Below are 121896 nucleotides of genomic sequence, written 5' to 3' on the forward strand. Positions count from 1 at the left end.
CAACCATTCAAAGATACAATGGCACTGAAAAAAATGAATTATGACTGTGTTTCACATGTTCGTTGCAGCATCCCCTTGGTCATGTGATCAAGGTACTTGGCAACGGGCATGTATTTATGACAGTTGCAGTGTCCTAGGTCATATGATTCCTTTTTGCGATCTGACAGAGTCAATAGGGAAGCCAGATTCACTTAACAACTGTGTTACTTACTTAACAACTGCATGATTCACTTAACAACTGTGACAAGAAAGGTTGTAAAATTGAGCAAAACTGTCTTAACTATCTTACCAACGGAAATTTTGTGCTCAATTTGGTCGTAAGTCGAGGACTATCTGTACATCTAAAGTGGGGGGGGGCAAACGCACGGTCCACTGGTGTTGTTCAAAAGTTTAAGTAACTGTTGTACATTATACTATTTTTCACCTCAGCAGGTTAATTGTATTAAAGAAAACATTACTTTAAATTATTGTGTTGTGAAGTTAATATGAATTTAGTGGAGCAAAACAGTTTGAGGAGTAGTTAATACTTCTCCAAAAAGAAGGCTGGGTCTTATTTTCTTTTGACCCCCCAAAAAACAGTTAGGCCTTCTTTTTGGATGGTTCTAATTATTGATTCACCTTGCGGTGGTGGCACCAACCACCCCACCCAGCAAGAATCTGCTGCTGCCTCATTTCTGCAGGCGCTAGCTGCCACTCGCACGCATCAGCCCGGCCTCCGTTTTGCCTTCAGGTGCCTTCCAGTAGGCATTTGAAGGCGAAACAGCGGCTGGGGCAATGCATGCGAGTGGTGACAAGTGGGCGCAGTAGAGGCTGCAGAAGGTGATGCAGGTATTGGGGTGTGCAAGGCCTGGTAAGTAGGGCAGCTCAACACACACCTATCCCCAACCTAGTTTATTTTTTACCTTTCTGCCTCGCCCACCCCCTGCACACCAGAGTCTTAATTGGGGCTAATTTTGTGGCTGGGGCTTAATTTGATCGCATGCGCTCAAAACCGTGATAGGGCTTCTTTTCAATGTGGGCTGTCTTTTTGGAGAAACACAGTAGTTTTATTGTATTAACACTATTAAACATTACATATCCTAGGTAGGAAATGTAATTTGGTAAAGCGAAGCTCAGTGTTACAGTTTTTATTTATAAGGCTAAACTATCATCATATCTGTTTTTAAAAGTTATAAAATGTGTCTTTTGCAGATGTGTTTTCGGTGAATTGCCTTTGCAGGCACTTCTGAGCTGTCTTGCATAACTATTTGATCGGTTTAGTTTAGATATTTCAGCTCATATTCTCCTATGCCTGTAGTATAAATGCTTTCCACTGTTACTGTGGTTTCTGAATAGTCTGAATACAAATGCAGAATAAATAATTACAGGGTTGGAGTACTTGCTCCTCTGTCATAAAGGAAAAAAGGGGAACTATTTTACTCAAAAAAGAAGTTTCAGTTAAAAGCAAATATATTCAGCGCACAATGAGCTATTTTTTTGTTTTAATTTTTTTTAAAAGTTTTCTCTATTGTGATTTAAAAATATATATATATTCTGAATACTTTGCACTTGTGAATCACAAACTAATACTTGCAAATGGGAGCAATTTAGTCATTCCTTTTATGATTAAGGGAATTACTATGGTGACAAGTTTTTTACCATTTGAATTATTTTATGTACTTGTAACATGATAACAAGAGCACTAAGTACAAATGTGGCCAAGAATGTTCTGCAACTGAAACCTTGAACACCGTAGGGTAGAAATAAGTAGATCTCCAGCCCAATCAAATTAACATTTGTAGGTATTTAACACTGTATTTTCTATTAAAAACGTCTAGTTTGGATTGTTTGTGAGAGTTTTAGCAAGGCACATGTAGATTCAGTCAGTAACAACACCCTGGACTACTTTATTATTGTCTCTGCTGCCTTCTGAATTCCACTGTGAAAGAGAGCAGAGTTTGCACAATTGCACAGAAAAAGACACCCAAAGAAATGCAGGGCCAAACTGATGGACATTGCCTTTTCTGGCTGCCAAATAATGGTAAGCTTGTCATGTTCTCTGGTCCTTTCCTTAAGAGAGAAAAATCAAGATTGCATGGCAGAGCCACCAGAGCAAACTTTCTCTCACTTGATCTTTTCTTTGGAAAACATCAGTATGGAATGCTTGATTGTCTAGCAAAAGCTGTAGAACCCTTATGTATAGAACAAATCAGTACTTTCATTATAATTATACTAGATTGAATAGATTGAAACTTTATAGAGTATATAATGAAGCATGTAGCCCATAAACTGGAGTGCTTTAATAGATCAATGAAATAAGAGTTATACTACTACGCTGTTACTCTTGTTCTTGAGTTAGAGTATTGAACTGTTTATTTTTTAATAATTTAGTAAGTGCATTTTCTTTAAACTATAAATACTTTGAAGCAACATGGTATCTAAAGTGCAACCTGAACTAGTAACTGCATTATTGTAACATTCTTTCCACCAGGGGTTATGTTCTTAAGAAAGGTCAAATGTCACAATCGTGAGAGAGTCAACTTGAATAAGGCTATATTAAATATTGCTACTTTATACTGAAAGACAAAGAATCTATTTTCATATTGTTAAGAATGAAGACAAATACATTACTAGAGACCTGACTAATAGTTGTCATCAGTGAATGGAAAATGAAGAGTTAAAGATATTAATAGATAATATATGTTAAATGGATATTCCTGTAGATATTAATGTGGAGGAATCTATATAGTACATGTGACAAAACATTCATAGCCTGCATTAGATGGATGTGATATGGGGGAAGAATTGTTTTCAATCTTGAGCTGTTTATATTCCCAGAGCTTTAAAGTGGTTTTAGTCTCTTCAGTAACTAACACTAGAAAATTCCTGTTCCATGGAATGCATGATAGACTGTTCAAACTTTGTACCATTTTTTTTTTCATTCTGTAGACAACTGGCTCTAAAGGCACTGAATGAACGATTGAAACGTGTGGAAGATCAGTCAGCCTGGCCCAGTATGGAGGATGAAGATGAAGAAAATATCAAGGCCGATACTCCCTTGCTACCTGAAAAGAGCCGGGACTCTGCCGGTGTTGGAAAAGCTTCCAGCCAAGAATCCAGCCTCATTACCTTTGAAGATGCTCCCTCTCAGTTGTGACCATGAAGCATTTGCATCTCTTGCCTGCTCCTGCATATCAGAGCTGCTAATGATCCTTCACCTGCCCTCCCTGGTAGTGTTCCCTGTTTTGCAGGAACAAAACACTATGCCTCCTGGCTACTTCCTCCAGCATTTGTGAGCTACCTGTACTTTTGCCAGGTCTTAGGACTCTTTTGGTGAAAACTGAATTGTCAAACTGACTTGAGAGGTTGCTTCATCTCTTCAAAAAGGTTTTGAAATTAAGAACTTCTCAAAACTGGCAGGGGAGGAAGGAGGACATAGCTCAATAAGGAGCATCTCCTTAAAAAAAATATCTATAAAATTTGCCCCAGCCTAAAGCTGCCATTGTGGCTATTAACACAATGCTTGTGTTTAGTTCCTTTAATGGCAATTCTGGTTAATCTTGATGGAGTCTTATATTCTCCAATCTGATGAATCTGTTCTTCTTTGAGTTCTAAATGCTAAATTATCACATAAACCCAACGAAAATATCACAGAACAACCCCTTCGAATGTACAGCATTCTCCTCGATTGCAGTTTTACTTGGTGGCAGTGATTGTTGTCAATGACTATTTGGCGGCTTTTTTCTTTCAGAATTAGTTATTGATTAAATAAGCAATTTAATATTGATTAAATAAGCAAAAAAGATCTTTGTAACTCACTTTTATTTCCAATATCCATGGGTTTCATAATTTTAAACCCTGCCAAATAAAACTGTTAAGTTCCCTCTTGTAGAGGCAGCAGTTAAAGCCTTTTAATAATAGTAATGCCATTGCTGATTTTTTTAAGTGAAAGGATGCAGGCTGCAGCTTGCTTCTAGATTGCCAGTTAATAGTGGATAGGAAACCATTGTCTGAGACCTTCCATAGGACTCCAAAAGGAAATTAATTTGATTTGTTTTTCTTCACTTCCATTTACAATTATTCAAAGTATAAAGCAGTTTTTGTCTTTAGTGGGCAACCAATGTATTCAAGACACCACTGGGGTAAATTTTTGCCACAGTAGGTTTCATACTACTACTATTTTTTATGTTTTGCAGGAGACTGACAGTTCCTCTGATTCTATTTTTTTGTTTGTTTGGTGAGATCATTAACCTCTTTTCCTTTTGGCTGAGATATTTTTTTTATATGGGGCAACAAGTTCTGACATTTCTTGCCTTGATAGCCAACTAAAGGTGAACAACTAGGTTAGGTAGCACTTAAAAGAATGGAAAGAGAATGTATGAAAATGTTAAGATAATTTTTTTAAAGGACCATGATTTTTTTTTGTCAACCAAGAAGTAAAACACAGATTTCAGTATCAATAAACAGTTCTTTCAAAGAGTGCCTCTTGATTGGCTTTCTAAACCTCCCGTCATTCATCATTTGACCATGTTTGTTCCTACTTGCAAAAGAGCTCACAAAAATCATTTTCACTGCAATCAGTATCGTCAACATGAGGGGATGTTAAAATGCAATAACACATGTTGTCTGTGAAGTCTTTAACATGCAAACTCCTGAATGTTAAGAGTCTTGCTTCTTTTGTAGAATTAAGCCCCGTCTGATCAAGATATTGTACATCCTTGTTCACTTCCTCATCCCATTTCACTACAGAAATCCTGCATAATAAACACTGTCCATTTTGAACCTGAAAGCTTGAGTAAAAAAACTGAACCACGATATCTTAAAGTTTAGTGTTTCCAACTGCAGCTGTCTCCTAATTATTTTGCTTATCTGGTCTTTAAAATTTCCAGGGTTGAATACCTGTCTACTTCTTAGGACTTAATACTTCTCCATGGTATCGACGGGAGAGTCCAGGATGGGTTATACTAGCCTGCTAGCTTGTTGACTGAATTGAATATCTGAAGACATGCCTCCTTGGCAATGGTCCCCAGTCTTTCAATTCAGTCTCAGCTCGCAGTACTGGTTTTCTTGAGCTCTCAGCTCACGTTTTGAAGGATTGTTGGCTTGTGATATAAATTGGTTTGACATCAATAGAAGAGAACGACAGTACATCGTGTTGTGAATTAGTCCTGTAGGCGCCATTGCGGGGCTCTTTAGCCCTAGATTTAGCGCTTCCTGTGTTCGCCCCTTTGAGCTACGATCTTTTGCCTCAGGGACTCTTAACGGACATTGAGGTTGTCCTTAATTGCGCAGGAAAGATCACGTTTATTAAAAGCATAGCAAGATCTTTTTGTGTGCTGTGCGTCTGCAATTGGAGGATTAGCAGCAGATTTCTGCGAATTGTAGTTTGCTTTTTGTGTTGATTATTCTACAACTTGACACTAATGGTTGCGTTTTCGAGGCTGGCAACGCCGTTTGGTCGTGTGGCTTGGACATTTTAAAATAGCAAAAGAAGGGCGCTAAACCTATGGGTAGTCCTCAACGTATGATTGCAATGTATGTTAAGTGAAAAAGTTGTTTCTAATATATTTCCCATATATTAGAAAAGCCAAAAAATATGTGAAAAGCTAGGCAATCTGAAAAATTACATTCAGAAATTTGAGTTCACAGGCAGTCTCAGAAGCTAGTTTGAATTGCTGGATCAATGTCTGATTAGAATAATTTATTAATATTGGACTTAATTTGACAAGATTCAAAACTAGTAACCTGTGCATGTACAAAAGGACTTTTTCAACTTAAATTTTTAAATCCATTTATAAGTCCCAAATGGATTAATTTTCTAAATCACTTTAAAAGTCTGAATCACTTTTTGGGTGGCTTAGATAACCTGGTATTTACAACACTGTAGTTCTGGTTGAAATCTTAGACCAGGGGTATCAAACTCACAACCTGTGGGCTGGATGCCCCATGTGCTGGCCATGCCCACCTCCATTTTAGCAAAAGGGAAGTTGCAATATGTCACGTGACAACTACATGACAGTGCAAGTTTGACACGCCTGTCTCAGACCATTAATAAAAAAAAAAGTTCTTAATGAAAGACTTGGTTACAGTTTGACTACTGTGAATTATAAATAGAGAGCCAGTTTAGTGAAGTGGTTAAGGTATGCCACTAAAAACCAGGAGACTGAGTTCTAGCCCTACCTTAGGCACACAAAGCCAGCTGGATGACCTTGGGCCAGTTTCTCTCTATGAGCTGTTTTTAATTATTTTATTTCCAGTTATTTCCAATGTCACCCCTCCCCCCAAAAAAACAAAGATGAGACCTCAAAAAAGTGCATAAAAACACACATTGTTTCCCCAGTTATTTGCCCAACTAATTTGAGCTCTATTTACTGTTTTAAAAAATCAGTTAACAGGTAAAATCAACAACAAAACTAAACTTCAAAACTCTTGTTAACATTCTAGTATTGTATTTTACATGTAGAAAGTCCTCTACGGCTTCTAATCTACCATAGACCACTGCTATCATTATCTTTAATCTGTCCAGGATCAAATTTGATTGATTCTTGAAAATATATGAAGCTTTTCCTTAAAATTCTAACTGGAATCTTTCCCAATAATTGCATCTCATTCCCCAAAGTCATAGTTCTCTACTGATCTCTGTAGCACTTGTTCAGAGATATTTTTGTGCAGGTTTGAACTACAACATCTCTTCAACAGTTGTCTTCTGAGGGAATATAATATGTCTATCCCATAATATCTTTATTTTCTTTTAAAAGATCAGTTTATTGCTGATCCAAACTGCCAACTTAAATTTGTGACCCTTTTGGCCTTCTCCAATGAATCTGTAATTCTCCAACAAAGCTATTACAATTCTGTCAACAACAAATTGACTTCCAATTCATCCAATTGCAAGTCTGATTTAACGGTAATTACCTCTCTGAGTATTGTGCTTGTACGTTTCAAGAAGGCTTTGAAATTAAGTTGTTCTGGCTCTCTCATTTCTTTTATATCTCTTTTTGTGGGCATTGCAAAGAATATATAATGCATAATGTTAATATTTAATATACTGTTATTTTCATTTTAAATATAATCCAGATTTCTTTTATAGCCAGATTTCACAAAAAAATGTAGGCAATTCCTCTCAAAGATAAAAGAAGTAGATCTTCTGTAACAAAAATGTCCACAGGAAAAAATTAAGATAATGTTCCTCACAGGGAATATTCTATTTATTCCCAGAGAATAAATAGAAATGAAAGAGGTTTCCCCTCTCTTTAGAGAAAAAAAGAGAAACCAGACATATATACAAAATAAAGTAGCAAAGTTTTTTTAATTGAAAAAATGCAAAACTCTCGTCCAGTGCAGATATAAATCAAATCAGATCACTTTCACTACCAAGGAGGGAATAACTTCCAAAATCTTGCCAAAAAACTTGCAGGATTAGTTCAGTCATGAGGAGGTAACAATGATTTGATGGTATGTGCACACTCGTAAATTAGAAGTACCCTCACTGTTTTGTGAAGTATTTTGTTAGTAGCAACCATTGCGGAGAAAATTCAGTAAAATGAATAGATACCTATTTTATCACTTACTTGTTACGCTGCTATAAAAAGATATGATTTTTTTATCTAGAATGTATCTTTAAACTGCCTTTATTCATTTTCAGGCCATTTCTTTATCTGCATAATTGCATTTCAATGAAGCATTCAAGATCCTATTTGAATAATAGAAGCCTTATTGTTAGCATTAACCACTTCTTTGATAGTTTAAGAGGTTTTGAAATGTAGATTTGTTAAAGCTAGGCACCAATTCTTAGCCTTGAATTGCAGCCACAGCTGTTATCAGTCATACCTCTTTGACAAGCTTGCACATATTTCTCAGTATGGAAAAAAGGGGAAGAAAAAACATCAATTAATATTTCACCACCTTCCCATCATTACTTGTCAGTCTAGTTCATGCTGACATCACTTCTGCAGGGCCGGGCTTCTTCATATGTATAGTTAGCTGCATTCCTTGTTTTATTTTCAGTAATTGTTAACATTTTTAATTAGCCAGATTAGACTTTTTAGATGTCTCCAATTATTTATCATTGGAAATTATGACTGTGCAGTTTATATCTTCAGGAATTTCCAGCTACGGTATCTTGAGCTTTTCCTAGTATATCTAACCATAGAACGTTAATTAACACCTCTCTGGTTTTATTAATATCAACTTAACTGAATTTTGGAGTACATTTGTGTTCCTTAAACAACTGCATTTTGTTATTCTCATCATGGTTAGCTTTTCATAGATTGAATTCCAGTGTGCCATTGCCTCCCAGGTTCCTGTACTGTACAAAGTTTATTAGTGAATTTTGCTATGTGGGCTGAGATCAGATTAATTCCCCCATTCCAAATCTGCATTCTGAAAGACAATGTTTTCAGCAATGCATTTGGGGAATTAGTTTCCATGACTGTGGGGTTTGTGTTCCTTAAACATTTGCATTTTGTTATTCTCATCATACTTCCTATCATTACCACTGCACTTTCCCATTTTACTTCATCAACATCTAGTGTAATGAGTTACTTAAACTGGTAATGAAATCAGAACAGAAGACAATATTCCAGAGATGTCAGCAGGAACAGGAGCAGTGCATATAAAAACATCTCACAAGGCCTGATGATTTTAAAATATTCAGCCATGAGGTAAGACTTTGCTATTGAACAAGTCAATATAAAACCTGTTCAATATTATTATATATTGTAGTCAAATAGACAAATGTGGCCTGTTGGCTGCCAGCAGAGCTAGCAGCAAAGTCATGTGTTTGTGTGTCTGTGTGTGTGTGTGTGTGTGTTTAAATAAACACAAAACAAGACACAACAAACACCATAAAAACATCTTCCATTACAAATTGTAAAAAGTGTGTCAATTGGTTACAAAGAACTTTCGTGCATCCCTTCCACCATCATCACCTATGATTCATATCAAGTTATATATTTTACATCAGATATATTTACATATATATTACTATCATAATACCTCATCCTTCATATGACTATAGTTGTTTTAACGTCCCTTTATAACAAATATTCCAAAGTTTAAAACAAAACAACATAATGGCATTTCATTATCTATTTTCAATATCATCCAACAACATATCTTTATAACACATTCAAAATAAAAATTGTTTGATAACAAAAATTTTGCACCTCTTTTCTTAATCACTCTTTACAATTTATATCCAATTTCCCTTTTATCATGTTGCTACAAATATTACATTATTAACATCAGTCATTTATTTAACAATAGTTTGACTAAATTTATCTTACTTTTTCCCCTTTTTTCACCATTTAAAATTTATACCAAATTTCCTCTTATCAAACCAATACATATGTATACATTGTTATCATTATCAATTATTTATCTAACTTTATCCATTATCACTTCATTTTTAACATAATGCTCTTAATTTTAGCTAACTTTAACTAGTGTTTTGTTATTGGTTTTCATATCTCAACCAGTGTCTTTCCAGTAATAGTGTAGTCCTATTTCTTTTGCCATTTGTGGAATTAGTCTTCTGGTTATTTCCTTAATCAAATTTGTGTGGACTTCTCTTTGCAACTTGTTGCTTGTTACATATCTTGTAAAATCTCGAGACCCTCCATCAGCTTCTTTAATCAGCTTATCTTTGGTTAACAGTAGTGCTTTTGTGAAAGTTTCTCTCCTTAAATCAATCAATTCTTCTCTTTTTTCTTCTTCTATATCTTGAGATCTGGAGTAGAGTGCCTTTCCATCTATCTTCCCTTTCCATGTTCCACTCTTTCCATCTCCAACCACACCCAGTTCACTGTCAATATCCACAATTATCTTGAAAGCCAGGGCCTTCTGTTCTCCTGCAGTTAGAGAGGCAGTTGTATTCTGGAGCTGAGTGAGGAGAATGAACAGGTGGGCCCATCCCAGATGCATGTATGCGAGGGGAGGATAGCAATGGAAAGCAATAAGCTGGCTCTCAGGGAAAAGAAGACCTAGATGCTAGACAGCCCCTCTGGTTGGAAAATAAATAGTAGAAGTTTGGGAGTGGCAGGTTGTCACAGACAACCATTCATTTCCAACGTACATCAATCATGTCGGATTCCTTTGCCAGAACCAGGTTTGTTGGGACTAATTGTTCTATATTTGAAGTGCCAATGGAATCTCTCTGCTGAGAAATAATAGGGAGTGAATTTGCCTCAGCCAATGTGAACAAAACTGTTCCTGCCCTGACTTAAATAAAAAGAGGTTTGTGTTACTTGTGAGTAAGCAGTTTCTCATTTCTTGTGAAGGCTGGGTCAGAACATAATATATGAATTCATGCACAGGCTCTAATAACAGATTCTAATTCTAGTCATAGCTAATCTGGCTGCTGTATTAAATTATTGCTCAATGACTTGAAAATAACTCAAGTTTTTCTTAAAATATTGTGGCCATAATGAGTAATGTTCGCTTGAAACACAGGCAGAAATCTTAATGAAAGGGAATAAGGTTAATAGAAATATCTGAGGTTGTTACACTTTCACAAAATATGAAGCTATCATTCCAATAATTTCTGCCTGCCTGAATAATTCAAAATTATCTGAAGGAAGCAAAAACAAGCAGTATGTCACAGTTGCTGCATTTTTAAAAAAATCTTTATTTCAGCGCTGATAATTACAAGCTTCTTTTCCCCACTCCCAAGTTTCAGTGGTAGGTTCATTTGCTACACAGTTTGGTGGCATATATTTTGTTTTTGATGTTTTCAGATAACAAATATTACCTCTGTTCCCTCTTACCAAGGTAGCAGTCATTACTTGACTGGTTTAATGAGTAAACACTGGGCAAAAAAGTAGCATTAGAACCAGTTATAAACTGTTCATTTTGGTATCTATGAGATGATTAATCTTCCCTATGCCTTCTTCAGTGCAAATACAAACTTTTTAAGCCTAGTGTATGTTTTTTTAATTATAATACTGTATGGCAAAATATATGTTGGAACACAAGTAGCAACTACAGATACCTAAACTATAAACCACTGGAAATGCAGGCATTTAGGTGTTGCTTGAAAAGAGCATATCTCATACTCATTACACAATGTCATGTGGTAAATATCTTAACAAGATCATTAATCTTTATTCTTGCCTTTGCAAAAGAAAGCTGAATTAAATTTAAAAATAGGACCGGAGGAGAATGCAATCAAAGCCTACATTGTAACTAAAGTTACCTGTGGCCATCTGTCTTTGAAAACTACAGAACTTAAGTTAGTCTGTTTCATTGACTGCAACATGAGTGTCTTTAAATACATCAGTACTAACAGTTCCTCTGTGACACAATATTATTTCCCCATTAAAGAAGCTTTTCTGTGATTATTTTTCTCCCACTTTGGAAAGCAGGTGTTATCCTTTCTGAATAGTAGAATACAAAGATATATTTATTTAAGGAGATCCTGGAAGTAACATAAGCAGTTACCGAAATTGTTTTAACAAACATTAACTAAATGTTTGTTAACAAACAAAACGTATTATGGGAGGTCAATTGTTGCGGATAGCCAAGATAAAAAAACAAAAGCATTTAGATTTCTTCCCCATTTCGGAAAAGCAAACAGAAAAAGCATAATCTTTTTCTACGTTCTTTAAGAACCTCAGCATGCTTGAGAAGTGCTTTAATGTAAGAATTAAAGATGAATGAAAATGCTGATTATGCACATGTATTTAATCACATTGAACTTTTCTGGAGCTCTGTTTGCATGATATATCTTTTTTTAAAGAACTGTGCATATGAAACAATTCCAAGTCTTGAGAAATGAGAGGATTTCTTTGTCAATGCCTTTCTGCCTGTAATTGCAGGATCAAACTATTTAGTACTACTCAGATATTGAAAAGTTTGAGTCAAAACCAAGAATAATTTGCCTGATTTAATGAGCAGAAGCTAAGCCTTTTTTCCTTTACAAGTCTAAAAGATGAGGTTTCATTCACTTGTGACAGATCCTCCAACTAGTTTCCTCATGAGTTTTGGGACTATAGTTCCCATCACTCCAAGCTATCATCAATTTGCCATAAGTTCCCACTTTAGAGAACAGGATACTATATAATACAATATGAGAAAGAATTTCAGGAGTTAGGAGAGTTCTTGCCTTTTGTTGTTTTAAAAAGAAATTAAAAAGAAACCTGAAGCAGCACACTTGGTTAGCCATTATGCTAATGCTATGGGATGGATTCATCCATCCTGCTAAACTTTGGTTTCTTTTAAATTTTAACCATGGCTTGTAGAATAAACTATGGTGGTCTGGTTCATAAAAATGCCATAATGGTTTAATTAACATAAATTTAAGCCAAAACAACAACCAAAATATAGTACTTTAGCTTTAACTTAGCCAGCATGCTTTGAAATTTCATGGCTGCCAAAGCTGTCATCTAATCACCTTTAAATTCAATGCATACTGCCAAGAGACAGATTCAACTCATTTTACACAAGTTCATATCCGAAGCTGTACTATAAAGTGTTGAGAGAGATTGAAACAGTTCTATTTCCCAATCTTTTGCACATCTCTTTGGATTCATAGCCCCTTGAATATTTGTCATGTCTCTCCTTCATATGTGGGATACAAGCTTTATTAAGTCTATTAAGTGTATTTTTAAGAATCAGCATTCAGCCTTTATAATAGTACATAACAAGGAAAAACAAGATAAGTTGAAAGAAGGTTAGAGAAGAAATACGAGAGATTACAAGACACGAGCTGCCAAGCAGGAGAAGAGAAATTAGATACTCCCTATTAACTATTGGTAGGGAAAGACAGATAATCAAATGTGCATTGTGAAAGTCATTCAAAACTCTGGGTGGCTTCAACATTTTTTTTATAATAATAGGGATAAAATAGTATTCTTTACCCTGCATTTTCTCATCTTTCTAAAAATAGTTTGTGCTTATTTCCTTGCCATTAGACTGGTGTTTCCAACCCTAGCCATTTTAAGATGTGGGGATTTGAGTCCCAGAATGTTCTAGCCAGCATTCTCAGCTGATGTATTCTGGGAGCTGAAGTCCACACAACTTAAAATATTAAAGTTGGAAGTTAAATCTTCCTGGTTACATCTTTTGTCTATAAAATTCTAGTGGCATTACAATTTATAATTATAGATGTACATGGCCACATCAAGAATAATCTAGGTTCTCATGGGTTACTTGCTCCTGGATAAGGATACCATATGCTTTCACGGGACACATCTTTTGAAAACTTATTAAAGGGTTATCAAAGTAAGCACCTCACTGTTATGCTCTGCTAACCTTCCTATTATGCCATTAAACCAGGGCTAATAACATGAAATGGTTGACTATAATTAAAATTCTGGCAGGGATCCAGGAATGTATGTTCCTGTTTTCTGCTTTAAATTAAAGTGCCTTTTTACAGCTCCGCATCTTTTAATTGCAGAGCAGAAAGTCAGAATATTGGTTGGGAATAGAGTTACAATAATCCCAATGTATCTAGGGAATAGGGGGACATTGATTTTAAGTGATACCTTTTATGCTGAAGAGCTGTCTCTATCTTACAGGTTAACATGCATTTGAACTCCTTCAGGAGATGACAGTATTTGGGAGCAGGACTGATAGGCTTGAGTAAGAAAAACAACAGGTAAAGGAATATTCATTTTCTGAAGGTTTTTTCTTCACATTTTCCATCTGCACAAAACAATTCTATTTTTTAAAAAAATGTAAAATATATTATTAGCCCTTGATCAGCACATACGATTTAGCTAATATAGCTGGATATGCTGTACCCTCACATAGCATGTGACTTTAAAAAAAAGAGGAAGAATTGACCATCAATGCAAACAAAAACTGAATACATTGAATAAAAGCCATCCTTTCAAAGAGGAAGTTTAAAAATGCCCATGCCTTAGAACTGAGCACTAATCTCGAAGAGAAGTTACAGCAAGTTAGATTTACAATCATAGATGCACCTGGCCAATCAAGAATAATTTAAACCACTGATTTCATTCAGGGGTGAAGGAGTACCAATAGAGCAAAGTTGGGCTCTTATACAATACTAATAATTATTATAGTTCTAGCAATGGGATTGCAAGAAACTTTGTTCAACAGCATAGGGATCTCTGCTATGGAAAAATTGAAGCAATTAAAAAAAATCCGTACAAAGTTAGAGGCAGGTAGAAAGAGATTCTTGAGTTCCAGTACTCCTGTATATAGCTATGGATTCCTTCCAGATAATGCAGAAATGCCTCTGGGATCACACACAGATGTCTTGTTTTAAGACTGTTTTCAAGGCTGGATTCTTTTACGGTAGAGATAAGCATTGCTCACTTGGTTCATGATAATCAAACTGGTGAGACTAGGGCACAGCACAATTAGATACCAGGAGATTCCAGTCACAGTTGTGGAAAACCACAGGGAACACATGCCCAGCATCAAGCTGGCACAACCAAGAAGATACCCAATCAGCCCTGATGTGGCATGGTACAGTTTCAGTTTGGTAAGGGTCCAGTTCTTCATCAGTTTGGGATAGAGCAGGGCGAGCCCACCCATGCACTGCAGGCTAGCATATACCACTGTCAGCAAGCCAGTCTGGCCATGCCAGGTGACAAAGTGCTCTTTCCCATTGAGGTACTTGTTATAGCTGATAATGGCCAATCCCAGCAATGCACAGATGAGAGCAAGCAGCTGTAAAGCCCAATGGAAGCGGACCTTGGCCTTGCGGGAGAAGGACCGGAGGAGGGAGCTCTCTGGAGAGAAAGTCAGCAGGGCCTCTGTCATCAGGAAGGAAAACTGGAAGAAGGAAAGAAGGAAAAAAAAACATAAGAGTATATAAAGGTTAGCTGAATTTTTTTTAAATTTTTTTTTATTATTTATTTTATTTATTCATTTATTAAACTTATATACCGCTTCATAGGGCTTTCAGCCCTCTCTAAGCGGTTTACAGATTTTTAGCAAATTGAGTCAGCAAATTGCCCCCTCAGTCTGGGTCCTCATTTCACCCACCTCGGAAGGATGGAAGGCTGAGTCAACCTTGAGCCGGTGAGATTTGAACTGCTGAACTGCAGATAACAGTCAGCAGAAGTGGCCTGCAGTACTGCACCCTAACCACTGCGCCACCTCGGCTTTTAGCAATACTTCATGCAAAAATTTGGGAAACGGTCAGATATTTAGTAAGACAGTAATTTGTCAATGGGGGAGGCTCTATTCAAGAAGACACAGTACGTTACTTTTAAATGAAATTCTGCAAAAGTGAAAATACAGATATACAGAGACAATATATAGAGGGATTCATTGAAACAGGGCAGCAGAAGTGTTATGCTATTTTTCCCAACTTCCATTAGTAAAGAATACACACCTGTCCCCTATTATGTGCAACCAAGTATTCTGCCTTTTTGCATGAAGAGACAGCAAATTGAACAACTTGTTATAAAAGAGAAGGTTGTACAACTTACAGTCAGTCACCTAGCAGCTGTTCAGAGTTACATCAGACCCCCCAAAGACTACTTATGACCTAGTCCTGAAGTTACAGCTGCTGCAGTGACCCTGCAGTCATTCATCCTTATGAACAACACAGTGATACTGTACTGCCCTCCTGCCTGTTTCCCTATTTCCACACATACACTGGGTCTCCAGAGGCCTTGGATCTGCTTCCCATCCTCCTCCTTACTTAACTTTCTAAAAACTCCAGAGCTTGAGTTAGGGAAGCACAGTTTTGTTGTTGAGGCACATTTTCCAAGAGGCCATATTAAATTGCCATTCATAAAATGGCAGACACTTCCAGGATTGTGCCACATGGGGTTGTTCATAAAATGGTAGCCGCTTTTGGGGTCGTGCCACACAGCCCAGCAATGAAGCATTTTGTTCTGTTTCCTAACATGGTCTGTGCAGTGCTGTGGAAAATGCCAGCGCTTTCTACAGCATTGCGCAGTTCATGTTAGGGAACCATAATGGATTGTTCTGTTACTGGGCCACAGCTGCCATTGCAGTGCAGCTACAAGGAACAGTGTTGCTAGGCAACATAGCCCAGCAGCAAACAATCCATATTGTAGCTGCGCTAAAATGGCAGCTGCATCTATGATGCAGCCACACATCCCAGGAACGCTGAGGGGTGATGTGGCATGCTCTCCTTCCCCAATGTGAGGTAAAGAGCTCTGGAGAGCTTCAAAAGCTATGTCAGTGATGGGGAATGGGCAGAAAGTCAAAGCCCTGTGGGGAATCAGTGCAGGGAGGTAGACTCAGGCCCCAGGGCTGTGGGGACCCCAAGAGGTGGGAAGCAGAGCATGGAGTGTTTTAGGAGGCCTTAGGAAGCCCAGGGCAGGTCGGCATGAGCCAGGACTTCTAGGACTTCCCCCCCCCCCCAATTGACACACTGTGTTCCGCTTAACGATCCACATAGTCATTTTAACAACTGCAGAGGGTGGAGGTCATTAAGTGAGGTGCTCTCTCGATTGTAATAGGCAGGGTATATTGTGGTCATTGGTCAAGGATTACCTGCATAGTTAGTTATTTTAGGGGAAAAAATCTAGAAAACATAATCTCGTTTGTTTGGCTTACCGCAAGAGACATTAAGAAAGGATGCCAGGAGAACAAACCTGGAAAGGAATGAGAGGAAAATCAATCTTTGCTGGTTAATCATGGCTGAAGATAAAGTATGCTCCTTACATTCAATTCATTCGTTGGAGTCTTAAGACACCCTGGTGTAAGATAATCCGACCCAAGGTTTCTATCATAGCTGTGCCTATGCTGATAATGCATTTGGAAGTCCCTGGAGCCATCAAAGGTAGAGCCACCAAAATCTGGAAGCTAATTAGGGACAATTTTCATCCTGTTTTCAGACTGGGTACTTTTAAGGGTAGAAATAGAACACAAGGATTTCATTCACATTCCTAAATTCTCCCAAATTAAGCAAAACAGGATCAACAAGTAATTATTGCCCTTGTATCCTTGTATCACTAATAAGATTTCTGCAGCTAAGAGGTTAAAGTGTAGCCCAGGACAGAAGAACTGACATGTCCACAGATACTGAAGTACAGTATTAATATGTTGACTGAGAAACTACAAGTAGAACAATACTAAATAGGCCAGTATTGGAAGCCCATTATTTGTGAAATAAGTAATTTTGAGGTTCTTTTCAAATATGAATCTAATAATCTCTTGAGGTTGAGGAAGAAATAAAACATGTCCATGGAGAATTTTTTTAAAAAAGAAAAGAGATTATTATGAAGTAAATTTTTAAGTGCTAATTCATGAAACTTTATACTACATAATATAATAAGGTAACACAACATACATTCTCAGAATTAAACGTTAATCAGTTTGGTCTAGTGGTTAAGAAACCACTAGAAACCTAGTGGTTCATGAGTTCCATAGCCCTGCCTTATCCATGAGAGCCAGCTGGGTGACCTTAAACCAATCAGTCTCACAGCCCAATTCACTTCAGAGTGGTGGTTGCAGGGAAAATAGGAGAAGGAAAGTGTGTTGGATATGTTCACTGAATTGAGTTACTTATAAAAAATAATAAAGACAGGATAGAAATAAAATAAACATATTGATTTATAATTTTGTTTTCTGTGATCCTGCAAAATGATGTATATTCTCAAAATTCTTTATTCAACATGGAAAATGGAGCTTAATTCATATTAAGCCTTTGCATTGAAGGCTCTTATTTCACTGTCATCTTCCTTTCACTAAAAGAAATGGATTACCTTTTTTTTGCAGAAGATACAGAACTATAACTAGATTGGAGAAGACACTGCAATGAATGGGATGAAGTCTGTAGTCAGTAAAACAAAAGCAAAGGCTATACACACTGACCAAATTCAGCAAGGCGATGCAATATGGATGCAATCCAGTCATAATCACAGATTATTATACATTAAGCATCCTTATGGCTAGAAATTGGAAGGCCATGACTACTAGTCCCATGTTAGGTATAAAGCCAGCTGTGTGACCTTGGACCAGTCACTCACACACACTCTTTTCCCTAGGACGACAATTGCAGGCCACTTCTACATACTTTTACCTTGCCAAGCAAATGCAGACTTGTCCAGACAGTCATCAGGATTAAACAATGACTCAAAGGCATGCACACAAATATAACTTTTTTTCTCTGAGAACTCAAGGTAGCATTTATGAATGGGGTCTTTCCCAACACTATCACAGCTATGATCCTATAAGATAAGTGGGGCTGAAGGCATGATTGGCCAAAATTTATCAAGAGAACTTCATAACTGAGTGGGATTTGAATCTAACTAGCTCAAGTACATCTTACCTCCCCACTTCACTAATTCTTTTAATTATATACGTATAGCAGTACAGTTGAAGTTGGAAAATCCAGAGTAGAGTGTTGGTCAAAATGGGTGACTAGAATTGCCAAGAATTGTCTAACTCAACCAGGAAGGTTACTGACTGACTTTCAGCCCGCCTTCCTCTTCCCCACCCTCCTATGTCCAGCCTTGCCCTCTAACTAAAGTCATTATCCAGCAGGACGATCTGTACTGTACAATATATCATAAGGATTCCTATCCATACTACCCTCCCGGCCTTCCGTAAAGCTACTAAGTCCTGGCTGTTCCGGCAGGCTGGAGGCTGTTAAAGCACCCAGCCGTCTTAATTGTGACTTGTGGATTTTAAAATTGTTGTATTGTCTTATTTATTCCCTCCCCTGTTTATTGTGAGCCGCCCGGAGTCCTTCGGGAGTGGGCGGCATACAAAACCAATAAACCAAACCAAACCAACCAAACCATGTTTCAAGTACTATTGGGGAAATAACACCACATGGTTCTCCCTTTGTTCTTTACTTACTTGATCCAGGTCTGGTGAGTACCACCATAACAATGGTGAATCCAAGAGAAACCAGGTGTGCGGTTGCACCAAAGACAGTCCTGAGAGAGTGGTAAATCCGAGATTCCGTTTCAACTGTCAGAGCCATGTCTTCTGGAATCTGAATAAGACGTTGGCCTTCCACTGTCCACTAATTATTGATCTTCTGTGTTTACATGCAAGACCTATCAAGTGTTCCAGAATATCAAAGTGAGGGAAAATTCAAGCACTACTGTCTTTAAACAAAAAAAATCTGCTTCAGGTTTCTCATGCTTCTGTCAATTATCCTGTGTGAGTAAATGTAAAGAGATAATATTAAGAAAAGAAGGAGCAAAGTAAAAGCATCTGGAAACCCAATAATCATCTTTAGTCCTCAAGTATAATCAAACAAAATCCTAGGCTATCAAAGCAGTCTTCATTTCCAACAAGAATGCCATCAAAACCTGGGATTCTGCCAGAAAGGAAACTAAATTTTAGATATTTTTAGGTTCTTAATGTAATGTAATATCTGTGGAAATACATCTCAATCATAAGCTATGAGTATGTTTGAATATGTATCATTAAAGAATACAGCAGGGTTCATGTCCACATCTGTCATGCTGCCCATCTTCAGTCCTCTGCAGCATAGTAGATGGCAAACACTTGAAACTCTGAAAAATAAAATTTCTAGATAAAACTCCTGAAAAATTGTTCAATCAAAAGCACTAATAGAAAACAGCAATGGATTATTTTTAATTTTTATGCACTATACAGCTTGCAAGCAATCTGTTCACCCCATTTTTATTGTTCAGGATTATATAAATATAAACATGAAAATATTTTTTTCCTCTGTTCATATTTACTCTTACTAACTGATGGTAATTTGTCCCAGTGAGCATCATCCTGAGATGACTTCTGACATTTCAAAATCCATCCATTAAATTATTTGCACCTGAAGGAATAGGCAAGCAACTTAAATATATAATCATACATGCATGTGTTTCTTACACATTTTCATAGAGAAAACTCATTGCTAATGAGAATTACAGTTCTATATACCCTGTAACAGCTATTTTGGAATCATAAATTTATAATATGCAAATTCAATTTGCCACAAATTTGCTTTACCTATATGGGGATGCCGTAATAAATGAAAACAACCTGAGAATTAAACTGCAAGCATTGTAAGAAGCTGAATCTATAGAGATACAACCTTAATTTAATAAAGGCATGGAACCAAGAAATCTGACTGACCTTAAGGCAGGTTGACCGTACCAATAGGCTTTCCTATCATACCTTGTTCAGGTATGCCTAAATAAATAAAATGTATAACGTGCTAGCTTATTGCCTAGGTTCCTACAAGATGCTGAACCATAAACAACACAACCCTCTTTTAGCCCTAAGCTGTTCTCTGTAATACAGTATTAAGGCAAAGAGACAGACGTCATAGCCTTCCTTTCTTTTATTTCAATGGCAAGGCAAGTCTCCCTCTTGAGCATTTTGAAAAAGAAGACGGGGACAGCCTGCATTTCGATTCAGCACCGAATAATTTAAAGGGCACAATCGAAAGTGGAGGTGGCTGCTGGAAGAAAGGAAGGAAGGAAACATGAGAAGCTGCGCTATCTAAAGAGACGCGCAGCTCTCAGGACTCCATCCAAAACGATGGTGCACAGTTTCGAGAATCATTTCGGGGAGAGGCAGAGAATGTGCCGATCTTCCGCCTCACCTGATCTGACAGCACCAGGACACAGATTCTCCTCGGATAAATCAGCCGTTCCCTACCTCGGCTTTGCCCACCCTACATCTTGCATTGCAACTGGCATAGGCGATAAGGTCTGTTAGTACAAGAGGTGTGGAGAGATGCCTCAACCAACTAAGGACCACCACCCCTAGGGTTTCTTTTTGTCAGAATGATAAGCGTTGAGTTCCCTGGCTGCTGTTCCACAAAAAGCATCCCAAGCCAGTAACCATACGGCACTAAAGCTAAGATCGGAATGGTAGTTACGGACGGAACTACGGAAGCAGAGCCCATCCCCTTCGGCAGATCTGCCCTAATCCGCCCACAAGGCTCACCAGGCTTTGAGAAAAGCATCCCTCTCCCAGCGCCAATCCAACCGTCTTGGCGGAGATTCCAAAGAACTCACCTCCGTCGAGAACAGCAGCATCGCAAAGGAGCATCAACTCCGGTGGAAGCCGAGGAAGTATCTGATGCCTTTTGATTGGGCAAGTCCACCCAGCTTGTCATACGTTCCTCCTACCCTGGCGGCCGGTCTCTTCGTCTGAGAGGCTGAGCCGCGCTGCCTATCATCGGGCAAACCCTCTCCAAGACAGCTAACTGCGCGACACGTGACAAGCATTGTACGTCCGTAACTACCATTCCGATCTTAGCTTTAGTGCCGTATGGTTACCGGCGGGCCAGGTCGGGGAGCACGTTTGCGAGCGGAGATCTGCCGGGAGGTTGTTTTCTTTTCTTTTTCTCCAGGGCCACCAAGACGCAGGCGCTGTGAGATCGATTGCTTTTCCCCCCAGGGTCTTTCGCTCACCCAGTTGGAGTTAGCCTTGCACATGCGTGCTTTGGCCGTGCTCTTCCGGTAGGTGCAGAGCCTGTGGGCTGGTCTTTGGCTACCTAAGAGAAAGGAGAGCATGTGAAGGCTCCCGATTCCTCCCTTCGTGGGCACGCTATCTGGCGGAGATTTTAGGAGTTTACGTGAACCCCAAGTTTAGGCAGCTTTCTGTTAATTCAGGGGACCGGGCATTAAATAGGCCTTTCTTGAGCAATACTACCCTGTAACTTCACAGGCAGTTTGATTATTGATGGAAGGCAAGAATATCCCTTGATCTGTAAATTTCTTCCACCAAGTCATTTCCATCAGCTTTTAAAAAGAAAAAATACACACACTGCCAGAATTGTGGGAATCGGTTATATTTAAAGAAATGCGGACTGGCTTGTAATTTATGAACTAAAGCAGTAATTGTCAAAATTGGCAATTTTAAGAGGCATGGACTTCAACTCCCAAAATTTTAAAGTGGCCAAGTCTGAAAAAAGCCATTGAATAAATTGATGGACTATGGTAGGTAGGTTAATCTCCAAGTACTGTCGTTTACACATTTGTGCATGCATAAATAGGAAGATTAACAGAGAATTCCAATGAAAAATAGGGCATTTGTTTTCAGCCAATTTAGAAGATTGCTAAGTACAATATAAAGCCATTCTCAAAGTGATGGATAGAGTGGGTAGACATTACTGTTATCATGGGATATTGTCCTGCCCTCTTTTGGAAAATATGGGCATCTGGAAATTGAGGGACTGTTTGTAAGTACTCTTTATAGTGTAGTATTTATAGTATTCTTATGCTGTCAATGGGAATCGGAGTGAGAGTGCTAGGGGCTGCCTTCTATGTTGCTCAAAACAACAGTTTCTGAATTGCATTTCACAAAATGCACTGATTACTCCCTCTGGCTCTTTCTGACTAAGGGTGACTCTTAGATCTTGACACTTTGATCAGTGATTCATTTAGTCTTGAATGAACAAGAATAATTCAGCAGAGTTCTGGTTTGTACAAGATTGTATATAAATCACAGACAACTCACATCCTGATTTATTAGTTACATACACTTATAAGAGAATGCACTCAGTGTGATAGTTATGCTAATCTTCCAGTGATAAGCTAAAATTATGCCAAATGTAAGCTTACTGCTTAGGTTACATATTCAGTGCAGGAGGTAAGATTACAGAATACCAGGTTAACCTGGTATTCAATGATCACTCTACTTTTGTGGAATTTGTTCCATATAAAAATAGGGCAAGTTCTTCCAACTGCTGCCTGGCCTGTTCAGGCCAGTAGGATTCCCTGCGGCATCACAGATGCTGGCTGTAACTGTGGGTCTGCTCCATTCTTCTTTTTGTGGTAATTGAGACTGTGATTTCTGTCACTAAGTGATGTGGTTCTAAAGTGAAATATGTGACTGCATTGCTTAGCAATGGCAATCCTGGCATATTCTACAGCCCTAAAGCAGGCATTATGGGTCAGTAAGTGAATCGCTCTGTGGTTTGAAGTTGGTTTACAAGAAACACATGTAATTGTTGCTGTTCCACTGCCTTCCATGTTGTATAGCATCTCCCCTGGCTGAGCTGCTGGATTTCATCACTAAGCTGGTAATTGAGACTCTGAGGCCACTAGTTCTTGGGACATCGATTTAGCAGCTGGTGATGTTCTTTTTCTGTGTCTAGATCAGACTTTAGACTGCCAGAATGAAGTCACCTTGGTTTTGTCATCGGGCAAAAATAAATCATTATCAGTGTTATGTTTCTGGCAGTATTCCAACCCTCAACCTGTGCAAGGTCCAACAAATAGTATAAGGGAGATTGGATTCTTCAGCCATAATCTCCTTTCATATTATGCCTTGTTCAGTGGTCTCCTTTTTCCATCTTTCAATACGGTTTTGTTCTTGCGTACCCACAATAATGTTTGTTTTTGCCATAAAGATTTTCCTAGATGTGAGTCATCAGGCTTGGGGCAAATGTCCATTCAGAGGATGTTGATGATATCAAGCTGGTGCTATTGAGTGAGGCAACTCAGGAGTTTGTGGCCACCTTGATAACCATAGACCTGTCCGAAGACATCATGAACATCGTGCATAACAGCTCACACCCTAGATTTGGATTTTCTCTTGGGGCAGATGAGATATAATCTGATTCTGGAGAACATTATTATTATTCCATTGTTGTGATCAGATCACTTTGTGAATGTTTTTTTTTTTTTTTTGCTCACTGGTGCCAACCTACCTGTAGAGATCAACCTGACCAAGATGAATATTGGAACTGTGTGATTAAACTATGTTGTCTTATAGGATTCAGAAGATAGGCAAACTCTGTTGCAGTACCTGCGCCTTTTGGAACAATATCTCCCCAGAGATTCATGCAACTCCCACGCTTATGACGTTTAGCAAATTATTTAAAACCAGGTTGTTCTTTCAGGCCTTGGGTAGAGTGTTTTGGAGTCCTCTTTAGTTATGTTTGAGTGTTTTGTCCTTCCAGTTGGCCGTGATTTCTTTTTTCTTTTCTTTTGTAAGCCACGCTTACATCAGGGGGGGTCAGGCCTTGAAATTGGATTAAAAGAAAATAAAGAGTTAATTTTTTCCATGTATGTAGCTATTCATTCATTTCTATGTATTTCATCTTTTTTCAGTTACAACCATGGAAATCAGCAGCAGAATTGAGTGTATATTTTTCAGCGAATTCCACCCAACACTGGGGCCTAAAATAACGTATCAAGTGAGTTGTGCAAAAGCTATCTGCCTCATTTGTTATTTTCTGCTCTGATTGGCAGCAGTTGTCCAAGATTTTAGATTTTCTCTTTATTATTCTTGACTGGAGTTGAAGCCGAGACCTAGGAAAACATCGTGTTTGCCGTTCATGAGGGCCTTACTTTTGATGGAATGATGGATACATCAAGTGTATCAAAGCTTCTTATTTTGCATCTGCTTGTCTATTTTTATTTCTGATTGCGTATTTTAATTTTGCAGTGGTGTATAAAATGTTTTTTCACCTTTGTTTGAAAAACATGTTGCCATAGCTTAAAAATAGTGTTGCCCTAAAAGTTAAGGTCATTATTTATTGATTTGTTTGTCTATTAATTATTTGCAACTCTGTCTTGTTCCTGCAGGTACCAGAGGATTTTATTTCCCGAGAGTTGTTTGATACAGTGCAAGTATATATCATCACCAAACCCGAGCTCCAAAATAAGCTTATCACAGTGTGAGTATTATGCAGGAGCACTGTAAGAAAAACCTTGCTTGATGAAGAAATACAATTGCTCAGTATTTTGAGTGCTGGAAAGTTAATTGTTTTCTCTCTCTTCTCTCCCCTGCTCTACCAAAAACCAGTACAGCTATGGAAAAAAAGCTAATTGGTTGCCCAGTTTGCATTGAACATAAGAAATACACCCGGAATGCCTTGCACTTCAACCTTGGCTTTGTTTGTGATGCAAGAGCTAAGACCTGTGCGCTGGAACCGATTGTGAAGAAATTGGCAGGTTATCTTACTACTCTGGAGGTTAGAAATAGCATAACTATGATATCCTTCATTCCTGCTCTCATATGTGTATAGATTTTTTAAATTATCTTTTATTATACTTCATTTCCACTCACCTCATAAATACAACTCTGGGCAGCTAACAACACATTAAAATCATAAAAAACCAATATTAATGTGGGGAAAAACTAACAGTGAATGCCAGTAATAAACCCAGAAAAAGTATCATCAAAATCCTCTCAGTGCAGTTTCTATTCTCCCAACTTCCAGACTCTGGAACATATTCCAGGTCTTCAGTGCTTTATAAAATGCCAGTAGGATTAGGACAGTCTAACCTTTGGGATATGATCTTCCAAGCAGACAGCAAGCAGTGTGACAGAAAAGGCAACATAGAAGCATATTTATCTTCACTCTTCATTTTTTTTGTCTAATTGCCAATGGCAAACCTGATATATATATTTTAGGACCTCTAAGTCCTTGAGTGACCCCTGATGAAGTTGTGTGATGAATATGAACTGTCACAGCTATCTCTTAGCTGATCACAACAGACATTTCACTTCCAGTCCTTTGCACTCTGAAGACTTTTGCAGGAGATTATATATTCTTATTAAAACTTGTAAAGTATAGCCACTTTGTTTTTCTATACCTGCTGCTCTATTTCCTGTAGTGGTGGGTTGCACTTACTGTCACTACTGGTTCAGTGATTGCGTGCATGCGCTTGTTAATCCACTGCACCTGCAACAACCAGCTGATTGTCAGGGTTCGCACAGCGCCGCATGCTATTTGTGCATGCGCAATTTGCCTTTTGCCATAAAAACAGGTATAGAGCCTGGGCAGGCAAGCTAAAAGAGCCACCGTACCGGTTCGCTCTCAGCTGCTCCAGGCCACTACCGGTTCTACTGAACTGGGCCAAGCCAGCAGCAACCCACCTCTGATTTCCTGCAGCAAAGTTGTACTATTCCAGAAGTATTCTTCAAACATTTATGCTGCTTTTCTGGGTATTTTGTGTGCTGTAAAAGTCAAATAGTTTTTAGCTTATTTCAAGACCATTCATCTACAAATCGCGATCTCTTATGCCTACCCTTTCATCATTCTCTGTGACTGTAATAATGAAATGCATGATACCCTAAGAGCTTAATTCTATTTTTGAGTTTCCATTTTATTATTGCTATGAAAAATATGCTCAGGTTTATTTGAACGAAGTTGTATTTTCTTTTAGTGGGGCACACAGTCGATCCATGCTACTGCTGCTAGTAATCGTTTGATTGTAATTGATCATCAACTCTACTCTTTCCTAGCTTGAAAGTGGCTTCATTTCCAATGATGAGAGCAAGCAAAAATTGATACCCATCATGACCATTCTACTTGAAGAACTGAATGCTACTGGCAAATGCACTCTGCCTATTGGTATTTTCACAAAGCATATTGTTACGAAATATATTTTGGAACGGAGCATATTAAAATTCAGGCTTGTGATTCTTGGGCAGTAAGACCATGGAGCACATTTAGAAAGAAGGACGCTTATTATTTAGTGCTGCCTTCTCCACATCTATATGTCTCGATTTGAACAGGTAAAGTAGATAAGAATATGATTCTGCTCAACAGCAGGAAGAATTCTGTACCAATGTTCTTGAGCATACAGTATACTGTAGTTTCTATTTATTTGTTGGGAGGTAAGGGAGCTGTCCTCTCCCAAAGCAGTATTCTCTAGCCTAGTAGCTCCACAGTTCTCAGCCCCTTAGATCAAGGGTCCACAAAGTATGAAAAATTGTTGGATGTTGGTTCTTTGAAGGAAGTTCATACTATTCTTTACAAATATACTCTGGCTCTTATAAATTGACATGATTAAGGAAAAGACACTAATTTGTCTTTGGGGTTTTGCATAATTTGAATATTCTCTCTAGTACTAAGTGCAACATGCTGTAAGACAATAAGGTGAATAGGCTATACTGTAACACTATCCTATTGGTTTGGAGTATCATTCACTTGGGTTATCCGATTACCCACTGGTTTGAAAATTGCTGTACATTCAACATTAAAACTTAATCGTGGTTGTAATGTGAGCACTCCCATTGCATATCCAGTCCAATTATACCCTATAAAGTAGGGTCTGTTATTGTTGTCCGATGTATTTCAATTCCAGCAGGCCTGTTGTGATAGTATAATCTTGCATTGAGATAAACATTGCCCCTTTTCATAGATGAATCAAACACCATTCACCTGAAAGTGATTGAGCAACGTCCAGATCCCCCCATTGTACAAGAATATGATGTCCCTGTCTTCACCCAAGATAAAGATGACTTTTTAAATTCTCAGTGGGACCTCACTACTCAACAGGTTAGTGCAAAAAATTAGCCTGAAATAATCCCACCAATGGATTTCATAATAATATCAACATTGGACGGAGAACTTGCCTTCAATTTACACACACACACGAATTAACCTCCTGGGGGATTAAAAATTGAAAACAATTTCTCTCCAAGCAGATTGAATGTGTTCTAATTTATTCAGCGGTCCCCATTGTATTGAAAGGGGTTCTAGCTAAATGTTTTCTTGTTTTGAGATTAAGACTGCAATTTTGTGTTCTTAATCCCTCTCTATTTATTTAATTGCATATTCAATGAGAATATTATTCATCAGAATTGAGTTTTTTTAAGAAGGGTAGCAGGACTCCATGAACTTTATAAATGGCAAAAAAGGTTGCATATCATGGTCACATGTCTACAGGATGCTGCAGCTGGTCTTAAAAGCAAACCAATTTCCAAGCAGCTGAAAGGGATCATGTGACAGCATTGGGATGCAGGAAGGTAATTTCAAGGATGGGTTGTAAGTATATTTTTTTGAGATCCATCATAATTGGTCATTAAGGTCTGACCCATGTTAAGCAACAACTGTATTTTAGTTATCAATGGCAGGTTAATTGCAACTGAAATTTACTTGAACCTATGCACTTATTTGTGTGCACATGAAAAGAGTTAGAGTGAAGCATGTGGATGTGAATAAGCACACATGCCTTCCTTAAAACGGTGTATTTGCTAAGATCTTTGTTCCAGCAAAAAAGCTTGAATAGGGTCAAAGGGGAAACGTCAAAGTGAGGCAAGCAGCACTATGGCAATGCAGTACAACCTTTGCCCATATTTTGTATGCATCATAACATTACACATTCAGGAGGGCTAGGGCTTGTGGCACGATGCTAAAATGCTGCTTTTGTTATTCTGATAAAAGCTGTTAAGAGCCTGCAAATGAACAAAGGAAATGGCTGTACAGGTAACAAATGGTGCCTGATATCAACACATGCAACACCACTACTGCGTGAGCTACATTGGCAACCAGTATGTTTCTGGGTGCAATGCAATTCAAGCTAGTTGTCATCTTCAAAGCCCTACATGGCTTGCGTCTGCGTTACCTGAGGGACCACCTTTTTCCAGGAGTCGTACCTATCTACTCTAGCACGCTGCAGAGCAGCCAAACAATGTTGACTGGTGAAGACTAGAAGTTAGGCGTTTTCTGCAATAACTCCTGCTCTGTGGAATATCCTCTCTTCAGAGATTAGAATGGCTCCAATCTTGTTAGCCTTTCATAAAACTGTAAGCATCAGGCTGTGTTCCTGAGGCTACAGTGCTGAATGTGCTAAGGGCCCGTTTTCCTGGGGTTATTGTTAACTGCCCATGTATCTCAGCAGCTGTATTTATTTTGGGTGTTTTTAGAGGATTTTACTTAGCATTTTAAAATGCTTTTATTGTTTTAATTGTAGTATATTTTTTAATTGTAAGCCTGCCAGAATCATTGATTGAGATGGGTGACTATAGAAACTAAATAAATAAATCATTTAACCACCACCACCACCACCCAGCTAATGTTCACACCTGTCCATTCATTCTGATCAATTAAAGTGTTGGCAGAAGACCTTTATTTGTCTTTGCCATCCACTTAAGTGTAGTGCATGTGCAACAGTCACATTTCATGAGATGGGAAGCTACATATATTTGATAAGCAAACAAATAAACAAAGTGAAAGGGCTTAAGACATGTTTCCACTGAAATCAAATGGTCTTTTATATGGACATTTTCTCATCTTGTTTTGTCTTCCTGGTTTAGCTTATGAGGAAAAAATTGTTTATGTTTATGCATTTTTAACCTTACATTCCTTGCACACATCCTCTCTCATATTAGATCCTGCCGTATATTGATGGATTTCGGCATGTTCAGAAAATATCAGCTGAAGCAGATGTGGAACTCAATTTGGTTCGAATCGCTGTCCAAAACCTTTTGTAAGTGCTAGGTGCACAAAAGAAAAAGCTACAGAGAAGGAAAGAGAGTGCTTTACATTACATTATTGTGATGTGATGTAACCTAATGTAACATATAATATTCCAACAACCACTCTTTAACATCCTCTTTACATTAGGTTCTGGTTCTTTTTTGGTGGATACATATTTTTTCTTGTGTATTGGTCTGATACTGTTTTGAACATAGTTTTTAAAAAATCATACGTTAAGGCTCTTTTTTTAACCTTAATTCTGCAACTTTAATCATCTTCCTAATAACATTTCCATACTAGACTGTATTTAACTTACCAGCTTTTCTCCACATACTGTAAATTGGGGAAGTGTAAGTGTTATCTAAGATTCATTAGTTACGCAAGAAGCAGAAATGGCCAGAAATCATGGATGGAGATACTTTGAGCAGCTGCAGTTGTTTGCCTGAAATTAATTTTGATAAAGTAGAAACAGAATTTTTCTTTTGGCTTTTTTTTCATATACAGTCTACTTTTTCCCCTTGTTTGTCCTCACTTTCTGTTCTCTTCTCTTTTCAACATCTTAACCCATTCTTGGGGTGTTTTTTTTCCTTTTGGAATGAAGTAGGGAAGTATGTTTATTACACATGCAAGTATTTGGAGTATATTATATATTTCTACATGGCAAATATTTGTGTATAAATGAGAATGGTTTGTATCAATGAAAATCATTTAATTTTATTAATAAGAAATATTTTATAAGCAATTAATTTTCAATTAGATGTTATTGCTTTGATTAATATTGAACCAGTTTGGTGGTAATTAAGATTCCAGATTAGAAAGAGGAGACTGAATTCTAGTCTCAGCTAAGGAACAAAGACAGCTAGGTAGCCTTTTGGCCAGTCATTTTCTCTCAATCCCCAAAGAAAATAATGGCAACCCACTTCTGAAATCTTGCCAGGGAAACTGCAGGAATTTGTCCAGGCAGTCACCAGGAGTCAACATGGATTGAAAAGCACACAGTTTGATTAAGATCTTCCAAACCAGTCATTTTTTTGAAGATTAACTTCTAGTATGCTCATAAATATAATGTGTATATTATTTTGCTGGATCATGGAAAAGTCTGGTTTCTGCTAGAATTATTCATTTAACTTTTTGATCCAATTTCTGTCTCACCACAATCCATCTCAACGGTTTTGACAATTCTAGATTAACAGTATTCGAATATGTTTTATTTTCTGTCAACCCATTTGGAAGAGGGGAGGATCATATTAATTCAAAGGTTACCTTGAATTAATATCACATATCCAATCACCTGTGATACTGGTTTTCCTATAATTTATTACTTTTCTGGATTTATCTTTTTCTCATAATATACTTATAGTTTTCTATGTTTGTTACTTTCTAATGGTTTTTCTTTTTATTGTTAGATACTACAGTGTAGTCACTCTTGTTTCAATACTTCAGGTGAGTAGAATGTACATACAGTATGATGAACTGAGATGATAAAATATCAAGTTTATATATTTGCATGATTATGCATGATCAAATTGTGCTTTGTAAAGGTGGGTTATCTGTCAAAGAACATACAGTAATTGTTAAGGAATAGAACTCACACCCCAATAGAGCAATTGTTTCTCCGATAATCCCTTCTTGCTTCATTTTATAATAATCTGATGAGAAATAAGAGGATGTGCATTTATAATCTATTACAGACCTATCAAACTGGTGGCCTGCGGGCCGGATACGTCAAGCGCAGGCCACGCCCACCCTGGCTTCACAATAGCAAAAAACATCACAATACGGCCTGTGACACAATCGAGTTTGACACCCATGATACATTATTACAGGAAAGAGTGTTGATCTCTGTCTTCTTCAACTCCTGCATCTTTTCCAATTAGGCTTTCGGGAAACCTCAAAACAGAAAATTTGACATTATCTAGTTCAGTGGTGGGTTTCAATTTATTTTACTACCGGTTTGCTTTTGTGCGCACATGTGTGCAACACCTCTACGCATGCACAGAAGCGTTTGGGCATGTGGGCGGAGCCTCCCACCGCCACCACTACCGGTTTGCCCGATCCCACCTCTGATCTAATTCCATTTTAACAAAAAGAGGAACCCTAGTTGCCATACAAGATATTTTGTGGCTTAAAAACCTGATAGATATTAATGAAATGAGCAGTCCCTGATAGTTGAAAACAGTTTATCTAAAGTACACGTCTTAAGAAAAAAAAGAATGGTTACCAGTACTCAACTGTAAATGGGAAGAATATGTATGCTAATTGCCAAAAATTAACATTCAGCTACTATCGCAATCAAGTTTGACACCTGTGATATAGATCAAGGCCTTTTGAGCATCAGAAGAGGGCAAAGGGAGATCTTATTTCTTCTATGTACCAGACCTCCCCAGCTCTCATTCTGTACCAATTAATTACTTTCAGATGAAGGGGAGCCTATTGTTTTTTAACAGGAATAGGGATAGGGAAGAACACACCTCCCTGGTTTTTGTTCTGCTGACAAAAGCCCAGCAAGGCTGAAGGTCTGTTGGAGATGCTGGTAGCAGAGAAATTCCAAATAACAGCTAAGATTGATCTGTCCCTTCATCACAAAAAACGGTGTATTCTAGAGTTCTAGATTTTAGGCTGCAGGTATGGCAGAAGTTCTGTGATCTCAGTGAGAAAGTTCTATAACCCAAAAGGCAAACGTTTCTTAATTATTACTATAAATTAACATACTAGACTATAATGCTACTTGATACTATTTGATTATTTCATGTAATGCTAATATTATTATATGCCACTATGAACTCTGTTGGAATGCTTTTGATGAGTAATTAATGGGAATCTCAGCAGTAGCTAAAATACTGCAACTCTGCCATTATTGACTGAAATCTCTTTTTCCCCTCCCACAGTACTCAAATGTTTACTGTACAACTCCTAAAGTTCAGGACCTAGTGGATGATAAATGCTTGCAAGATGAATGTCTCTCATATGTCACAAAACCAGGTAAAGAAGCATGGATGGCTGAATGTGCAGTCCTGTTTGTCTCTGTTCAGACTACATCCTTGGGAGTTGAGCTGAACTTAAATTCAGAAAAAGTGTGTATTTTCCGCCTAATCCAGAGGAACTAGTATAAAATTGGTCCTTGTCCTCATACTTATCAAGTATGTTCTTCCTGTTGAAATATTTGGGGGAGATTGAGTAAAATCAAAGGTTATTAATATAAGCTATTTTCTAAGCTATTGTAACAAATGTTTCCATAAAACAATTATTTCATGACAGCAGTAGTCCTATGAATAATATATAGCAGATAAAATGAATTAGTTTGCTCTTGACTGGCTTTCAGTCCAAAATAAATATCTCATAGCAATTTAATTGCTGGCATTGTCTCTGACTGCAACAGTTCCATAAACTATATTTGGCAGTACAGATTGATTTGCACCCACCGTTGGAATGTTATTTTTAGTCCTTATTTAGAGTAAATGCAATCCACATTGTAATATTGAATGCTGTTCTTCTTTAAATTTTAGCTATTTTGATGGTAGACATCATCTTCAGCAGCTTTCCCAATTTTGTTGTTTGACTATTTTCTATAGGACACAAGCGAGCCAGTTTGAGAGATGTTTTCCAGCTCTACTGTGGACTGAGCCCTGGCACAACTGTTCGAGACCTTATTTGCCGCTATACCCTCCAACTCCAGAGAGTGGATGAAAGGTAGGAAAGCTTCCCCTCCCTTCAGAAAATCAATAATTCAGCAACAGTATATGCCACATAGAGCAATCAAAGGCTAAATGTGCCCGGTTTCAATCTAATCACTGTTGTCTTGTCTACAAGGCCGAGAACTTTGCTTGAGAGTTGTATGAGAGTAAATTCATCAAACTACAATTCCTAGGGCTCGATCTAGACAAGTAGAAACAGCACAGTTCAGCTTACTTAAAATGGATATATATTTTCAGAACAAATATATCCTTTTCTTTCTTGCACCTGCCAGATCACATAATAATGGGCTGTAAAAGCACTGTGAAGTGGTGTATAAGTCTAAGAGCTATTGCTGCTGTTCTTAAATATTTCTGAGCACATTTTTCTTTTGTTTAGAAAATTCATCCAGTTTGGTTTGATGAAGGGTCTTATTCGTCGGCTCCAAAAATATCCTGTAAAAATAGCTCGAGATGAAAGAAGTCATCCAGCTCGACTATACACTGGCTGCCATAGCTATGATGAAATTTGTTGTAAAACAGGTAAGGAATCATATTCCCTGTATTCATCTACTCAGAACACATAAAGTAACTTTATTAATAGATAACAAAGCAGAAACAAAATATTTTTAAAAGTAAATAGGAATAACATTATATCAAACAATTCTAAAACCAGGACAATCTTTAGATTATTTGGGAAATATAAATCAATTTCCTTACTTTGCCTAAGCAATAGAATTATACTAATGATCTTTCATCATCATTTTTTTTATTTCTCTCTAGGAATGAGCTATCAGGAATTGGATGAAAGATTAGAGAATGATCCCAATATAATTGTTTGTTGGAAATGAGATTCTTTGAGACATGGGATGATTATTATGCCCTGTTAACTTTTAATTGGGCTGCATGAAACATTGTGGTGGCTCCAGGACTCTTCTGGATCATGGAAGCAGCATGGCTTAAACTGTGGTAGTCCCTGGAAAAAAATGTGGGAAATGGATTTGACACTCTTTGATCAGCAGAGATGCAGAACCATGCTTCTTTTTTTGTGGAGGGCGTGTTAAAAGACACACAGGAGTATAAAGAAACTTCAGAAGGCCATGGTGTTGAGCAAGGGATAAAATAGTTTGAAAATAGTTTGGAAGGAACTGAAGTGGAAAAATGCCTAGCAGGGAATGCTGTGCCATAAATTCTCCTGCTTAATCTGCTGCACCTCAGCAACAGAAAAATATCTCATTCTGGATTTCCCCCCTAACTAATAACTATATGCTTCTCTATCATAATATGCCTTCTTTTTTAACAAAAGGGATTTTGATGTCTCATACCCACTTGAAATCCTTTAAGGGTTTTGAAAAAAATCTGCAGATTATAAATAATGGATAATCATGCTAATAAAAAGCACACTCTTTTGGGGAAGTAAAATACTGAAGTAAAACTGTGGAAATAAAGCTGCAGCATAGTTATATTTAATATTATTGGGCTCAACCTATTTACCTTGTATACTTTTCAAAACTACTGGTTGTGAGAAAGAATAATAAAGCTCATATACACTAGAATATTTTTATGTGGAAATGTAATGCAAATGCAGCAATTGAAAGGGAAACTAAACATAGCAAAAATAAAAAAAAATGTTTAGAATCTCTCATTCATTATTTGATATCTTACTCTTATAAATGGATTGAATCTTTTCTATCTGAAGAGAACTTGATGTATATGTGTGGAATTTTTGATAAAATGTGAGTGCTACCACAAACTGACTACTTTAGTAAAGCTAGACAGTACCAAATACAAGTGGTCCTCACTTATCGACCACAATTGTTGGATTGTGGACAACCATTTGCCTGAAGTGGTGTAGGGTTTCCTGCCTAAGCAGGGGATTGGACTAGAAGAACTCCAAGGTCCCTTCCAACTCTGTTATTTTAATTGGGACAACTCTGTTACGAAGCAATGTGATTGTAAAGTGAAACATCACATGACTAATCACGACAATTAAGCTGCAGCCATGGAGCATGATGTCACATGACTAAGTGTGATTTCCTGCTGGCTTCCCCATTGACTTTGCTTATCAGGAACTGGCTGTGAAAATCGTAAATAGCAGTCACATGACCGCAGGACTTTGCAATACCGGTAGTTGCAAATGTGCACTGGTTGCCAAGCACCCAAATCTTAAATCATGTCAACTGGGGGTGGGGGTGGTGGTGATGCAGTGGCCACAACTTTGGGAACCAGTTGCAATCTTCGATGCAACTTCAAATGGCTACTGAATGAATGATAAGCCAGGACTACCTGTATTAATTTGAAACCATACTGAGGACATTTCTCTCGCAAGACTTCCCAGAAACACCTTATCACATTTACTTAGCTGTCTTTTTTATGTGGGCGGGTCATTTCCACATACAGCACTGGACTATCTCCCCTGTAATTTTCATTTTCTAAGAATGCTCTGTATACATACATACACATACATGAACATACATAAAGGATACTGAGGCATTGCTGGAAATAAAAGTGTTACTTGAGCAAATGTCCTTTGCAGTATGCTAATTTCTCATTACTTTAAAATATGTTAATGTCCATGTGTGCTATGGTATTTGTGAATATAGTAGCAAGTTTATATATTTGGCAAATATATCCATCTTAGCTGATCTAAAGTCCTATAACAGTTTTACAAACTTTACATTCTATTACTGCTGCATTCTATTAAATTAATCTTGATTGATTGATTACGTGTCATCAATTTCAACTCTTAGTGGCCACATAGATCTGCTGTCTAAGTGTATCTTAGCTGATGGAAATTATTGTTTTAAAAGTATATTTTCTGAATCTGTTATTTTTATTTTAGAGAGGTGCTCCATAATCCTTGAGAGGGAAAAGAGATTTGAGTCTAAATAGTTGATCTTTTCATGCTTTTTTTCATCTGCCAGCTTGATAAAACTGATTATTTATGTTTTGGGGGTAAATAGCTATTGAGCACATAAAAGAAGAGTTTTTAATATATTACCATTTCAAGAAGATAAAAACCTTAGACTACCAAAAGGAGTGTTCTGATTTTTAAAAAGTTATATAACTCCTAGTTTAGATGAAACCTGACATATTTCTATTTTGTCCTGACTGCAGCTATATTCATATTTATGATTTAAGTGTCTCCCTCTTGCTGCATTTTGTTGTTGTTCACAACAATTCTGTAAGGCACGTGAGGTACCAAGTAAACAGCTCCAGAAGATCAAAGTTATTTCATGGAGGGATTTGCATATGCTTTCCTTAAATCCAGCAAAATATTTCTATTTGCTGAGATTCCAGATCAATATTAGTGCTCCTCCTTGTTTATGACCAGTGAGCTGTCAGCACTCTGGTCATATTGATATCATGTGCCAAGCTAGAATGTGATTGAGTTGTCTGTGGTTTACTGCTGTTGTGCAAGACTAAAGATTAAGGTTCCCCTCCCACATATGTACTAGTCATTCCCAAAACTAGGGGGCAGTGCTCATCTCCATTTCAAAGCCGAAGAGCCAGCGCTGTCCAAAGATGTCTCTGTGGTCATGTGGCCAGCATGACTAAACGCTGAAGGCACATGGAACACTTACCTTCCCACCAAAGGTGGTCCCTATTTGCATTTTTATGTGCTTTCAAACTGCTAGGTTGGCAGAAGCTGGGACAAGTAACGGGAGCTCACTCTGTTATGCGGCACTACAGATTCGAACCACCAAACTGCCGACCTTTCTGATGGACGAGCTCACATGTACCACTGAGCTAAAACAAAGCCAATCCTGAATAAATCTGGGCGTGGAAGGGGACCACTAGACTGTCCTGGGCTCTTTTATACAGCCTCGGGAATTCTGAAAGTTGAAGTCGACATATCTTGTCGTTGCCAAGTTTGAGAAATACCAGCCTAGGCTAAGCAGGGAAGCCCAAAAATAGAGACAGGTGCGTCCCATGAAATCGTTAGGGGACGAGCCTAATTTGCGAGGGGCTTTTTGTGTTTTGCAAACCGAAGTATGGTAATAACTGGTCCAGTGATTGATTTCCAAGTAACCTCCCAGATGTTTGTGTTATGAACTAAAGAGCTAGCAAGTTGAGGAAACCCAGCCAATGAAATCCCTGGTGGTCGCACTCGTTAAGTCCCCACGCCCAGCCGGCAGGAAGAAGCCGCCATACTGTTGGGGGTGGGGGCGCCGCTAGAGGGAGTAGCACTTGAGCAGCGCGCGCTCGTCACCACGGCAACGGCGTCCGGGCTTGAGGTAGTCGGCCGGCACCATGGAGGATCTGTTGCCGGAGGTTTTGCTGCCGAGCGAAGCCGAAATCTCGGTGGAGTCGCTCAGGAGTTTCCAGCTGCGGGATATCGGGAGCCATGAGTACGGGGAAGGAGGAGGAGGGGAGAGGGAGGTTGGTGCAAAGGGGAGACAGAGGGTTCCGCAGGGAGAAACTCGCGACGGGAGGTTTCGGCTTTGCCTCAAGGGTTGAATGTCAGCCTACGGGCTTTCCTTTCATCTGGAGCAGTCCCCCCCCCCCCGGCTTATTCGTTTACAGAAATGGAAGAGCTATCCTTGCAACAAAAAATAATAATAATCACGTGTTAGGTTTCTGCCTAATGGCAAGCAGTTGTTATTTTCAAAAGACCCCGAGTCGTGTTTTTCCGTGTATTTGAGGAGCGTATGGGATAAAGGAAAGAACAAGCATTAGGAGCCTTGAAAGGGGGAAGATGGGAGGGAGACTGGAAAGACATTTTGGTCGGAACTGCCCTTCCATCTAAAACAATGGTTCCCAACCTTTTTTGGGCCATGCTCCACCTAAGCATCTCTAAAATCCTGATTCCCCCCACCCCCCAACATATAATTCTTACTTTACTCAAAAAGTGAACTCTACTCATGCGAAGGAAGCCTAAAAGGCCATTAACTTAGTTTAAACAAGGTTCCAAAGCACATGGCAGCCATGAAAGAGAAAAATAAAAGAATGAAAGACAGTAGAAGTACTGAGGAACTTAAAAAATATGAAGGGACATGAAAAAACAGCAAAGAAAGTTTCAAAACATATAATAGAGAACTGAAATGCAGAAATATAAAATAATTTTAATGAAAGCTTTTTCTGTAATACTTTGATCATATTAATTACTATTCTAAAGGGAAGATCAAAACGTTGGGACAAACCCACTTTTATATCAGTTCCATTGCTGCAGGTGGAAATAGGAGTGGACAATGAAAGAGATGTCATTGTTTATATTCTAATAATAAAGAAAATGGTAAGAAATACCATCAAAGCCATCAATAGCTGGGCCATCCCTGTGATTTGATATATTTCTTGAATTATTTACTGGACACAAGCTAAACTGGATAGCCTGGACTGATAAAACAAGAAAACTGATGATTATTCACTATGCATTACTTCCCTTAGCAATATTGATAATTATACCTGCCTCACAGAAATGGAGGCAGAGGTTTATTTCAAGTGAACAACTGCGGAAGAAGAAAAGCATGGATTGACTGATTATGAAAAAGACAGTGGAGAACAAGCATTGATGCAGGTTAAAAAATTAGACATTAAAAGTACAGGAAACAAAAAGAAGATATCAAAATAATGTAATAAAAACTGGAACAGAATGTTGGCAACAAAAAGCATTACATGGTCAATTTCTACAAAATATACAGAGGAAAGTGAATAAAAATAAAAACTAGTAGTGGCTTACAACTGGAAGATTTAAAAAAAAGAAACTGAAGATTTGATTTTGGATAAGCAAACTATTTGAGTCAAGGTCAGAATTGGGGAGAAATCATTCAAAGAGTAGATCATGCAAAGAAGCATAAAAAATGAACATCATATAGATTACACCAGATTATAAACAATAATGTATCTCAATCAACAGGATGATTCATTGAAACATCTTTAAAACTTCTACTTTCCCATTATTACATTCGCTGTTGCTTATTCATAATTTTGTTTGCACTTATCTAAAAAGTGTGTTTCAATCACATGAGCAGATTTGCATTTGATCTGAGATCTTTCTTTCTTAATCTTCTCCTGCAATAATTATTTCCCAAATCAGCTTTAAAAAGAGTTTTAGAGCAAAAGGATTTACAGAGTAGAGAAGGCAATAGACCAATTCCATTACCAGTGCCCATTCCATTAGCAGGGAGGTATCATTGAATGATTCTAAAACAAGAATTGTGTGTTTATTAGTGGAAAAATACCCTCCAAAGTGAATGAAGAGCAAATTATGTTAGTTTTTCCACTACCGTGTTTCCCTGAAAATAAGACAGGGTCTTATTTTCTTTTGACCCCGGAAATAAGCACTTGGCCTTACTTTTGGGGAAGTCTTATTATTTTTGAGGTGCAGGAGGCGGTGGGTATGTCATCTCATGGCTGCTGCTGTGTTGCAATATTTTTGAGAGGGCTTATTTTTGGGGGAGGGCTTATTTTAGCGCATGCACTCAAAAACCCTATTGGGCTTATTATCTGGGGAGGTCTTATTTTCAGGAAAACAGGGTAGTAAAATACAGTCTCTGACTTTAGCAAGCCAATGAATTATCTTTGAGATTTTTCTCAAAATTGGATTATACTAGAACATATAGGTCATTTAAAAAAACATTGGCAGGAAAAACCCCTTCCAGATTTTATGTAAAACTGTGGTTGCAGTAATGGTTGTAGGGAAGTATTGGAATACCAGCCATAGACATGAATGCTAACTGCTTTTACTAATTCCTAGGTGGCTACGGCAACAAGAAATAATTGAAAAGCTGAACATGCAAGCCATACTGAGTGCTTCTGCTGGCCAGGAGCAGATCCTTATTGAGTTTCTGGTGAATAATGGCAAGGTATAAATGAATTTAGCCACTTAGTCACAAGAAAATCATTATATTATGACAAAGGCTACATTAACCTGAATAAATATGAGCTTGATTTTGATCAAAATTTCTTTTATTATTTATGTATTTGGCAGTACTTATATTTAGAAATGCATAGTTTTATACAATTACTTTCTGGATCAACTTAATCTTATTGTAATCATATAAACATATACAGCAATAGCACTTAGACTTATATACCGCTTCACAGTGTTTTACAGCCCTCTCTAAATGGTTTACAGTGTCGGCATATTGCCCCTAAACAAGCTGGGTCCTCATTTTACCAACCTCAGAAGGATACCTTTGCTCTAATTATACAAATTAATTGGCAGGATAGAAACAATATGCTTTGTTTGTCTATGGAGATTCTCAGTCATCCAGGACATGGTCGTCCCAAAGGTGCTTTTTTTTTTCTTTTCTTTTTTTTTTTTGAGAAATTTCTTTATTGTTTTAGTTAAACAAAAACAAAAAAAATCATGTTTTGTTACATCTTGTTGAAAGCATATCGATTGGTTACAAATATATTCCGTGCGTTTCTTCCACAATCCTTACATATACTTCATTCAAATCATGTTGTACATTTTAAGTCAAGAAAGAAAAGTTATGTATTTTACTATCCCTGTACCATAATTCTCATTTGGTTACCATTGTTTAAACATGTTTTTATCTAGAATCATTTATATTAGAAGACACAACCACCTACTGGCGTTAATTTGCAATTTCAATAGATCTCCAATACCATTGCACCTTTATAACATATTCTAAAATTAATTCAGTTAAGTAAGATATCTAAGCATTCCCCGCCCCCCATAACACACCTGTATGTATCATTAAATATTGTCCATTAACATTTCATTGTTATTATTGTAGTTAACTAAAGGTTATTTACTGATTATCTCACCTCTCCTCTCCAGGCCCACACAATATTATAACTTTATAACCGTCTTTAAACAATGATTTATTAATAAGATTTATAGGACTTTTCCCTCAATCCCAAATTACGTGCTAAGAAAATAAACATTAGACATCTAAGACAATCTAAGATATATTAACATTTCTACTTGACAGTCACCCAGAATGTACATTAGCATTTCTATGGCCTGGTTATTTATCCTAACTAGGGTTACTATTTCTCTATTAATATCATAGTAAATTTATGTTAATGGATAAACATTCAATGGTAATCTAAAACAGTCTATAAGCTACTAAAATCTCTACTTAATAATCATCAAAAATTAATTTTCCATCAATTGGCATTATTAACCAGTATCTTTCCAGTAACAAAATGGTCTTTCATCTCTCGCCAGTTGTTGTGTCAATTCTCTGTCCAGAATCTTTCCAGGGTTTAAGACTTCTCTCTGCACTTTGAAGCTTAAACGATCTCTCATGTGGTTTTGTTGCCCTTGAGTTGTTATTAATGTAAGCTTAATTTTGGTTGTCAGGTTTGTTTCGGAATAGATTTGTCTTATTAACTCCATCTTTTTCGCTCTTTCTTTTTCTCCTACATCTTGGAGTTTAGGGTGGAACACCAAGTTATCAAAGTCACTTTTCCAGCTTCCCTTCTTTCCACCTTCACTCACGTTTACTCCATTTATAAGTTCATCTGAGTTCTTATCTTTGTTTTCTGTATTTTCATTTGCATCTTTAATTTCTGGGGCTGCAACTTCATCATCTTTTTTTGTGATACCCCATAGTCTGTCCCATTTCTTGTCAAATCTCTCAAGTCCTTCTGAGATGTTTTGAAGTCCAGCCAAAATGTTTTGAATTATCAAGTTTTCTTCATCTAGGTATTGCTACATTTTTTAGAGTAAGGAAAAATATAAAGAAAAAGCAAGAAGAATTTGGTACTATCTACCACTCTAGCCTGTCACAGATTTTGAAGAATATATCTATTTTTATTTTAAATCTTGAACAAATGTTCTTTTATGGTTTTCAAAGAAGAAAGGTTCTAAAGTTTTTCTTTCCTTTTCCAATTCTTGCCAAAATATTTCCCACACACCACTATTTGTGACCTTGGGTCTTTATCAGGTTTTAAAGAGAAGTTCCAAACCCTTCTGTTGCACAGTCAGTGTAGTCAGATAAGAGTGAACAAAGAAAACATTGTTACAACAGCAAAGGAAAAAAAGCTTCAGACTTGGGCTTCCAAGTGTCAGATTCGACTATTTTAAAACCTTTTTCCTTAAGTATCTTTAATATAATATTGTAACAAGTAGAAGAAGAAAATTATTAAAGTAAAAAGAGTTTTAATTTAAGCCAAAAGAGTTAAAGTAGTAAAGGGAAATAGAGAAAAAAAGATCCCTTCACCTCAAACGGAAAAAGCGGAAATGTTGCAATCACTCAATCCACAAAAGATCGTTACAGGCAAGAGCGAAGAACTTTCTAAGGCAGTCCAATAGCAATTAAATACACCGCTTTGTTCTTGCTTAAGGGACTAATTTAGCTTAAGAAAAGAGTTTCTTAGGGCAATCTTCTAAAAGAAAAGAAAAGAAACCTCACCAGATGGAAACACTTTCATTTCTCTCTTCCTGGCGCCGTCTCCAACTATGGCAGCCGAGGGGGGGGCTGCCTGTTTGCCGCTGGTTGGAAGCGCTTCCCTTGGGTCGATCAGGGACTTTGCGATGTCCCTGCGACCAGCAAGGTCTTGTCTTCCAAATCACCGTCTCTTCGGGATGGTTTAGGTCCTGCCGGACCGTCCAGGGGCAAAAGTGTCATCGGCGGATTCAGACAGTCGAATCCGCACAATGTAATGTTGCAACGTTGGCTCCTCCTCCCCAAAGGTGCTTTTTCAAAAGACAACTGGGACTTTGTTTTTCTTTGAAGATGCTCTGCTTGTCATCCAAGAAGCTTCCTCAGTTCTGAACTGATGAGAAGCAAAATATCTTCAAGGAAAAACTGTCCAGTTGCCTTTGGTTAAATTATGAGGAAATAACTCCTCTGGAATAAATGGTTTTGATTGCATATATATACTATAACCCTACTGGAGAAAACATCTTGACTAAGCAAACCTACTAAGGACATGCATAGAATGAGAGCATGAGTGAGATACAGATATGTATCTTTACAAAGCAAAATATGTTCCCATTATTGTTACAAATAACATTTCTTGTCCTTCTGAGTACAGAAACAAAAGTAAAATAAGAAAGCCTTCTGCTTGGATTTAATTTGTCTCTATGAATTCAGGCATCAGACAGAACTTTCCCAAGTCTGATATGTTTCTGATTTCAACCTTGCAAACAGTATACTTAAGTTATCCATTCTTTATAGATCCCAACTCTCATTGAAGAATTAATTACTGTGGCCATTTGGAAGCAAAAAATCTTCCCTATACTATGCAAACTGGAGGATTTCAAACCAAAAAGCACCTTTCCCTTGTATTTAGTGGTATGTATGAAAAATATTTTGAATCAGCTTTTGTATAATACTTGCTATTAGAACATTTCAAAGCTTCCTGTAAGATCTACCTGCCAAATGATGCTTCACATATTTATTTGTTAAAGTAATAATGTATATCTTATTTTTTGTAAGAGCTAGTGTGGGTCAAGGTGTAGAGCAGTCTTAGCTGTGGAAGTTCATGTGTCTTTCTGCCTGTCTTTTTTTTCTCAACCTATCATAGAATTTTACTGTGAAAAATTAGATGAAGGAGTGCAATATAACTCCTGTTGAGTTTCTCAAACAAAGAAGAATGTGAACCTTACAAACAAACAGTTCTACATTATGTTGCAGATAATTTTCAGTAAATGTATATAAAATATAATGTTGTCAAAACAAAAGCTGTGAGAAATTGAAGGAGAGCACCTCTTCAGATAATAGAAAATCATTTTACACTTTGAATTTCAATATATACTACATATTGGCTTGTTTTATACAAAGTAGAAAATGTTCAGTGCAGTCTGTTTGAATAGCACAAGCTTAGAACAAGGGAACAGTTCTGAATTCTTCCTCACACTGACAAAGAAGAGGAAGAAGCAATAACTACTCACATTGTGTTTAGCTACAGTTTGTTAGGTTGTCTAATTCTTTTGCTGTTTTTAGTTCTATGCTTCCTTTTATCTCAAGAGACCACACAAATGCAATATTTTTAATTTCTAATTCCATATTACCTTGTTTTCTGAGAATGGTAATATTTGTATTAATTTCTGATTTATCTCTGCTGTCTCTTATTCAGCTGCGACATGAAGCTGCAATTATTAATTTCTTGGAGACAGTATTTTTTCACAAGGTAGGCATGTTTCACAATGTAAATAAAAGTTTGAAATAAAAAATTCAGTTCATAATTTAGACCATTCTAGAAGAAACACAATTATCTGACTAAATTCTCAGTGCAGTAAGAATTAGAACTTCAATCTAGAAGACAGTTACTGGTATAAACCTATTTTCTTCTATTGCCTTAGTTATGTATATACCTTGCATGCCATCTTATTTAAATAGTAATAGGTCCATCTACTAGTACTTTCTTTTCAAATAGAATAACTTTTAAATACCTATTTGTATCTTGAGATGTTGGGCTGGACAAATTCATACAATATTTCATATTTCATTCTGGAGATCCAAATTGACTCTAAATAATCCTAATAAATAGGAGAACCAATTATACCTTTCATATTTTTAATCTGGTGCTCCCTAAACAATAAGGGAAAAATGAGTATATACTTCCCTCCTTTGGAATCCCCTGATCTGAACTGATTTAATGTGCAAGGTAATTCCTCTCGGGTGCTTACTTCCTGTGGCATTTATTTGTTTGGAAACCATATTTCAAACTCAACAGCTTTGTTCATTTGCACCTAACCATGGCATAAACATAACCCTGCCATTATTTTTTCTGGCATTGCCTTCATCCCATCTGCAGCACAAGAATGAGACTGGCATAAGGTACATTTAACTATATTGCTATTAAAATAGTATTTCTTCCATTTTTCTGATATAGCACAGGCAGCCCTAACATGTATAAAATATATCTGTTACTTCAAGGGAAATTAGATGCCTCCAGTGGCTTAGAGAAGAGGCAAGGATTGGTAATGGGGACAGCAATATTCATTTCACATTGACTCAAGAATGGGTGGAGAAAGTTCAGCTCATCTGTGAGAAAAAGGTTGAAACTTTTAGATAATGTTAATACTTCCAAGTAATCAACTTCTCTCCTTTTTGTTGAATTATCTAAATCCTATGATAATCTAGAAGTAAGGGACAAGATTCAAACTTGATGCATCTCTGGCCAAATTTCTTGCTGTTTTCTGTACCATTGTGGTCACCCCTGCAAATCTTTCTCAAATAATTGCTGTAGGTAAACTTTCTGTATTAATGCAATGGGTGAATCCATAATTCAGTCCTTAGCAATACAAAACCAGATAAGGTATTTTGCTTGCCTTTGGGAATACAAAATTTTGCATGCTTATCATATGGGAAGCTATTTTAGATGGAGAAGGAATTTATTGTATCAAGTCATAAGATACAACATTATAATTGACAGATTGCTTAACTGAGAAACATTTTTCCAGATAGCCAATGAGTAGACTAATCTACCAGCTGAGATGAAATTAAAACAATTTAAGTGATCTTGACATTTGCCTTCATTTTGGAAGATGTTTCCATAAATTATAGCTTGTCTTCTTTGTATAGGAAATCTGTGAATCAGCAGAGGATACCATTCTGGATTTAATAGATTATACCCATAGGAAACTAACTCTGTTAGCAGCTCAAAGTGCCAATGGGAAGATACCATTTGAACAAAAGTTTCAACCTGAGGTTCTCGCCAGTCTTTCATCAATGCAGGTGAGCAAAGGATATTATCTCTTACTCCTAAGCAGCACTCTAGGTAAAGGGAAAATATAAGATATAATTGGACACAGTTGCAAATTGTTGGGTAGCCATGAAAGAAAGTTTAAATCAAGTTTCTTCATTCTGTGGTCACTTGTGAATACACAGAAATGTCACAATCAATTAATGTTCTTAAGAGAGTGTAACACAGCTCTCTTCCATCAATTTAACAGTATCTGTGTCTTATCTTCCACCAATTGAAATTGGCTGGCCTCAAACTTTCTAGTGTCCAATTTCCTAACATATCCATTGTATTTACATCCAATTTATACAGTTTGTTAGCTTTTCTCACAATTATATTCTTTCTGCTTGGCATTTTTCTGGCTTTGATCTTCCCTCCCAAGATAGATTACTCTCCTAGAGAAATATTATCTTATGCTTGGATCACATCCCAAATAAAGACATTACACAATGTCACTATTCCATTTATTATATTTATTTTCTCATTATTTCTCGATTGTAATATTGTGTATTTGTTTACCACAAATAGCCAATAACAGCAATAATATTTGTTTCCTCATAGAATTTAATCAGCACTTTACATTTTTCTTATGAAGTTATCTTGGACTTAGGGCTTTTAGCAACACAGTTGAGGATCATCACACTCCAGACTGCATGGTTCTTAAACTTTTAGCAACACATATTTTTTCACAACTAAGAACGTGCTTGGTGCCATCTAAACTCAAAATCAGACCATATATTTCTTCAACTCTCATGAAAAGAACAGTCAGCCTATTACCATGCAACCTACTGGGTATTTAGATTTTGGGGGCAAATTGATATGGAAAAACAGTATTGACATTAAAAGAGTTTTTCTAGGAAAACCTTTTCAGAATTCAGAGGCCACTGCCGTGGCTGCCCTCCAAATGTCCAGCCATTTCTTAAAATTTTAGGAACCTCAGATTTTCCTATTTAGAAGGATTGTATTAAGGATCTTTTATTCTTTTCAGGAACTAAAGAAGCAAGCTGAAATGATGGAGTTTGAGATCTCACTGAGAGCTCTTTCAGTGTTCCGTTTCATTACTGATGGGATAGAGAGGTATGTTAACTTTCCATAAAAGAAATAAGGCAGTTGGGAAAGATAATCTTTTCAATAGAAGATACTATATTTCCTGTAGCTCAGGGCTAAACCATTGAGTCCTTGGAACTCTCTGAGCTTCATTGTTTGCTTGTGGAGCTTTTTTTACATTACAAGCTAACATCATCACTGTTAGTGAGCGTAGGGTTTATTCCCTACTTTCATACGTAGTTTGTCCTGCCAATGGTGGTGGAGGTATGGTTTTCTCCTTGGTAGGTTGATTGTTTGTCTGGGGTTAATCCATGCTTATCTAGTGTTGGCTGCTGGAAGGGATGTGTCCTGGTCCTTTTTTCTATTTTAACTTTTTGTTATGTCCTTTGAATGGTATATAAATATGGTTTATTTGTATGTACTTATTGATAGCTGATTCATCTGAATGCCAAGCTTCTAGGAATTCCCTAGTGTTTTGGGGCTTGGCTTGTTCCAGGATGCTTACAGTTTCTCAGCTGAAATTGTTGTTGAGTCTGTCCATATGAGATTAAGAAGTTTTCATAATGTCTTCTGACTGCTAGTTGACATTCATGGACACGCTCTGCTAGTCTTCTGCCTGACTGTTATACATATTGGCTGTTACAATCCTTAAACTATATGCTGAGGATCAGGAATCCACAACTCCCAGCCACAGACCAGTACCATTCTGTGGCCTATTGGGAACCTCGCAAGTGATGCATGAAGCTTTATTTATGCATGCACAGATTTAGGCTGCACGCACAAAACCATTCCCTTCCCCCGCCACTGCTGCCACCACCACCGCCAGACCATCGAGCCAAAAAGGTAGGGGATGTAGATGATGTAGATAATTCCAGTTTTTGTGCTTAGACTTGGGTGTTTTGGTTTAAGTTGTTTTAAGGGGCTTTAGTTGCCAATAAAGAAGAATATTTTGTAGTTCAGGGTTGTAATGAGAAGTCCTTGATGCTCTCTGAACTTGCTCATTTTCTTGAAGATGTTTCATTACCCAACCTAGGTAACATCGTCAGGGCTTTAGTTGATTTACATACTAGAGAGATGCTATGGGGTTGTAATAATCTGTTGCTGGTTTCATACCTTGTGTTGGTTGTGCTATAGTGGTTTGAGAGGTCAGACACTTTTTTTACTGAAGTTTTATTTCGTTGAAAGATGTTATGTAGGCAGTCTCCTTCCTTTCTCTGGTGTTTTCTGCAGTGCATTTGTGATAATCTGAATCATGTTCTCACACAGTTCCTCTTGTGGGTGATGGGATTGTTACTAAAGCAAAATAATTTGATTTCCATAGCATGGTGTTATTGTGTTTTATTTCTTTTATTTTATTAAAAGTTGCATTAAAGGGAACTGCTCTCAGTGTCTGGTCTGGTGGTCATGGTTTGATAATGATTTTGTTTTGGCAGTGGTTCTCATATTGATCAAAATGTTACAGAATTAGGATGTAACTATATACTTCCGTTTGTAGAACAAAGTACATGCTATGGTCAACCAAATTATCCTACAGTTTTGAAACTCCTAAAAATAAATATTAGACATTTAACATTTCCAAAATTGGGACATACTTTCTGCCTTGTTTGTTATTGTTTAATGTGACAAAAATCTGAATATGCATACCTTTACATTGGTATAAAAGCAAATTTGAAAGTTTTAATGGTATTCTTATCAAAGTAAAGATGATCTTTCAGGGGTCAATTACCTATCGGTAGCAGTAGTAAATCTTGTATATAATCTACAATGTTGAAAGTACTATTTCTGTGGTTTTTCAGTATAAAAATGTAGCTTTATATTTAGTCATGTGAATTCTTTTAATTGTTGAAACATTATGGAGGCATCGTAACATGAATGTAATTGGGATTATAATTTTGTCACATTATTGCACATTAATAAAGACATTGTCAAACCTGAGAAAGAATGGAAATAGCTTCATTGCATAATGTACACATATTCACTATATCCTTTTTCTCTCATATACTTTGTCAGTTTGCCAGTAAGTGCTGTGACAAGAATGTTGAATACGCACAATTTTCCATGCCTTCTGGTGCAGCTGTTAGAGCACTGTCCATGGACCAATCTTGAAGGAGGTCTGTATCATGTCTTAGATATTTTCTCAGTGTGTGCCAAAGTAATATAGTGAACATTTATTTCTATGTTCTTATTTTTATTAGAAAAGAATGGATTTTTTAAAAATCTGAGTTTTTCTGGTTGATACTTCTTTTTCCAGTGGCTAAAAGATTATCATGGCTAACAATTCTTAGTTGTTGCTGAATATAGTATAGTTTATAGATTTTGAGATAAATTAGGATTAGGAAATTCTTCCCAACCCCAAGACATTTTAGCGCCATTTGTCCTTCATGTTTCTATCAGCACATTTGATATTTTAGTATGTATAACAAATTCCTTTAGTGGGTTATTTTTTAAAACTGTGCCTCTCATTCAAAGCAGAAGTTTTGGAACATGTGGAAACACAAACAAAGCATCTTTTCAAATCTTTAAAGCAGCCATGTCTTTTTAAGGGTTAGATGTCTTCTTTGAAAACTGTTCCCGGCTATCGCTGTACACAGATGTTTGTATAACACACAAATATAAACAAATAGGAGTTGCATGAGTCTGAAAAAAGACATGGATACTTTAATTATTCAAAAAGGCAGGCTTTTGATATAACACGCATTTCCCCAAAAGGCTTCTTTCAAAAAAATATGTTGCCCTATCATTTCCGAACATTTTTGGAAGGCTTTGCCCAACATCTATTATTTTCATTACTTTCTGAACTTTAGTTGATATAATTTATGCATCATTTCATTTCATGTTCATTTCAGAAAATCTAAGCAGTGCAGTTGTCATCATGTGACTAGACCCAGTTTTAAAATCATTATTACACAGCCGTTAAGCAAATCACTGCAGTCTTTATGCAAATCCAGATTCCGCAATTATCTGCTTGTTAGAAATCATCTGGGAAGCTGATAATTCATGATCACCTGACTACAAGACACTGCAACTATCATAAATTAGAGCTGGTAGCCAAGCACCTGAATTACAGTCAGGTGACTGCTGCAGGAGTGGTACAATGGTCATATCTCCGAGGACAGGTTGTAAGTCACTTTTTCCAAGGCCGTCACTACTTTGAATTGTTCTTAAAGAAACAGTTGTAAGTTAAGGATTTGCTACAAGTTGATTCATTAGTCTGATGTTACAAGCAGAGAACTCATTTTGTTTGAGAAAGGTATATATCCAAGAGAGATATCAAGGGCATCTCAAAATAAAATAAAATTTGTGAAAGGCATTGATTTTAATTGAACTCTAAGGTTCAAAAGTCTCAGCAGATGAAAATAGCACCTACCCAAATGTGGCTGACCTCAGAAATTAAGCAGGGTCAGCCCTGTTTATTATTGTATGCAGATGGAGGACTACCTGAATTTCTGGGTTGTTAGGTAGACTTGAAGAAAACATCCATCCAAAAAACCCAACAGCAACCTACATAGGTACAATTGCCAATAATAACTTAATGAAAGTTTATGGTTTCTAAAGTTTCATCAAGAAATCAATGTATTATTATATCTGAAAACTTAATTTCATTTTAGTGGAGAAGCCTTTTTCCAATTTATATCTTCTAGATATGTTTTGACTCACCGATTGGGAATTCTAAGAATTGTAGGCCAAGCACATCTGGAGGACACTAGGCAAAAAAAAAGATTACTGGGAAAATCTCATTATTATGCAGACTCTAACTCTCCATCATGTGCCTTGTGCTGAAATTCATTTTCAACATATTCAGACCAATGCAGTTTTTAATATTTTATGCAATTGAAATATACTACCCAGCTCCAAATGGGATCCCCAAGCCCACTGACAAACCCCTGTCTCTAAGGCTTTATGGAAAATCTTATGTCTGGGAATGATGTTCCAAAGGGAGGAAGCCATCAAAGAGAAAACCCTTTTCCTAGGTCCCATTAGATGTGTTTCCTTGAGTGTTGGAGCTTGTAACATGCTCTGGGTTCCTGCTCTAGAAGATATTATTGAGGAGAGGTGGGCCATCAAATAATCTGTCCCCTAGCCATGTAGAGCTTTAAAGGTAATAACTAACACCTTACATTGCACCTAGAAGCAGGTGCAGTCGGCAAGCAGTGCAGCTCTGGCAAAAGAATCTTTGCACATAAGGACTTGCATAAAACTCTGAGGGCATATTTATAGTATCTTCTTCACCTTTCAAGAAATGATATAGTTATAGGTAGTCCTCATTTAATGACTGCAATTGTGACTAATAACTCTGTAGCTAATTGACACTTTCATTATGTGACACATCATGTGACTAGCTGACTTATGACCTCAATTCTGCTGCAGTTATTAAAAGAATCAGACGTCATTAAGAATGACATCGTGTGACCGCAATTGGCAGCTTACTGCTGGTTTTTCCATTGATTTTGCTTGTAGGAAGCTGGCTATGAAAGTTGCAAATGACAGTCACATGAACATAGATGATGTGATTGTCATAAATGTACATTGGTTGCAAAGTGCCCAAATTGCCATAATGTGAATGTGGGATATTATGACCTTCATAAATTTATGCTGCATACGAATCCGATCACTTGATCATGGACATGCTATAACTGTTGTAAATTTGAAGTTCAGTCATAAAAGTATTTGTTCATTATTCTTATAAGTTTGAACAGTTACTAAACAATGCAATTACAAACCAATGTTTTGTATGTATAAAACAATATTCAATACCAAAAGTATTTTCTCTTATATTTTTCCAAAGGAAAGTTGAAGAAATTTGAGAACGGTTCATGGTATGAAGTTGCCCCTGAAGACCGCATGAAGATGACTAAATTGGATGGGCAAGTGTGGCTCTCTCTTTATAACCTACTCCTTAGCCCAGAATGCCAGCGCAAGTATGAATTCAATAACTTTAACAAAGGCCAGCTCCTCAAGGTACAGGATTGCAAAGCTGGCAGACCTTTTATGTGTACTTCATGTTTTCCTTAGCATGTTTAGACCTAATATTGTATTCTATTTTTAAACAATATAGCAGGGAACAGGAAGGGGATTGTTTAATATTGCAGCAGATGATAACCCTTGTCACTATTGGATGTGGAAAGATACACACACACCCAGATATACATACCTATAATGAACAACATAAATAAATATAGGGAATAAATATAGGGATGAAAGTCTTAATAAATAGGTCAAATTGTAATTCATTCTTAGATAATTATTAACAAATTTTAACTGTGAAATAGAATGTCAAAAGCTTTTTAACTTGAAGTCCCTAGGTACCATAATTTTGTTTTAGTATGCTACAGAAATAGAAAATAAGTATAAAATGGAATATAAGATTTTTAAAATATAATATAGTTTTAATTTCATTTCTGCTCTTAAAGCACAAAATGACGGTTCTATTTTATTAGTTGCTTCAAAAATAAGTTTATTTTTATTGAAGTCTTAACAAATATCTGTTTTTGAAATGTCTATCTCATTCTGTCAGTCACCTATTATCTATGTTCTTATTAATATTGCTTTCTTGCTTTTAAAGCTGTTAGCTGCCCAAAGTTTTATAGAATCAAGCTGTCTTTAAATTGTACAAAAAAGTAAATGAGATTTAAAATGTAATAAATAAAAGAGGTGGGCTGGACATTGTCAGAATGGTGGAAAAATGCATTTTGGAGTGCATGATTTCTTAGAGACCCCATTGTTGATATCAATATTGTTAGTCTAGTTCTTGTATGATTAATATACACATATATCGAAGTGACATAATTTGCAAAAATGGCAAAATGGTCTTTTTATTAGGGAGAAGACAAGAGATACATTAATTAGTGATTGAAAACTCTTTATAGGGTTTTTTGCTAAAAACAGAAAAAAATGAAATGGAGATTTGAGGCAGGGAAATGAGTCTGGAACAGGGGAGATTGCTTAATTCCCATAATATTTTTACAATCCAATTTTGCAATATAAAATATGCATGTCTCATTTAAAATGCTTTACAATATATTTTAGTTTTATCTTGTCTCTGTTTAGCTTCGTGCCTTCCTGACGGATGTTCTTGTTGACCAATTTCCCAATCTTTTGGAGATGCAGAAATTCCTGAGCCATCTGGCTGTAACAGATCCTACTCCACCCAAGAAGGACCTCATACTGGAGCAGGTAATGTGCATCCCTACTATTTTTGTCCTATTCTTATGTTCCACAATCCCAGAGAATACCATCTATGTATATCTTTATTCTGAATACCTCTACGACATACTAAAATACTGCATTACCTATTTGGGATTGCAATGGAAAAGATATAGATATAATAACCATTTTACTTGCAAATATGTATTTTATTATCTCATCAATAAGAGATGTATACCAATGTTATTTTCATTAACATTGCAGCCACTACAATAAAATCTATGAAACCAGAGGAAAACTTTTAGTTCTCATGATTTTCCTAGTTTCATGATATAAAATGTATGGGTTTTTTTTATCTTTATTGAAAGTATATGGTGAAACTTTTTCTTGTTAAGTTCCTTTTGGTTAGATTTAATGAAGCAAATATTAGTTATTCCTCAAACAGGCTAGGATTCTAATCGTAGACCTTATTAAACATGAATGATAGGACTTTAATTCAAACTACACTGCAGTTTCTTTTTTACAAATGGGATTTTAAAAAGAGGTTCCCCATATATTAATACTAGTCTATAAAAATGGGATTCCTATTTAATCTAGTTTTGTCCCTTTGTTTTCTTTAGGATAAATTTTCCCCAAGATAAAATCTCTAGTATAGTATTATACTTTTTCTTCAACTTAATGTTTATCATCTCTTACCTTAGTGCTGTGATGAACATAAGAATTTCAAAATATTTTCAATATAGTATTTGAAAGAAATAAGCCTTCTGTTTTTTTTATTGTCCTAATAGGTTCCTGAAATCTGGGATCAAGTAGTCAGAAAAAACTCTGAAAAATGGCAAGCAATTGCCAAGCACCAAGTAAATAATATGTTTAGTCCTTCAGAAGAGGAGCTGAAAAACGAGGCTTATAGGTAAGACTCATTCATATTCAGCTTCTTCCTCTGTCAAAGATGGTAATCGTTACAATTATCAAGATACATAGAACAAACCTGATAGTCCACAATTTGAAAAATAAAAAAAATCATTTTCCTAAATCAATCAAGTTTAAAAATTATTTGCTTAATGTCGTATTAAAAAATCTTTGCCTTCAAAGGGCACTGAAGTCAATTTCATTGGTATCAATTCATTTTAATAATGTTTTACTAAATATCAAATTAATGTGAGAGTTCCATTTCTATTGTAGTTACCACTGGATAATTGTTGCAGTTGTTTGGTTTTATGAACGCTACTTTCTTTCTTAAATCAGATGGGCAAAGACATATAACCTGGATGTAATGGAAGCCCTAATTCCAAATAAACCCAGGTGTGCAATGTGTGGCTCTGAAGCCTCAAAACGCTGTTCCCGTTGTAGGAACGAATGGTATTGCAAACGGTAAGTTTAATACAGCTAGTTTTCCTGTTATCCTAAATCCTCCACTAATCTTATGGTGACATAGATATGTAGAAACAAAAATAATACCAATATTAAAAATATTATAAACAGTATAAGGTTGAAATGTTATTTTCCATTTAACAGACTCTTACTTTCATGGTTCATTTACTGTAAATACCACATAATTTCAGTTGTATAAACAAACATGCATGTATGTATATGCGTAGAAATGTTTTCATGCATTAACATTTTAATAAATTGCATCTAATTCTTATGTACCCAGTTAAAATAAAACCATATTTTATTATATTGGCTTTGTTTGTGAAAAAAGTAGAACTCAGACTTACACTTTCTCCATAGTATGTTTCATAATTAATATTATCACTAATAATTAGGATATTTGGAACATTTTCTCTTCAGTAGAACGTGGACTCTCCTAAGAGTAGAGATTATCTAGAATTGGGTTGTCCTTTCTGGTTCTATAAGACAGAGTTTAAGTGTTTACTCATGTTACTATTGAGCTTCCAATAGAGAAAAGTGTACCAGTTTCAATGCTGCCTCTGTAGGTAACATGATTGAGATTTATTTTACTATATTACCAAATTTATTTTCTCTCTTTGGTTATCATCTGACAGTAGGACATTAACTGAACAATGACATCTGAGGGTCTTGAATGTTCCTCAGAAGTGATCATGTATATTCAAGTATATATATATTTTACTTCCATTTATGTCTGCTTTAAAGGAATTGGAGCAACTAGCAATATTGCAATCTGCTCCTTCATCACTTATCTAGATGAGTAGATAGTCTTGTGGGTATTAGCTTGCAATAGTAAGCAAGCTGTTTTGTTTTGATAGTGTTTGGTTAAATTTCACAAAAACGTAGATGTCAAATAAAGTTCTGCTTTAGCAAATTATTTCTCAGAATAAGATTGTGCAAAGCATTTGAATGAACACCCTTCCTCAAAAAAATTGGAAAGGTTCATGCAGCTGCTTCAAAATGTTTGTGCTTATTGCCATACACAACTACTTTACTTAAATGGCAATTCCAATGCAATTCCAATTGTCCATGCACACATGGGCAAACAATGGAGGAGCAGCTATATCTGCCTCTCAGGAGAATGAGCTTTAATACTATTTTGGTACTTGGTGCCAACAAAATAACCTTCTTCTAATACGTTTGCAAAGTGTTCATTTGAATACGTGCATAGCTCTATTTTTCAGAATATTTTATTATTTAAATGCTTCCTTTCAAGAGTTTAAAACACTTCTATATACTATATACTTCATAATATTGTCTCGATCACCTTTTTCAACAACATGGTAAGATAATATACTTGAGGGACAGAAGACTGAAATAATTGACAATCATAGTTGTAATATTTTGTGTTTGAACCATTTACTTCTTATAACAAAGGAATAATTCATATTTTATCATGCGTGTGTGTGATATATCCTATTTAGTTATAGATATATCTTCTATATAGGCTTAAGATCCAAATCCCAGCTATACCATTTATGAAATCGTTTTTATGAATAAATGAAGTATATGCTTTGACCTCCATGCAGATATTAACAGTCGTAAGGAAAAATTTGGAATGTTGTTACTATAGTTATCATCCTCATAATTGCTATTTTTTAATCTTTTACTCATCTTTAGAGAGTGTCAAGTGCAGCACTGGCAAAAGCACAAGAAAGCTTGCAACTTGATTGCTGATACAATGAAGAAAATACAGGAAGATATCCAGATGCAAGCAACATCCATTAAGTAATTCTGATAGTCAGGAAAAAAATCTCATTTAACAAATATACAACACTCAGAATGATAGAGTTTTAAAAAGGCCACCAGGTTGATAACTAATAAAATACACAGATAGTTTTTTTTTAAAGCATTTGATTTAACAAATGTCAGCCAAAAAATCTTAGAAAAAAAACATAGTTCTCGAATTCTAGGAGATAAGTCGTAGTAGAGAACTATTTCTAAGGTAAGTTCTCTCCCTTATGAATATCACTGTCATATATATATATATGTATGTATGTATGTATGTATGTATGTATGTGTGTGTGTGTATATATATATATATATATATATATATATATATATATATATATATATATATATATATATATATATATATATATATATATATATATATATATATATATATATATATATATATATATATATATATATATATATACACACACACATACATACATACATACATACATACATACATACATATATATATATATGACAGTGATATTCATAAGGGAGAGAACTTATATATATCCTAGATTTTAGATGACAGTATGCTGGAATGCTCAAGCATTGGTGTCAGGTGCTGAATTTCCTACGAATTTGGAAAAGTTACGTTTGATTATAAATGGAGATGTTTTTTTGTTTGTCATTCAAGTTTCTTTAGCTTCTAAGGCTTATGTTGTAGTTTACCTAATGCTACGTACCTTTCCTATGGTATATATGCTTAACTAGTATTTCTGCTGCAGTGAATAACATCATAATTAATGAAATTGACTTGTAAGACTTCTTCCTTCTTAAAAACAGAAATAGCTTGCAACCATTAGAGAACAAAAGCCTATGTCTTAAATTTAAAAGGGCCTTTTTGGTTCAATTATATTGCTAACTTAAAAGACAGAGATCTCCTAAGCTGTTTGCATAACTATTTGTGCATTGTTGGAGACTGTCAAAATCTGATTTTGTTGTATCAGTTTTTTCATTAGGACAAGAATTTTAATATACTAGTTCAATCTTCTGCTTTCAGTTCTGTAAAATCACATTGATACATAAGTCTGGTCTGAAGAATTTACTTATAGTCTTATGACCAGTAGTTTCACAATTACATTAGTTTCTAAATTAAGAGCCTAATATTTTGGAAACTAATATAGCAAATTCTTTGTCTTTACAAAACTAACTGGACTTGTGTGCATTGTACACGATTTATAGGCAGACATATTGTAGCCTAATAAGCATTTTAAAAGAATAATATATATTGCTGGAATGGATGAGTAGAACTTGAAAATGGGTCGGAATACGTAATTCCTGCTCTTCTCAAATCACCAGCCACTTATGCAGCGTTCCTGTATAATTTCAAATTTGTATTTTCAAGGATTAGTTATTTGTATTGGTAGGAAATTGTTTATCCTTAACTGGTTCCAGTTATATCAATAGAACAATAAAGTACAATTAAAGTTCTCTGAACAAGCCTTGATATTTGCAAATTATATGCTCTATCAAACATTTGTGTTGTGGAAATGAGAAGGGTGAAGAGGTTGCCTTGTCGACTGCACTACAGTTTCTGAATTATATGAATGTTTGATTACATTTTTTTTCCATGTCAGAAGAACTGGCTTTGAGGGAAGAGAAGGGGAAAGGATGTGGTAAATTAAGAATTTCAGTTTAGTGAGCTGTATGGTTTCACAGTTAATGGTATATCACATGATATTTTCCATGCTAGTGAGAAAGCTGACTCTGTTATTTAGTTCTTATTTTGTTAACAAAAGAACACTAATAATCTGCTATATATGAGTTTTCATGCTGCTGAATAACTAATAAACTTATGGGGGAAAAACACAGGAAATGGAATACAATTCTAAATGGAAAATGTTTAATATCTCTTAATTTTTCTAAGATCTTTAATAACACATTTTAGTCTATTTCATAGCCCTCTAGCTTTTTTTCTTCTTAATAAAGTTGTGATATTGAAAAAGGCCTTTCTTAATATGTAGAATCCTCTTAAATTTGAATTTTGGAATTATATTTTTACTGTATGTTCCATGTATTTTCAATATGCTTTCTCTCTTCCCTCCCTTTATAATATAGTCCAAGGTTTAAGTGCCTTTGGGAAAAAAATCTGAAATCTCAGTGATTTTGAGGAAAGATGTCAAGAATTTCCCCCAAACAGCCATACTATTTCTTCCTTAGTCCCTTCTACCCTGATTAAAGACAATGAGTACATTCTTTAAATAAGCAACTTGACATATTCCAGTCTCTCTATATGCTTAGTTTTTAATATTACGGAGCTCAGATACCAATTGTTCAATAATGAATCAACTCAAGGTCTTCAAATAATATAAACTCTGTAACAATTATTGTGTTCAGTCAGGAAATATCCTTAAGTCATATGCATAACAACTCATGTTACAAATATTTCCTTTATTAATTTCCATTTTAGTTTTTCATAACATATTCTGATTACATGCCTCACTCCAGGAAAGCTGGAAACAAAAAAAACCTGGATGTTTTGTCTTGTTAATAGGTTTTTAACTACGGTAATAGATGAGCTGCTGGCCACAAGAGGGGAAAATATTCCAGCAGTTATGTTAAAAAATTGTTAAGTCTGCTGACTTTATAGTGAACTTTAAAATGCTGCAACTTTCACAAAAGAGCCCTCCTATTACCTATTACTAAAAAGCTCCTACCATGTAGAAAATACTACAGGGGCAGAAGTTTTTCAAAGTTCATTTGCTTTTCATAGTAAGTACAAGGCACATAATGCAGTACTATATTTATCTGACAGAAATTAGAGAGTCATGTTTGTTTTTTTCATTGTTAATAAAAGTTTCTTATTGCAATTGTGCATAGGTTCAAACTATTCTTTCATTCCTAGACATTCGGAGTTGGTGTTAACCTTTTATCCTGCCTTCCTACTAAATTCAGACATCAAGGCAACTAGTTAAAATTCAAACAGGCAGGGGGAGGAGTTTAAAATGAATTAAAACTGAGACTACTGTAAAGTTAATAAATAAATGACTGGTTAAAATACGTCTTATGGCTGCTCTAAAGGTAGAAACAAGGAATGCTAAACACAGCTTCCCATGAAGAAAATTAATACTGCTGAAATTTGAAATTGTTGTTTCTTATCTTGATGAAATATGCTTTTCACAATAATACCATGAAATATTATATATGTATTGTTATCTGATTCTATCTGGTGCAGAATTCTGAGTATTTAATATCACAATTCAAGTGGTGAATAAGATGAATTCTCAATAGCTTTAGAGGTGTTTTTCCTCAAAGTACAGGTAATGGTTGTTCTAAATTAAACAGAACAACTTGGATTGATGGATTTAATGTTTGCCATACAGAATGAAGAATAACACTGAATTCTCTTCCCAGTATTACTGAGACCAGAATGAAGCTTTTAATTCAACTCTTGGCTGTTAAATGTAATTTATCCCTCTCCAAAGCTTATGCCTCAATATGTAGTTCACCAACAAAGTTGAAAAAATGCTTTAAACATAGCTTTAAAGAAATTAGTTCTGAAACCTATCAGACAGAGAAACGGTCAACCAAAGAAGTATGGAAGACTGAACAGAAGTCTTCAGCTGTATAACAGTCTGTGATATAAATTTAATCCAACTAATCTGAAAATACTAAAAACTAGCACAGCTGCTACTTCCAAATGTTTAAAATAATGAAAAGATAAGTAATTGCTCAATCTGTAAATGAAGTTATTTCAAGTCAACGTCAGATCTTTTTACAACTTTTGGTATCATCAAATTTACAGGAGTTCCTGAAATAATTTCCCTAATACAATTTAACAAATTAAGTTTTTAAAATGTATTTATACTCACAAAGTTATTGAACAGATTAAGGAGGCTGGAACTTAACAGCAGGGGAGAAACCATAATCTTTTCCTTTGTTGAGTATTCAAAAAAGAAGATGGCTTTATGTTTATAAAGTCTAATGTTAACTATTATTATAAATATGCCACTATTATGACATTATAATCATAATCAGTGTATCTACTGAACTGTTTAAAAATCTTTAATATAAAATATAAAGAACAATGGAAGATTGGAGGGAGGACATGGAACTCCTCTCTGCATCTTGAGATTACAAACAGCTGCAGATTTAAGTTTCCAGGCTGAACAAAGATAAATACCAATAGTATTTATTGCTTCTGAGACATCTCTAAATTTAATATTCCCGGAACACAGCAAAAATAGGACAATTTCTAGTTTGTTCCAATGATATTTTTGAATTTGTTCAAGTGGATTCTATTTCTTATAAGAGTTCAAAATGCAGTGCCTGGAGCAAGCGGAAGGGCCTGCAACCCTCATTCTAGCTTCATTCTTTTTCCTCCTTTTGACTTGGAGATAATTTTAGAAAAAGAGTAAGCTCAATAATATGAATCTATGGCAACCACCATCAACAATCTTAAGGACTTAGCCAAGATTTTCAGTAAGACTTTTGCTATGAATGCTGACAAAAGCTGCATTTAGTAAGATTAGCATGAGTGATTTCCTCTATCATGAAGCCACACAAACCAAATCATACTATAATTTACACCAGTGAGCAGGGCTAAACTATACACTTACACTAATGACAGATCCATTCTTTTCCCCAAATTTGGGATTAAAATGGAAGGACTCACTTCTCTAGTCATTCCAAACTTTTATGTTGTTGAAAAGCAAGACATCTGGAGGAGAGCTTAAGGCATCTCAGCTACTATTAATATTGGGAATCTCACATACATAATATTAGGGATTTCCTTGCAACTTTGGAGTACCATCATAGGCACTCTTCATGACCATGAACTTGATTCTTCTGTGTGCCCACACTTATTTCTCTGATCCAATTTGGGATGGGAGTTTAAAATTATTACTTCTGTATCAATTGTTGCAGTCATATAAGTGCACTGCCAATACATCATCATATGAAGGGGGAAAGATGGCAAGGCTTTCCTGCATTTTCAGTACAAAAAGAACAAGAGTTTTCATATAGAAAAATGTGGTGGTCTATTTTCCTTCAACAAGCAGATGCAAATGATAGAATTTGACAGGAGAATGGGAAAAAGAGGATTTTTGAGGATTAATTCATCCCTGCAAACATGGCCAAAAAAGTTCTTATATTTCTTTTCCTCCTGAAGGAGTCTGAAATCGAAAATCTTGTTTAAAGGTTGCATTGGAGAACCTTAGAAGTTGCAAATTCTTCTTTGCCTCCTTAATTTTTATCATAGCAAATGTGGGTTGAGAAACATGATTTTATTATAATAATGCAAAATAGCCTCATAAAAATAGATGGTATAGTACAGAATCTATTTTATGGCATTTATTTAATTCTAAAACAGAAACCCTCTCATGCAGAAGTGTCCTTGTTAATCTTTTGCATTGTTATAGCTAGGGCTGGTCTCAAAAAAACAGTGAATCAGATCTGGTGAAGAAATCTCAGGACTGCAGCCTAAACAGAAATTGAGAAAACATCTCTGAAGAAGGCAATGGCAAACTATTGTTACCAAGAAAACTATACGGATGTTTTTATGAAGTCATTAAGATTTGAGATGGATTTATAGAAGAGTTTACTTTTAAAGGAAAATGGGAAGGAAGTTAATAGGAAACCTTATTTATATACAGTATACAGCAGAGATCCTTTCGTAGAAGACTGAAGAGAGACTGAAGAACAACACTTACACAAAAGGAAAATACTTTTGAGCAATTGTTTTAAGCAAAGAGAAAGCCTCATTTGCAGGCTGAAGTGCTAATAGCTAGAAGTAGATGTTGTGGTTTCTTACCTCTGTAAGCAAGCAGCTATGCTAAACCACTGATTCTGAACCATAATCTGTTTTAAAATGCAGATTGCAAGTAATCCACTGAGATCCATTACTTCACACTTAAAAATTGGAAGTATGATTTTTAGGGTTTCCAGCTACATATGTAGCCAATTAGTGTACCAACTGACAATTCTGAAAGCTGTGGTTCCAAGTACCAGGAAGATCCCAGTTTAGGAAAGACTGGTTCAGAGAACTTTTGCACCTGGAAGAAGTTGTGTGCACACAAAAAGCAGTATATCCTCTCATCCGTTTAGGCGTTCCACACAAAGCAAGGAGGGTGGCTATCTAGCTAGCATCTTGCAGTCTAAAGTGGCTGTCCTAGGAGAAAGGTGGCTCCTGTCAGTTTAAATTCAAATCAATAGTAGAGTTTGTTTTTAACAGTATCTGCTTGTTGACAGTAGGTGGCATTTTGCCATCCCTATTTCTCCCAGGGCCATACTGCTGGCTACGTCTACCCAGAGCTGACATCAGGCCCCACCCATTGCAAGCCACGCTGTGATTCCCAACTTCCATCCAGCAGCAGAACGCAGAGGGCGAGCCAAAGTCCATCTTAGTGACCTGCTCAGAAAGAAAAGGCAGGGTGGGATTGTGTGTTTCGGGGGGGGGGTGCAGCTTTCAACTTTTTCCATTCAACTTTCTGTACTAAAACTTTTTCTCTGTTTCAAAGCCAGCCGTCTAAAAACCGCGGCGCTGTTCTGTATGATTCGTTCTCTCCTTCGCACATCTACCCCACCCTCCCGCCTCGTCAAGGGGGAGTTGCCTCGCTGCGAGACTACCGTTCTCCTCGAACCTGCGTGGGACCGGTTCCTATGCGGGTGAAGCCACTTCTTGTTCCGGAGGTGCCTTAAGGCGGGAAGTGAGGAGGGGGGAGCGTCGGCCCCAAAGCTTCCGAAGCGAGGCACCGCCCGCGTCTTTCTCTCTCTCTCCACCCCACCCCCTTCCCTCCATCCCATTGCTGGGAAAGGGGACTTGAATGAAAGTGGAGGCGAGCTGAGGCTTTTTCTCCGATCGCTTGCGCGAAAAAAGAAAAAGTTTCTGAGCAGCCCTTTTAAAGACACAGCCTGAGTTAACACAACCGTCGCCGCCTTCCTCCCCAGACTTTTACGCGCGGGAGAAGGCCGTTTGCCGTAAAAGCCCAGAAAGCCACCCAGTTTGTTGCAGGGAAGAATGGGGTGAGAGAAGAGGAGGACAAGGCTCCGCTGGCTGAGCTCTGGCCAAGATCCCCAGGGATTTTCTTCGGATTACTTCAAAACGGAGGGAGGCAAACGGAGAGCTGGAGTGAAGGCAAGGAACGTCCGAGAGGCAAGGATTCCGGCGAGCGAGGCGGACGAGGAGGATGGGAACGCCAACCGGCCCCCGATGAGGACTCCATGCGGGTTCCCGAGCTCTTTCTTCCCTTCCGCCCTCAGCCCAGGAAAGGGCCATGAACCGTCCCACGCACCAAGAGATGATCGAACTGCAGAACCTGGGCCTGGAGGAGCAGCTGGACCTGACGCGCTGCCCGCGAGGCACGGCCAACCGCCCCGTCCGCTTAGAGCGCGCTAACGCCTTGAGGATCTCTCCCGGGAAAGTGCCCGAGCTTTTGACCCGCGTTCGCCAGATCCGCCTTCTGGGCGGCCAGAGCGATCCTAAATTAACCGAGGAGCTCGGTGAGGGACACCTCTTCCGATCCTGCACTCAGAGTCAACCCACCTGGTGCGATCTGTGCGGGGAGTTCATCTGGGGCGTCTTCAAAAAGCATCTCCGCTGCATCTGTGAGTACCGGAGCTTAACTTTCCCCCACAAGTCCCACTTGCAGAAATTTCGGGGAGAAGCAGAAGGGTGGTAGATAATGCCCAGTGCAGGATGCATAAAGTGGCCAATTAGGGTACCCTTAGCAGCTTCAGACTTTGGGTTATGTTAGCGCCGTTGCTTCTATTCCATGCAAAAACCGCCTCTGGTTACCTTGTTTCCGACTGAACTTTTATAACAACAGAGTACGGCAGGCATAGATCCAGCAGGGGAAAAACTGATTTAACTCTTTAAAAAAGTAGTCCCTTGTATTGAAAGTACAGTTTAAGATCTGTGCAAGAAAAACAAGATGAAAGATCACCTGAAAATGGTATTTTGCATGGGTTCAAGATTTCTTTTAAAGCTGTTGGTTGGGGAAAATTGCATTTCCTAAAGATTGTATCCAGAGCAACTATTGAACATGGGCATGCAATACAATTAGGTCTTTTTTTCCCTTTTCAATCTCTTTACCAACATTGGCAATACAAGCTGCCTGTGTGCTGTGTGTAAGAGAATACTATGGGAGGGGGCTAATTAGGGTGTGTGCAGATGTGTCACAGTGTGTCTGTGAGGGTCTAATGGGAGGACTGTGGTGCATGTTGCCCGTGGAGCTGTTTTTGTGTAGTTGTGCATTGGGAAGCCCAGGATAGGCAAGATACCCTATAGCCATGGTGATGAAACAAAGGCATGCATGCTGAAAACAGCATGCAGAGCCATCCTACGTGGGACACACAGTTTCGCTGGCTCTCTTTCATGTTCCTTTGCACATACATGTGCCCGCTAGCTGGCCTTCGCAGAAATTGGAGCACCAAAACCCGGAAGAGTGGCGTTCCTTTGCCATGCGCATGCCAGCATCCAAACTTCCAGGTTGCGCACATGAGCGATGGCCAGCTGTTTCTCAGGCACACACTCGCACCGCAGGTTTAGGTGCTGCCATGCGTATGCACGATGGAATGCTGCTGTTCTGGATTTTGGCGCTCCTGCAGGTGTAAAAGCCAGTGAGGCCGCACGTTCCTCATGGGATGGTTTTGTGTGCCATTTCCGGCACTCAGGTTGGCACACAGTGATGAAAAAGTTTAGCCATCACTGCCCTATGCTATGAGTCATAAAACTAGGAGAGAGCCAGAGAAGAGCTTAGAATGGAGCAGTCAGGAAGATTCCAGAGCCGCTGCCCAGCTATTTCTCCTATAGAGGTTTCCTTTCTGGAAAATGTTTTGCCACAACTCCTGGCCCTATCTGGCCTGGCATTTGAATTCAGTCTTCTTTTTGTAGGCTTTTTGTACAAAATTTGCTCAAATTTTGTTTGGATTTGGGAGAATAATCCTGTTGACCGACAAGTATCTTGAGGTTGTTTACATAATTTCTTTCTAGCATTTTCTTTTATTAGAAAGTATAAAAATATCTCTTTTGCTCTATAAAAGTGTATGAATGAAAAACATGACATTATTATAATACAACTACAAATTGGGGTTTAGAAATTGCTGTGAATTAGTAAAACAGGAATCTATCTAAGTCTAAGAGTGCATGGCAATACACACACACACACACACACACACACACATATACACACACATGCATACATACATACTACATTTTTAAGCTGGGTTAAGTTGCAATTTGAAAACTGATTTGTGCAGACTTGAACAGAATTGGAACTGTTGTATTATTGTATTTGTATTTATTTGTCTTGTATGCCGCCCACTCCCGAAGGACTCCGGGCAGCTCACAATAGACAAGGGAAGGGGGAAGACTAGACAAAGACAACACTTTAAAAACAAAACCACAATATTCACAATTTCCGTGGGGCTGGATGTTTCACAGGCCCCCCGGCCTGCTGGAGCAGCCAGGACTTGGTGGCTTTGCGGAAAGCCGGGAGGGTCGTAAGGGTCCGGATCTCGACAGGGAGATCATTCCAGAGGGCTGGAGCTGCAACAGAGAAGGCTCTCCCCCGGGGTTCGCCAGCCGACATTGGCTGGCAGATGGAATCCGGAGGAGACCTAACCTGTGAGATCTGATCGGTCTATGGGAGGTAATCGGCAGGAGGCGGTCTCTCAGGTATGTGCTATCAAATACAATTCAGCAAAGCAAAAGTTTTTAAAGTCCAATGAGCTCTCTATTTTTCTATAAATAAAAACAGTCTTCAAAATTCTGCAATCACTTGCTTCCAAAATAGTTTTAGAACTATAATTTGATCAGATCCACAGAAAAACAGAAACTTAATTGTTCATGCTTTTTTATCTCTGGCGGAAACAAGATGGGGATAGTACAACAGTCCTTCCTCTACTTGATCTCTTAGTGACCTTCAGTACCATCAACCATAATATTCTTGAGCAGTGGTTTCAGAGGTTGGGAGTGGTGGTGGGAGCTCTGTGTTGTCCAGGTTCATTTCCTTCCTCTGTGGCCATTCTCAGTTGCTGCTGAAAGGAAGCAAGAGGTCTAGACCTCATCAACATGCTTTGTTCGGTCTGCAAACGTTGATGCTCTTTCTGCTTCTGTTTAACATCTGCATGAAGCTGCTGGATGAGATCATCCATCACTAATGACTGATATATGCTGATGATACCCAGCTGTATGTCTCAGCCCACGGTGAGTTAAGCAATGCTGTGAGCTCCCTCTCTCAGTGCTTGGTGGCTGTTAAGGACTGGATAAGGAGCAATGGGCTGAATTTGAACCCCAGCAAGACCGAGTGGCTCTGGATTCAAGGTTCCTTGCTCTATGGAGAATTGCCACCATTGGTCTTGAATGGAGTGGCGCTGCCCCAAACAGACCCCATGCACAATCTTGGGGTTCTCCTGGACTCGTAACTCCTGCTCCAGGAGCAGGTGGTAGTTGTGGCCAGGAGGCCTTTGCAAAACTGCCGGTTTTGTGCCAGTTATACCCTTTCCTGGACCAACAATCTCTGCTCACAGTCACTCAAGCCCATCACTCTAGTCACCTCTTGACTTGACTATTGCAATGCACTCTACATAGGGCTGCCCTTGAAAGGCATCCAGAAGCTCCAATTGGTTTAAAATGCAGTGTCCTGTATGGCTTCATGCAGACCCAGGTGTGCACATGTATCAGGAGCTACACTGGCTGTCAATTTGCTTCCAGGTGCAATTCAAGGTGCTGATTGTCACCTTTAAAGGCTTGGGACCACATTATCCAAAGGACCGTCTCCTCGTTTATATCCACCCATTTCACTAGAACAGAGAATGTTGTGGGTTCTGTCTCCTAAGGAGGTTCTTCTGGTGGGACCCAGAAGAAGGACCCTTTTCCATGGTGGCACCCTCCCTTTGAAACATCATCCCTGCAGAAATTAGACTGGCCCTCACTTTGAATCTTTCTCTCAAAGCCCTGAAGACCACATTCTGGCAATGGGCCAGGGGAACCCAGAGTGGAATAGAGTCCATCAAGTGGCTTATTTGAGTGCTTGCTGTTCATGCGCCTTCAGCATTTAGTCATGCCAGCCACATGACCACAGAGATGTCTTCAGACAGTGCTGGCTCTTCGGCTTTGAAACAGAGATGAGCACCACCCTCTAGAGTCAGGAACGACTAGCACATACGTGCGAGGGGAGCCTTTACTTTTACTAAGCCACCCAGAATTGCTAAAGCTGCATATCTGAGTTCAATTGCAGGCTCAGATGTTTCCATCTGAGAGGTTGCAAAGGAGGAACTCACAGAATTATAGCTTGGAAGGGATCTTGGAAATACACTATATTGCAAAAGTATTCGCTCAGCCATCCAAATAATCAGATTCAGTTGTGAGCGAATACTTTTGGCAATATAGTGTATTTTATTTAACCCTTGCTCAGAGCAGAAATCCTCAGGCTATCCCAGATTAATGGCTGTCCTGCAGGGATGGAATATCCAGGACTGTCCAAGAGGCAGGTAACTTGGCCAGGAAATACCTCCTTGTTTTCCATTTGAATCTCTATAAAGCTTCCATCCAAAGGTTCTTGCCCTACCTTTAGGCATTATGGAGAATAAATCTGTACCCCCTTCTCTATGGCAGCCCTTCAAGAATTAGACAACTTCTATTAGGTCTCCCCTTTACCTTTTCTTTTTTTAAACTAAATATAGTCAGTTTTTTTAAACTGTTCTTCATAAGATTTAGCATTCAAGCGCCCACCATCTTTATCAGCATTCTCTTCATTCTTTTACATTTCTCAGCATCTTTCCTAAGTTGTGAGAACCAGAACTGAACCGAGTATTTCAGGTACAGTCATAAAACTGAACTATCATTTCCCATCATTTTGATACTGCCTCTATTGATGCAACCCACTGTTCTTTTTGGAAGCTGCGTCTAAATCATTTATGAAAATTTTGAAGAGCACCCAGGACAGAACTCCAGGGTACACCATTGGATATTTCTGTCCTTAAGGACATTGAACTGTTAAGTCAGACACATTGGATAAGACTAATCAACCAGCTATGAATGCACCTGGCAATAGGATCATTCATCCCACATTGTTTCCTTTTATAAAGGAGGAGGCTGTAATCAACTTTATCCAAATGCTGCATTAAAGTACACTTCATGTTCAGCATTTCCTTGATTTTCTAGTCATTTTCCAGAATGAAGGAAAATATATGTGTCCAAAGGATAATGTTGCAGGTTCCAATCTGGGTCAGTCAGTGGAACCAGAGATTTTGACGTCGGAGCTTTTGGGTTCATGCTGGAGCCCATCATCAGGGAACTTCTCTCTAGCTAGAGAGAAATTCCCTGAAGATGGGCTCCAAGTGATTGACCCAGATTGGATCTAATTTTTTTTGTTAAACACACACACACACACACACACACACACACACACACACAAAGATTTATTTGGCATGAGCGGTATGCAAATATGCTGTATGCTTGATTATCATATGTAGGATTTTCCCAGATACAGATGTTAAGCTGATATTTTCCCAAGTCCACTTCCTCCCTCCTCCTCTTCTTTCTAAAGAGTTAGAGCAACACTGGGACTTCTCCAATCTTCTCACATTTCTCCTAAACTTCAGGAATTCTCATCATTGGTTCTATGACCACATTCATTAGTTACTTTAGCATCCTAGAATATTATCGATCCAGACCTGGGGATTTGAATTCATTCAAAGTTGTATGAATTCTCTCATTAGTTCCTTATCTATTTTGACCTCATTTATCTTCTCCCCACACACACAGACACAGTGTGACAGATTGGACCACTTTATGTGAAAAGATACTCATAATAAATATAAATGTTGATATATAAAATTTAAAAGTTAACTTTTCTTATGCTATTTTTCAATATGTAAATGGAGAGTTTCATTAACAGAGAATTATTAATACATAAAGCCTCTCATAAGAATAGCATAGCATTGTCTGGTTCTACTTATTGCAAAAAAAACCTATGTATATGGACATACTGTCTGGGTCCCTAATTTGCCTATGACCTCTTCTTTCTTTCTCTAGGTTTTGTTCTTTTTTGTTTAATAATTGGCCATGCCCCCATACCTTCCATTTTGTGAAAATTGACAAATCTGGTCCTTGATAGTCCCAGTGCCTATAACATATCCTCCAAACATGTCAATAGGTGGGGGAAATAGGAAGGGAGGGAGGGATTAACTCTGATATAATTGTATGATCTGGTTTATGCACATTTCTAAACTGTATTTGCAACATGTGTAAGTATTGGTTGATGCTTATTTACCTTTATTGCCTTCAACTTTCTAGCAGTCAAGTAAAAGATAATCACATCTTCTTTAAAATGTATCTGTACTGATTAGCAGGAATTTTATTCTGTGCCTGTCATTTTTCAGGATGTTTGTTTTGTGTACTCTGAACTTTACCCTGATTTTTTATTTTTTTTCTCTCCTCACTTCCTTCCCTAGTCATATGGGAAATCATTTTCTATCTCTGCTGCACTACTACGCAGTAGATCCTATGCATTTATATCTCATATATATATATATATATATATATATATATACTGACTAATATTGTTCTGCAGAATTAAAGACAATGTTTACACAGTGAGTAAAGTGCTTTGATGAGTTGATATCTTAATCTCTATATTGATATAGTCATTTCTAATATAAGATGTTTATCCCATTCGTTTGTATAGTTAGTAGGCAGTAGTCCAGTATAAAATGTACTGAGCTTACCAATTATGACATTTACCCCATTGAAAAAAGAGTGTATGTAAATTCCTCTGATGTGGTAGATGATGGGATTAAGTCATGTAATATCACTGGGAGAGAACATACAGTTCCCACCAGACTCTTTGTTATGTTTGCTGTAAGAGAGAAATAGTTATTCATTTGGAAGCAATGTAATTTTTCCATATACCCAATTAAGTAAAGTAGATATTAACTCAAGACTATCTTCTTGTGTTCTAAAATCAGCAGATTTACATAAGTCATTAGGGGACATTGTGCCCATTAGTCATTTTTATAAAGTATGTATTGTGTGGCAAGCCAAATATGAGTGTGATAGCATATTTATATTTTAAGGTATAGGATTTTATGAGCTGCTGTTCACTTCATCAGATACTGTACATGCAGTAGCTTGACTAATATATCAATATTTCCTCTATACTTGGAGTTCTAAATCCTATGAATTTAATTTGAGTTAGGACTCAACAAGGAATATATATGCCATTTCTTTTTGTAACTACATTCATTCTGCATATGAAACAAATGAAACAATGATACGATGTTACAATTTTTATCCAAATTGTTTCATTAGAAATAAAAAACAATTGAATTTAGAATGTTTTTGTAGAAATGATTGGCTTCCCTAGTTTTGCATAATTCCTTCATTTTTCTCTCCATTATTCATCCTTACTCTATATAACAGCAACTATAGAAAAACTATAACTTGTATGAGCAGGAAATTGCAAATGTATTCAGCATGCTCATAGCCAATCAATTTATAAGATTTTGTTGTGGTGAAAAATTGGAGGAAAGAGTGCTTTATACATTGCCTTGGACTGTTGAAGAAAAGATGGAATATAAATCTAACAACCAAGCCATCTGAACATTCTACTAAGAGTCCATTAGGTCTAAAAAAAGGTCTTTTTTGTTGGATTAATTAGCTTGAAATCATTAGAACCATACTCATTTTAAAGCCCATTGATTTTGTAATATTGGATACTCCAATTAAAAGCAAAGTAGGTGGTTTTGGCTTAGGACAACTAAACCAAGAATTTGACATAGTTTTTAGATTATAATGTAATATAATCTAGATATATGAAATACCACAGCAGGTGGCAGCACCTAGCTAACACTGTGGGTCCTAATAGGCCAGGCTGTTTTTTTTAGGGGAGCCTTTGTACACAAGACATTAACATACAAGCAAATGGATGTAACTGGATACAATTCTACATTTTAATGGTAGTAATTTTATTTATAATGCAGTTATAAGTGCAGCAAAGGCATACACTAAAACCACAATTGATACATTAATTAGATACATAGAAAACTGACTGCAGAAAAAGATCTGGTGGCCCACCAAATCTGCCCTTTGTATTTTGTTTTGTTATATTTTTGTTGGATGATGAACAAGTTTATCCCAAGCATGTTTAAACTCAGTTACTGATGATTGACCCACAATCTCCAGAGGAAGTTGATTCCAAGTTTCCACTATTTTTTCTGCGGTGTAATACTTTCTAACATTACTTTTGAACTTTCCTTCTGTCAGTTTGAAGTTATGCCTTGTTTTCTTGATTAATTAATTATAACAGAAATAAAATAAAGAACCTCTAAATTAAAATATTCATGACATATATTATTAATCACTATACATTCAAAGTGAAAAATAAGTATTTGTTTATTTCACAGCAACTTCAGAGCAGCCAATGTAAAAGAAGCAATTTAAGACTTTAAAAAAAACCTTTAAGCACTGTAAATCAAATTTTAAATGTAATCCTGGCAGGAATCTATTGCAGTGAAATGGAGCTCCTAAATGTAAAAGTGGCTATTCCAGTATGTAATAGATTCAACTGACCCTGGCATGATCCTGGCACAAAAGCACAGGCATCATCAGCACAAGCCTAACCAGCAGGGCTTTCAAATAACCAGTGTGCATATATACACTCGATCAACATCATCAATTTGTAGTGGTATCTTTCTTAAAATCCCAATTTAACAAACGCAATTTTAAAAAGTAGGGGGTCTAGTAAGAAAGATACAGAATAGGATTATTCTGGACGTGAAGCAAAGGATGGAACAAAGTCTTGGAATCCAGCCAATAGGCTACTATAATCAAGTGTGGCACACAAACCAAGAGCTTGACTCTCTTAGTAGTGAAAAACCACTGAATTCTGCAAACATTCTGTAAAAATAACAGCATTTCATAATTTTTCCCATTTTTTCCCAACCCACATGGAAAAGTATGGATAATGATATATTTCTGGAGCAGCTTTGAAGAGTGGAAGGAAAAGGCACAATACAATGGTGATTCTCTTCCTCTCGCCATGGTCAATACCAGTTCCTGTTGGGTTGGGGAGAGGTCAAGCACAAGCTCTCAGCACTATAGACTCTGATGGGTCCTATTTAATAATGTGTGAAGTTATTAAGAGTATAAGGTGCACTATCATCACTGTGCTGCTAGTGTCCAATTGTACTTATCCATCTTGGGCTGACCAAGCAATGGCTGAGAATCTGGAAGGGGGACAGCAGCCCTCGACTCAAGCACAGGAAGATGAGACACTATGGTTTTTAAGTTCCCTTGTTCTGGATATTTTTCATCTTTGGTTCTGACTGTGGGTTCATTTCCCAGTCAGAACAATTTGGAAGACCACCTAGATTCACTGCTCCTGCTCAAACAGCAGGTGGCAGCTACAACTACGATATGTTCAATCTAAAATAGTGGGAACACATACAATCTGAAATCCTGTGTATGAACAGAAAGCTATGCCCACATTGTGTCATACAGAGTAAGAACATCTGGAAAGTGTCAATGTATATGTGGTGGTGGTTGAATTTAGAATACAAAACCAGAGAGCAAGAATTAGAGTCTATAAAGAGAATAATAAAGGACCCGATGACAGAGCTCAAGAAACAGAGCACAAAGACTAGAAATAAAATGAGATATTCTGAAACATCCATTTTTAAACACTTAGATTTTCATATCTGTGAACATTTTTCATCTGACTGACTTAAAACACCTGCTATGCATGAGGTTTTTTCAGCTTGTTTTCACATGTATTGTCAATTTTTGTTTTTGAAAGTGTTGATATTTCCACATAATAGATTATAAGTTCATAGGCAGAAAACTATGTAGAAACGACAGCAAGAGGCAAATTTCTGATCATAGATTTTTCTATCATTATATAACTTGTCTCTCCACCCCAAAGTTAACTGTGAACAAGTCTGAACCAGTCAGTTTATAAAGGATGTTGCAAACCATCATATAAGGTGATCATAGGAAAATTGAACAAATACATTTGACTGCAGTCCATTCTGGCTGGTCTAAGATACAAGCACAAAATACTTGGAATGTACATATTGAGGGGGGAAAGCAATCAAGGAACGCATTTTGTCTGGTGAGGATGGCACTGTGCCCTAGCACCATGTGATTGGCATTAGACATTCCTTTCAAATAAGCATATCTCCCATGCAGCAGTTACAGTTCAATAAGCAGACTCCTTCTTTAAAAATAAGGCTTTTATCTTTACAGACAGCAGAGCAGCTGCCAAAGTAAGGTGATGCACTGGGATACAGAGGCTCTTTCAGACTTTTCATTTAAAGCATGGGAGATCTCAAATCTTTATTTGGCCTGCTATCTTTCTGCCAATAATTGTCAATGGCTGTGCCATGGAGATTAGGCCTGCATGACACAAAAAAATCAAAGTTGAAACGAAAATTCTAAAGATTGTTAAAAGAAAATATTCATTAAAATTTTGGGGTGAAAACTTCAAAGGGTGTGTTTGGTTACATGAACTGCTTGCTTGCTTGTGACATTTCTTTTCTATCTTAATTTATCCCTTTAACTTCTCTTTGTTTTTTTAAATTTTCCTTAGACTGCAAGTTCATCTGTCACTACCGATGCCGTGCTCTAATCCGACTTGATTGCAGGGGACCCAGATATAAAAATGAGCAGGATGAAGGCAATGAGCAGACAATAGAAAAAGACACTAATGTGGTAAGAAACAGTTTTAAATAATAATGCAGTGGAAGGAGGAGGTTGCATAGTAATATTGGAATGGCAAAGAAAATTGCAAAATGAAGCAAAATATCCAAGAATCCATCCTTAATATTTTCTAGACAATATTTTCACATAGCAAGTGAATTTCTTCTAAGTTCACTAAGAGCCACCACTAGACCAAATGGGTCCGTAATCAACATAAAGGGAGCATATATTGCAACTAGGACTAGGTGGTCTCTAGTAATGTCAGTCATGATGCCTGGGACTGCTGGGATCACTAGTTTCACAACATCATAAATTACACCTGATTTATAAACATTTATGAACGTTCCCAGTAATAAGCTTAGTAATATAATTCCAGAAAAGTGGGGGTGGGAAACTATCATCTAGATGATTGACAATAATCCAATGTTCCTCTAGTCAAGATAATTTTCCTAAAACAGAGGAGAAAGCTTTATTGCATTCACAAGCAATAATATTCTATTTTCAATACAATCTGAGACTCGGCAGAAGGCAAACAAGATCATAAATGTGTCAATGTGGTTTTGGAAGATTGAATTTCATCTTGTAATGGTGCTTCTGCTCTCTACAGCTGGAGCTTGATGCTGCCAAAATGACCCTGAGGTCAGAACTTGGGGGGGGGGGGGAAACAGCACCTAGATAGGCAATACCCCATCAGACCAGCTGGAAAGGTTCACTGCAATTAACACTTTGTCATCTAATGGAGATGTAGAACCATACCACTTAGCAACATCACTCATATGCTGTTCCCAGAAGAGAACAGATTATCTAGCATCTCTTATAGAAATATATATCCAATGTGCTTCTATTTCTGTCTGTTATGCATTGCTGTATAATTTAAGCTACTGTTATTAGGTAAGTATCTTAAAAGCCCAGCTGGTTTGGTCTCTTTTCCTTTCAGCACTAATTTACTCAGATTTAATTGCTTGGGGAAGACTGCCATTTCAGAATGCAGGTTTGGAATTGCTTTTTTAAAATTCTCCCTTTAAAGAACAGTCATAACAGGCAAGAGGTTGTTAGATTTTTTTTGCCCTTGCACTACTATTATATAATTATAGCATAAAGAGTATTCATACATGCTATCAATGCCTGCAGCCCAAAATAATGATCCCTCTTCTCTCTTGCCTTAAAAGTGAGACTACAGGTAGTCCTTGACTTATGACCAATCTCTTAGTGACCATTCCAAGTTACAATGGACATCCCCAAGACTACTAACAACCAGGATTGCAGTTGGGGCAGTTGGTAGCCACTCACATTTACAGCCATTTGCAGTGCCCCATAGTCATATGACTGCAATTTACAACATTTATTGCCAAAAACTAGCATTTACTTCCAGTTTGATATTTTTTTAATGCCCATTGTGGAGAATGGATTTGCTTAATGACATTTGTTTAACAACTGCCACAAAAAGAAGTTTAAAAACTCAAGTGTAGTCACATGGTATCCACTTAAGAACTGGCACGACACATAACCCTGATTCTGGAGTCAATTAGTCTTACGTTGAAGACTATCTGTATTCAGTTTTGTGGTTTCTTAGTTGTAATCCAACCAACTCTTCTGGTCTTCGCCCTTATTATAATAGTGGTTGAGGTGCTGGCTTAGAAACCCAATGATTATGAGTTCCAGGCCTCCCTTAGGCATGAAAGCCAGCAGGATAACTCAGTCACCAGTCACACTTGGTCCCACCTACTTCACAGGATTGTTGTGGGGAAAAATAGGAGGCAGGAATATTAGGAATATTATATATGCCACCTTGAGTTATACATAAAAAGTGGGATAAAAATCTAGTAATAAAATAGCAAGTTTTCACTATGCAGTGGAAAGTATGAAATAGATGAAGGATTACAATACCAACCATCCATTTATATGCTATTAAAATTCTTATTCCTGTAACTTTTTAACTGGGCAAAAGAGTACATGATTGTTGTTGCTAGTTGCGAAGTTGTGTCCAACCCATCACAACCCCATGGACAATGTTCCTCAGGCCTTCTTGTCCTCTAACAGGACAAGGAGTCCTTTTAAGCTCATGCCTACTGCTTCAGTGACTCCATCCAGCCACCTCATTCTCTGTCGTCCCCTTCTTCTTTTGGCCTCCATCTTTCCCAGCATGAGTCCTTCCTTCTCATTAGGTGGCCAAAGTATTTGAGTTTCATCTACAGGATCTGGCCTACTAAAGAGCAGTCAGGGTTGATCTCCTCTAGGACTGACCGGTTTAATCGCTTTGCAGTGCAACTGACTCACAGAAGATTTCTCCAGCACCATAGTTCAAAGAACTCAATTCTTTGGCGCTCAGCCTTCCTTATGGTCCAACTTTCACAGCCATACATTGCAACTGGGAAAACCATAGCCTTGACTATACGCACTTTTGTTGGCAGGGTGATGTCTCTGATTTTTAGTATGCTGTCTAGATTTGCCATAGCTTTCCTCCCCAGGAGCAAGCATCTTTTAATTTCTTGGCTGCAGTCCCCATCTGCTGTGATCTTGGAGCCCAGGAAAATAAAATCTTTCACTACCTTCGTTTCTTCCCCATCTATTTGCCAGGAATTGAGAGGGCCAGATGCCATGCCATTAGTTTTCTTAATGTTGAGTTTTAAGCCAACTTTTGCACTCTCCTTCTTCACTCGCATCAAGAGGCTCTTTAGTTCCTCTTCACTTTCTGCTATTAGAGTGAGATCATCTGCATATCTGAGGTTGTTGATATTTCTCCCGGCAATCTTAATTCCAATTTGTGATTCATCTAGTCCCGCCTTTCTCATGATGTGCTCTGCATATAAGTTAAATAGGCAGGGCGACAGTATATAGCCTTGCTGGACTCCTTTCCCAATTTTGAACCAGTCAGCGGTTCAGTGTCCAGTTCTGTTGCTTTTTGACCCGCATATAGCTTTCTCAAGAGACAAATAAGATTGTCTGGTATTCCATGCCTTTAAGAACTTGCCACAATTGGTTGTGATCCACACAATCAAACTGCTTCATACTCAATGAAGCAGAAGTAGATGTTTTTCTGGACATGATAGGACAATTTTTCAACCAAGGTACCTCCAATGGCTTAACTTACAGAATGAGTCCAAAATCCGGGTCCCATGACTCCCAAGGAATTGAAATTTGGTAACTTGTATGAAACATCTTATAACGTAAGATTATAAAAGCTTATGACATAGTACAAAATATCCTAAAATATTTCTTATGCCAATGTTTGACTCTGCTTTTCCAGTTCAGCCTGGGCTTGTTTCAAGGCAGACACAGCTCTGAAGGCACTGAAGAATCTGGCAAGGAAATATCTTTTGAAAGGATAACCCAAGAAGTCATGGGTAGTCTCAAGTATTAAATATGTATATATTGCTATATATATATATATATAGTTCAACTAGCACTGTTGCTGCAATATATACATATTCTGCAATATATACACATATCTAGCTAGAGAGGAGTTCCCTGAAGATGGGATCCAGGTTCCCCAAGTTCATCTTCCTCTTATTACAGAAAATCAGCCAAAGATGTTGTATTATTACAGCGCTCTAGGTACTGCAAAAACTTCCACTCTTCCTTTTAGTTTCCTTCTGAATTGTAATTTTCCTTTCTAGTTTCCTTCTGAGTCCTACAGTTGCTAGATCCCCCCCACCCCACCCAAAAAATTGCCCTACGGCTCTGATTCTCGTTGCTAGCGAAGCAGAACGGAAAATCAAATCGGCTAAAGGAACCAAGCAAGTTTAACGTTGCATTCCCTCAAGCATGCCGCCGACCATAGAAAAGGGAAGGGCGGAGGAAAGTGACTCCTATTCCAGGAGGGCTGGAAAAAACGCGCTGAAGACAAAAGCCAGCAAAAGCCGTGACGCCAACTCGCGCGGTGGCTACTTGGACGATGAAATCACCCCTCAACCGCCTTCACGAGCAGGAAACGGGCGGGGCTCCTGGCCTTGAGAAGCAGCAGCAGACGGGCTCTTCCTCGTCCAATCAGCAGGCGGGCGCGGCCGCTGTCTACTTTTCAATCCCAACGGCTGCAGGCGGGCGTGCAAAAAAGAGGCGGCGCTTCCGCCGGCTCCTCCTCCTCATCCAAAGCCGGGCTTGTAGCGCCTGTGGCAGAGGGCGAGCGGGAGCGTTGAGGGCGTCCGTTTGAGCCAGCCGGGATCGAAGGAGAAGCCGCAAAGTCAAGCTGCCTTGGCGGTGTCCATTCGCAGGGACTCCTCTTAATTCCTCCAGTGCTACCCAGAGGAGGAGGCGGTGCGGGGAGAATTGCTCTTCCCGTGGCTCCAGTTCTCGGGAGTTTAATTGTTCGTGGCGTGGCGCAGTTTGGTTAGTTGGTCGAAGCTCCGGCAGGGGACAAAGGGAGGCGGGCGAGTGAGGTCGAATAGGGGCCTCTGAGGAGCACCGGCGGTACAAGAAGAAACTCCCTGTCCAGCCGTGCCCCGTTGCCGCTCTTCCTCCTCCGGCGAAGTATATATCTATATATCTATAGGGCATGAGGGAAAGTGACGCGGCGGCCACTCCGTCCTTCGAGATGACTTGGAGCAGCACAACGAGCAGCGGCTACTGCAGCCAGGAAGACTCGGACTCCGAGCTGGAGCAGTACTTCACGGCCCGCACCTCGTTTATCCGCAAACCCCACAAGGAAAAGGTGAAAGGCTCACGCGGCCCCCACCCCCGCTCTTTTTATTCTCAAACGCGGCTTTTCTCCCACCCGGGAAAGTAGTGTTTGTTGCGCTAACTATCCGTCGCAGTCTGTAGTTTGCGGTGAAAAGAAATCGAGCAACACCTGGATCTTGTTTTAGCTTGTAGGGTGGATAATTCCTAGAGTATTACATTTCTTACTGGCTTATTTATATTCTTTGCCGGTTATATGGCATATTCAGTTAAAAGGACTTTGCCGACCCTGATTCCCCCCCACCCCCCTTGCACCTAATCTTATTAACCCACAAAACTACTTTTGTGCTGTACATCATACTACACAACAGTTGCTCTCTCAAACCAGTAGCTGAATCCAAACATGGTTCTGCTTGCACCCAATCAGTTATTTGTTTAACCTTGCTATAATATGCATATATAGCAGCCATGGAGTGCCTGTTTGTGTTTATTTGCTACTGCCTTGTATGTTAGTTGGATGAAGGTATCTTTTTCTATTCTTTGAATGGAAACATATTTGTTTCCTATCCTGTAAGTTACATGCCCAGCATTAAACTTAGAAAATCTTATTTTGTATCTTAGTTTGGTCTTCATGTTTTTGCTTTTCTATGTGCTAATACAATTATTGTGATCTTTCATATGATATCAATAGAAGTAGGAAAAAGGAAATGAAAAGTCATGAAGATAAGGAATTATGCTTTGTTCAATAATAAATCAATACAGTACTTACATAAGGGCTAAATGTAATTATAATTATGGCATGGTGCTATAATATAGTGGGGTAATAATCATTTGTAAAATGTTAATGGGTTGTTTGTTGATGGAGGACTGGAATGAAGGTACTTTTTGATAATGTGATGCCACCAAAAGAAGAGTCAACAGTTATTCCTTTAGAGTATTTCTAGCTTATTGGAAAACAGTTCACAGGGTCTGTAGGCTTTCAGAGATTAATCTCTATATTCAGATATTAAAATGGTATGGAAGCTATTGAAAACTGCCATAGTTGCTGTTTGCATAGTTCTATCCTGTATCGTTTTGGGCTTAAGCTTGTAGGAAATACTTTGAGAATATAATGTAGTGGTTTATTGAATTTAGAAGTTTTAGGGAATGTCTTTATAGGATACCATATGTTCACATAATATAAAGCAATACATATTCTTGCTGCACTTTCTTTAGGGATATTAACTGGGAGACAACACAATATAGAGAATGGTTCTTTTGGACTGGGGTAGAAAAATATTGTAGAATAATAACTTTCGAATAATTTTCCTTTGCTATGCTGTTGTGCCACAAAACAAAATATAGTATCTCTAGTTTACCTAAACAGCCAGCAAAAGCAGTTACGTTACAATTATATGAATTGAAGGACTGTTAGAAGAAGATGGCTTATCTTTAATTTGCAGTAACCCATGATAAGGCCATCTTCTTCATGTCTTAATGTGTGATACATTAGCTCAATCAGGCTTGTGGTTTAAAATAAGTGAACCAAGTCTGAGGTGTTTTCATTATAGTAACTAGCCTTCCATATAAGGAAAGATAATGCTGCTTATTTTTGGAGGCAAAAACCCGTTTAATTCTGGCTTAGCTTTCAGCAGATATCATTGCATTGGCAATCACTAAGAAGCAAAATTATATGTTATAAGACCATAAATCATGGGTAATGGGCACCTTAGAAAGACATGCTTAATTTAAAGATAAAAGGCAATCATAAGGAAATATGATAGAGCAGAATTGTAATACAGCCTGCCTGAATTAACAAAGAAGGAGTTGGTAATACAGTATTAGTTGGTAATACCTATTAGTGCTCAAATCTGGTAGCAAGTCAGGCTTGAGAAGTAGAATTACCAACTCTGAATCCACCAATAAAGCATTTGTAATCAGTGTGATGTTCTTACATGATCTGATGTGCCATATGAGGTTTCATTTTGTAAATCTCCACTAGTATGACTTGTTCTTTTCCAGAAAGAACATGTCTATCTTGTTTGACCTGTACTGGTTAGAGGTAATAAATGAGAAGTCTGTGTAATAAGCCTAAAAACTGTAGGCTGACAGGAATGAGTGAGATTTTTATTCATGTTCCTATCCCTGTTTTTTTAGGGTATGGTTGTTAAGATCAAATAATTAATTTTGTGTACCCATCCTGAAAGAGTTGGATGGAGTTGGAATCTCATATACACATTACAATCCATAAACAATAAAACTAATAGTCAAAATTATTTTTCATCCCAATTGCTCCCTTTGCTAACTATTGATGATCTAAGCCAAGTCTGCCTTAGTATATTTTAGGAAGATTTCAAACTATGTCTTCATTTGTTATATGGAGGTCACTGCAAAACTAGCTGAAGTTGACCCTAACTTTCACTGTGAATATCTGGTTAATGTTATATTCTGATTGTCACTTCTATCTCATATGAGAAGGCAGTTTCCTAATATTATAAATGAAGGCCTTGGCCTACTGTATTATTTCATTTGATATGTATGCCTAAATATAGTCCAATGGATATTTTAGAAATAGTTCCAGTTTGATTTCTGGCAACAAATGCATGGGGAAAAGAAATAGTAAAAATTCACCCTGGATTATTATAAAGGAACCATTTTGCTTAACTCTGAAAATTATCAGAAATGATCCAGATATTTAATGCAGAGTGTAAACCAAGTTCCCAGTTGGAAAGAGAAGCAATTATATTGGAGAATGGGTGGGTTTTTTATTATAAGGTGCTGTTGGAAGTATATTTGACTGAAAGCCATAGTTGCATATACAGTAGTAAGTGATAGGAAGGGATTTGACTGATACACAATTTGAGTATGTGATGAGCAAGAATATGTTCTTTGTTCATACTATAGAATTTATTATAAGCAACATAAATATGAGTGGTTTCAATTCTAACCAGTCCTAGTAAACATGGCCCTTGGCAACAAATTGTGGGAGTTGTAATCCAAAGCATCTGGAAATCATCCCAGCATAAAGATCTTCATAATTCTATCAACAGTTTCAACTGTTTATCTAGAATATTTGAGTCTGTATGGGTCTTTCAAAATCTGAAAGGAACTTTAAGAAAGCACAAGAGCAGTTCATCTTTTTGAGAAGGATGCTATATTTTAGTTTATCAAGAAAGTCTAAACTTGTTACAATTTTGACAAGGAAAGTAGCATTTTCCTAGGGGGTTTTTCTCCTGAAGGGAAAGAATGAATTACAAGGCAGAGATTATGAGGCTCAAGTGTTAAAAGAGCAAGGAAATGGCAGATCTTGACAAGGACTTTTCATTCTGTTTGAAGCTGAACAATTGCCAAGGTGTTTCAATAATTGGAAGCACAAATCACTTTGATTTGCAAGGTAAAAGAAATTACATCTTGGTACAGTAGAGATGAAAAGGGTCAGGTTTCCTTCCTAGTTGCCGTTGAAGATGGCTTTGTTCTTTTTATGCAGAGGTTTGAAATTGCCATGCTATAGATAAAAGTCACATTCATCAGGTCTATTGACATGACAGCAATGTCTTCCAAGACCATCTGGAATTATTCTGAGCCAATGATACTTAGTAGAGTGGACAGTTCTACATGGAATTAGTTCAGTCACCTGAAAATTAAATTCAGTCTTTTAGTATTTTGGAAGCAAATTACATCAGTCCTTCTGGGCCTTTGAAAGTTTTTTTCCCCCCAGTAATTAACAGTAACACAGAAACATACATTTTTGTCGTTTGGTTTTATTGAATTTCACATTTTGCTGCCTTTAACAATATACTTCCCATTTTGTTACATGGAAGTGAGAATTGTATATGTCTGGAAAAACAGAGTAAATAAACTGAGGTATGATTGGAGTGCCTAGTGTGCGTGCCCGCACACACGCACACACGAAAGGGTCAAGAATATATGGTGTTGACTCAATATAGATTTAATAAAGATGTGAGTGACCAGAAATGCTGAGACTGTCAGTGCTAAGTAATGCAGCCACTTGATATTATGCTTTACAATTTCATCAATTAGTGATGGCAATCCTGGTCCCAATTGCCATTATAACACAAGAACTACCTATATAAAATAAATACATGAAGGAAGAGTGAAATACATCAGGAGGAGAGAGAAGGCCAATAATATTATAGTTTGGTGGAATTATTTCTATCTTCAAAAAGAAAGAGAAATTCATAGGTCAAGACAGTGTTTGAAGTGGGGTATTGATGTGATGGAAGCTGAGATTATGTGCATAGAAAAGGATGAAGAATGTTCTGAATAATGTTTGTGGAATATATACACACACACAGACATCTCCCCTAGTTGAATGGTGATAAACATATTTCAAGAATAATAGTTGTATTCGCTTTGGCAGCACATATACTGAAATTGGAACAATAAAACTGACAAGTTCTCTTGAACTAGAAAGTACTATAGTTGTAGTTCTCATCAATGGTATGAATATCACTTACATTGAGATTCAAAAGTACTGTATTTTTTGGAGTATAAGACACACCAAGATTTTGAAGAGGCAAATTAAAAAAAAGGTTTTGCACTGTAGATCTCCCCAAAATGGCCCATTTTTGTCAAAAAAAGGGCATGCATAGTTTTAGGAGGCTTATAGAGTGCTAGGGGGGGGATTGAGCAAAAAAGTCCTGGTTTTTTGCTCATTTCTGCCCTCCCCAGCCCCCAGGAGCACTCTTAAAGCCTCCTAAAGGCTATACACAGCCATTTTGGTGAACAGGGCAGGGTTTCGGGAGGCAAAAAAATTCTGTATTCAGTGTATAAGACGCACCCAGATTTTCAGCCTCTTTGTTGAGGGGAAAAGGTGCATCTTATACTCTGAAAAATATGGTAGTTTAGATGTAACATGGTAAATAATAATGCTTTTAATAATACCTTTAAAAATATAAATGTTTTATCTTTAAATAGTAGCATTTTGTTTCTTTTGTATCACAAAACATTCAGATTCTTGGATGGTGATTAGTAAAAGTTGCTGATCAATAAAAAGTTCAGTGTTATATTCAAAAGTTTTGAATGTTAATGCCTGTGTAATCTAGCATAATTTGCCATTGCTTACTGTATTTTAACAAGCTAGATATAAGGTTTGTAAATGCTATACAAAATTAACTTAAGCATTGTAAGTGGGTGCATTTAATTCATGCCATATTAACATGGTCAATTAATATTTCATTAAAAAAGGAGAGTTATCCATCTTGGGTCCTAGAGTCAGTTCTGTATCATGTAAACAGGATATCCATGTCCCTGACATGCTGTTCTTGTGGATGGGTGGGATTCTCTATCCTATTCAGGTCATAATTTACTTCATTGCCCCACCCTTATGGATTTCCTCTTGCTCTTTTCCACAGGATGAAACAACTTTTATTCATTAGATCAGATTACTGTCCCTGAGAAATCCTCTTTGCCCTTAAACACTCAGCTTCCTGTAAGTCAGTTGTGGTTTGGGCTTTAGTGATTTTGTCATACTTCATGAAATCTCTGCAGGATAGTGAGTTTATTACATTTATTAAAAAGCTAATTGTTCCCTATTTCCAAAACTGGTTTAATTAATAGACAAAAAAGAGCTAATAAAACAAAATTGCAAGAAAACATGTGGCTGCAAAGTGTCTAAGGCAAATAGCAGTTTTTTAAGGAACTGACAACACTGTGCAACATTGTAAAAGGCTTAAGATAGTTCTATTTGATGAACTATCTGTTTATTTTATTATACCCCTTTACATCTATTTTAGTCATATAAGAACTAAAATAGAATTTTTCCATTTTCTGGTTTTCACTGTATGTGAAAAAATAGGTCAACTTCAAAGTTTTTAAAATATATATTCCTTTGCTGTGTGAAGAAATGCAAGATGAGAGTTATATAATTCGTACAAATGATTAATGCTATATGAATAATGGTTTGAGATGAAAAAACTAAGCTTCACTGTAACGCATACACACACTGTTCTTTTAGAAGACTACAGAAAACTATGAGTCACTCTAAAAAGGTATTGCTTTATTATTTTCCTTAAAGAAGATGTATAATTGTTTTGGAATCTTATTGTACCCCTTGTACATTTTATCTAGGTTTTAGTAGCATAAGAACTCCACATTAAGGACCTGAGCCAAAATAAAGTTGATTAAATATATAGTGAATCTTTTGTATATGAATGAGGACACGCCAATCTACCATCTGTGTGCAGTCTGAAGCACTTTTCAGATCCCATACCCTCTCATTTGGAGGAGCTGATACGCTAGTTGGCTTTTCCTGCACTTTTACCCTTCAGGAAAGGTGAGGATGGTAGAAGCTTGCAAAATCTGATAAGAATCAGATACTCAAGAACATTGCAAGCGATTGCTCCAGCTTTCCCTGCTTAAAGACATTAAGTCTTGTTTTCTAAAATCAAAGATGGTTTGATTGGGGGGCGGGGAATGCAGCAGTGGGTAGAGATTTAAGCTTTCCATAGTTCCACTAATTATTTATTAGATTTATTTTCCTACTTGACTGATAATTAGGTTTCACTATGTAGAATAACTTCTCCATCCTTCTCACATGTACACTTATTTTGGAACTCCTGACTTGGAAGAAAGGTTTGTTTTTTTAAATTAATTTGCTTATCTAAAAATTATCCCAGGGCAGTATATGAAGACTATCCTCCATGTTCATCCTCTAAAATATTTTCATGATTTTAATGTAATGATTCACATAAAACAAAAACATGTCCTTGGGATGGAAACTGTTCAGTTATGTTTATAAAATTGTTGTTCTTAGATGCCACCTGAGAGAGTGCTAGAGATCTTTTTCTGCTGTTTTCACTCTTAGCATGACAGAATATTATCCTGTTTTCACTCTTAGCATGACAGAATATTATCCTGAAATTTCTGGCACCAAAAAATCTTTTTAGGCATAACCAATCTAGATTTAAAGATTTTCATTCCATTTAATATGCCTGAATTTTTAATGATTTTCTTAATAATGATCAGGCTAAGGGAAAAAAAAACCTCTCTCAAATAAACCTTGTTAGTCTATCTTTTGACACTTCCTTTGTTTACAAATATAAGGGAATTGGCAATAAACAAATTGGTGATCATCATTTAAAAATACTGGAAATCCTAAAGAAATGGACCCCTCAGGAGTCTGGATTATATTATTTTATGCTGCTCTCATAAATCATAAAACTCTTGTTTCAGTTGGAAAAATGGCATATAATTTTAAGATTGTCAGTGTTTTGCTAGGAAACCCTTGAAGCATATTTCTTGATAACAAAGCTCTTCTGTCTGCACTTCAGCTTGTTTTTTCATTATTTGCAAAATTTTGTATCCCACCTTTTCTCCAAGGAACTTTGCGTAATTTTGTATCTCAACAGCTGTGCAGTAAACTAAACTGATTTGCCTAAAGCCACCTACAAGGATTTTAATTTAGGATTACCACATGCAGATATTGCATTATCAAACTGATTTAATTATACAGAAATCGTTAAAAAAAATTCTGTTCTCTCATACGTATACCATAACATTTAAGAATAAAACTATGCATGTCTTGCCTCTGAAGGATTCTATCTGGGGAAAAGGGAGCCAATTACATAAATCATTGACTCATGTGCTTACTATCGTGGTGACAAATGATTTTCAGTAATCCATAGAGATTTCCCATTGGTTTTTAATGATCTCATCTGGAATTCCCCACAATCTCCCATCCTCCACTAGAGAATGCCAGCAGGAAAGAAGGCTGATGCAATCAGAAGCAAATAACTGAAAAGCTGGGAAAGAGAAACTGTAGAGTTCTGTTACACTTGTAGGCAAAAGTTGTTTTATTTGCATCGTTCTCTAGCATGAAAGGTGAACATGAAACGTGAAATGTTCTTGTTAACCTAAAGTGTTAAATTTATAGAATAGAAATTCCTGTATTCTTACATTCTTAATTTAAAAGGCTTTTAAAAGCTGGTCTACTGAATCTTGTTTTTCTGAGTAATATCATTTTATAACAATAGAATTATGTATTGTTCAATTATTAGAGTTATTCAGTGGTGACTGACCAAAAGCTTCTCAAGATAGTTGCATCTCACAACACACAGATTTATTTATCCATCCTGCTATCGTGATTATAGTCAGTAGCTATATAAGAGACATCCTATTATCTCAATAAATACAATTCAATCTCCAACTTTTAAATACATGATCAATCGCCCTCCTAATTCAGGGACCAAGGCTTCTTCATCTTGAATGCAGCTCTTCCATAAGTAGGGACAGCCATAAAAGAAATCTTTCTTTCTGGTCTGTGCTCTTGTCATTTTCTGCCAATGCAGGCCTTAAGTAAATGTCCTTGAAGGATGGGCAGACTCAGAATGGATCAGATGGTTCCTTCTGCAGATTGTTCCTCTGCCCAGGAATAGATCTCATTTCTGCCTACAAGTAGCTCTCACTTAAAGCTGGGACTGGGAAATGTGTTTCATTAAGAGACATAGTCATAATGCACAGTGTCACGTGACTGCTGCTTAGCCACAGAAAATCTGACACTCCTGGTTATTGTCATTAAGTGAATCACCATGCGTCATTAAGCAAAGACTTCATATGGTCACCATTTGCCAGGTCTCTGATTGACTTTGCTTGCAGGACGCCAGAAAGATCACAAATGATGTTCATTGGACCCTGCAGCATTATAATTGCGAGTTGGGTACCCAGTAACTATGTGACACAGGGTCACTGCAACTGATGTGAGTACGAGGACCATTGTAACTATCACTCATTCAGCATTTGTAAGTTTGAGCAGTTGCTGAATGACTAGTTAAACGAGAGCTATCTGTACTTGAGCAAAGAGGGAAACTCTCCTCCCCCTTGTCTCCTAATAGAATAATAGAGTAATTATTTCACAAACTGAGTGATTAGCTTTTATGAATATTGTATGCCTCCATATCTGGAACTTTGCTCTCCTATGATGACTCCCTGCCCCATTGTTACAGTATTGTGAAAACAATTTTAGGGATTAAATTATCTTGCTTTAAAACCAAAACAAAGCAGCATGTGTTTGTAACAATAATATACAAATATCTTCAGAAACATTGTTTTCCTAATATCTTGCTATGTACAGCAATAAGACAAAACAAGACTTAACATTTATAGGCAATATTCCTATAGCATGCCTTTTGCCGTCCATTTTATGGCACAGTATTAGAGAAATAAAAAAAAATTGGTAAGGTAATTAAAACATAAATTTATTTTATATTAGTATTGTCCCAACAAATTTTGCAGAAATAAGCCTCTTTAATTCATGGTTATCTTTACTAAATGCTAGTTTTGTAACTGGTGGGAATTTCAGATGGTAGCAAGATGCTGCAATTTTCAGGAGCAATTTTAACTATTTCTTCTGGCTTTCTTGTGGTAATAGAACTCTGGCTGGCAGCCTGCTGCATATTAATCACAAGACCAATTAACTCTCATAATTGGGTTTGGTGTAACATCAAACAAAGGTGTGGTGTGTGATTATTTTAGTTTCTCTTGTTACGCCCAGTGATGATACCAAAGGATTTTGTCCTCTGCTTTTTACAGCTGATGCTGGGAAATGTGAGATTGCTTCAAGAACTACAGCTCAGCACAGTGAGCTCACTCATGCCTTGAATGAATAAAAGAATTAGTGGAGTAAAACATAGAATAATGACTTCACCTGAAGTTTGGGGGAGCTGAGGTTGGGGTTTGGATCTCAATATCATATTTCATTATACTACCCCTCACTATTTATACTATTGTAGTTGATAGCTATATTGTCCAAAGGAGAATGCATACCAGTATTATGAAACTATTGTTTACATGTCTATATTTCCAAGAGAAGCTTTGATTTTGCCAGAAGCGTTTTTAACAGGGCAGAGCCTTGGTTCATATGCTATTTGCATTGTAAATGGCTTTATTAGCATGTATCTAAACTACAGTTTGAATTCAGAGAGTTTCAGAGGATAGTTTCAGTATTAACAACAGCTTCTTAGAGATTAAGACATATGTATCATTTAAATTCCCCTTTAGAATTCATCTGTAATGGTTCTCCTGAGACAGGGGAAGCTGTCTGTAGGAAGCCTGAAATAAGGTTGTATAAAACTAAGCATTAAAAGCAGCTTTATAGCTTTTTAAAATGAAGGTACCGATAAAAGACATTATAAAATGGTCACTAGAAAGTACATATACATGCATATATTGAGAGGCTCTTATGTATTTCAGCTTTGCTTTGGCAGACATACCCCCTCCTTCCAAAGATAATAACAAGATTTTTGATTTTATGCAGATTGCTGTAACAGTTGGAAGCAGTGGCTTACCTCCAAATACACAAACTCCGTGTGAAGCAAAGTACACCTGCTTTCTTCTCTATAAAGGAGGCTTCCTTGGGCATAGGTGATAGCAAAAACAACTGTAAAAATATATTGGAATTTCTGCTTGGAGGAAAGTCCTCTGCTATATAAGAAGCAGGAAGAAAAGTTGAAGTGTGTATACTTTACCTGTGGGGAAAAGGCTGTTCCCCATTAATACTGTATCAGCAAGCACATTTCTGGGGTTTTGGTGAATTTGAAGTAAAATATTCTCCTTGCATTACTAAAATAAAGCAGGATGAGAAAGTCTTACCAAGAAATGTTTCTTTTCAAGAGCTGTGGTGGCGCATTAGTTAGAATGTAGTACTGAGACTGCCAGCTGCCTGCAATTTGGCAGTTCGAATCTCACCAGGCTCAAGGTTGACTCAGCTTTCTATCCTTCCAAGGTCAATAAAATGAGGACCCAGGTTGTTGGGGGCAATATGCTGACTCTGTAAACTACTTAGAGAGGGCTATAAAGCACTGTGAAGTGATATATAAGTCTAAATGCTATTGCTTTGAGACTGAAGAGACCAACTAGATTAATCTAAATTTATTGATTCTTCTGCAGGATGAACAGATTGACTGGGAGAAACCCATTCTGTCGCAGGCTGACATTGAACAAAAGATAAAAGAATATAATAGCCAGATAAACAGTAACCTCTTTATGAGTTTGGTAAGTTTCAGAACAACTGTAACTCAAGGCCCCAATTATATTTCTACATCTCAGCAACAGAGCCCTATGTCTTTCCTTAATCACTAACTCAGTCATTTAAAATGCTAACATTGAAATCATTTCCTAGATGTAATTCCTAGCTCTCTCTAGCAAACAAAATAAAAATTCCATTCAAATCCTTTCTTTCCAAATGTTGCACCTATGACTCTCTTCAAGGTAATTTTTTGCTGTTTTTTTTGCTCAATTCAGTTATTATTCTACTCCTGCAGAATAAAGATGGGTCCTATACTGGCTTCATTAAGGTACAACTAAAGCTGATCCGGCCTGTGTCAGTACCTGCCAATAAGAAAGCACCCTCAATCCAGGACACTAAGAAGAGTTCGTTGCGCAGCCAATCTGTAAAGCGCCGAACTTCATTCTACTTACCAAAGAATACAATCAAACATCTACATATAATTTCTCGTACACGGGCCGGTGAAGTCATTGAAGCCCTGCTCAAGAAATTTATGGTTGTTGACAATCCCCGCAAATTTGCCCTCTTTGAAAGAACAGAAAAAGATGACCAAGGTATTCAATCTTTTCTTTTGAATTTCTTGGAAAAAGACCAACATGTACCTCGTGGTAAATTGAATATATCTTAAGGACCATATTGACCAGGGAATTTGCATGGTCAGTACACGCATGCAGTGGGAGGATGCATAAGAAGTTAAGGGCCCATGGAACCAAAACAAATCCTTCTGTGTTACAGCCCTCACCTTCTGGAATGCTTCCCCACATGAAGATAGACATAGCAGCCTCCTTATGGGCCTTCCCCAAGGCAGTTAAGCTTATTCTTCTTGAATAAGCCAATAGACTTGAGAGAGTTGGGAAATTTTGAGGACAGGATAGTATTTTTTCCTTTCCTCTCCTCTTCTCCTCTTCTCCTCATGGTTTTGCTTTAATTCTGCTGTAATTGTGAATTACTTTAACTGGGCAGCAAAGGAATACTTTTATGAGGGACAGTGTTTTGCTTTATTTAAGCTATTAAGAGTGATAGTATAAATATTAGTGGGATGGTCAAAATTTTATACAGTTAGTCCTCCACTTACAATTACAATTGAGCCAACATTTTTGTTGAGTCAATTCCCAAGCATCTGAATGTTAAACAGGGGAGCACAGGGATGTTGCAAGGGTTGTAAGTGTGAAAAATGGTCATAAGTCACTTTCAGTGCCGTTGGTACTTTGACCAGTCAGTAAATGAATTGATGTCAGTTGAGAACTATGTACCTTAATAAGTTCATTTTGAATGAGTTGAAAAATAATGAGATTGAGAGAAAACAGGCCATAAACCACCAGGGCAAGGTTATCTTCAAGATAAAATGAACAAAGAATTTTAATAAACTTAGTGTTTTTTTAAGAATGTTGTTGTTAATTATATATCAGGGCTAAAAGTCAGCTGGCAGGAAAAGAAGTCAAATCTTTAATTTTTTCCTGCTGCAGAATTCCCTTGTGAGAAAGTTTCTAATTAATACATTAAAAGCCTCTTCACAGAAGAGAATAAATTGATTTGTCTATTTTATTTAAATCTGTGCTACCTGGAAGACTCAATCATTCATTTTCTTATTCTTTCGTGTTTCAGTATATATCCGTAAGCTTTCTGATGAGGAACAACCCCTGCGTATCCGACTACTTGCTGGTCCTAACGAAAAAACACTCAGTTTTGTTCTGAAGGAAAATGAGACTGGTGAAGTCAATGTGAGTATAGATATTGATGTGTCTAAAGCTTATTGTTGAATCTGCGTGACTAAGTACAATTAATTGCCTTGGCAGTAGGACAACCTCCATAACTATTTACTACCTATCGTGTTTCCCCGAAAATAAGACTGGGTTTTATTTTATTTTTATCCACTAAATATGGCTTGGGCTTTATTATGAGGAGAGGGTTTATTGTTTTGGGGTTGCTGGGCAGCTGCTCTTTTGCGAGTAGACTCCCAAAGAGCCGGGCACAGCCTCATGGGCGAATGGCTGTGTTGCACTGTCGCAGCAGCGCAACACAACAGCCATGAAGTGACCACGCTCATGAGCAGCCACTTGGCAAACCCTCTTTCCAGCTGGGCACAGTGCCATTCACTGACCTAGGGGTATCGCCAAGCCGCAAGAGCGCCTATTCGCCACCACCCGTTTCCTGCGACTTTGAAATGCCAGTGAATGGCGCTCTACACGGCTGGGGAGGGGGATTGCACAAGCGGCTGTTCCGCTCGCATTCATGCACCTCCCAGCATCACAATGCCCTGGCTCAGCTCTCCCTGCAGAGCCAAGGCGCCGCCGCCGCTGCCACCACCACCATCCCAGAATGGCTTTTTTGGCAGTTTCCAAACTGAGTCTTCCAGCAGTGGCTACTCTGGGCATACGCTCTATGGTTGTATGGGCCCACAACCATAGAGCTTACATAATTTTAGGAACTAAAAAAAGGTCTGTTTCAGAATGTTTCACAAAAACCCACATTACTGTTATGAGAAACTAAACAGACTGGATAACAATTTATTATACTAGAAGTTTTTTTAATTAAAGGTTTTTTATTTTTATTTTTCAAAACAGACATAACACAAAAAATCCTCTTTCTTTACATACTATAGAAAGTATATCAGTTGGTTACAAAAAATTTTGTGCATTTCTTTCACAGTCGCCCATGATTCATATTAATTCTAGTATTTTAAATCAAATATATTTGTACACATTACCATCATCCTACCCCCATTCTTGTTTGACTATAATTGTTATCATTATCTCTCCTTTATTTCACTATATCCATTATCATAATTTAGTTCTTTTTTATTAATCTTTATATGTAACCAAACCATTTCTCATTTTCCTTTCATAGGTATCATTCAATATTCATATCCAATTACTACTTGTTATACCAATACATATGTATACATTATTATCATTTTCAATTGTTTATTTAACCATATCTATTGTCACTAAATTTCACTGTCCAACTAGTTTTAGATTAAACACTTTCATCTATCAGCCTGTATCTTTCCAGTAGCGAAACAGTCTCATGTCTTCTGCCATTTGTGGCATCAGTCCTCTAAATGTCTCCTTAATCAAGTTTGTATGGATTCTTCTTTGCAACTCCTTGTTTATTGATTCTCTCATGTAATTTCGATGCCCTTCTTCTTTTTCCTTAATCAGCTTGTTTTTAATTGTCAGTGTTGTTATCGATGGTGTTACTAATAAAAATTTCTCCCTTTAAATCCATAAGTTCTTTTATTTTTTCTTCTTCTGTGTCTTGCCATCTAGGGTAGGGTTCTCATCCATCTGGTTCCCCTTTTTATATTCCACTTTTTCCATTTCCAGAAAGAAACCATTCACCATAGATGTCAGCAGATTTGATTTCTTTGTAGTCATTTTTCTCTTCATTGCTTGGGACTCTACTCTCTATTTTTCCCATTTGATAAGCATCTCCATCCTTTTCATCATATTTTTCTGTTAGGTTCTCTAATTTTTCAAACATTTTCTCAAATGTATTTGATAATTTCTATATTGCAAATATTATCTCTTGCAAGCTGACAGTTTCTCTCTGTTGTTGGAAATAAGCCATTGTTTCCAGCTATTAAAATCCCTGCTGCTCTGACTTGGAAAATTTTTACAAGGTTACACCTAGGTTCACCATGAGATCTCTGGTTAAGGATATACTTCAAAGGAACCTTTGTATAAACAAATGGTGTTTTACTTCTCATCACTTTCTATAAACAAACTATGAGACTTTAAAATTCCAGACCAGAATAATCAGTAGTGAAAGTAAAAGTATTTTGTTTTCAATACTGAAGTTTCCAGTGTTCGAGTAGCAGTTATTTCTCCCTTCGTTGTTACAATTGTTGCAATTGTTGCAATTCTCTTTGTTCTTTTTGTATCTTTTAATATGTTTCAAGTTTATTAGAATTTGTATGCCGCCCACTCCCAGGGGACTCTGGATGGCTCACAACAGACAAGAAACATTTAAATTTAAAATAAAAATAAAAATAATAAATACAGTATTAAAATTCACATCACCCATTCCATCGAAGCGGGGCTGGATATCAATCAACAGCCCCAGGCCTGCCGGAACAGCCAAGTCTTGACAGCTTTACGGAAGGCTGGGAGAGTGGTAAGGGTCCGGATCTCTGCAGGTAGATCGTTCCACAGGGCTGGTGCAGCAACAGAGAAAGCCCTCCCCTGGGGAGTCGCCAGCCAGCATTGTCCGGTTGACGGCACCCAGAGGAGGCCCAACCTGTGCGATCTTGTTGGTCATTGGGAGGTAAGTGGCAGGAGGCGGTCTCTCAGATAGCCAGGTCCTAAACCATGAAGGGCTTTAAAAGTAATGACTAGCACCTTGAAGCGCGTCCGGAGACCAATAGGAAGCCAGTGCAGCTCGTGGAGGATAGGTGTAATATGGGTGTATCTAGATACACCCCATATCGCTCGTGCGGCTGCGTTCTGGACCAGCTGTAGTCTTCGAACACTCTTCAGGGGCAGCCAAGTTTTTTTTTAAAGTCAAATTCTTACATGAAATAGAGAAGAAAGAGTAAAAGACACATGTAGTGATGAATAAGGAGAAGTTTAGTCCATAGGTTGAGAAAGTAATAGTAAAAATTTTAGAAGAAGAAAACATGATCCATTCATTTCAAATGGTTTGCATAAATTCAATCCATGAAAATAACATTTAAAAATTAAGATAACACACTGACCAAAACCATCCAAAGCTTAATTCCACCGCTTATTTCTTTTATTCTTAGATTTAAATTAGCGTTAAGTTTTTTATAGGCAGGCTCTTTTAAAACGGGTAAAAATTCCTCACCAGCTGTAAACACTTTCTCTTCCGTTTCCTTCCATTTTGGAGCCGTTCCTATTTCATCAGCCTATGGGCTGAGCTTTTAATGCCAGCTGAGAGACCTTCTCCTGCATCAATCAGGGACTTTGCAATGTCCCTGTGTTCACCGTCTCTACGGGATGGTTTAGGTCCAATTGGACCACCCAACGAAAAAAGTATTGGCGGTTATCTCGGAGCATCGAGCTCAGGCGACCATTTCGTAGCGACGTAGGCTCCTCCTCTATTATACTAGAAGTTTTGTTGCTGTTTCTAACTATTAATATTCATTTCTAATATCTATTTAAAAAGGTTAAATTCTGAATGCCCAATAAAGTAATTTTAAAGCCTATAAAGATCTGCATTATGTTTGATGACTTATTGACATAGCCTAATGACTTCAGCCAGGGTCAATTTTAGAATATATGATAACATTTATTATCTGATATGTATTATTATGCTTCCTTTGAGTCAGGCTGATTTCCTGGTAAATTCAGGGGTGAAGACATATAGTTTTCTTGATTATAGCACAGAAGTGATTTGCTATTGCTTTCTTCTAGGAAGCCTATTCCAAGCTACTCTCCCCTTTTTATAAACCCCATCTCCCCCAAAGTAATCTCATCCACATGCTAACAAGACTCAATCTTATTTAGTTTTCAAATTCAGACAAAGTTGTTCAAGTGCTGCCACCTTCTGAGATATTCATAAGTATTTAAATTTACTAAACATTTCTTCTTTCTGCATTAGGAAAGAATGCCAAACTGGACATTATTTAAAGCCATACTCAAAGCTGTTTTGTAAGCTGTAGAACAGGAAATTGCCAATTTGCCTTCTGTTTTGATTCGTTTCATACCCTTGTACTATTTGTATGTGTTTCTTTTAAACATGAGCCACTAACAAAGAGTACCTTTTGAGTTATGCATAAGATATAGTGATTCCCTGCTTTTTCTGTGCCAAAATCTTTTGTTTAGATTTATTTAGATTCTTTATTTTATATTCTAGAAAAATAAAGTAGAAGGTGATGAAATATATATCTATTAGTTGTTGTACTCGTAAGCTCATCACTATGATACAAACATGTTGTGATAATTACTTCAATTTCCTTGCTTTTTGCAGTGGGATGCCTTTAGCATGCCTGAATTGCAGAATTTTCTGCGTATCCTGCAGCGTGAAGAAGAGGAGCATACTCGGCAGATTCTGCAGAAATATGCCCATTGTCGCCAAAAAATGCAAGAGGCTCTAGCTGCTCGCACCCCAGGTTGATAAAATGCTATATCCCAAACCCAGCACTCCGATAAAGAGTAGATGCCAAAAGCAAGCCAAGTGGACTGCAAATGAAGTGATCCTTCGACTGTCTGTGGGATGAATGTGTCTCTGGAGGTGGTGGGGAAGGGACAGCAGGGATGTATGGATCTCTTTGTGAGCCTTTGATCAGTGCATATGTGTGCTCCCTTGGAGTGAGTGGATAGTAAATGTTGCATGCATGGCACATTGGGGTCAGGTGAGAAAATAAAAAGGTGTTTGCAGAATGTGTCTGAAGATGGGGATTTTAGGGCAATACTATAGCACTGTTACTGAAAAAAGTGCCAAAAAGCTAGTGCCACTTTTACAGTAAAAGTCTTGCTGAGTTATGTTTCTCTGGGATTGGAATTGGGCAAGATTTGTGATTAATTTAAAAACAACTAGAGTAGTTTTGAATCTAGATGTATTCCAGGAAGAGAGGCATCCATGGCACTTTTCTGTAAAATATAAATATTTTTATTTTTATATAAGGTAATTAATTAAGATTCCTTTTAAGGGACTAGTCTAATTCATTCAACCCTGTCTAAGCTCATCTGTAGTAGGAACTTCATGGTCAGTCTGATTGAGTGAAATCCACTGCCTCTCAGCTTGAAGTCATTGCTAAGACTGATAATGGAGAGAAATGGAGACTAAAGTTTTCCTTCTCTCAGAACTATAGAAAAGCAGTTGACAGAAACATTGATAGTGGGGGAAAATATTCTGCCAATATATCTCCTTTATTTTGCTCTCTTTATGGAAAGATTGGAGCTAGCTGCTTAACAAATCTCAGAACTCTGGCTTCTCTTCTGCTATAATCATAGCTTTGATTACTTATTTTTATATGGGCACATGCATGACTGAGATCTTGATGTATGGCTGTGGAACATTTTAGTTTTGGGCAGAACCTAGCAGGAAATTTCCTAGGTTGCTGCTCAAAACATCTGTGGTATGGGAAGCATTTGTACTGCTACAGTAAGCCTCTTTGAGATTTAGTAGTAGAGTATATTTGTCAGAGCATTGAAAAATACTTAAAAAATAAAGCCTAGGCCTTTACCACTTCTGGGGAATCTTGTTTAAAATTGTTAACTATCTTGAACTTTGAATGGATTAACTAGGATTGTTCATTGTTTTGAAATTTGAATGGATAAAACATTTTGGGGATTGATTAGGTTATGAATGATACTGCTTATATACCAATCAATAAATAATTCAGGGATGAGAAATATTTGGTGTAATATTACTTTCTTGCTCAAAGTCTATGCCTAGAAATGGCATCTGCTAGGTAGTGTCACATCTATTAGTTCCTGCAAACCATACTATGTGTTTTAATCCTAATCCTCTGCCATCCTTGAAACCTAAAACTGATGTGCCTAAAAATTAGGTGGATTGAAGTAATATGTTCAGCCAAAGACTTTATTAGGTACATAAACCAGAATAATTTTATCAATGACTTATTGTGTAGTATTAACCAAGGTTTCTTTCTTTTGGAAAAAAAAAGCTGTTTAAAAAGCTCGGTTTAGATTCTGGCTGAAGTATTATTGCTGGAACCTTTTGTGTGGACTATTGAGAGACAATGAAGAAAACAAATACTACATCTTATCTTTTTCCAACTAAGATAAAAAAAATTTCAGCAAAACTATTGTGCTATGTCTACATTTCTGCATTGATGTACCATGTTTCTTTTATATGGAAATTTACATACATACATACATACATACATACATACATACATACATACATATATATATATATATATATCCAAACCCTGTAACTTTCCAGTGTTTTTAAATAGATTAATACTTGATATGGCAAATATACATACAAAACAAAAGTATTTACCATGGAAAAGGATCTGAGATGCTTATGTTGCGGAATTAACCATCTCAGCTGGAACCCCCATGGCAGCATGGATATACAAATAGCAGTTGTGATCTGAGAACATCTTCCAATGTGAAAAAATCCTCAAATCCTCAATTTTATGGTGATCAATATTCATCATTTGCCACACTTCCCCCTTATGAAAGAGTAGAGCCACTTAAAACTTATTTATATACCCATCATTATCTTATGTAAAACAATTCTGCCTATATCAAATAAACATGGCCTAGAGTCCATAATTTTTTGCATAAAATTTGACTTTTTAATTGTTATAATACACAAAATTATTTCATGTATGCTTCTTGAAGGTTTGGGCAAATGGTGGTGTGGCTACTAAATAAACTGGAATTTAAACCAATTATAAACAATATGCAGTGTTTCCTGTATACAGGTGAAACTCAAAAAATTAGAATATCATGCAAAAGTTCATTTATTTCAGTAATGCAACTTAAAAGGTGAAACTAGTATATGAGATAAGACTCATTACATGCAAAGCAAGATAGTTCAAGCCGTGATTTGTCATAATTGTGATGATTATGGCTTACAGCTCATGAAAACCCCAAATCCACCATCTCAGAAAATTAGAATATTACATGCAATTAATAAAAAAAGGATTGTACATATAACAATATCGGACCTCTGAAAAGTATAAGCATGCATATGTACTCAGTACTTGGTTTGGGCCCCTTTTGCACTGAGCTTCATTAAGACCAGGGTCAACACAGCCGTCATATGAGACCGAACAATGCAGAAAAGCTGAAGCCCACTATTGAAGCATCCTGGTCTTCCATAACCCCTCAGCAGTGCCACAGGCTGATAGCTTCCATGCCACGCCGCATTGAGGCAGTAATTGCTGCAAAGGGGGCCCAAACCAAGTACTGAGTACATATAAATGCTTATACTTTTCAGAGGTCCGATATTCTATGTACAATCCTTGTTTTATTGATTGCATGTAATATTCTAATTTTCTTAGATGGTGGATTTGGAGTTTTCATAAGCTGTACGCCATAATCATCATAATTATGACAAATCACGGCTTGAACTATCTTGCTTTGCATATAATGAGTCTTATATATTAGTTTCACCTTTTAAGTTGCATTACTGAAATAAATGAACTTTTGCATGATATTCTAATTTTTCGAGTTTCACGTGTAGATATTCATGAAATCACATGCAGCATATTACCAAACAAATTATCAACTACTGGTATTACTAAAATTACCTTCTGGGCAGCACAGCTTAGATGTGTAACAATAGACTGCGGCAACCCACGTTTAACTTAAGTCTTAACACAGATTGAATTGTGGATCTAACTCTCACCTCACTAGGATATAAGGACAACAAAATAAGGGATGCCTATGCCTTCCTGAGCTCTTAGAAGAGATAAAGTGTTTAGATGAAAATTATTTGGGCACTTATATTATGGGCTGCTAATAAACCATATCTCCTACTATAGCTTGACTCAAATAGCTGCCATGATCTTCGTGAGATGATCATTCCTTCATCCAAAATACATGAAATAAAATAGCATTCAAGCTTAATACAAAAGCACCATAGCACTCTGATACAATGGATGACTATGAATTATAAATTGCTTGTGTATTAATAGCATGGGACAGCATTAGAAAACACAGCGCTCTGTCGAGTCTTTAGCAATTGTATACGGTATCCGCTAAGAAACAAATACGGATCACTCCGTAAGAAATCGTCCCAGCGGGCCTTTCAAAAGAGGCAATTCGCTTGAGCGGATAACGGGACATCTTCCAAGGCCTCAGCAGGTTTCCTCAGATCCGGCCCACTCGCAGCCGGCTTGCCCTGAGCATTATCAGATCCAGAGCCAACCGGAAGTTGCGGCTGGAGTCTATGGACTCGAGCCCTTCGTAAAGCGCCGCCTCCCCCCGCAGGAGTGGACTTTCGGAATGGGCGGTGCCGGAAGTTACGCCATGGGGAGGGGCGAATTTCCGGCGCGAGGCCGGATCCGTTGCTGGCCTCCGGGGATCGTCGGGCGTCTCGTCCCTCCTTTGGCGGTCATGCTGCTGCCGCCGCTGCTGCTCTGAGCCATGGGTGCCAGCGGCTCCAAGTCTCGAGGCCTCTGGCTCTTTGGCTCGGGTGGGCCAGGCGGCTCCGAAAGGTCAACCGGCGATCAGACGCTGGCTCGAGGTCGGGGATTCTGTTCGGCTACCCCCTTCGTCTTCACCCGCCGCGGGTAAGAGGGAAGCTGGGTGTGGGGGGGGAGTGGGGACGGGACCGGGCAGGCTAGGCGGTCTTGCAAGCTCAGCTTTTTCCCTGCCTGCCCCGAGCATCGGCCTTCGAGTAAGGAGGGCGGCGGGCGCTTCTCTCCAGGTGTCCTCCTTGTTTCGGTCGCTCGCGGTGTGGAGGGGAAAAAAGGAGATTGAAGCTGCCCGATCTCCCTATACTTCTCCCTCCGTCATCCGACGACTTCGGAATGACTCAAAGACCACCACCATCGGAGCTTTCGTTTCGGACAGAGCCGCTCCTGAGATGCTACTTTGGGAAACCTGGCCAGGGCCTTCAGCCCACCAGTTCGCGGATAACTCCATTGGGTGATGATGTGCCAAGTCCTTTCCGACTCTTAGCGACCACACCGATTTTGTCCGTGACTATCATTTCGTTACTCGGGGTTTCAATGCTGCATTCATTGCCACTGTGACTGGATCCATCCACCTCGCTGCTGCTCGTCTTCTCTTCCTTCCCTCTTTCCCAGCCTTGGAGCCTTTTCCAGATATTTGCTTGCTGAAAAGTAAAATAATTGCAATGGAGGTATTGCAATACCTCTATTGCATACCTCAGGTATTGCAATAGCATAGAAGAAATCGTCTCTCTCTCTGGTTGTTAGAAATGCCTCAGGAGAAATAATAAATTGATCATTTTGCTGTGGTAGAATTGTTCTGGAGCGAGAAAATAAACAACTTAAAGAATTTACCTTGCTTCCTCGATATTTATTTTGTACAAAATATATAATGCTCTTCAAATGCATAATAAAAAAATGTCCCCATGGAGGTTCAGTGGAAAAGAAAGAGGTAGGGGCACTTTAATTTTGAATTTTGTTGCAAAATAATTATACCTCCTTGAGAACTTTGATGATCTATTATCAATTGTACTTATTGAGAGTGAGAAGTCTTAGTTTATAGCTCTCTTGTTCCAGATTGCTTGTGATAATGGCTTTTTACTCTGACATCGATTCACCATCTGAAATGTTTTGCAGCACATTCTGCAAAATCTTTGAAGCAAAACATCATACATAATTCAGTAGTTTTTGTAGTTCAGATTTAGCTCAATTGTCAGGAGCAACATCACTGATAACTGTTAGCAGATATGAAAATTATCCAGATAGCAACACTTCTTAAAGAAGATTTGGAAAAATTAGGATCAAATGCCCAAAAGAGTTATGAAGACGATCAGAAGACAATATATCAAATCTAATGAATAGAGAAGATCGAGAAATATTTAGCATTGAAAAGGCTGAAAGTAGGAAGGGGAAATATAGTAGAACTTTTATCTGAATGTGCACTACAAAAAAGTCCAGTGTATCATCATCCCAAAGAACAGAATAAGGGATTTAAATTATAGTACAGAAAAGCAAGTTCCTGAGCTGAATTTTGCAAATAACATGCTGATACTAAATGGGCTTAACTGTAAAACTTAATACAGAGGTTCAGTAATTTCTTTTCCTTGGTTGTGTTTTCTGAACAGCCATCTGTCAGGGATTTATACATTGAGTCAGCTGTTGGATTTGCTAGTCCTTCCAACGCTATAATCTTACAATTCACGTTGTGAGTAGGCAAAAATGGCATGTCTGTCTCCCTATTAGTGGTTGAGGGTTCCTAAATGAAATGTCATTGCAGTCTGACTGCAGCGTTTTACTTCTCATTTGTATATGCTTGACTGTTCCAGTTTCTTTCTCCAATTCTCATTCATTCTGCTTCCATTAATTATTAAGGCAAAATACAAATCTGCATTCATTTGGTGTTGCAAGTATGGAAAAAACAAATGTAAACATCTTCAGTTATCGGAACATTGTTTTACTGCAGAGCCCAAGATTGTTAGTGCAGTGTGTCTGAAATTAGACAATCTAGATACATTAGACTATTTAAATGTACAGTTTGAAGCAGTCAGTTACCAGAAAAAGTAACTTATATGTATGTAGCAAATGATGATCTGAATCTTTCAATGAAATACAGTTAGTCCTCAACTTACGACCACAAAAGAGCCCTAAATTTCTGTTAAGTGAGACATTTGTTAAGTGAATTTTGCCCCATTTTAAAACTTTTCTTGCCACAGTTGTTAAATGAATCACTGCAGTTGATATGCTAGTAACCTGATTGTTAAGTGAATCTGGTTTCCCCATTTACTGTGCTTGTCGGAAGGTTACAAAAGTTGATCACATGACCTTGGGACACAGCATCGGTCATAAACATGAACAATTGCCAAGCATCTGAATTTTGATTACATGATTATGGTGATACTGCAAAGGTCATAACTGTGAAAAATGGCTGTAAGTCACTTTTTCCAGTGCTGTTGTAACTTTGAACGATCACTAAATGAACTGTTGTAAGTTGAGGACTACCTGTATAAGGAGACCGTTTGGAATTAATCCCAATTATATTGGATATTTCTGGTATATTAATGCATACTTGCCACTAAACAGTTTTTCTACTTTTTCTTTTTTTAAGCAAATAACAAAAATGTGTGGTTTAGATATCTTTGAGGTATTTCACATTTCTGTAAATATATTTAAAGTTTTTAATGATAGGTTGAGCCTCAAGAGAAGTCTCCCCTTTCATCTTAATTGTTGTTAATGAGTGTCATATAAAATGGTAATTATCTGCATGTTTTATTGAACTAGAACATGATGAGAAATCATAGAACATGGCGAGAAGTGATGCACAACTATTGTTTGTTACAACTTGCAGCAGAATCCATTTGAGACTTCATCTTCATGATTTGAAATCAGTGTCACTATATAAAGTTTGTTTTAAAAGTATGCTTCATCCCACGTATTAAATCAATTTTTTTTTAAAAAAAAAATAACCAACATACAAAAAAATTATTATTAAATCTGTTGGCTGCTCCTCTCACTGCGAAGATATTCTGGGAGCTTACAACATTAAAAGTAATAAGCCATACACACACACACACACACACACACACACACACACACACACACACACTACAATATATAATAACATTTAAATTGTTTTATGACTAAAAGATGGAGACGAAGGGAGCCGGATGGGAGGTAGGTGGGATCTCTATTGGTCCATCAGTCACTTCTAGCATGAAACTCCCTAATTGATACCCCTGTCAACTGGCAGAGTCATGTCTTTAGGTCCTTATGAAAAGTCAGGAGGGTTGGAGCAGACTTCATCCCAAAGGGCACAATGTTCCACGTCAGAGAAGGCTGCTCTGGACTCCACCAGCTGGAAATCCCTGACTGACAGATGTCCGCAGCATGCCTCTGCCGGCATGGGTGGGCAGATCAATCCCATTGGGGTAAGAGAGTTCCTCAAGTGACCTGGACTCATGCCATGAAAAGCTTTAAAAGTAATAACCAACACCTTGAATTGCACCCAGAAGCAAACTGGCAGCAACTTGCAAACTGGCAGTATAACATAGACCACTCTAGTAGAGGACCCCCCAAACTGCCACATACAGTTGTGGCTTCCGAAGGATAGCCCCATGTAGAGCACATTTCAGTAGTCCAGACATGAGATGACCAGGGCTTGAATGGTTGAGCACAGGGACTCCTGATCCAGGAAAGGCTGCAACTTGTACACAACCTGAAGTTATAAAAAGGCTGTCCTAGCCATGATTGCCACCTCTTCTTCAAGCAGGAGCCATGAGTCCAGGAGAACCCCCAAGGTGCAAATCAGGTCTGCCTGGGGTAGTGCCACCCCATCCAGAAGTCAAAAGACATCAGAGTCTCAGATTTTGACGTTCCGTGCACTGAAAGCCATTCGGTCTTGCCATGGTTCAGCTGAAGCCTGTTGGCAGCAGCAGATGTCATCTATCTTCTAATAAGTTAACCTGATCTGTACACTGCTTCATCGTTTTGTCTTTGGTTGATACTTCCTTTCAAATTTTCTCTTTTCCTTTCAGCTCTATGTATTATGATGAGGATGGTGACCTTGCACATGAGTTTTATGAGGAGACAATAATCACCAAGAATGGGAGGAAGCGTGCCAAGCTCAAAAGAATTCACAAGAACCTGATACCTCAGGTAATGTTTATTGTTGTGTTTTGGATTCAAATGAAGACTTCAGAACACTTAAGCAAGAGGGTGTGATCCAGCCTTTTCAATCTGGTCATCTTCACACTTGATAGAAGCTCCCAGATTCTGATCCAATATGCAACAGATTAGGGAGAACTCGATTAATTTCTAGATTTTGCAAGCCTTGTGAGGAAAAAAAATGTATTGCTGGATTGGATTTGTAAGATTGGTTTTATTGTAAGAAAATAAGAACCTTTAAGATTGCTTTCTACCATCTGAGGAAAGATGTTTGATTCTGCAGCAGAGATTTTGAAACACTTGCAGTTGGAATAATTGGAGTCTATTTCAGCCTGCTTCCTCCTCGGGGATTTCTGCTATACCTGACATTTGAAATATTTATTCAAAGTGAAACATTGTAATTTTGATATATTGATTTATTCCTTTGAAGGAATAAATGTCTCATTTCTGTCTGAAGGTAAACCACATAATCTTAAGCATAAACAGATTGTTAGTATATTCCATATTTGTTTTTTTAAACAATCCAAATGAAATACGAGAGACTAAAAAGCAGAGAATGTAGGTGATGGTTTTCATAACTACCAGTGTTCGAGCAACCGGTCGTCATTGATGGAGGGTTTCTTCAGCACTGGGATGATGATAGAGTGTTTGAAGTAAGAAGGAACATAGCATATCTCTAGTGATTTATTAAAGATTTAGGTGAAGATGGGGGCCAGTTGGTCAGCACAAGCTTTTAAGCAAGAAGGAGTTATCTTGTTTGGGTCGGGGTCTTTTCCTGGTTTTTTTTCTGTGAAATAAACCTTGCACTTCATTTTCTGTAATTACCAGAGATGGTGGGCCCAATGGGATGGGGTCAGTTGTAGGAGGCTTGGTTGTTGGTGCATCTGAGATGGGGATTGTGGAGATAGGTAATAGTTTTCTCTCAAACCTACAGTAAAACATATTCAAGTCATCTGCCAGTTGTTGATTTCCTTCAGCCTGGTAAGGAGGTTTGCTGTAACCAGTGATATTTTTAAGAGTTTTCCTCATGTTTGCTGGTTCCTTTGTTGAGTAGCTACCCCCCCCCCCCCCCTTGTTAATACCTTTCTGGCCTGATTATACTGCATTTTATCACCTTTTCTGTAGGCTTCCTCTTTGGTACGGCATAGCTGTTTAAGTTTAACTGTGAACCAAGGTTTATTGTTACTTTATATTTGCAGGTTTCTAGTCAGCACACAGGTCTTCACAAAAACTGACATATGATGTTACAGTATCTATGAGTTCATCCAAGTCTGCAGAGATAGAAATTGAAGGTAGAAGTTGAAACATATTGTTTGAACTTCTACCTCAAAACGACGCTATAGGGCACTGCACACCAGAACAACTAGACACAAGGACAGTTTTCCCCCGAATGCCATCACTCTGCTAAACAACTAATTCCTACAACACTGTCAAACTATTTACTAAGACTGTATTACTAGTCATCTTCTCATCCTTCCTGTTACCTATCTCCTACTTCTGACTATAACCTTGTTGCTTGTATTTCTATGATTTATATTGTTTTATTTGTTTCTAGTATGATTTGATTGCTTATTTAATTACCTATGACGATAATTAAGTGTTGTATCTTATGATTCTTGACGAATGTATCTTGTCTTTTTATGTACACTAAGAGCATATGCACCAAAGACAAATTTCTTCTGTGTCCAACCACACTTGGCCAATAAAGAATTCTATTCTATTATATAACTGAGTAGGCAATAATTACAATAGAGCGCCTTTATTTCATCCTTGAAAGTACAGGGGTTTTTCTTTGTAACTTGATTTGGTTTTGTTTTGACTAAACATTGCTTCTTTTTTTTTTTTTGGTAGTGATTCATAGCATATACAAGAGATTTATTTTTTCCCCTGGTCTCTAACTAGCATGCCCAGAGGAATGCGTAGTTAATTGGCAATGCTGTCTCTGCATCCAGTATCAGACCTAGCTAGCATTTTGACATGTTGGACTTCAAAAACTTACCACTTACAGTTTGAAAATAGTATTAAAGTAGTGGTGGCATAACTTTTTAAAATATGTTTAATTCTTTTTTTCATAAATAACTCAAGATGATGAGCATATAATACTTCTTCCTGCTCCTGTTTTCCTCATAATAACAACCACCACCCTGTTAAGGGGCTTCAGCTGAGAGAGAGTGACTAGCCTAAACTCACTCAACTAGCTTTAATTCCTAAGGCAAGTCTAGAACTCACAGTCGCCTAGTTTCTAGGCCAGCACCTTAAGCACTACAGATATTCTTCAATTTAAGCAGTTGGGGCCTGGTTGGTGAGTCATGCCCAGCTTTACAACTGTTTTGGCCATGGTTGTTAAGAGAATCGCTGCAGTAGGAAGTGAATCGTGTGGCTGTTGAGGGAATCCTGCTTCCCCCTCGTCTTTGCTTGCAAATAGCTGGCTGGGAAGGTCACAAAGAATGATTACATGATGTCTGAACCGTGTAAATACATGTTCAGTTGCCAAGCGCCCACATTTTGATCACATAGTCTTAGGGATGCTGCAACAGTTTTAAGTGCAAGGATCAGTTGCAATTCACTTTTTTTTCAGTGCTGCTGTAACTTTGAACAATTTCTAAACAAATGGTTATAATTTGAGGACTATCTGTACACTGAACTGGTTCTTTTGTTTTATGCTATGATTCAGTATATAGGATAAAACTCACATAAGAATATACCGTATTTTTCAGAGTATAAGACGCACCTTCCCCCCAAAAAAAGAGAGTGAAAATTTGGGTGCGTCTTATACACCAAATGTAGTCCCACCCACCCCCACCAGAGGCCAAAACTGCAAGGTATGGAGGCAGCGATGGTCTGTGGCAATCCCTGCAGCCTGGAACAGCTGATTGGGGATATTCCGGGCAGTCCGATCCACCCGCCAATCAGCTATGCTGAATCAGGCTGCAATAAGTGCTAAATCGGACCTGACTGGTCAGAATTTGCAGCAGCAATCACATTCAGAAAACACATTCAGTAACTGATTCAGCAGGACTCAAAATAATAATAATATACAGTACACTACCAAAAGCAGGTTTTCCAAGGTAGCAGTAAACACAAGCAAAACACAAGCAGTTTCACTTTCAGTTCTCTGCTAAGCTAGGCTCCTTCCTGTCTCCTGGTTGCTCACACAGCAAACACTGTTTCAGAGTCCAAATAGCCCTCATTGGCTGACTTAATTGCTATGCCTATTAATTGTCTGACCTTGTTACAATGTGTTCCAAGTCATGATCTTTCACACACTGACAGGAAGCTAGCCAGCTGGATGCCATGGATGCTGGTAGGCAGAGGCAGAATTTTTCTTCTTCTCATTTTCCTCCCCAAAAACTAAGGTGCGTCTTAAACTCCGGAGCGTCTTATACACCAAAAAAAATACACAGTTTTGTTTCCTGTACTGTATCTAGCTTCTTAAACCTATTTTCTGAGGCAGCCCTGGAAGATATTATGTCTCCTACGGGAGAATTTTGTAGACAGGTTCTAGTGCACTTTTATTTAGTTGTGTTCATTCACATTCGTTCAATTATTCCCTGGCCTTTTTTTCAAATGAGTTTTTTGTTTTCTTTAAAAAGCTTGGATATCTTTCTTGGATAGAAAACATCTGAATTACAGAATGACATGGATACTAGTGATTAGATCTTCTGATGTAGTTAAAAATGATAAATGCAGCTGTAGAGAAGCGGGGCTAAGCAAACTTAGCTTGATAAGAGATATTAATCCTCTTTGTTAATATATTTTTTTTTTAGTCCTACTCTTTTCCTTTTATGTGGTTGCCAGGAGTCATCCTGATTCATTAGTCAAATAGCTGAGGGGTGAACTTCACAATTGCAAGTCACATTAGAAAGAATTAAGCCGCCTATTTCCCTGTGTGCTCATCTGATCACAACAGTTTGGTCCCTCTAGTGCAGTGGTAGTCAACCTGGTCCCTACCGCCCACTAGTGGGTGTTCCAGCTTTCATGGTGGGCAGTAGGGGTTTGCTGTAACTCTGCTTTATAAATTTTATAAAGTAAAGTTACTTCCCTACTTTATAAATCACCATTACTGTGGAACCGGTGAGCGGTTAGAAAATTTTACTACTAACAGAGATACAAAAGTGGGTGGTAGGTATAAAAAGGTTGACTATCCCTGCTGTAGTGATATAAGTAAGCTGTTTGATGCAAATTTCAAGGGTCTTACTACTTTCTGGTCCTATTCCTCAGTCTGTCTCTGCAGATAAATGACTACTTTTAAGTTATCTTTAGTCCAACAGTTTGGCATGTCTTAGCCGACTTGCTTTTATAATGTTTTCAGATTTCTGGTTATGAGCAAGACACTTTTTTAGCACAATCTGTCTTAGGTGGAAAGATCATTGCCGCCCGCTTCTTGAAAGTTTATTTTGGTGACATTTCACTCACACTGTATTCTGTTTTGTTCCAGGGCTTGGTGAAACTGGAGCACCCTCGGATTCATGTGGACTTCCCTGTTATCATCTGTGAGGTCTGAGCCAAGAGAAAGTTTACTGTGTGCTGTCAGTACATCTTATCCGCCCAGTTTTACTGCACCTCGTGTAAACCATGCTAGGCAGCCACACGTCCCTGCAGAGGATGAATTGGGGGCACAAACAGACAGCGGGCTTTGACGCTTCTCTGCTTGGAGGCAGTGACAGCAACTGCGGCACGGGGCACACTTCTGACTATCAGGCATAATATTGTCTAAGGATGTATATTAATGGGACCTGTGTCAGATGGGAAGTCAGGCCTTGATTGGGAGCCTACTCAAAATTTCCTTCACTGAGTCAACTAGAACCTTTTTAACAGCTGCTCATTGATGCTTAGGGGGCAGCAGATGTCAAATGTCTTGACACTAAGAGGGGCAACTTGCACTTTTTTGGGAACAGATATTCCGCGTGATTACCCCAGTCAGCTTACACAAACATTGATAACTGACATTTCAGCCTATTTCTTCCAAGATGAGTAAAGGTGAGAAAGAAAACCTCTTATGCTTCTTTGTCCTCTCAGCCACTTACCTTATAAGCATAGGCCGAAAGACTTGACTATACTCGACTATATCTTTGTGGAGGCAGGGAGGGTAATGTTGCACTTAATACACTGTTCGAAACAGAATCATTTTTGAAGGAGTCGTAGGAAAAAGACCAACCGGAAGGTTGTCCTCTCTTTGTTATATTTCCCTTGGGAGTTGCACTATTTCCTTTGCAGGTTTCATCTTTTTGAACTTTGCAAGATAGAAGGTGTGAAGTAGCATCTGGATATGAAGCTTTTCTGTTAAAGCGCACCAAATAGATTGTATCTTAGGCAGCATTTGTCTTTCAAGAGAGCATCCTTCCCACACCTAGAGCCCTCCAATAAATGCTAGAGCACAGTGAGACTGTAGGGCCAGTGATTTTGCTAACTGGAGCTGATGAGATTCATAGTCCAGGACCTTCTCTGGAGAGCCCCATGTCAGGAGCATAGACTTCCCTCTTCATTCTTGTGGTAGAGTTCCATATTGGTTTCCCATGCTGCACATGGAGAGCCTCCACCTGTGGTCCACCACGTGTTGCTGAATTGCAGATTCAACCATCCTCCACCTTCGGCCATGTTCTCTGGGATTGCTGGAGAGCCAAATGTTTCCATCTCTTTCTTAGGTTGTACTGTCTCTACTAAGACAACTGTACTTCGGTCAAGATGTTTGCCCTCTAATTTGGCTGTTTATTTTCCCCTTCATCTCCCTCTGCTGGCAATTAATAACAAAATCCTGTGATCTTCCTTTGGCAGACTCCTTGGATTGGACCAAGTAGTGTCTGATAGGGGGAGAATGCAGCACATCTCAAAGGAGAGTTACATCTTTTCTATGTTGAAGGGCCTTACCCTTCTCCCAGATGTATGAATGTGGAATGTTTTTGCTATGGTACTGATAGATGAGCAAGTACTGAAGCGGTATGCCTACCTCTTCATCCCAGGCTTCTTGCTTTCACGATGTAGAGCTACCTGCTGCTGAGAGGTGATCAGGCAAACCTTGTTAAAGGCACTCTTAAGAAGAGGCTTTCATATGCAATGTACAGCCAAACAATCCTTGCCTGCCTGCCTGCCTTTTTACCCACCCATCGGACTTGGTATTGAGCTTTAAAACTGGAATGTGGGTGGGTTCATTGCACATCATATTTCTTTCCCAGAGTGTGTCATTGCCTTTCTGAGCACTTCAGGCATTGCTACCTCAATGTTCAGTATAATTAGCTTTGTACACAGTTGCATCTCAATATTAATAAGTTAAATGTGCATCCTTTCATCTCCGCCCATGCAATCATTTTTAAGCATTAAAAGCCTAAGTAGAAGGGCCACGGACTGCATACAGCATATTCACTCTCTTATCTTCGCTTTTCTTAGCTACAAGTCTGTGTTGCATATTAGGATTGATACTTGGAGCATAGTTGCCATTTGTTTCCTCAGTTGCCACTGCTTTGCCATTCAGAAATTAGGTTATGGGTTTCCCAGGTGTATGATAACCTGCGAATAGAAAGGTATAGACATAGCCAACACCCCCTTATGTAGTGAAATCTGAATTTTTATTCACTTTTAAAGTGAATAATGTGATAATCGGAATCTGACATTTCTGATCTTTATTAGGGAAGGATATGTCATTGCAGTGAAACAAGAGCATCCTGTGGATCGAGATGAGTTGGCAAACTTGCTGGACCAACAAATACTCCGTCTCAGCACGATGGTCCATAATGAATTCTAGATTGTCATCAAGGAGCTGAACTACACTACTTTCTTGAGTAATTGAACAGAAGGCTGCTTATTAAGAAGCTTAACTCAAAAGTAGGCCCGAAGAAGCAGTGTGCTCAGTGTTGGGTCACATTTTCTCTTCAAAATGGAATATTCTACTCTCCAATCTAGAGATTTGATTCATGGGAGACAGTGAAAGGCTTGCTGGTAGCAGACATTCTCGTATCTACATTTCTAAAATACCTGGTTTTATGTTCTTCCAGTAATTATTTTTTGAGCAAGCAAATGCCCTGTGATCAGAAAAGTACTGTGCTCTGTTGGGTTTCATTTTCCTTGTGGCTTGCACAGCAAGTTGCTCCCACTCTCTTTTTGACTGGCATCTAAATGGAGGCTCTGTGCAAAGGAGATCTCATTTCTGCCGAGCTTGACATCTCCTAAGCTGCAGTAGATTCCCAGGAGAATATCGGCAGCTGACATCTTCTTCCTCTCTCCAAGGCAGTCTCCTTGCCTGTCCACTGTGTCTCCAGCTGTGCAGTTGCTCTGCTGGGATTCTGCCCTCCCTCTCATCTTGCTTTCTATCGGCTCCTCCAGCAAATAGCAGCTGTGATGAGGGAGAGGTTCTTCTGCAGACTACTTTATATAGGATGCTGATACTGTGAAAGCAGATGATGGTATATAGACAAAAATATTGATATATATATCACTATCTTTGGAATAAGCAAAAAGCTCTATTTTGTTTTAATGGTCCTTCTGTGCATGTGTGGTTGTGGAGAACTGAACCCACTGGCACTACCCTTTCTGTTCTTGTAGCACACAGAAAGGAATCCTGGAGGCAAACATGTATAATATCTATTTCCTCTGCCTTGAAGTGCATTTGTTGAATTTTGTTAAATTTCAATAAAATTGTTTGTATATCCCAGAATATACTTATAGTTGTGGTTCTGTTTGTTGTTCAGAAATTCAGTTACTTCTGACTCTTTATGACCCGAAAGGCATCATTTAATTAAGACTGTGTGCCAGTAACTGCTTCTTGGAATCTGGTAAGCTCCAGCTTGCATTATCGGCACTAGTATATTAGTCCCCTGTCTTCCATTATCCACAGTAATGGGCTTTTTCGTTACTGGTTGGCCATTTGAGATCTAAGTAAAAGTTAACGCTGGTTTCCTTGGACATTTCTACCAATAATGCCACCACTGCCACTTTTAATAATCTTGCTAATCTTGGCGCACACTGACCATTTATTCTCTTTGCATTGTTGGGTTAGGTTAAAACATCAGTTGTAGAGACTTTGAACTAATGTTGTAATGGTGACAAAGGATCAGAAACGAAACATTGAAGTTCAAATTTGTGTTGTAGAATGCTCTGTGTGTGTGCGTGCGTGCATGCGCGCACACGCCTTTGAGTAAGTGTTAATTCCCAGGAACTGGCTGCAGTTTTCGTAAAAAGATTTCAAAAGTGGTTTGCCATTGTCTCCTGAAGCATGAGAGTAAGTGGCCCAAGGTTACCTAGCTGGCTTCGTACCCAAGGTAGGACTAAAATTTATGGTCATCTGGTTCCTAGCCCAGTGTCATAACTACTACCCCTAAATGGCTCTCTATTGTGTTCAGAAAGTGATTTTAAAAATTCCTTGATAAGGTTTAAACTTCTGTGCTGTGGCTTCCCATGTAAATCAGAGCAAGTCAAATATCATATTGCAATAAAAAAGTGACCTATAAACTTATATAATACTATATGAGTCATCAGCAGGCCACCAACAAACTGAAGTCTTTCAATGCTCCACTCTGTTCAACGGTTGAGTTGAGATAGGGAGACATGTGACATGGGTTAAATGCTTCAACCCATCAGGTGGTTACAGATTGAGGAAAAATGTGGTACAAACCACTATCAATTGACAATCCCCTATAGCAGGGGTGTCAGACTCACGTCACTTTGATGTCACATGACGTATAGGAACTTCCCCCCCCCCTCGTTAAATCGGGCATGGGCATAGCCAGCACATGACGCATCCAGCCCGTGGGTCAGGAGTTTGACAGCCCTGCCCTATAAAGTGTGGGAATATTCTGCAGACACAGGGACGGCCCTATGAGTGGCTTCATCATGTGTGGTTAAAGCACTTTTCTTGTTGCAAAAATAGAATTAAATAGTTATGTGTGTCTTTATTGGCCAGGAACTTCCTTTAAAAGTCATTAACCTATGCAGAAGTTTACCTTACAAGGTGGCATCATTCTGTTTCACAATATATTTACATTTGTAGACCCATTAAGGAAAATTACGTAAATCATCCAGATTTTTTGGGGTGGGCGGGTGAGTGCAGTCTCCATGGTGCTAAAAGATGGGATTCTTTCTGTGCCCACCAGATGGCAGAGTTTAGCTTCTTTTGAAGAGGCCCTTCCTCCATATTTCACAGAAGATCATTTAAGTTTTTCAGATTCAGGGTTATGAGAAGGACTACGGTGTGGCTCATGTAGCTTAGACAATGAGTGATTTGTTCCAACTTTGCTCTGTCCTGTGATATTTCACCCTCTGCTGAAAGGTTTATTTGGAATTGCAAAAAAGTGACTCAAAGCCATCTGCTTCTGGCTACTATCTACAGAATCTTACTGTGGACATACTTCTTGGAAGTGAGTATAGTTGTGATGAAAAAAAAATTGTGAACAGGACAGGCCTTTTATCAAATAAACAGGCCTTTTGAGGTATTTCCTTATGGCCGTTGCAAGCTCTCATTATGATGTCAAATATCAGGTGGATTCCCTTTAGCCAAAAGGCCCACGTTCAGTTAGCTTCCAGTTACACAGAAAAAGTCTCTTTGCCTTTAATAAAAGCTGCTGTTGCCATACTGAATCCAATACGTTAAAGTAACGATACAGGAACAATACATGTTCCTTATGTCCAACAGAACATAACAGTATGAACTGTTGAGTCCCAGCCGATAAGTTCCAGGACTATTTATCAAGTGAAGGCATTCATGGGTTGTTTTTTTTAAAGATAGAAATATATCAGTGCTTATGCCAATTCCAGTTTATATGGACATCCTTCAACATTTTGTTGTTGTTAGTGTTTGTTCCACTAAGTTGCAGGGTCTCCTTGTTCTGCATTAAACTTACTCATTCACATCGCAAAATTATTAAGTGTCACACATTGCATTATTATGGCTTATTTGATTTGGACTTAGATGTTTTATAAGTGTAACCACTTGAAGTTCATTCAATTAACCGGGGTGAAACAAATTATGCCTTAACAAACCTTTGCTCATAACAGGGCTTGCATGGCAACCAGTGATGGGGTCACGACAGAATACTTTTCTGGCAATGCCTTCAGCTGCAAGTTACCAGTTTGATGCAAAAGTCTCTAGAGGAACTTTGGCAATTTTAAGATGTATGAACTTAAAAGTCCCAGAATTCCCCAGCCGGTGTGGAATTGAAGTTGAAACATCATAAATTTGGTAAGATTGAGAAACAGTGCTATTAAGTGTTAAGCAAGAGAACTGTTGCAGAACATTATTTAAATATACTATTAACACACGGCTTTTGCCTCTCAAAAGAGGAACAATAAGGGCTGGAGGGCTGCTGTGCAAAGCTCTGACCATCTGACAACTCATCTAGCTAATTGACCAGCTGCCACAGAACCACAGGTTGGTTCTGCTCTTCAATAAACTTTCTTTCCAGTCAACCTCCACGTTGTTTCCAGCATCTTTTTCCCAGCTTGGAACTGAAACAGATGGATTTTCCTTCCAACATAGATGTGCATTTTCCAAGATCTTCATAGCTACCAAGTGCTAGTCTGTGGTGTATTCCTGGACTGTTGGTGCTATTATTATTATTTTTTAATAAATTTTTATTTTTATTAAACAAACAACACACACACACACAACAAAAGAAAACAAAAAGAAAACCCCAAAACTGTTGGTACTATTATTGTTGATAATAATCTTACAAGGCAGAAGCTATCCTCAATATCTTCATTTTCAGTTTTAAAGCTGGCTGCTTTGTCATTCATTTTCACTTTATATTAAATCTTAATCCTACTTTCACAACATGCTCATTCACTTGCATAACTAGAACCTACAGATCATTTGCATTTTCAGCTACCAGAGTAGTGTCATCAGCGTAACACAAATTATTTAGGTTTCTTTCTCCAATTTTAAGACTACATTCATGTTCTTCCAATGTAGCCTCCCTCAATACAAACTGAATAAATAAAGAGAGAGTATACAGCCCACAGATTCTTCATATGCCTCTATTGTCCAATATGTTTTAGGCTGTGAAGTTGGGATGATCTTCATGCCTTGGGTGACTCTGCTGGGAATATACAGTTGGTGTTTGTTTTATCTCTTCCAGGAATACCACCCTTCACACCACAATGAGGCAACATAGCAAGGCTTGAGGGATGGGAAAAATGGCTTACAGCTCACCTATTACTTGACATTACATATATCTTGCTGTCTCAATTTCACAACTTTGTGGAAGTGACAATTTGTTTATCACAACTTTTTCTGCAGTGTGTGTGAAATGCAACAAAGTTGAAATGGCATTAAGAAACGTCATAAATGAGTTATCCAAGAAGACCTGATGGTTTTTTTTAAAAAAAAAAGTAGAACATGTGATGTATTAAGCATTAAAAAAGCAAGGCCAGGTAAATAAAGCCACATTCCATTAAAACCTGGCTTGACTGCTTAACAAATTCCCTACATGGTTACACAATTCAAAACTATTCCCCTACTTTTGCTCTTCCACCAGGGATCAATGTGGCTACGGCTGCTTGGTTCCTGAGGAATCAAGTTCCGACTAACCTGTAAATCTCCCATTCTCCATGCGCATTCTGTCTCATATACAGTAGGGAACTTTGCTGACATAGTAACTACATTAAGTGCTAAGTATGCTCTTGTAATAATATACGTATGTTTCATTGATGAAGAGACTTGTAAAATAAGATTCTTTATTGTTCTGTAAAGAAATCCTACCAGTAAGCAAAGATGGCAATCTTTTCAGTACTTCAACATAACAATGTGAGTACAAGTTTTCTCTCTGTGTGTGTACATACCAGAAGAATACACCTGATTGGAATTTCACCTTGTCAGACACAGAGTAGCGTAAAGAGGAGCTCCAGACAAACAATGCTCTATAATTGGTTTCTCCATCATATTCCTGAGGGCTTCAAGAGAACCAACTCAACCAGTGTATTTGACATATTGGTTACCATCAAGTTTCATAATCCATCAATTGGATTGCTGTTAATGCAACTTCTGTGAATTTTGAATGTGGCTTATGAATGCAAACGTGTGAGAGAACACAAAAATGTAACAAATGCTGCTAGAAAGCAACAAACACCCCCTAATATTATCTACCTCTTTTACAAAAGCACTGTTTCCTAAATCGAACAGGACGGGACCACCCTAACCTGTTCTGACCCCCCTCCGTCCGGTAATGAACGCAGCCACAAGCTTAGCTGTTTGCCACTCTTTATTCACAGCAATTATAATCTGTTGGCTGAAAGCCCAGACACGACTCACTGGCAAGACGTTGGCAGCAACCCAGACTCCAACAGACACGGGAACACAAGGCAAACCAGACAAGGAGTTCTCCAGATTACTACGAACGGTTGTGTCCTGCAAAAGGACTCCTCCCAAAGTCTCTTCTTATATACTCTCTTGGGAAGGGCTGAGCCACAACCACCTGGGCTTCATTATCTCTTATGAGTCTGTCTCCGTAACTGCTGCCTCTGTTTCTCCGCCCTCTGTTGCCTGGCGTCAGGGACAAACTCCCTTTGATCTTCCCCACTGCTCCATGCCTCAGGTGCCTCCTGGTGGCCAACCAGCCTCTCTGGTCCCTGCTCTGAGTTTGAACCCTGCCCATGGTCCTCCACATCTTCCATAGCAGACTCATAGGGATCCTCGCTATCAGAGTCCATCGGCAGCTCCAACTGCTCCTGCTGGACCACAACACTAACCTCAGGGCCACGTTCTTCCAGAATGAAGGGCCTGCAAAGATAAGGTCTTTCTTTGAGGCCCTGCTCTGTAACCTCCTGATTAGGATAGAGTCTACATAGAGCAGATGGTTGGGAATATAACAAGGATCTAAGCCACAAAAAAACCTCGAATAAAAAGCTCTGAATCCTACAGTGGAAACTGCATTTCCTACAAGATAGCTCTTTATCAGCTGAATCACTCTTCAGGCAGGAGTCTGTCTTCTGCTAAGGCCCGTGATGGCGAACCTATGGCACACGTGCCCAAAGTGGCACACGAAGCCATGTCGCCCGGCATGTGCGGCCTTGCCTGTTTGTCTTCCGGGTTTCTGGTGCACCTGCATGCGTGACAATCAGCTGTCCACGCGCACAGCAGTGCTGAAAACTGGCCTGCGCATGTCTGCCAGCCAGCTGATTGTCATGGGTGCATGTGCACTAGAACCCAAAAGTTTTGCTTTTCCAGGGCGCAGTCCCAGTGAGCGCACACGCAACATTTCCACCTGACCTTTTTGGCACTTGGTTCTGAAAAGGTTCACTATCACTGCTCTAGGCCATAGTTGGAAGAAATGTGCATCTGGATTCAGTTCCAAGTGGGGAGAAAGACACTGGGAACGATGGTGGCTGTTTGGAAAGAGGGCTTTAATGGTGGACAGGACCACATGGTTTGAGGTCCTGGGCAAAAAGGCACATGGAGAGAGAGAGATTTATACCCTCTGTTGGGCTTTGAATTTGAACTTATATTCTGATTGGTTGTCAGACTCCCATGGGGCCATGCAGGGGGCAACTCTGTATGCTGTCCTGAGTCCCCAAGCTTGGTTGACTCTTGCTGGGTGATGATGTAATGAAAGAGCTTTGGGGTTCCTATTGCCTGAAGTAGATCTTTGTTATTATGCAGAATAGATTGGTCCAGGCCTTAATGGTCCATTGACGAAGGTGGTGGCGGGTGAGTTTCTGCCTCCCTTTTAGGGGAAATATTCTGTCCTTTTAATATTTCCTAAATATTTCATTTTCCTAGGAGAGGGATGGGTGCTAACTTCCCACACCATCTTATGAGCAACCCCATGTCAAGCAAATTACAGTAGTCAAACCAGAAGATGACTTATGCCTTTGTCAGAACTTCCTGGTTTAGGAAAGGCCACAAGGCTTTCCTAGACAAGATCTGTACCTGCTGTTGTAATAGAAGTTGTGAATCCAGGTGAACCCCTAGATTGTGCATTCAAGGGACGTACAACCCCATCAGGAGCTACCGTTGGTACCTTCTTGGTCCCTGAAGGCATCTGCCTAAACAATAATTCTGGCTTGTTAAGATTCCATCTATTCCCCCCCTCCCCCATTATAGATTTCTATGAAACAGCGGGAGGAAGTAATAAAGCAAATAGTGTGATATCACAGCACACATTATGTGACTGACGTACTTGTATCTGAGTTCAGGATGCAAGCACAAAGGTCAGGATTAGTGTCATAATGCCATGATGGAGGTTTTGCCATTTTTCTTGTTAGTGTGGTTTGTGCCAGGTGTGGAGGACCCCATAGAGTAAACACAGGGCAGCCATGCCAGGTGCTACTAGAATTCAGTTCCTGCTAAATCAATCTCTCTCTGTGTGTGTGTGTGTCTGTCTGTCTATCTGTCTTTGGTTATTCGGGGTTTCTCCCACGCAAAATTGGAAGTGTCTTGGCGATGTTTCGACGAAGTCTCATTCATCATCTTCAGGCTGGTTTAGCACGAAGCCGAGTAAACCAGCCTGAAGATGACGAATGAGACTTCGTCGAAACGTCGCCAAGACACTTTCAATTTTACGCGGGAGAAAACCCAAATAACCGAAGACCTACATACAAAAACCCGCGAAAACCTCAGAAAACAAATATATATATGTGAGCGTCTTCCCATAAATGGTGGGAAAGGATGCTATCATGTCACTATTGCTATCAACCAAACTGGGCCGCCCTACATATGAAAGAAAATACGGAGGCTATATTCATCATCCATTCCCAAAGGTGCCTTCTCCTCCAATAATTCAGCAAAGGCCTTTTGGCTTTAAATTTCTGAAATCTTTTCCTCTGAAGACAACAAAAGCTGAAAACACTTGCAGAAGTGAAAAGGCAAAACTTTCCAAGAGTTACTGGATACATTTCCCAACCCATCTGGCCTCCCAAGCTGTAGCCTCCAGAGACTGAACTAATTTGGCAATTCCTGCCTGAAGCATTAAAGAGGCCTCCCTGGGTTTGGTGATTATGCAGTTGTAGTCCGAGGGACAAAAGGTGATTCACTTCCACACAGCTCATACCACATGCTGCGTGTGAGATCACAGGAAGCGGCTGATAGGACTTTGGTGAATGCTGCCTGTGCCTAGAAAGGAACCATTTTCGGTCTGGAGGGAGGAGGTGATCTCACGCTGCTGCCCCTGGAGTTGTATCAGCACCAGTTCTAAAAAAACAGCCTTGATCACAAGCTCATTTGCAAACAAGATTGAGAATGAGGGACAGTAGATCAGAAACGGAAAGGTTCAGTGGTGGGTTCCTACCGGTTTGGACCGGTTCGGCTGAACCAGTAGTAGTTTGGTGGCCTGGGTCGCTGGAACTGGCAGCGACCCATGCCTGCCATGCCCCCAAACCGGTTCTCCCGGCGACGCACACACCGAATCGACAGTAATGCCGACAGCAACCCACCCCTGTAAAGGTTGCCTTATAAACGATGAAGTTGTGGGCGCTCCATCATTCGTAGGTTTCAAGAAGAGAATAGACAACCGTTTGGATTGGTATGGGGTGTCCTGCTTGAGCAAGAGGCTGAACCAGGAGACCTCAAGTAGTGGAAGAGGAGAATAGTATCAGCCATGAACGTCTGTCTTTTTAATATAATTTGTTATGGTATTCAGAAAAGATGTTACCAGACTCCTAATTTCTATAGTATCAGGTATCTTTTGGAAAATATTGCTGAAAAGATGGGACAGATGATTTTAGCCTTCAGAATGATCCCTAACAAGCAGAATTGACTCATTCCTCTCCAAACCTTGATTTCCCTCCTTCAGGCTATCTGAGATCCTCAAATAGAGCCATGGTGGTGCAGTGGTTAGAGTGCAGTTCTGCAGGCTACTTCTGCTGCTTGCCATCTGCCTGCAATTTGGCTGTTCAAATCTCACCAGGCTCAAAGTTGATTCAGCCTTTCGAGGTGGGTAAAATGAGAATCCAGATTGTTGGGGGCAACAATGCTGACTCTGTAAACTGCTTAGAGAAGGCTGTAAAGCACTATGAAGCGATATATAAGTCTAAGTGCTATTACTATAGGTCCATGATGGTGAACCTATGGCACGCAGAGCCCTCTCTGCAATTATACGAGCCATTGCTCCAATTCAGTTCCTCTGCACATGCTTCCCACCGGCCAATTGATTTGGGGTCTCTGCCATGCATGCATGGGGGACAGGGCACATGCGGGAGGTGTATGTGTATGTGGGAGGGGGCAGGGTGCACACATGGGGTTGTGTGCTCAAGTGGGGGTCATGCATTCATGCGTAGAGGTAGGGTGCATGTGCAGGAGGCAGGGCAACTACGCCGGGGGATCACACGAAGGGGAGTCACGTGCATTGCATTATGGGTATGCGCATGCATGTGCACTTTCGGCACTCAGCACCAAAAAGGTTAGCCGTCACTGCTATAGGTGTTTTTGACAGAAGTATGAAAGTGGTTTACCGTTGCCTTCTTCTAGGATATTTTTCCACTTCCCAGCCTTGTATGCAGCTTGAGGATTTTGGGGTAGTCTCTCACCCAAAACCTAATTGGGTCTGATTACACTTAGTTTTGAGGGGATCAGATAGGTTCGTATAAGTATAAATCAGATTGATGGATAGTCTTTCAAGTCGAAAGATAAGGGTCTTTACAAGCTACATCAACAAAAATAAGGGGGCAGGTTGGTGTAGTAGTTAAGGTGCAGGCCTAGAATCCTGGAGGTTATGAATTCTGGCCCCCAACTGAGACGTGATAGTCAACTCGGTAACTTTGGGTCCACAGTCACTCACTCTTGGTCCAACTCATCTCGTGGGGTTGCTGTTGTAGGAAAAAGAAGCAAGGAAAATGTATTTTGTGTGCCAACCTGAGTTACCCTTACCAGGAGACCCCAAGCCCCAGGACTGCAGCCCACGACCAGGCCTCAGCCCATTCAGTCATGTGAGCAGAGGGCAAACTCACATTCAACTCCACTCGCACGAGAGGCACATCATTAGCCATCCATCCATTTGCACGCCTGCCGGGTTGCCCATAAGGCAATGCTATAATAAAGGCAGAATTAAAATCTAATAAATAAATACATCTAACGTCATAAATTTAAAAAAAACAAAATATCCACAAGGTTTATAACTGGTACAGTACATCATTATGATTAAAAACGACAACAGTAGCCCTCTGCAAAAACGAAGAAGTGCTATTTGGATTTTTCCAGGCTTTTGTAGCAGAGAAATCCAATTATAAAGAAAATCAAGGCAACAGTCATATTATTAGGAAGTTGTTTCTTTATCTTGATTTTATTTCTACAAGGTTTATTTTCATAGAGTTAGGAGCAGCAGAGTTAGCTCAACATATTATGACTGTGATTCTCAAGCAATCTGAGCTGCAGAGTGATCAAGAAGAAAATACATTTTCTCAAAGGGAAAAAAAAACATTTTTCAGGTAGAAAATGAGGACATGGAAGATACTTGGAAAATATGATATTCCCCTCAGTGAAATTAAAAAAAAAAAAACGTCCCAAGAAGTGATAAGCAAGCAGCGTTGAGGAAATAAAACAAAACTTCTTTGCATTCAAAGCCCAAAATAAATAAAGCCAAAACCCTTTTTTGGGAAAAGCTCTTACAGGGCTCAGCTGCCAGATCAACCAAGGCCAAGTGCAGGCCTGTTCTTCAGAGATAAGGCCCTTATTGCTTCTAGCCTCAAGGGTGGGGGTAAAACATGGTGAACCTCATAGGAAAGGATGTCCACACCCAGGAGAGGGTGAAGGACTCAGCATGATGTTTGCCAGGGTAAGGCTGAGGCTGTACCACCTCCTCCTACCCCAGCCCACTACAACAGAGGCAGTTGTCCCAGAGACTGAGTAGAGAAGTGGGAGGGTGATTTGTGAGGGCCCAAGTCTCACTTACTCTTCACAGTACGTGAGGTTTCCTCTTATTCTTTGGCTGGAGATTTCTTTGCCTTGCAAAACTGTCTTATGATCATGAAGTGGTTGCATTACAAGGGCTGTGAACATCCCTAGATCAGGACATCGCCTTCTCTCCCTCACCCCCCCCCTACTTTTTTCCTGTGGGTGGTTTTAGTTCCTTTGCCTCCTGCACTTTATTTTCCAGCAGGTCTTCCTGAGACCAAGCTTCTGTTTCTCTCTCTCTCTGCACTATGCCAAGTTGCACCCTTTTGTTCCTCTTAACACACCCTGCCCAGCTGCCGTTTACACCCAGAAGGGCCTGGAAAGTGGCTGGTTTCCTCCTCCTCTTTCCTAAACACACACATACACATATACACAAACACTTACACTTCTCCCTACACTCAATATTCAGACATTTTCCCCGCAGTCTCCCCCCCCCTTTTCTTCTTGCCTTTTAAGTCATTCTCTCTAGGGACTAATCCTTCTGCTTGGAGATTGTCCAAAATACCTGGTTACAATGATACTTGGGCACAGGATCTTATTTTCTCACCTCTGCTCAGTCTCAGTTGCAGCTCAAATAAGTTGCCAGAGTGTAGTTAGTTCCTACAGGATCAAACTTGTTACTGTTGATTGCTCCTCAACTCATTTCCAGACCTCATGCAATTGTTTCTTTGCCAACACCCTGATACTCTTGCGTCTCTCAAGATACTGGTTGGAAATCATAGTCCCAACACATTTGGGAAAGGCTGGTTTATACTGACCTCCTTTACAGTTTTCGTAAGGGTTGGTTCAGAGATTGGCTTCTTATTTATTTGTTCACCGAGAATTAAAGACTGGGTTTTCTAAGAAACTAAACTCAAGAGTAGTGCCTATTCCGGTTTACAAGCATTCTCTTGAGTAGCATAGTCTGAATGAAAGATTTGATGAAAGTAAAAATATACTTCTGAATTAAA

General features: G+C 38.2%; 6 protein-coding genes and 1 long non-coding RNA gene across 12 annotated transcripts in view; 5 read left to right on the forward strand and 2 right to left on the reverse strand.

Annotated features, from left to right (window-relative positions):
- Positions 1-4768, forward strand: part of TMEM115 (transmembrane protein 115) — a 7360-nt gene extending 2592 nt beyond the window's left edge. The window contains exon 2 of the mRNA XM_014058100.2: positions 2929-4768. Coding sequence (XP_013913575.1) covers positions 2929-3136 — 208 coding nt within the window. The 3' untranslated portion in view covers positions 3137-4768. The remainder of the gene's footprint in view (positions 1-2928) is intronic.
- A 5818-nt stretch (positions 4769-10586) lies between these two features.
- CYB561D2 (cytochrome b561 family member D2) lies at positions 10587-20975 on the reverse strand. 2 transcript variants are annotated; one of them, XM_014058098.2, is made up of 4 exons: positions 20880-20975; positions 18739-19043; positions 16489-16526; positions 10587-14724 (listed from the first exon to the last, which is right to left on the reverse strand). In XM_014058098.2, exons 2-4 carry the CDS (start codon positions 18863-18865, stop codon positions 14221-14223), a joined length of 669 nt encoding a protein of 222 aa, XP_013913573.2. In that variant the 5' UTR covers positions 18866-19043; positions 20880-20975; the 3' UTR covers positions 10587-14220. The 2 variants fall into 2 exon arrangements, with proteins under 2 accessions (XP_013913573.2, XP_013913574.2); XM_014058099.2 differs by having other exon boundaries at positions 20809-20884.
- Positions 20976-21060: 85 nt separating this feature from the next.
- Positions 21061-34453, forward strand: NPRL2 (NPR2 like, GATOR1 complex subunit). 3 transcript variants are annotated; one of them, XM_087709247.1, is made up of 12 exons: positions 21061-21326; positions 23925-24010; positions 24402-24493; positions 24622-24790; positions 26068-26176; positions 26970-27106; positions 28942-29039; positions 30436-30472; positions 31918-32011; positions 32602-32719; positions 33101-33243; positions 33484-34453. In XM_087709247.1, exons 2-12 carry the CDS (start codon positions 23933-23935, stop codon positions 33549-33551), a joined length of 1143 nt encoding a protein of 380 aa, XP_087565373.1. In that variant the 5' UTR covers positions 21061-21326; positions 23925-23932; the 3' UTR covers positions 33552-34453. The 3 variants fall into 3 exon arrangements, with proteins under 3 accessions (XP_087565373.1, XP_087565372.1, XP_087565371.1); XM_087709246.1 differs by lacking the exon at positions 21061-21326 and adding an exon at positions 21353-21810; XM_087709245.1 differs by lacking the exon at positions 21061-21326 and adding an exon at positions 21353-21806.
- Positions 34454-36921: 2468 nt separating this feature from the next.
- Positions 36922-55905, forward strand: ZMYND10 (zinc finger MYND-type containing 10). Its single transcript, XM_087707815.1, has 12 exons — positions 36922-37052; positions 39398-39506; positions 42801-42917; positions 43702-43755; positions 45153-45305; positions 46301-46389; positions 48370-48470; positions 51146-51318; positions 52408-52533; positions 53292-53413; positions 53749-53874; positions 55534-55905. Exons 1-12 carry the CDS (start codon positions 36955-36957, stop codon positions 55643-55645), a joined length of 1380 nt encoding a protein of 459 aa, XP_087563941.1. The 5' UTR covers positions 36922-36954; the 3' UTR covers positions 55646-55905.
- A 6328-nt stretch (positions 55906-62233) lies between these two features.
- On the forward strand, positions 62234-96232 carry RASSF1 (Ras association domain family member 1). The gene is made up of 6 exons (XM_014058095.2): positions 62234-63201; positions 73188-73309; positions 88796-88900; positions 89170-89467; positions 90519-90634; positions 94845-96232. Exons 1-6 carry the CDS (start codon positions 62871-62873, stop codon positions 94989-94991), a joined length of 1119 nt encoding a protein of 372 aa, XP_013913570.1. The 5' UTR covers positions 62234-62870; the 3' UTR covers positions 94992-96232.
- A 2601-nt stretch (positions 96233-98833) lies between these two features.
- On the forward strand, positions 98834-110785 carry TUSC2 (tumor suppressor 2, mitochondrial calcium regulator). 3 transcript variants are annotated; one of them, XM_087709248.1, is made up of 4 exons: positions 98834-99093; positions 103008-103128; positions 107576-107635; positions 109762-110785. In XM_087709248.1, exons 1-4 carry the CDS (start codon positions 98948-98950, stop codon positions 109810-109812), a joined length of 378 nt encoding a protein of 125 aa, XP_087565374.1. In that variant the 5' UTR covers positions 98834-98947; the 3' UTR covers positions 109813-110785. The 3 variants fall into 3 exon arrangements, with proteins under 3 accessions (XP_087565374.1, XP_087565375.1, XP_087565376.1); XM_087709249.1 differs by having other exon boundaries at positions 109782-110785; XM_087709250.1 differs by lacking the exons at positions 107576-107635; positions 109762-110785 and adding an exon at positions 104337-106871.
- Positions 110786-119655: 8870 nt separating this feature from the next.
- On the reverse strand, positions 119656-121583 carry LOC148048017 (uncharacterized). The gene is made up of 3 exons (XR_015695776.1): positions 121494-121583; positions 120004-120083; positions 119656-119862 (listed from the first exon to the last, which is right to left on the reverse strand). It is a non-coding gene; the product is annotated as an uncharacterized LOC148048017 (long non-coding RNA).
- Positions 121584-121896: the final 313 nt, after the last annotated feature.

The sequence above is a fragment of the Thamnophis sirtalis genome, unplaced genomic scaffold, assembly GCF_051295495.1.
Source record: "Thamnophis sirtalis isolate CommonGarterSnake01/CBP01778 unplaced genomic scaffold, rThaSir2_p1.2 scaffold_3, whole genome shotgun sequence".
Classification (NCBI taxonomy): Eukaryota; Metazoa; Chordata; class Lepidosauria; order Squamata; family Natricidae; genus Thamnophis; species Thamnophis sirtalis.

Coding starts and splice junctions, on each gene's coding strand:
- NPRL2 (XM_087709245.1), top strand. Junction 27,107..28,941: donor GGGACCTCACTACTCAACAG/GTTAGTGCAAAA, acceptor CTCTCATATTAG/ATCCTGCCGTATATTGATGG. Junction 29,040..30,435: donor ATCGCTGTCCAAAACCTTTT/GTAAGTGCTAGG, acceptor TTTTATTGTTAG/ATACTACAGTGTAGTCACTC.
- CYB561D2 (XM_014058098.2), bottom strand. CDS start 18,865: ATGGCTCTGACAGTTGAAACGGAATCTCGGATTTACCACTCTCTCAGG. Junction 16,527..18,738: donor ACTCACCAGACCTGGATCAA/GTAAGTAAAGAA, acceptor ATTCCTTTCCAG/GTTTGTTCTCCTGGCATCCT. Junction 14,725..16,488: donor CTTTCTTAATGTCTCTTGCG/GTAAGCCAAACA, acceptor TCCTTCTTCCAG/TTTTCCTTCCTGATGACAGA.
- ZMYND10 (XM_087707815.1), top strand. CDS start 36,955: ATGGAGGATCTGTTGCCGGAGGTTTTGCTGCCGAGCGAAGCCGAAATC. Junction 42,918..43,701: donor CCTTTCCCTTGTATTTAGTG/GTATGTATGAAA, acceptor TCTCTTATTCAG/CTGCGACATGAAGCTGCAAT. Junction 48,471..51,145: donor ATGGACCAATCTTGAAGGAG/GTCTGTATCATG, acceptor ATTTTTCCAAAG/GAAAGTTGAAGAAATTTGAG.
- RASSF1 (XM_014058095.2), top strand. CDS start 62,871: ATGAACCGTCCCACGCACCAAGAGATGATCGAACTGCAGAACCTGGGC. Junction 63,202..73,187: donor AAAGCATCTCCGCTGCATCT/GTGAGTACCGGA, acceptor AATTTTCCTTAG/ACTGCAAGTTCATCTGTCAC. Junction 89,468..90,518: donor AACAGAAAAAGATGACCAAG/GTATTCAATCTT, acceptor TTCGTGTTTCAG/TATATATCCGTAAGCTTTCT.
- TUSC2 (XM_087709248.1), top strand. CDS start 98,948: ATGGGTGCCAGCGGCTCCAAGTCTCGAGGCCTCTGGCTCTTTGGCTCG. Junction 99,094..103,007: donor TTCGTCTTCACCCGCCGCGG/GTAAGAGGGAAG, acceptor TTTTCCTTTCAG/CTCTATGTATTATGATGAGG. Junction 107,636..109,761: donor TCCCTGTTATCATCTGTGAG/GTCTGAGCCAAG, acceptor GATCTTTATTAG/GGAAGGATATGTCATTGCAG.